Source organism: Nelusetta ayraudi, unplaced genomic scaffold (genome assembly GCF_046127955.1).
Source record: "Nelusetta ayraudi isolate G7.1 ecotype Tasmania unplaced genomic scaffold, CSIRO-AGI_Nayr_v1 ptg000006l, whole genome shotgun sequence".
Taxonomy (NCBI): domain Eukaryota; kingdom Metazoa; phylum Chordata; class Actinopteri; order Tetraodontiformes; family Monacanthidae; genus Nelusetta; species Nelusetta ayraudi.
Genome location: NW_027466056.1, coordinates 5,436,319 through 5,578,602, shown reverse-complemented (window position 1 = coordinate 5,578,602; position 142,284 = coordinate 5,436,319). Strand labels below are relative to the sequence as shown.

The 142,284-nt window shown below is 47.0% G+C and overlaps 5 protein-coding genes across 15 annotated transcripts in view; 3 read left to right on the top strand and 2 right to left on the bottom strand.

Moving 5' to 3' along the window:
- LOC142882445 (semaphorin-5B-like) overlaps window positions 1-15,296 on the top strand; it is a 21,588-nt gene extending 6,292 nt beyond the window's left edge. The window contains exons 8-22 of one of the 2 annotated variants that reach the window (XM_076017202.1): window positions 3,079-3,364; window positions 4,356-4,491; window positions 4,560-4,767; window positions 5,668-5,875; window positions 8,237-8,354; window positions 8,888-9,072; window positions 9,164-9,307; window positions 9,399-9,546; window positions 10,230-10,455; window positions 11,303-11,524; window positions 11,618-11,797; window positions 12,564-12,713; window positions 13,840-13,875; window positions 14,175-14,386; window positions 14,483-15,296. In XM_076017202.1, coding sequence (XP_075873317.1) covers window positions 3,079-3,364; window positions 4,356-4,491; window positions 4,560-4,767; window positions 5,668-5,875; window positions 8,237-8,354; window positions 8,888-9,072; window positions 9,164-9,307; window positions 9,399-9,546; window positions 10,230-10,455; window positions 11,303-11,524; window positions 11,618-11,797; window positions 12,564-12,713; window positions 13,840-13,875; window positions 14,175-14,386; window positions 14,483-14,647 — 2,624 coding nt within the window. In that variant the 3' untranslated portion in view covers window positions 14,648-15,296. Of the gene's footprint in view, window positions 1-3,078; window positions 3,365-4,355; window positions 4,492-4,559; window positions 4,768-5,667; window positions 5,876-8,236; window positions 8,355-8,887; window positions 9,073-9,163; window positions 9,308-9,398; window positions 9,550-10,229; window positions 10,456-11,302; window positions 11,525-11,617; window positions 11,798-12,563; window positions 12,714-13,839; window positions 13,876-14,174; window positions 14,387-14,482 lie in introns of both variants that reach the window. The other variant, XM_076017195.1, reaches the window with a different exon arrangement.
- A 3,069-nt stretch (window positions 15,297-18,365) lies between these two features.
- On the top strand, window positions 18,366-36,741 carry LOC142882419 (voltage-dependent L-type calcium channel subunit beta-4-like). Of its 5 annotated transcripts, none has more exons than XM_076017163.1 (14): window positions 18,366-18,605; window positions 20,119-20,202; window positions 26,887-27,057; window positions 27,514-27,636; window positions 28,338-28,465; window positions 29,926-30,002; window positions 30,591-30,610; window positions 31,239-31,319; window positions 31,416-31,474; window positions 31,752-31,861; window positions 31,941-32,092; window positions 34,079-34,174; window positions 35,502-35,687; window positions 35,782-36,741. In XM_076017163.1, the coding sequence occupies exons 1-14, from the start codon at window positions 18,543-18,545 to the stop codon at window positions 36,040-36,042; spliced, it is 1,611 nt and encodes a 536-aa protein (XP_075873278.1). In that variant the 5' UTR covers window positions 18,366-18,542; the 3' UTR covers window positions 36,043-36,741. The 5 variants fall into 5 exon arrangements, with proteins under 5 accessions (XP_075873278.1, XP_075873270.1, XP_075873287.1 ...); XM_076017155.1 differs by having other exon boundaries at window positions 18,372-18,605; window positions 35,779-36,741; XM_076017172.1 differs by lacking the exon at window positions 29,926-30,002 and having other exon boundaries at window positions 18,374-18,605; window positions 30,592-30,610; window positions 35,779-36,741.
- A 5,871-nt stretch (window positions 36,742-42,612) lies between these two features.
- tubgcp3 (tubulin gamma complex component 3) lies at window positions 42,613-58,519 on the bottom strand. The gene is made up of 23 exons (XM_076017145.1): window positions 58,323-58,519; window positions 56,983-57,090; window positions 56,248-56,315; window positions 56,080-56,157; window positions 54,115-54,323; window positions 53,004-53,176; window positions 52,324-52,436; window positions 51,035-51,160; window positions 50,886-50,954; window positions 50,192-50,324; window positions 49,938-50,104; window positions 49,320-49,430; window positions 49,071-49,179; window positions 47,015-47,204; window positions 46,780-46,915; window positions 46,214-46,282; window positions 45,991-46,126; window positions 45,658-45,746; window positions 45,198-45,329; window positions 44,184-44,324; window positions 43,982-44,098; window positions 43,570-43,664; window positions 42,613-42,814 (listed from the first exon to the last, which is right to left on the bottom strand). Exons 1-23 carry the CDS (start codon window positions 58,396-58,398, stop codon window positions 42,748-42,750), a joined length of 2,712 nt encoding a protein of 903 aa, XP_075873260.1. The 5' UTR covers window positions 58,399-58,519; the 3' UTR covers window positions 42,613-42,747.
- Window positions 58,520-59,811: 1,292 nt separating this feature from the next.
- atp11a (ATPase phospholipid transporting 11A) lies at window positions 59,812-104,833 on the top strand. 6 transcript variants are annotated; one of them, XM_076017106.1, is made up of 31 exons: window positions 59,813-60,232; window positions 70,332-70,451; window positions 70,641-70,730; window positions 71,164-71,244; window positions 71,335-71,442; window positions 72,048-72,176; window positions 72,283-72,386; window positions 72,466-72,513; window positions 72,588-72,652; window positions 72,821-72,902; window positions 73,373-73,523; window positions 73,601-73,798; window positions 73,877-73,990; window positions 74,139-74,198; window positions 74,317-74,483; window positions 74,654-74,725; window positions 74,818-74,891; window positions 74,993-75,096; window positions 75,578-75,759; window positions 75,850-76,101; window positions 76,186-76,363; window positions 76,467-76,569; window positions 76,651-76,796; window positions 76,881-76,940; window positions 77,044-77,171; window positions 77,985-78,120; window positions 79,294-79,359; window positions 79,445-79,548; window positions 79,638-79,803; window positions 80,748-80,842; window positions 81,968-82,104. In XM_076017106.1, the coding sequence occupies exons 1-30, from the start codon at window positions 60,188-60,190 to the stop codon at window positions 80,823-80,825; spliced, it is 3,411 nt and encodes a 1,136-aa protein (XP_075873221.1). In that variant the 5' UTR covers window positions 59,813-60,187; the 3' UTR covers window positions 80,826-80,842; window positions 81,968-82,104. The 6 variants fall into 6 exon arrangements, 5 of the variants coding, with proteins under 5 accessions (XP_075873238.1, XP_075873221.1, XP_075873212.1 ...); XM_076017097.1 differs by lacking the exon at window positions 80,748-80,842 and adding an exon at window positions 81,028-81,135 and having other exon boundaries at window positions 81,968-82,102; XM_076017116.1 differs by lacking the exon at window positions 81,968-82,104 and adding an exon at window positions 81,028-81,119.
- LOC142882399 (transcription factor Sox-1a-like) lies at window positions 102,225-104,816 on the bottom strand. Its single transcript, XM_076017135.1, has one exon. It carries the CDS (start codon window positions 104,287-104,289, stop codon window positions 103,117-103,119), a length of 1,173 nt encoding a protein of 390 aa, XP_075873250.1. The 5' UTR covers window positions 104,290-104,816; the 3' UTR covers window positions 102,225-103,116.
- Window positions 104,834-142,284: the final 37,451 nt, after the last annotated feature.

The window sequence follows — 142,284 nt, the reverse complement described above, 5'->3', positions numbered from 1 at the left end:
TGTCGATTAAACGTAATGCATTACAGATATGTATCTTCATTCTCCTCTTATTACCTTAAATGCAGTTTTTTTTACTCTTTCCTCTGATGTTCATCAGTACCCAACTAGAAGAAGAAATGATGTCAGTCTCCCACACTGTCAAATGCCAATTGCCAAAATTGCATTATCTTCAAAGACACTACTTTGCCTTTGTCACTAAAATCTGATTGAACTTGAAAAGTTAAATTTGAACTCTTTGCAAGTTCAAGTTCCAAATGATTTATTATCTTTATTGCTGCTGCTTTTCTCTTGTATTTATCCACAGTATCCACACCAAAATTATTATTACTGTTTATTATTGTTCATTCTATATTTCCCCTAAAGTTTGATTCACCATGAATATTTAATTTTTAGATGGGAGCGGACTCTGTATAAGATAAGATAAGAGAAGATAAGATAAGATAAACCTTTATTCGTCCCACGACGGGGAAATTTAGGTGTTACAACAGCCAGAAGATAGGGCAAACAAGAATAAAGTGAACAGAGCGTATAAAAATAACTGAATAACCTAAAATAGTGCAAAACAGTATAAAGTAAAAAAGTAAATAAACAAGAGCCTGTACAGAGAAAAACAGTGAAAAATATGCGCAGCTGAGTAATTATTGCACGTTATAAATAGATGGAGGGTTATTGCATTTAGTCCGGTTTGGGGAGGTTATTGGTGTTGATTATAGAGTCTGACCACTGCCGGAAGAAAGGACCTGCGGTATCTCTCCGTGAGGCACCGCGGGTGAAGAAGTCTGTCACTGAACGAGCTTTCCAGTGTTGTTAGGGTCCCCTGCAGGGGGTGGGACGTGTTGTCCATCAGAGAAGATAGTTTAGCTATCATCCTCCTGTCAGCCACCACCTCCACAGGGTCCAGCGGGCAGCCCAGGACAGAGCTGGCCTTCTTCACCAGCTTGTTCAGTCTCTTCCTGTCAGCAGCAGAGATGCTGCTTCCCCAGCAGACTACTCCAAAGAAGATGGCTGATGCCACCACAGAGTCAAAGAAGGACTTAAGAAGAGCCCCCTCCACTCCAAAAGACCTGAGTCTCCTGAGCAGAAAGAGTCTGCTTTGTCCCTTCTTGTAGAGTGCAGTAGAGTTGAGTGACCAGTCCAGTTTATTGTTCAAGTGGATACCCAGGTACTTGTAAGATTCCACAATCTCAATGTCCACTCCCTGGATGTTTACCGGTGTGGGGGGGGGGAGCTTGCGTCTTTTGAAATCCACCACCAGCTCCTTGGTCTTTCCTGCGTTGAGCTGGAGGTGGTTTCTCTGGCACCAGACTGCAAAATCCTGGGTCAGTTCTCTGTACTCCGTGTCGTCCCCATGGGTGATGAGGCCAACAATGGCAGAGTCGTCAGAGAACTTTTGCAGATGGCACTTCGCTGAGTTGTGGGTGAAGTCTGCAGTGTAGAGAGTGAACAGGAACGGGGCCAGAACCGTACCCTGAGGGACCCCCGTGCTGCAGATGATAGTGTCCGACTGACACCTCTGAGCCCTCACGTACTGCGGACGATCAGTGAGATAGTCCAGGATCCAGGCCGTGAGGAGGTCGTCCACTCCAGAGTGCTCCAACTTGCCCCTCAGAAGCAGCGGCTGGATGGTGTTGAAGGCGCTGGAGAAATCAAAGAACATGATCCTCACAGTAGCCCCAGCCGTGTCCAGGTGAGAGAGGGCTCTCTGAAGGAGGTAGATGACAGCGTCATCCACCCCGATGCCAGGTTGGTAGGCGAACTGCAGTGGATCCATCGATGGTCTTACCAGGGGTCTCAAATGACCAAGAACCAGCCTCTCCAGGGTCTTCATCAGCTGCGATGTCAGCGCCACCGGCCTATAGCTGTTGAAGTCCTTTGGGTGAGGGGTCTTTGGCACTGGTACCAAGCAGGATGTCTTCCACAGCTCTGGTACCTTCCCCAGTCTCAGGCTCAAGTTGAAGATGTGTCCCACTATCCCGCACAGTTCCTCTGCACAGGATTTGAGGAGCCTTGAGCTTATGCCATCTGGACCTGCAGCCTTCCTTGCCTTGCACCTTCTCAGCTGTGTCCTCACCTGGCTAGTTGAGAGGAACAGGGGAGCACAGGGGGTCTGGATGCAGAGTGTTGTTGAACAGGGGTCAGTTGAGGTGGGGGGAGGGCCAGTCACAGTTACAGTAGGTAGTGGGGGTTGCAGCAGTGGTAACTGGACAGGGGGTGGGGTGGGTGACTGGTCAAATCTGTTAAAGAAAGTGTTCAGGTCGTTCACCCACTTTAGATCCCCCTCAGACTGGGTGGCAGGTTCCTTGTAACCAGTGATGGATTTCAGGCCCTTCCAGACTCCGCAGACGTTGTTCTGCTGCAGCTGTTCCTCCATCTTCATCTTGTATCTGTTTTTGCCCTCCCTGATCTTCCTCCTCAGCTCCCTCTGCACAGTCTTTAGCTCCTCTTTGTTGCCCGACAAAAAGGCCCTCTTCTTCTCCTTAAGCAGAGCCTTTATGTCGGGTGTAATCCAGGGTTTGTTGTTTGGGAAACACCGTACAGTCTTGGTGTGTACGATGTTATCCACACAGAAGTTAATATAGTCCGTAATGCAGTCAGTGAGGCTGTCAATGTCCTCCCCATGAGAGTCACTGAGTTCTTCCCACACCGTTGTGTCGAAACAGTCTTTCAGAGCCTCCACAGACTCCTCAGACCATCTCTTAACAGTGCGTGTGACCACTGGCTGTCTGCGGACAAGAGGTTTGTACACAGGCAGGAGACGTACCAGGTTGTGGTCAGATCTTCCCAGGGGGGGGAGAGGTGATGAGCTGTATGCCCCCTTGGTGTTAGCATACAGTAAATCCAGTGTTTTATTGTCCCTGGTGCAGCATGTGACATACTGGGTAAATGTGGGCAGAGTGGAGGACAGAGAGACATGGTTAAAGTCCCCAGAGATGAGAAGAAGGGCATCAGGGTGCTGCAAGCCCTTTGGACTTCCCTTCCCTCCCAGCACTGTATTTTACATTACAATTTTATTTATTTCATTGATTTCTTCTTCATCTTCTTCCTCTTCTGCTTCTTCTTCCTGATCTCCTCCTGCAGAGCCCCACTTCGTCTCCGTCTACGAGATCGGCCGCTTCGCCTACTTCTTCCTGCGCGAGGCTGCGGTGGAGAACGACTGCGGCAAGGTGATCTTCTCACGGGTGGCGCGCGTCTGCAAGAACGACATGGGCGGCCGCTTCCTGCTGGAGGACACCTGGACCACGTTCATGAAGGCGCGGCTCAACTGCTCGCGCGCCGGCGAGATCCCCTTCCACTACGACGAGCTGCAGAGCACCTTCTACGTGGCAGAGCAGGAGCTGCTCTACGGGATCTTCACCACCAACGTGTGAGAGACGTTTCTCCAGGGGGGGTTAGAGTTTCGATTTTGGCTCCGCTGGTTAGCGTTAGTAGTTACTGGTTAGTGGCGTAATCTCTCCGGGTCGGAGGGTGGAGAGACCGTGCCTCAGGTGGAGGAGTTCTATCGGGGTCTTGTTCACGAGTGAGGGAAAGATGGAGTGCGAGATCGACAGGCGGATCGGTGCGGTGTCTGCAGTGATGTGGTCGCTGTACCGGTCTGTTGTGGTGAAGAAGGACCTAAGCCAAAAGGCGAAGCTCTTGATTTACCGGTCGATCTATGTTCCTACCCTCACCTATGGTCATGAGCTTTGGATAATGACCGAAAGAACAAGATCACGGATACAAGTGGCAGAAATGAGTTTCCTCCGCAGGGTGGCTTGGGGGGTCCCGTAGAGACAGGGTGAGGAGCTGGGTCACCCTTAGGGACAGGGTGAGGAGCTGGATCACCCTTAGGGACAGGGTGAGGAGCTGGGTCACCCTTAGGGACAGGGTGAGGAGCTGGATCACCCTTAGGGACAGGGTGAGGAGCTGGATCACCCTTAGGGACAGGGTGAGGAGCTGGATCACCCTTAGGGACAGGGTGAGGAGCTCAGTTACCAGGGAGGAGCTTGGAGTAGAGCCGCTTCCTTCTCATCGAAAGGAGCCAGTTGAGGTGGCTTGGGCATCTGTTTGGGATGCCTCCTGGACGCCTCCCTGGAGAGGTGTTCCGGGCATGTCCCACTGGGAGGAGACCTCGAGGAAGACCCAGGACACGCTGGAGGGACTACGTCTCTCGGCTGGCCTGGGAACGCCTTGGGGTCCCGCCGGATGAACTGGAGGAGGTGACTGAGCCCAGGGAAGTCTGAGCGTCTCTGCTGAGACTGTTGCCCCCGCGTCCCGACTCTGAATAAAGTGGCATAAAATGGATGGATGGATGGATGGATGGATGGTTAGTGTTACCCTTGCATTGTGATGCCTGACTTATGATGTCACGTTTTCAGAAACAGCATCTCTGCCTCGGCCGTCTGCGCCTTCAACCTGAGCGCCATCACCCAGGCCTTCAACGGGCCCTTCCACTACCAGGAGAACCCGCGCAGCGCCTGGCTCTCCTCCCCGAACCCCCTGCCCAACTTCCAGGTGACTTGCAACGCCATCCATCCAAGGTTCCCATGCCGTCGCTCACCGCTAACCCTGCTTCTCTGCAGTGCGGCACGCTAGACGAGGGCGGCCCTGGAGGGAACCTGACCGAGCGCAGCCTCCAGGACGCCCAGCGCTTCTTCCTTATGAGCGACGTGGTCCAGCCGGTCACCGTCAACCCGTTGCTTGCCCAGGATAACCTGCGCTTCTCCCGCATGGTGGTGGACGTCGTGCAGGGCCGCGGTGCCCGCTACCACGTCATGTACATCGCCACTGGTGAGACACTCATAGTTGCAGCTATGGAGCTTCCTCCCACTTGGTTTGTAGTAAAATGAAAAGGGTCACCTTCGAAGAGACCCTGACACATTTTTAGCTCCGATCCAATGGAATGTTGAAAAATCAATCATCTTTTGTCGAGTAAATTTTTTGTTGTTGTTGTTCGCATTGGTTTTAAAACATCTGGTCTCAAGAAAAAAGCATGGTTCTGGAAACGGTATCGAAATTGGCAAAGTGTCAAAAGGATTTGGAATGGTACCAGCCCCCAGTGGGTTGGAGTAAAATTTAAAGATTTGACCTTTCGCTGACCCTGTCTAGCTCTCACACAGGGCTCTGAAGGCACATTGTATTATATCTGCTAAATATCACTCATATACTTAAAAAAAAGAGCCTGAGAGCCCTTTTAGCCTGAACTATGGAGCTTCCTCCCCCCCAAACGTCGTCAAATTTTTGAAGCTTGACCTTTTGCTGACCCCGTCAAGCTCTCACACAGTGCTCTGAACGGAACTTGTATCGTACCTGCTAATTACCAGCTGTATTTAAAAAAAAGAAAGAAAAAAAGATCTATTTTACCTTTTTACCCAGAACTACGGAGATTCCTCTGCCTGAAGCGTCGTCAGATTTTTGAAGCTTGACCTCTCGCTGACCCTGTCGAGCCCTCACACTCTCACACAGCGCTCTGAGGGGAAATTGCATTGCATCTGCTAAATATCAGTTGTGTGTTTTGAAAAAAAGGAAATGAGCTATTTTACTTTTTTAAGCAGAAGTACAGAGTTTCCGACCATTTGAGTGTGGTCAAATTTTTCAAATTTGACCTTGAAAGCGCTTACAGAGTCTTTTACAGAAAGCTTCTAAATATCAGACGTGTATTGAAAAAAGGGTGTATTTGACCTTTTTCAGAGTATGGCACCATCCTTAAAGCTCTCTCTACCACCGACAAGAGCCTGCAGGGCTGCTACCTGGAGGAGATCCGGATCCTCCCCGAGGGCCGGATCGGTCCGGTCCGGAGCCTGAAGATCCTCGGCAGAGACCGCTCTCTGTTCGTAGGCCTTGACGACCGCCTGGTGAAGCTCCCGCTGCAGCGCTGCTCCAGCTACCCGACTGAACGGTGAGACTCATGAAGAGCCTCCTCTGTCAGGACGGGACAATGAGAGGCGCTGTTACAGACATTTATAGGCCTCACACACACACACACACACACACACACACACACACACACACACACACACACACACGGCAGAAATTTCTGATATTCCAGACACTGAGGAGGTTATTTTTTGCCCAACATCTGCGTCGTTTCCAAAGTTGCAGCCAGATTGTGAGCGCAAAATAGATGCATTATATCCCAATGCAATCAAGCAGCTGCAACTCAGATTGTCATGCAGAATTTTGAAATGGCATTATGAGGTTAAAAACACAAATGCAGCTGTAGCACCGGTGTCACACCACTAACTGCGCCACTGGACCAATTCTAGGTTCTAAGGAGTGGAGAGCAATAATTAAAGCACAGAGACCGTAACTTTGAGTGCAAAAGGCTGGCATGTTACTGAACACAATGTAACATGAAAAATACAGTACAAACAAACCCCAAAAATACCCTGCAGGTTTCAGTAGGTAAGTGCAACAAAAGAAAAAAAAAATCACCCTTTCTTTCCCTCTTTTAGTTCAACTAAGGTATTTAGGTAAAGCTATTTTAAGGTAAGTTTAATTAGTTATTTAGTTTCCTAGGTTTGACCTATTTTAGAATTCCTATTTTAATCTCTGAGTTAACTCTTTTTTTTTTTTAACTCAGAGATTAGGCAAAAGAAAACCTTTAATTCAAAGTTCAGTGGACCACACATTCAAAATCACATTCAAGAGATGAACAAAACAATCAAAAGTCTGATACTTTAAATCAACTCAAGTAGTTCAAGTCCAGTCAACTTCAGTGAACTTCAATCAGTTATAATTGAAGTTAAAAAATAATATCTTTTTTCAATTCAGTAGAAGAAGGAAAACAAAAATTCAGTTTGATTCGAAATTTTTCTTTCACTCCCACCACTCTGGCAACGAGTTACCGGACTTCCTCACTGCTCTGATGGAGAAGAGAGAAGGTGAAATCCAAATCCTGGGTGTGGCTCGCCATCTTGTTTCAGTCCATACTGCAGCACACTGCAGTCAGTCCTTACTCCGTCCGAATCCTCGAATCCAAGCATAAAAACCTGACCCGCATAGCCGGTCATACACAAAATAAATACATTTAAATCTCCGGATTACACAAACAAAACGGTTCAGTGTCTCTCTTCTCTATTTCACAGTTGTAGCATTACTGCTACAGAGTTTTTTTCCCTAATGGCGGCGGAGCGATTCCTTTTAACTCGCCGCTCTGTCTCCGGCAAAAAACTACTCAACACAGCTCACATTTATACAGCACGCATACAGTCTTACAACCTTCACAATCATAATAAACCCAAAACATTAACTGGTGACAGTTTGTGACAGAGCATTGCTCTGTAAACGGCTTCTGACGAAACGTTTCTCTGGACGCAGCCAAACTTTAGCATTAGCTGTCCGCCATTAAAAAAAACATAAACAGAACGACACGGTAAAACACAATAAAACATAGCATAAAACTCACCAAAACCGATGTGGCTCATTCCCTACACAGTCCCCGTCAGTTCGCCACCCAGGAAGGTTGTGTTTTATGAACTCCAAATCTACTTTCCGACTCGTCACTAATGTTTTACCGCTCGTACCGCTCGTTCTCCTCTCTGCTGTCTCCCTCGGTCTGTGTCGCTGTCGCTGCAACGTCACACAGGTGCGTTTGAGGTCGCTTGCCCTTAAAGGAGCAGTGACAGAATTCCCTGTACATCTTTTTAATCTTTTACATTAAATCATTGTTTTAAATACATTTTTAATTAACCCATGAATGAATTAACATTAAATGGAACTTTTTTTTTCCTTTTAATTCTATTTTTTCAATTTTTGTAGATTATTTATTCCTATTTATATCACATATATCACATTTTTAACATGGGTTACACAGCAGCCAGACGAGGCACGAACACGATTAATCTTTGGCTGGCATACAAAAAAAACAACTTTCCTGCCGGTCCGGGGTTTGTTTTTTTTTGTTTAACCGCGGCCGCTACTGGTTGAGTACACAGACCTGCCAGGGCAAACTGGAAAATACTTAAAAAGATTTATGAAGGCGGCGCCGTCGAGGGGGAAAAAATGAAAGGCTTCACGGGTTTGAGTTGCCAAGTCCAAATGGCCCATAATAAGCGCTGACAAAGACGATTACGTTAAGAGCTCTTTGTTCTCCCGGTGGCTCGTTTGAGGCATTTTCACGAGTTTATCAAAAGCCAGAAGAAAATGCTGTGAATGGGGAAAGCGAAAAAAAAAAAAAAAAACGCTGCCTGGCCTCCTGCCAGCGCCGTTTGCAATCCCCGCCGCTGACCAAACTGTTTGTTTTTCTCCCCCCCGCCAGCCGCTGCCTGAACGCCCGGGACCCGTACTGCGGCTGGGACCACAAGCAGAGCCTGTGCACCACTCTGGAGGGGAGCTCGGGCCTGAACCAGTGGAGCCAGAACATCACCGAGTGCCCGGTAGGACACGTACACACACACACCGATTGACTTCGATACATTTTTGGCCCTGATCCAAAGAAAGAAATCCAAATTCCAACATCCAAGGAAGCCATTTTAGCGTCATAGTGTGTTTTCAACATCTAAAGTCGCGAGTGATTGGCTTTCACATTATAGAGGCGTGTAATAAAGACACTCGCAAACCTTTGTCTACATCAGAGTGAAATTTAGCATCATGCTAATGATTCTGAAGGGGCTCCACCTCATTAAGGTGGATTAAAATAAACAGGAACTGGAATGCAACAGGTTGGATTTGGAGCAAATCCTGATTTGAATCACTGGTCAAATGGAGAGTAAAGTTTTTGTTGTCGTTGTTCACATTGGTTTTGAAACAGCTGGTATCGAAAAAAGTTTGCCTGTGGAAACCGTCTCAAAATTGCCAACGTATCAAAAGGATTTGGAATGGCACCCAGCCACACACACGCACATGCACACCACAGAAGAACTTTCCGACTCTGACTCGGGCATTAACTTCTTTGTCCACCGCACCGCAGGTGAGGAACCTGACGCAGGATGGCGGCTTTGGCCAGTGGGCGCCGTGGCAGAGCTGCAACCAGGACGACGGTGACGGCTCCGTCAGCCGGTGCAGCTGCCGCTCACGCTGGTGCGACGGCCCGCCCGCTCAGTGCGGCGGCCGGGAGTGCGAGGGGCCCACCGTCCAGGTGGCCAACTGCTCCAGGTGCGGCCGGGAGTCGACTCTGAAGTTGTTTCGAACACGAAATACCATGAAAATGCAGTCACGTTATTCCCCCCCCAAACTTTGCCCCCAGGAACGGCGGCTGGACCCCCTGGTCCTCCTGGAGCCCGTGCAGCAGCAGCTGCGGAATCGGCTTCGAGGTGCGGCAGCGCTCGTGCAACAACCCGGCGCCGCGCCACGGCGGCCGGGTCTGCGTGGGCCAGAGTCGCGAGGAGAGGTGAGGCTCGGTCTCTTTAGCATCGCTGTCACACGGCACTGCAAGCCAAGAGGTGCAGCACCTCAGCGGGTGTGTTTCTTTCGTCTCACAGGCTGTGCAACGAGAAGAAGCCCTGCCCGCTGCCCGTGCTGTGGACGGCGTGGGGACCGTGGGCACAGTGTAGCGCCGAGTGCGGCGGCGGCGTCCACTCGAGAACCAGGAGCTGTCAGAACGGGAGCAGCTGCCCCGGATGCTCCTTGGTAGTGCGTTTGTACATGTAGGAAAATAAAGACAAAAAAACCCGCTGCTTTTAAACAGGGTTCCCTCTCATTTTCGCTGACAAAATTTCTAAATTTATCCATGACTTTGCTGCAACCTAGACTACCGTTCAGAAGTTTAGGGTCACTGACTCATTTCTGTATTGAACTCCATCATAACCAACTTGGTACCAAGTATCGACTGGAATGCTCTAAGAACATTACCAGTGCACCAAAATCAGCCAGGATGTGCTGAACACATATGGGTTGGTTTTGACTGTTGTTGCCTTGAATGTCTAATTAAATGTGTTTTTAGAAAATGAAAATGCAGTGTGCAATATGCAGCCATCATCTATAAAAAAAATAAAAAAAAACATTTCTAAAATAAAGCTTTGTATTATAATCACAGTTAGATGTGTGTGCTAAATCATATAAGAGTGAACAAAGCATCATGGTTTATATTTTGGTATGGTTTGGAATTCTCTTAATCGCTTTCAATTTGACATTGGAAATGGTTTTCATTAAACACCAGAATGTTCCCAGACTTGTTTAGTACATCTTCACTGATTTTCATGCACCCGGAATGACTGCAGAGCATTCAGGTTTATTATTTGGCTGTAATAGAGTTCAACGCAGTCGTATGCAGGACAAATACTGCTTTGAAACAATGAAACTCTGTTTCGCAGGAGTATAAGGCGTGCAACTTGGAGGCGTGCCCCGAGGTGCGCCGCAACACCCCCTGGACGCCATGGATGCCCTTCAACGTGAGCCGGGACGGCTCCCGGCAGGAGCAGAGGTTCAGATACACCTGCCGGGCGTTGCTGCCCGACCCCCAGCAGCTCCAGGTGGGCAAGAAGAAGGCGGAGACGCGCTTCTGCCCAGCCGACGGCTCGGGAGCCTGCCAGACCGACTGTGAGTGATGGCTAAGCCCTGTTTTTTGGGGGGTTTTTAAGTTACCACTTTACACGAAATTAACTTTTATATTTCGGGTAATCGGACCGAGCTAGAGGCTGCTGCTTGATGAAAACAGATACAGGTTCAATATGCAAATGATGGAAAAAAACACAATATCGTCCTCATAACACACACAGATGATAATCTTGAATTCATTTGAAGGTAAATTGTGTAATATTTGGATATTTTTAAGAACAAACAGCGACATCAAGTCGTAGATTGAAGCGCTCTTTCACTTTCGGGACCCCCTACCTTCCCTCTCCCGGGCTTGCCAGTGAACTACAGTGGCCTTCGAGCACAAACTTGGATACCTTGATCACCTTCTTCTTCGTTAGTTTATTTGAGGACATTAGCGCTCACCCTCAATACGAAACAGGCTGTCAGGCGGGCTGGATTGTCCATCATATTCTTATATACAGTACATATAAGAACCATTCTAAGTGTTGGAAAACCAAATTACTATTATTGCGCTGTGAGTATACATTTTTAGTTATGAATTTATGGGCTGAATTTTAAGCTTTTACCAATATAAAAATCATAGATTAAGCCACATTTTACAGAATGGACGTTCAGGAACAGAAGCAAGAAGCTTTTCATTATACAGTCGTGTAAAGGTTGATATTGCGCAGGAGTATCAGAGTCACAAGTCACACGTGCATGTTATTAGGATATAATTGGATTTATTTCCATCAGGCAGCTTTAACGAGCAGCAGAAAAACAGATCAATAAGACCCAATGAAAGACTCGCACAGGAAGTTGGAACAGTACATTCAATTACTGCATTGCGATGTTGTGCTCCTGGCAGCTCTGGTGGGAGACCTGGTGAAGACCAGCGAGCGGACCCTCTCTCAGCCCCAAGGCGTCCGCTGGGGATCGTGGGAAACGTGGTCTGCCTGCTCCCAGCGGTGCTCACGAGGCTTTCGCACTCGCAAGCGCGGCTGCCTGGGTGCCGAGGGCCGCACCAACCCCAACTCCTGCGTGGGCTCGCCAGTGGAGTACCAGGACTGCAACGTGGAACCTTGCCCGGGTATGCACTATTGAGACAGTTGGGTTCCTTCCTCTTCTCAGTTCCTGGAGCTCGTATATAAGGGTTCTGCTTTGCTCTGTTTACCTTGCAAAGTGAGCGGTGCCTGGTCCTGCTGGTCGCCCTGGTCCCAGTGCTCGTCCAGCTGCGGCGGCGGACACTACCAGCGTACACGAACCTGCGGCAACCCAGCGCCGGCCCACGGGGGGGATATCTGCATCGGCTTGCACACCGAGGAGGCACTCTGCAACATCCACACCTGCGAGGGCGTCGGAGGTATCAGGAGGGCGTTTGAATTTTTATTTATTTATTTATTTATTTATTTTTTATCGCTTTGCAGCAGAAGTTTTGTCATAACCGTCCGTACAACCCGCCGCTTATTTGCTCTAACACAGATGGGAAATCTCCGCCACACAGGGGATGTTGAATCAATATTGGCCTTGGATTGCGCACTGAAAAGCGGAAAAAAAACAACAAGAGAGAGCGGAAAACGGATGAAGCAAAGTTCCTGCGCATCGATGGAAACGTTGCAGACTCGATTTGTCTGCCCTCGTTAGCTTTCTGCTGGGTTCATTTACACTTGGGTCCTGCAAACAAAGCAATCCCATTAGGTGCGGGGTGTGAGGGGGATGCGGGGAGGGAGGGGAGGGTGGGCCGCTGACTGATGGTCGACGTTCGCCAAAACACTCGTAAATATGCAAACTTGGTGACCCTCCGCCTCTCCACCGGCCTGCTCGATTTGAATGCACAGTGCCGGCTGGGACGCATTCAGGAGCGACTTCCTGCTTCCTTTTTAGGGCTCGAGTAAAGGGACAATAAATAGGCCGTAAAACAGAGTCGACCAGGTTGCTAGGTTTCCATCGGCCTTGCGTATTTAATTTTAAATTATCGTAACTGCTCCACAGGTTTTTATCCTTTCTTCCCGCTCGTTAGCATGTTGTCCCATCTGTTGTCGCAGCTTCCGAGAGACCCCGGCTTGAAATCATCCTCGAAGTGTGTCTCTCTGTGGTCAGGATGTGTTTGTGTGTGCATTTTTCACTAGGCTGGGGCGCCTGGGCCGATTGGGGCGACTGCGACGACGAGGGCCTGCAGCACCGCAGTCGCCACTGCGGCGAAGACCAGGAGGCCGAGGCCAGCCTCTGCCAGGGCAACGTCACTCAGTCCAGGACCTGCCGACCTCACGAGGTGCCCGGTGAGCAGATCGGGGATAGCAGCCGCTTGAAATACCAAGGAGATGCTGGAGAAAATGTGTCCTTTTTTTGTCGTTTAATCATTTACAGCCTCTCTTTTTCCATGGCGGAACAATTAACAAAAAGTGTTCAGTAGGTTGTAGCTAAGAAAAACGCTGCTCAGGTACACAGGATGGACAAATATTTGACAGGGACGAAAAGAAGAATTCAGGAGTCCGGCGGTGTTCTGTTCGCGAGTAGCTGTGGAACGATGGTGTCGTTCACGCCAGACTTGAAGCGGGGTGCACCTCCGCGGCCGGCTCGCGCCACGCAGGAATCGTTTCGGCGTCTGCTCTATTTTCTTTCTAATGCTTTCTAATTTTCTTTCAAACACCTTTGCATCAGTACGTGATCTACGCCGTGAGTGGCGCCATATTATGACTTAGCGCACGCAACGCTCAACGTCATCCCGTGTGGCAGGTAGAAAATGTGATGTTGTCGCATGACTGACACTCCTCCAAGGTGGGGCGTGAAAGAGAAAGTTTGAGAACCACTGCCCAAGTCTATGGGGTCAAAAGTCAAGTTTGTCCTAGAGACATGGGACCACTTGCAGGTTCATTGGGATCCCTCAAGACACAGCCACGTCAAATTTGGGGCTTCTAGCCCATGAGGAACCCCGAAACCCTAACCCTAATTCCAGCAGTAACCCTAACCCTAACCCTAATTCCGGCCTTATCACTATCCCGAATGCCATGCAAGTCTATGGGGTCAATCAAAAGTCCTAGAGATATGGAACCACTTGCAGGTTCATTGGGATCCCTCAAGACACAGCCACGTCAAATTTGGGGGGAGGGGGGGGCGTGACTGAGAAAGTTTGAGAACCACTGGATTAGACTGACTTTATTCATTAATTTAAAACATTTTTGTAATTTTATACAGATATAATTTAACCTGAACAATCTTGAAATACACTATACATTCTAAGAATAAATCAAAACTAATTTGTCTACACTATAAAAAACTAAAAATGAAGTATGTGTATAAAAATATGTATTGCACTCCAAAAAAAATACTTGCACCTATGATTAAAAACTTTTTAATCGCAGTATTACCTTAATGGGCTAAAGCCTCTTGTCTGTCGTTTTCCAGTTATTTTACCCGGACAAGAGGATCAAACCTGCGGATGTGAGTGACATTCTATTATTCCACTATTGACAGAGTTCCTTTTTTTAATCATATATTTTAGTATATTTTTGATTATTTGAGAGACTTTAAAAGTTGGTTCAACCCCTTCGAATATCTTGACTCTCAGCTCTTTAATAGAAAACAGTTTTTTTCTTGCTTTTTTCTAGAGTATTTTTATTTTTTGGTATATTTTTACTTCTTTTTTTTTAGTATTTTAAAAGTTGGTTTGCCCCTCTAAACATCATGGCTCTCAGTTCTATAATGGAACGCTGTTCCTGTCCCCCCTGTCCGTCCTCCAGCGTTCACCTTGTTCCAGCTGGTCTCCGTGGGCCTGGCCGCCTTCCTGGCGGCCGGCCTGCTGTCTGCGCTGGCCTTCTCCTACTGCCACCACCTGAGCCGGCCGTCGGCTGAGTCGGCCGTCATCCACCCCAGCGCGCCCAACCACCTGGCCTACAACAAGCGCGGCAATGCGCCTGCGAAGAATGAGAAGTACATCCCCATGGAGTTCAAGGTGGGCCGCTACCTTGTCTTGTCTTGGTGAGTGTCTTCGTGCGAGAGCCAAACTGCTTATTTTCTTTTCCTGTGTATCCCTACGCCACCGCCGCAGACGCTGAACAAGAACAACCTCCACCACGTCAACGAGGAGACGTGCAACCACTTCCCGCCGCCGCTGGCCACCACCAACATGTTTGCCACCACCTACTACCCGCCGGGCCTCGGCAAGTACGACTTCCACCCGGACTCCCCCTGCAGGTCCTACCTGCACAGCTGAGAAGTAGGGAAGGCTGGGGGCGGGGCCAAACCCCAAGTGTCTCCACTCACTTTCTTCAAGCTCAATCCGGGACGGGTGGAGAGCAGAAAACTCGAGGCTCTCAAAGTTTAAAATAAATCATTACATTTCCTGCATTGAGCCCAAGTTTACTTTTTACACGTGAGAACTCCATTCCGAGGTTGCGACAAGGCAACCGAAGACATCCGAGACGTTGAGTGAACATTTCAACGCGAAGGATTCGCTGCCTGTCACCTACGACAGAGGTTTGCGTTGACTCTACGCTCTGCTCTTGAACATTTTGCAGCAGACTCAGAGTCTGCCATTTGTTGTTTGGCCTTCCCAAAACAACAATAACAAAACTCGTTTACCACAAGTACGAAAAAAAAAGGGAAATTGGCCGTCTCGCTCCAGTGTGGATCGACCTTCTTCTTACCGCAGCGACCTTGAGGTTGATGGATGTTGATGGGATTCCGGCGGACAGACGGGAGTTGTTCCGGAAGTCTTTCCCAGCAGGGGGCTTGAAGGACTCTCTCGAAACCCCCAAGACAGAGACCATACAGTAAATGGAGTGCATGTAGAATATGATAAATATAAAAGGATTTATGGCTTTGATTTTTCAATATTATGAGTGCAATGGAAAAAAAAAACACTGAAGAGGGCATCCGTGGTTAACATGCCTCACTATGAAATGTATAAAAAAAAAATGAAAACAAAGTTCTGTATGTATGTTTACATTTGACAGCACAACAGAATATAAACTACATTTCCAGGACGATTCTGCAACAATAGCACTGTTTTTTTTTTCTCTCCTTCTGTGTGAATTCAGGTCTTTCCCACAGATAACAACTGCCTCTGCTGGTATATATATGTGTTGCTTTGGTGCTCGTGATGTTGAACTTGGGGCTCAGACATGAATATACCATATGCATGTTTCTTCAGACACAGCCACATATTGTTTTCTGTTGGTGTTGGTCGAGGGTTTTGAAAAAAAAGAAGAAAAAGAAAAAATGCGAGTGTGTAAATGGTCCTGACAGCCGCTTTTTATTGTCTTACTCGTTGAGGCTAAACCCAGCCAACGTGGCCGTCAGTGTGCCGTCACAGTCGCTCGGCCAATTTGTTTTGCTCCCCAAAAGACACTCAGACGACTGAAACTTGACTTGACACTGCCTTTTGGACACTGTGAACTTTTGCTACTTTCTATTTTTGTATAATATACACTGTTGAATAAATCTCTTTTGTCGCCTACCCTTTTTTCCCCTCCTTCATGTGTTTAAAGGGGGGTCTTCCTTTGTGGAATTTGCAAGCATCAGATATCCTGATTCTTTGGAGGGTTTTCATCTTCACGACAAAGTTGCAGTGAAACTTCACTCTTCCATCTTCCCCTCACGGGTTGAATTATTAATGCATTTTGAGAGAACACATGTAGGGCGGACCGCCGATTTGTCCCGCGTAGCGTGCCAATGAGTTCTCTATTTTTGATCTCAGGTGAAGGGGAACGTTTGCCAATGAATAATAGACGCAACTTTGTAGAGGGAGGAGCGAGTGCAAGAGGTCAGGAGGTCATCGACGTAGAGCAGGCAGTAAGACCAAAGAAACAACAAAAAAGGCTGATCAATTTCCATGTTTTATACCGAAAACTACACAATAAACGTTCGATCAAGTTCAAGAACCTTGAGCAACTGCATCCAGGTCTGTCCCTGCGCTTTGTTGCTAATTCCTCTCCAGTCTTTTACGGCCAGCGTGATTAACCCAAGCACAAGATGAAAGTGTTCCTGGAAATCCTGCTCTAGCACATGGGCCTTAATCCTGTTTGTGTTGCCCATTGTCATCCCGGCTGGCAAGCTGGCTGTCAAGTCTGCTTACCCCTCCGTGAAAAGCCACACTCCTCCGCTACAAGGTACACAGCACTTGCGTAAAAAACAACAACAACACACACACACACACTGGAGCTCGGCGAGTGGCTCTTTTTGTGAAAGGCCACATTGTTCACAGTTCGGTGAGCGTCGGCGCTCTGCTGTTTGACAGCTTAATCTGATAGTGGAACCAGTGGGTCAACAGAGCAGGCCGCCACTCTGCCCTGTGTTTTTTTATTCATGTCAGTGTCTTTTTTTAAACCCATCCTTCAATATAGAAACTGGAGCAAAAGTACTAAAAGCTCTTAAAAATTAGCCACACATAGATTACCTTTTCAATGCCGCACTGTAATCGCACATCTGCATGTATTTGAAGTTAGCTGTTTTTGTTATTTTATCTGAGGAATTATTTCCAACATAACAGTGTTTTGGCTTCATTATTCTATTTACAAAGTCTCTTTTGCTTCTTGTAAACCACTTCTGCTCAGCCCTTGTTCTCAATTGTGATGGAACAAGATAAACTGGATGTGCCACGTTAACAACAGTACAAAGTAATGGCCGAGTGAATATCTGCAAAAAGACCCCGCTTGCAGTCTGAAATTTAAAATATATAGGAACAACTTTGTCCCCCACTTTCAACTCGGATAATCCACCACATCACACTCCTTGGAACATTTGCCAGATCAAAGTGTTTCTGAACACGTGGGAGACTTAGAAGCCGGTGAGACAAAGTGAGTTAATGGGTGATATCAAAGTGGTGTCTGTCACTTCTGGAACGCCAGGGGTCACATGCTTCTGCTTGGGTGTGAAACGGACCGGGTCGCTCTTGTGGTCTGGCCGCCGACATTGCAGATCCCCATAAGTGGGACAAGACTACTTCCGAAGCGGCAACTGGATATTTTGGGAGGTCCATATAGACTCTGCGTCTGCCAGGTGAATGCAGGGGTGCTTGAAGGAAAAGCTCGGCCGTGGACCACTCAGCCGCTCACATGTCTAAATATTGAAGATTGGAGCACTCTGGGGTTATTTTTGTTCGCATGAAGGGCCAGAAGAGAAGCATTTTTCTTTTTTTATATTGAGGCCTTGCAGTCGTGTCTATTAAGTTGGCCAGTGTTTGAAGTGGCTTTTAGTATAGCATTTGTAGAACAACATGAAAAGCTGCAGCGGGCAATTTGTGGCAGACTATCAGACGGCCTCAGAGAAATCTAGTCAGTACTTTGAAAAAAACTTTCATTTTTTTTGCGACATTTCAACACAATTACAGTTTGACCTTATTTCAATGTTTTTTTTTAGTATTCAAACAGCTCACAATCGCACAGGCACAGTGTAGCACAAAACGGCTGTCTTTTTTAAAATCAAAAAAAGAGAAACATCTGTTTATTTTAGATAAATCTTCAGTGTTAGCATACATGTTTAAAAAACGCGTGGACTTGCTAAATTTTAAGAGCGTCATAGAATATACTGTATATATATATATATTTTTTTTTTTAATAAATATCAAATTATTGCAGCAAGACGTAAAACAAATAATCGTCTGTATAATAAAAAAGAAACGCGCTGAACCGGGTTTTTGTTTTCTATGTAACACTGTCCTCTGCTGGTGTAAAGTGAGGACTACACGCAATGCAGGCGAAACCTGCCGCAGATGCTGAAATTCGTAGTTTTTTTTTTTTTTTTTTTTTTTTTAGGTCATTGTGATTTCGTTATCTTGTTTGGTGCATTGGACAAATTTATGAGAGTATCAGACTGAGCAACATTTCACTCTTTCCCGTGCAACTTTTTTTTTAGTGTTTGACTCCTAATGAGGCAGTGAGGTGAGCCACCGCCCGTCAGTCAAAGCGACGTTTCCGTCACGCCCCCAGGCGGCGGCGCTGCGCGCGGCGAGCGAGCACTTGTGGTGCGGCTGTCTCGCGCGGCGCACGCACTCGGAAGCTGCAACCGCCGAGCGCGCGTGAAAGCTGGAGCACGCCGCCCGCAACCCGCCTCCCCTGCGCTGGGCTGGACCGGAGCAGCCCGCCCTCTGGACCGATGTGCTGGCCGAAATGTCCCGACACATCTACATCCGGAACAAGATCGGCGAGGGCATCCAGGCGCCCATCTTCCAGGTGCGTTCATAGGGCTCGTTTTTTGTTTTTTTGTTTTTTTGTTTTTTTTTAGGGCGTATGCAGTAAGGTTGACCATAAATGCTGATTTAAAAAAAAAAAGAAAAGAAAAGAAAAGAAAAGAAAGCGCTTAAATTTACAGACTTTGGTGACTTGTACAGGTCAAATTGGGCTTATAGCAAAGGCTTTTATCAATAAACATTTAATTGCTTATCAGGAAAACTTAATGAAAAAGATTTCTTAACTAAATGGAATTTATTGTCTTCATTTAACATATACAATTGTTGGTATTTTTCTTTGATCACAGACAAAATATTTTTTAGATGTTGCTTTCGTATCTTGACATGTTTTGACGTTAACTTCCGTTTTCCGTCTTCGGGAGTTCATGTAAAAACATTTGTGGGTACGACAACAACATCTAAAAATATGCATCTGTGATCAAAGACAAATACCGACAATCATATAAAATCGTCTCTTGTGTTAATTTCTAATAAAAATAGCTCCTAACTAGTTTATATGTGATGGAGACAGACAATGTTTTCTTTGCATTGTTTCATTGACGAGGTCACTGCTTAATTGTGTTATGGTTTACAGCTTGCTGTCGCTGACAACTCGAAACTTTATACTTAGATCAGCAATTAATAGTGCATTTTGTACCGGTTTGCGCCCGTTACGCGCTTCTTATGGATTGAACTGAATGAGTTTCTTTCTTCATGTATGTTTCTTTTCATCGCATGACAAATTGACCGGAAAACAAAGACTTTAGAGAATGCCGTAGGAAATATCAAATTATCACTCAAAAGTGTATCGAATGACCTAATGTGGCACGGTTGACTCAAACTACAAAAAAATAATAAATCACAGTTATTTTAAAAACTCAAAGTGCCATTTCAGTGACGCAACAATGAGGTAAAAGCGCATCCAAATTTTTAGGATAAAGAGAGAGCAGATGCACAGACGCTACTCCGGGTTAATTGATCATCGGAGGCTGCAGGTTATAAATAGCCGGATATTCATAGATCGGGCTCCTTCAAATCTTTTCTTGGCTGGTGGCCGTCGGCTCTGACTGAGAGGCAGAGAGCGATGGTGACCCACATTAACAGCCTTGTTTTTTTCTCTCTCTCTTTTATCAAATTCAGATAAGTAGGCTCCGACTTTTTAATGGCTAACCTTGCCGGTTAGCTCTGGAGACTTGACCAGAAAATGGGGCGAATCAGAGGAAGATAATTAATTGGACTCCCCTGAGATAAACTTCGGAGGTATATTTGGAAGAGGATGGGGGGAAAAAGGGAAATTGTGGCAGGGAGAGTTGGGGTGGCGGGGGGTAGTGATGCAGAAGTTATTTCTCACAACTTGAGGGATGCTGATTGATTGGTCCATCAACAGAAAGGCAGCGATTCCAACTTTGTCAACTTTGTCCCCTTGGCTGGAACCTTTTCAGAAGGACGACGTGGGAAAACATCCTCGGCTTGCTGCAGATGTTCTGGTGTTTCCACTGTACATTTCCCTTTTTCAGGTGAATCGAGGAACCTATTCCAGGAGGAGTCGACTCAAGAGGTCTGATGGCAGCACCACGTCCACCAGTTTCATCCTCAGACAGGTAGGACATCAGCAGACGTGGTAACATTTTCCTATTCCACACGTACACACAACCACACTCCACCAGTGGTGCAGTCTAGATAATTCTAGTGGATATACTCTGATTGACACATCTGTACACCGCTGCTTCAAAACAACGCAAAACAAGGGCCACCATCGTGCTCAGTAATGCATGAAGTATTCAGCAACTACATATCAGCGAGATCATGAAAGACTGATGATGTCATTGTCTAAATGCAAACGTATTGTAAGCCACACAAAATATATAACAGTCATTTACAGATGGACTTTAATTAACTGACGAACAGCAGTCAGTCACAAGAAGTAATTCGGGACCTTTTCTAGCGGTTATACGGTGTATACCGTGGCGTATACACCACGTACACCACCTCTGCGCCCCACATCCTCTACACCTATTCAGCCACATCTCTTGGCTTGAGCGGAATGGCTGGTGTGTTACGCCCGTTTGCTGCCGGCAGAGGGCAGCAATGAGCTGCCAAGCAGGAGTGCGCAGCTCCTGTACATCTGCAAAGACAATAGTTTCCCTGAATGCTCCTGAGCAACACTACGGCCTTGACATGGAATATTGGTTTAGATCTTGTCCTTGCATTAAGATAACACATTAGTCACTCCATCATAACATAGGCCACCAATGAATTCTGCACTCGCATGGGACTCTTTACCCACCAACACTCTTAAGCGATGCACAATCAAATGCAATCTAAACAGGGGTTTTAGTGCGTTTAAGAGAGGGGAAAAACACTATTCTCACAGAAATTTAGATTTTATTATTACCTATGGTTCAGTGCAAAGTAGCAAACCTTGCAAAGCTATTTGTTATCATCTCACAGTGAATCCCAGATGATGAATGAATCAAATGAATGGCTTTATTTTGGTTACAACAAAGCAGAAATAAAAAGGAAAGGTTTAACATAAAATATATGTAACCAAAAAAGGAGTAGGCTGAAGCCCAAGGCTTATTTCTGCCTATCCTGCACCATCCATAAGTTTAAATGATCACGGATAACCCAGAACATTTCCAATAAGGAAAAAAATGAATTGCACTGACATTCAACTTTTTTAAATTCTCATTTACTTTCAGTTTGCCATATAGTATTTCATTATGTTTGTCAGGCCAGGACTTGAGGCAGGACTCAGACGAAGAGGTTTAACAGAAAAGTACATTTATTTCACAAGCAATTTGTCCTCAGATCAGAGAGATCAAATAAACAGGCTATAAGAATACTACTCTCACTGAGCTGGCAACAAAATCAAAATCACTCGCATGGAGGAAAAAGGACTGACTAACTAACAAAAGTATACTCTAATAACAAATCTAGGTTTTAACAAAAAAAATCACTCACAAGGAGGAAAATGAAAAAACTAGTAAACAAAATCCTATTCTAATAACAAAACTTAGCATTAACAGAAAATCACTCGACCTCGAGGACCAACCATCTTACTGTGGACTCTTAAGACTGTGCCGAGGTTCGTGGCTAGACATGACGGGCGAAGACACTCTGGCACAAGACAGGGGGAACGCAGACTATTTGAACACACAAGGTAACAAGGCACAGCTGGAAACAATGGGTAATTGGTGAATTGGTGGTAAATGATACTGTTTGAGTCCATATTGAGACCATTTCAAAATTTCACTCCCAACACAGACACACATCTGTATTTCACATTCGTTCTTGTTGTACTTGTTGAAAACACAAGCAATCCCCTTAAATTACATTTACCTTCCCTCAACTTAAACATTTGTTGAATAACTGCAGGGATGCTCTTGTTGACTGTATGGGACATATTTTCAAGTGTTCTTAAATGGACAATGTCATGGAATCTCAAAAGAGATGACTGAATAAAAAGACAAGTAGTTGGTTCACGATAACCAACTTCATTTATAATCCTGATTGCTCTTTTTTTGGAGTTAGTTTTATAGGTGTTTGCTCAAATATCTACGTAGTAGGTCATAGAGGGCATCAGAAGGGGAAAATGCAGTACATGTAGGCAGTTTTTTTTTTTTTTTTTTTTTATCAAGTATGTGCTTTGTTTTATGTAAAATCAAAATAGATTTGGATAATGTCTTTCTAACATGCTAGATATGTGGCTTCTAACACAGCTTGTCATCTATAATAACAACCAAAAACCTAGTTTAATAAATTCTTTCTATTTAAACCTTATTGAGAGTATGTTTTATGTGAAAATCATTTATTTTGACCCCAAACAGCATGAATTTGATTTTGTTTTCATTTAACAATAGTTTGTTAAACGCAAACCATTTATTTAACTTGGCCAGTTCTATTTCTACTGTTGCTAACAACTCTTTTAAATTCCCACCAGAACACAATAATTGTATATGTGCCATCAGCAAACATGACACATTTCAAACTATCAGTTACTGAACAAACATAATTTAAATAAAGAATAAATAATTTGGGTCCCAAGACTGAGCCTTGAGGAACTCCACTGATGACTCTTTTCAAGTGTGATTCAGTTTCATTGATTTTCACATATTGATATCTATCACTTAAATAACTTTTTAACCAAGATAATGCTACACCTCTTATTCCATATTGTTCACATTTCTGTAGAAGCATTACGTGGTCAATGGTATCAAAAGCTTTACGCAAATCAATGAATATGCCTACTGTATATCACTTATTATCTAAGTTAGTTGCAACATTTTCTACTAATCCCATGAGCGCTAACAATGTTTAACGATCATTCCTAAATCCATACTGATGGTCACTTGGTAAACCATGTTTATCAACAAAAACATGAAGTCTCTTTGCAAACTATTTTTTAAGAATCTTAGAAAACTGAGGTAGTAAAGAAATTGGTCTGTAATTTGATGGTGATAAGATTTTCTTATCGCCGCTTTTATGAATTGGAATTACTTTTGCGATTTTCATTTTTTTCTGGAAACCTGTTTGGAATGATTTATTATAGATACAGGTTAATGGCTTAAGGACAGAGTCAATCGTTTGTTTTATAAGTGACATATACAAATCATTACACTCAGTAATCCCTACATCAACAATCATGATCCGAGGAATTCACAGGAAATGACAAATGCTGCTTGACTTTTTTGTGGGAGTATCTGCACCTCATTTATCTCATCCAATAATAAACAATTCAGCATCATTTAAGTGACAGAACCGACGTCGGATTCGTTCGATTAAACAAAACAACCCTGTCTAGATAGACCTGCTCCATGTTTTTTGTTGCCCACTTCCTGTCGGAGAACCGTGGAGCGCGGCGAGAACGAGCGGCGAGCGGGTGATGCCGCTCCTCCCTCCTCCCCTCTGCTCCCCTCCCCCGCACTGTGGGGGTGAAAAGGGATGGGAGGGGGAGAGAAAAAAGAAAAAAAAATCGAGGAGCGCTCTCATCCAGAGCTGCTAGCCAGCCAATCAGCTCCTTGCACATTGGCTGTGTCATCAGGCTGGGATATTGAGGAAGGATCTTCTGCTGCTGCTGCTGCTGCTGCTGCTGCCTCTTTGTACGTGCGAGCGGCGCTGCCTGCTGACATGAAATGCCGCGATCGGGCTGCCTCCTGGGGGAACCTCTCCACCCTCTCCACCCTATGATGTGAGCCGGCCCCCCATCACCACCCGACCCCCCAGTCTTCCGCCGCCGCCGCCCCCAATCCCCGCTGCCGCCGCTGAGAAGGTTGCCGCGGGATCAGGGAGACGCCGCATCCGTCCGTCCAGGGCCCGCGGAGGAAGAGAAATCTGGGCGCGATCGTGCGACCATCGGAGAGAGAGAGAGAGAGAGAGAGAGAGAGAGAGAGAGAGAGAGAGAGAGAGAGAGAGAGAGAGAGAATTCCAGAGGAGAGATTCTTTTTTTCTTTTTTTTGTCCTTCCCTCCTCTCTGTCGGGAAGAGCGTGGGGGGATCGGCATCGTCCTCCGTCCCTCCTCTCTCTCCATCCATCCTTTTCTTTTTCTCCTCCTCATCTCTCTCACGGTGGTGGTGCCCCCTCCCTCCACCACCACCAGCATCATTTTCTCCCCTCCGTTTTTTTTTTGTTTTTTTAAAATATCTCCCCCTCCTCCTCGTACTTCTCCTCCTCCTCCTCCTCCTCCTCGTCCTCCTCCTTATTCTTCTAGAGGCGCTCGTTGGAATATCGGACCTCCATGTATGACAATTTGTACCTGCATGGATTCGAAGACTCGGAGGCGGTGAGTGTCTCGGACGCGATCGCGTGGTTTATTGGGGGGTGAGTGCACGCACACGCACGCACAGCAGAGGCCTGCTGCTTATGTGTTAGCCAACAGTACAGTTTCGCGCGATGGTGTCCTGCGCGCGGCTGGATGGGAGGGTGGGCGGGGGGGGATTGTTGGGCGTGCGCGCGTGCGTGTCTGTGTGTGAGAGTGAATTGCGAGGGAGGGGTGGGGTGGAGTGGAGAGGGGGGTGCACGCCAGGGCAGATGGCTGCGTGACATTCACACACACATACACACACACGGGTCTATATTTGCCTCGTCTGCGCAACGTGCTTAAAGCTGCGAAAACGGGCGCGCGCGCGCGCGCGCGCACACACACACACACACACACACATGCACTTGCGCACGCAAGTCGTGATTGAAACAGGGGATGGGAGGTGTGATGGGGTGGGTGGGGGAGGGGCATGTTGCCCCCCACCCCTCTCCCCCCACCCCTGTGAGTCACGTTTGTCACCCGAGAGAAAGAAACGAAACAGGGCAGAAAGCGTTTCGCTCTTTTAACTCGGCGGATTCCTGGGCGCCGGGATGAGTCACACGCACGCAGAGAGAAGGAGAATCCCGTCGGATGTACGGCGACGGCTGCGGATGCGTCGAACTGCCTCCAGATTGAGGCGGAGGGGAGGGAGGGCGGAGGAAAATGCGCTCAAACTTGCCAAGGAGCTGAGCCTCCCCTCCACTACAACTCCCAGCATGCCCTCTCGTGAGCCCGCTTCAACGCGGTCAGCCGGCGATGTGTCACCGGCTTAGATAACTTCCTCCACCGCCCAACACCCCATCCGTGACATCGCGATGACATCACGGCCCCCGTCGTGACGACGGAAGGATCCGTTTCGTCCGCCGTCACGACCAGCTCGGAGTTCACGAGCACTTTCCAGCCTAGCCCCTCCCCCGCCCCCCCTCTCCCCTCCCACTGCTGCTTTGTGATTGGGTGACTGGCGGGCGGAAAAAAAAAAAAAAAAAGTCACAAAACAAACCCTAAAAAAAGTGCTTCGCTTGTGCTGAGCGGCAGGATTGATGGAAGCTAATGGCCTCGCCTAATTGAATCGTCATTACTAGGCTGAGCTGTTTGGATTAACACAACGCAAGCAAGCAAGCAGAGAAGGAAGGAAACGTTTGGGCCAATCGCAGCTTATCTGGCAAATTGTTGAAATGATTAGCTTGGAGCTTAAAAAAAAGAAAAGAAAAAAGACGATGTTACTTCGCATTGCAAGTCTGGTGAAATCTGATGACGCTGCACTGAGGACGTCATCAGATCAATCTTAACAGCTGTTGGTGTGAATGTTCTCTTGAAATCCACATAAACAAAGCGGACAAAATAAATGAACGTATGAACGCTATCAACTCTGCACGGTCCTACCCGCAGGCCCGGCGGCGAGATTTTAACCCTCACCAAGCTCATTTGATTGGTCGCTGCAAAGTCTCTCACTTCTATCGCGAAGGCGCGGCCTTTGGTGGCTGAATGATAATCATACTGATTATACGCGCTATAGGCGCTATAGGCAACAGTTTACTTGAAACAATACGTAGCGTCTGTGGATAAGATAAAGCACAGCTCAAGACACATTTCGTCACTCTTGTTTCTAAATTTCGTTGCTGTTATTCACGTCCGCACTTGTTTCGTTCTTATAGCGAAGTTTAAAAAGTTTTTGTTGTTTGATGTTTTTAATTTCCATCTCTGCTTTGTAAATCATTTGCACTTTTTCCTGGCCGCTTGCAGTGTTGACAACTTGGCATGATGACAAAGTTGGCAACCCCCCCCCCCAAGTTTGTTAATTGCTTGTGTCAGCAAGTGTTAATCATCGTTCTAAATGACGTACCTTAAATGACCACTAGGCCAATCATTTCCTTCAGTGACCAATGGTGGTGCATCTAGCGCAATGGATGGGAAATCAGCAAGATTAACCCCAAAGTAGAAAAGAGACGTTGGGACCAATCAAAAGAGTTTGGGGGTGTGGTTATCCCTATTTCCTCCAAGGAAAATAAATATCGCAGGCCTGGCGCCCTCGTGTGGCTCTTGCAAGCGTTACACATTATCTGACCCGCTATCGGAAGTCACAGCGGTCACAATGAGGATATTTTTTTTTTTAGTTTTACGAAGATTCCGAGGCATCTGTCATCCCAGCAACGGAACAGCTGACAGCGTGGAAATGCTAATTCCATTTCGTCCGAGATGTTTCGCGGCTGTCTGCTCCCGTATTTATTTTTAATTTTTATTTTTTTTAGGATATTATTCACAACACCTGCTCTGCATTTAGAGTGTGACACTCAGCACGCGGAATAGAGCTACCCCCACATTATATAACTCATCTTCCCAATCGGATCGTTTGAACTGAAAATTGCAAAGCAACTGAAAATTCAAAAAGCAAAGAAATTCATTGAAAATTGCTTTCAAATTTCAAACACTTGAGTTCCGATTAGTTTCAAATGTTGAATTACTTTAAATTGCTCCTTTCTGACAGGGCTCAGCTGACTCATACACTAGCCGACCATCAGACTCAGATGTCTCTCTGGAGGAGGAGCGCGAGTTGCAGGCTCAGGTCCAGAGCCAGAGCCCCAGCCAGAGCCAGGGACCGGGACAGAGCCGCCAGGAGAGGGAGCAGCAGGCCACCATCCAGCTGGAGAGAGCCAAGGTGGCCAGACGGACACGCACAATCAGGGGTGTCAAACTCAAATACACAGTGGGGCCAAAATTTAAAACTTGGACAAAGTCGCGGGCCAACAGTGATATTTCGTTTGATGAAATTTCAACAGTAACCTTTTTCCAAGGGCTAATAATACATTGAAAAAAATAAAATAACAACAAACCCATTAAAAGTAATAACAATATCTTTCAATAAACGTCCTGTCCTGATTGACACGCCAGAATACTTGCAAAGCATTCTGGGATTTGCTGTGTTAGCGGTACATGTGCTGTGTAATAGTGGCGGGCCAGCTGCTCTAGTAGTGATTTAATGACACCACGGGCCAAATTGAGCTTGACACCTATGTGTTAAATCGTTTTTGTGCGTGTGTGTGTGTGTGTGTGTTTTTTTTTTAAACATTCTAAGCACTGAGCTTCTTTCACCAATACCACCCCCCCCCTGCAGACTAAACCCGTGGCATTTGCCGTGAGGACCAATGTCAGCTACTGCGGCGCCCTGGATGAGGACGTCCCCGTCCCGGCCACGGCCATCTCCTTCGACGCCAAGGACTTCCTCCACATAAAAGAGGTGACGTCAGAAAACCTGTGTTTGATGTGAAATGTAATCACGGGGGCGGGGGGCATCAGATTAATCCAGACATGGGCAAACCATAGCCCCAGGGGCCAGATGCAGCCCGTTAAGCTTTTTAATCCAGCCTGCCGAATTTGAAGAAATTGTATTAATAGTCAGTAAGTAATAAAAAAAGCGTAATTTCATCCATTTTTTTTGTGTTCTAAGAATCATTTCAATAAAGAGCTAAACACTGTGGGGCTTCAAAGACATTGATTTTGTTTTAAGGCTTTTTGACATTAAAGCACACATTTTCTACACATCCCATGATATATTTTTTCATCCTATGAGGTGGGTCACCAATACACTACATCCATCTGCTCCTGCTCAGACCCCCTCTGTCAAATCTTAGAACCAGTCGTGGCCGCACCAGTGGCAGAACCTGGTTTAATCTGTCCTCTCTAAACATGCTAAAACTCTGAAGGACAGAAGCAAACTGATTGTAAACCGATCAGGATGATGCTGTTTTGTGAGTCACGACTTAATCCAGAAGACAATCTTCCTCCTGCCCCTATAGCCCCCCCCCCCCCTCCCCGCCCCCCCGACTCCATAGAGCTGTGAGATTGCGTTTTTCTCTCCAGGATCTGTAGACAGACCCCCCCGTGACGAAAGAAATGCTTTTCCCCCCTCTTTTTTTGTGTGCGTATGTCGCCCCGCAGAAGTTCAACAATGACTGGTGGATCGGCCGCCTGGTGAAGGAGGGCTGCGAGATTGGCTTCATCCCCAGCCCTCTGAAGCTCGAGAACATCCGGCTCCAGCAGGAGCAAAAGAGAGGACGAGTCCAAGGGTGAGTCGATCGGAAAATCACAAAACGCGTCTTCAGAATGTACCTACAATGTAGAAAGAAGTAAAGATAAATAAAAACCATTGCATGAGAAGGTTTGTCCAAACTTCTGACTGGTAGTGTATATAGATTAATGCTATTATGTTTTTCTTCTAACATTTGCTCAAAAACTAATGGTGAGCTTATTCGAAAAAAAAATTGAATGCATTGAGAAAATAGACACAATTAAACTTTAAAGAAAAAAAAATGATTCCGGCCAAATGGAAACAATGAAAAAAGCAATTTGAGGAGAAACAATCATCCTAAAAAGTGAAAAGTTTGACTCTTTCTCGCACGTTTCCATGCAACATGGACACTGTGGAGGCCGTGCACTCTCATATTTGATGCAAAGTTCTCTTGTGACTCACACACACACACACACACAGACTGTTTACCTCCCCTCCCCCGAACAGTTTCCGTAGCCGTGATAATTAGCGGACCTGTCGACCTCCACGTCTCCTCACACGTCTGCGTGTGATGCGTCTTGAAGGCTGCGTCGGCCACAGTTTGAGCTGCAGTTCACGCGCACTTCATGCCACCGAGTTTAATCCTAATCCCGGCCGACTGGAGCGCCCCGTCGCTTCGCTCGCTGGAACGAGGAGACGAGGAGAGAGAGACATTTGAGCCTCGTTAACCGAGGGTGGGAGGTGGAGGGGTGGGGAGTTTAAGGGTGGGGGGTGGAAGGGTGGTGGGTGGGGCTCTGGGAAACCCTCCTCTGCTCATGGCTCGTTTTTCGTTCCTTTGATTTTTCGTCCTTTGTGTTTTGTCCGTCCAGAAGAACAGAACGTTGGATTTGATCAATCAATTAGCCAATCAGGCCTCACTTCTTTTTTGTAAATCTTAGCAGTTCTAACTGTGCGCGCAATATCTTCCCCGTCGTGAGTGTCCGACCCGAAACGTTTTAGCTGCGTTTCCATTCCAGTGTTTCGCAAAATAAATATTTCTAATAGATATTTCTCTAAAATTTCGACAAAGTACAATTGCGATTTCTTCACACTTTTGCGATATACCTCAATATGAATACGTCTGGAAAAAGCACCTCATGAGAGCATCAAAGCCATCTTGCGATTTTTGAGATGTTTTTCCAAGTTTATTTGTTTCCATTACCATTTTTTTATTGCGATATTTAGGTTTTACGCAATTCTAGGGGTAATAGAAACGCAGCTAATGTCTGGGGGTCCAATCAGCTGCTTCCTTCTCTTGGTGATTCACGCAGGAAGCAAAAGAACTGCAAGAACTGTATTCTGTCATCACTCCTCCCTCAGGTTCTCCCCCCGGCCGTGGTTGATAAGTTGTTCACCCCTCTGGAAGTGAAACTTGTGCCCGTCTTTCTTTTTCTTCCCCCCCCCCCCCCCCCCCCCTCCCTTGCCACATTAATGCAAAGGTGTTTTTTGTCTCTCTTTATCCCCTCTTGTCTCTTCCAGTAAGTCTGGAGGGAACTCCTCTTCCAGTGTAGAGGATGAGGTGTCTGCCTCAATCCGCCCCCTCATATCCTCAGCAGGTGAGAGCACCCGGACTGGGGAGTGGGGGGGAGCTGGAGCCAGGGGGGGTCTCTGCTAGCCGCTGGCTAGAAAGCCGAGCGCGTCGACCCCGACGAGGCGACGCAGAGCAATTTGAGACTGTCCAGCCTTCCCATGTCTCTGCGTAGAGCTTTAAGTTCACTGCCTAGAGCTGTTGGTACCGTTTTCCCATGATCCTCCTCTTCCTCCAGTTGAGGACTGCAGGCACTCTGAGACTGGGGGCTTACCACAGTGTGCACCCCACCGACAAGGCTATGAACGAGCCCCCTCCCCCCCGCAGACACTGAACTGCACTCATGAGACTTTGTGAATATGACTTTAGGACCATAGAGAACATGTGATAAGTTCATGGTTTCAGTTCTCCTTGATAGGTTTCATTTTTGGCTAAGACTTCTGATGGAAGAGACTTTTCTAACATGTGCCGCATGTTATTATTATTATTATTATAATTATTATAATTTTTCAACATTTATTTTCTCTTTAAATATTAAATGTTTCTCTTTGACCTGCGACGGCTACTGACGACTCTGTCACTGTCTTCTCTCCCCCCTCCCTCCCTTCCCCTGCAGGAAAGCAGAAACAGAAAGTGGTAAGTTGGTGACGGTAAAAAAAAAAGAAAAAAACATAAAAGTAAAAGCACTCATTCTCGCTCATGCACCAAACCCGTGTCGCGACGGCAGCCGCTGGGCTTTTGACAGGAACCTACGAGCTCATATCACATCAGCACATCACGCTGTCATGCCAAAGTGCCACCTAGTGGGAGGATGCCGTATCCGCACCAATGGCGATATATATATATACATATATACATGTGTTGAACCTCCAACGTGTGTGCGGCCGCTACTCCTGACTGTGATGTGATGCTGTACGAAACGGCTGGCGCCGTTGTACAACATCAACCCCCTCGCCCCCCCCCCCGAAAAACCATCATTGTCCATCCACCCATGCAGCGAGCGGGGGGAAGATCGGGGGGAACTCTCAATGCCGAGCGGCGGCCCCCATCAGTGTCGACGGTGTCTTTGTGGGGTTAGCTCAGCTTAACAACGCGCCATCTTTGTTCCATTGCCGTCATTTGCTGCTCGATGATGTCGATGTTGGCGATAAGACACGCAAAAAAAACAAACTCATTGAATGCAATGTCGGGGGAGGTCGGCCGACTTGGGCGGAGCGTCGGTGCCCGGCAGACGCTGGTCTGACAGATGGCTTGTCGTTGACAGACGGAGCACGTGCCCCCATACGACGTGGTTCCCTCCATGAGGCCAGTGGTGTTGGTGGGCCCCTCGCTCAAAGGCTACGAGGTGAGCAAGAGCAGCAAGACAGAACCGCCGAGCTGGCATGGCGTAAGAACGTACGGCATCGTGTGACAAAGCCAAAATGCCGTGTTTTTTTTGCAGGTGACGGACATGATGCAGAAAGCCCTGTTTGACTTCCTCAAGCACAGGTTTGATGGCAGGTGAGACCCGGGGATTATTCCTGCAGGCCGTCAGTCAAACTTGCATCAGTAACGTGCAGTGGGGATCAGTTCATTTCATGCAATACTGTGGAACGTGAAACTCTGTGTCGCACTTGTCTTTTGACTGGTAGTCTATCTATCTATCTATCTATCTATCTATCTATCTATCTATCTATCTATCTATCTATCGTGAGTCGTCAGAGCTCCAAGTTGGTCGCATGAGGCTTTGTGTGGACTGGCCATGACAATTGCACGCTTTTATGTTGAAATGCGGCAGGATATCGATCACTCGGGTCACGGCGGACATATCGCTGGCCAAGAGGTCCGTCCTCAACAACCCCAGCAAGAGGGCCATCATAGAGCGGTCCAACACGCGCTCCAGTCTAGGTATTCTACCGCCGTGTCGCACACTTGCATTTTGTCTTTTGTGGGAATGCATTTGATATTTTGTGTCTGCCGCCATCAGCTGAGGTGCAAAGTGAGATCGAGCGGATCTTCGAGCTGGCCCGTTCGCTGCAGCTGGTGGTGCTGGATGCCGACACCATCAACCACCCGGCGCAGCTCCTCAAGACCTCCCTGGCCCCCATCATAGTGCACGTCAAAGTGTCCTCCCCCAAGGTAGCGAGCGTGCAGTGCCACATAACCTTTTCCCCTGTTCCCTGCTAGAATTCCCACTATTCATGAGAAAGAAAGTTGAAGTTGTTTGATATAATCTTCGCAGCTGCTACTCTGCAAGTTAACCTCACTCACTTCTGGGCTGAGGCAGACTAACTAAAAGGCCGGAACACCTAGACATGTTGAAGGTAACCGGCTCCACATGAGGTTCACGTCTGAACGCCTGAACTAGTGTGATCTTCTTCACTTGCGTTGCCTGGTCGGAGATGAAAGCCAATTCACTCCAAGAAGAGGTCTCGCCAGGGCGCTGGCCTCTCACACTGTCACAATTAGTGTGGCCAACTTTCATTCAGGAAAATAAAGGACTCCTCCCACAGTGCTTGGGGCCATGACCATCACAGGCCAGTGGCTCGCCAGTAGTGATAAATCATAACTTAAAATAGGGTTTCAAAAAAGTGCTTGGTTGCTTTGTGTTTAAATTGGATTTAAATCTTTTAATTAAACATATTTTTACACAACAATCAATAAAGTGCAGGATGGATGGCTTTTACAAAGGAATTAAACACTCCTGATTCATAGCCTACTCGACACAAGCAACGCAGCCAGTACGCAGTTGTTGTGAATGGGTTGTGCAACGGGCTGCAACTACGTAGATTACGGTTTTGAACGCAAAGTCTACAACTTGGAAATACGGGACAAACCCAGTCCCGTATCGACAGATACAAGGAGATTAGCAAATGTTAGCTTCACCTATTAGCTTTAGCCAACGCCAGTGTGAACACCTCAGCAAAGTAAATGCAATTTAGCTAATTGGTGTGACTGCAACGTTTTCGCCGACATATTGTTATCAAGTCAAACACAATACTATATATACAATAGCTGCGCCACTATATCATTTTTATTTTATTTGTTTATTCATTTTAACAGATTCGACGTAAAGCTGTGCGACCTACAGTTGGTAGACTTTCCAACCGTCCCTCAAAATACAGAATTGTCTTGTATTTGACAATAAAATTGTGCGTGTTGTTTTAAATACGGGACGGTGTTTGTCCCGTATTTCTGAGTTGTCTTGAACGTAAATCAAACTCTTTAAGCCTGTCCAACAGGATGTCATGATCCACAGTAGCAAACGCGACGTACTGGCTGCCTAGCTTGCGTAGAGTTGGCTATGAATCAGGATCGCTCGTTCTCTTCAGCTTTATTAATTTATTTCCTTTTGTAAAAGCCATCCATCCTGCACTTTATTGATTGTTGTGTAAAAATATGTTCAATTAAAAGATTTCAATCCAATTTAAACGTTCAGCTTATTTCTAATGTTTATTGGTAACAAAGCAGTTCAAACTATGTGAACCATATACTTTTCTGAAACCCTATTCTAAGTTATGGTTTACCACTACTGGCGAGCCACTGGCCTGTGATGGTCACGGCCCCGAGCACTGCGGGAGGCCTCCTTTATTCTCCTGAATGGAAGTTGGCAACACTAACCGTTGGCGTAGCCTCACGTCCTGGCACAACTGTCGTCACAGTCCTGTTATAGGTGCCAGCTGACAAATATGAACCCATGTTACATAAACAAACTTGAATATGACTTATTATGACCATGAAAGTGGTATATAAAAACAAAAAACAAAAAAAACAAGAAACAAACCTACCCCTGTGACACTAGCATGAGCACCGTTTGCCGTGAGGTGAGAGTCAAAAGGCACCGGCACCGTGCCTCTGCACCACAGCGCCACCGCATGGACGAGTCGGTCTGCTGCACTTCACTCTCAAGACGCTAGTGGTGATGGCACACTTGCAATCAAGGAATGGACCTCATTATTCAGATATTTCACTGGCATTGACTTCAGCAGTCAAACAGTCAGCATTCACCAGTAATGCATCAGTGTGTCAGTCGATAGTGTGGGCAACTCAAAGCGTTTCTCACGCAATTAACGTTTGGATAATGAAACTTCCTGTTGCTGCTTCTTTGCTCTCGTGTCCGACCAGGTTCTGCAGAGGTTGGTCAAGTCCAGGGGGAAGTCGCAAAGCAAACACCTGAACGTTCAGCTCGTGGCTGCGGACAAACTGGCTCAGTGTCCTCCTGTAAGTAGCCACCACCTGGTCGCCTGCTCACACACTCTCACATGTCGAGCTGACAAACACATAACTGATTGATGGGGTCACGATACATGTGAATTCAAGCCTTGAGCTCCCAGGATGTTTTGAAGTTCACTCAATGGTCCACCTCAAGGCTTTTTTCTTAGTTTACTCTCATGCACATTGTCACTGTGTAGATCCTGAATCTATTTTTCTTTTTATGCAGCCATTTTGCAGAAAAGCAAGGACAAACAGAATGAAAAACAGTTTTTACGTCAGAGCCATAATTGCACTAAACAGTCAATAAACCAGACACACACAAGGGGCATGGACTGTGCACTACAGGGGAACAGTGCAAAATGTGATGAATGTGGTATCTGTGTTGTGTGGCATGTGTCTTTAACAGGGCTGACAGCCGATTAATTTTTTTAATCGCAATTAATCGCATAGTGTACTGAGTTAACTCGTGATTAATCGCAAATTAATCGCAAATTTTTTACCCTGCTCTATATGTAACTTTACAAGATATTTACTGTGTTTCTTATACTCTAGGAAAAATTGGAGAGGAAAATAATAATTCCTTTGTTGAAATATTCTATTTTTATTTTGATTGGAACATATATTTACACTTCTACTCTCCAGGTACTCTCCAGATACTCTCCAAAAAACCAAACCCCTCAAACCTTGAGGTATTCTCAAGCCATGATCGCATTTGTCAATTGCGGTATTTTAATTTTTAAATATTTTGAAAATTAACCCGATTCTCTAGCGTTTCTTTGAGTGACCTCCCGTCCAACTTGGACGCGGATTGCCCGCGGATCACCCGCGGCTTGCCCGCGGCTCGCGCACAAAATAGACCAGACGCCGAAATGGTCGCTGCACGGCGCGAGCCGGCGGCGGAGGTGTGCGCCGCTTGGAGTTTGGTGTTAACGACACCATTGGTTAACAAGGGCGCCGTGAAGGCTATTCGTGGCGCTTCCGTGGCCGTTGTGAACCCGGCCTGAACAGGAGGGCTGCGTCTCGCGCGCGATCTTCGCGGCTCTTACGCCTCCGGTGTGGACCAGGCGTTAAAATTAAATGAGTGCCGTTAAAAGGAGTTTGAGTTAAACACGTTAACTTCGACAGGCCTAGTCTTTCATTTTATAGTTTTTTATTAGGTTCCTGTTTTTTATTGCTTTTTAATTAATACGGATGCAACGAAGGAAGACACTTTTAAATTTTGTTGTACTCCTGTACAATGACAATAAAGAAATCTCTTCTATTCTATTTGACATTCTGGTGAAGTACTATTTTAACGCAATCACTGAACTGACCATATGCTGCTGCTGTACAGGAAATGTTTGACATCATTCTGGACGAGAACCAGCTGGAGGACGCATGCGAACACCTCGCCGAGTACCTGGAGGCGTACTGGAAGGCCACCCACACCTCCATGGCCACGCCCCTCAACCCCTTGCTGGGACGCAACCTGGGCCCCACCAACCTCACACCCTACCCCGCCACCATCTCCGGGCTGCAGGTAGGCGTCCAGCGCCAGTCCCCGGCCTGAGACACACGTAGACGCGACGCTGACCAATGAATCCCGTCTGTTTTCGCTTCCCGTGATCCAGCAGAGCCAAAGAATGCGACAGAGCAACCACACGGGCGACCACTCCACCCCCAACGAGCGGCGCAACCTGATGACGTCCGACGAGAACTACCACAACGAGCGGGCGCACAAGGGACGCAACCGCATGTCCTCGGGCTCACAGCACAGCCGGGAGCAGCAGGACCCCTACCAGGACTACCAGGACCCTTATCAGGATGCGTACAAGCCACATCGCAACCGGAGTTCTCCGGGCAGCTACAGCCACGACTCCCGGCACCGACTTTGAGCCCAGCCAACCACCCAGCAACACTAAATCTACGCTGCAAAAGAGCCAAGAAGGTCCCAAATTGTACCTTTTTTCTTAAGTTTAGGTTGGCTTTGATTTCTTTCTGACCTGGCAAAAAAAAAAAAAAAGAAAAAAATTGCGTTCAGGTGTTCAAACAAGCTGCCAGGGCCACTCCGCCAGTCATTAAGCTAAGTCGTCTCCAGGTCTGGGAAAGCCAACTAGCTTCAACTAACACTTACAAATATGAATTCCGTCCATTTCAGTTTTTGCAGAACTTTTTGGGGTCCCTGCACCAAACCAATGCGCTCTGCAGACTCGTGCTTGTCGGCCGCGTCGGCCGAGTCACTTCGGTTTTTGGGGTGTTAAGGACATTGTGGACTGTAGACGCCCGGACGGCGGGCCATGTGTAAATCCTCTCATCATTTAGCTTCTTGCATGCTGATAGAAGATCAACCTCCGCAGCCACTTCGCTCATATTTTGCGGCGTCAGCCAACGACGAGGTGTAGATAAGGGAGTCCCATTTTTGTTTTTATTGTTTTTTTAAATATCAACTTGTTCCCATCCGCGTCGGTCAGCGGCAGAGGGGGTGGCAGGAAGTGCAAAGTGACATGTGGCTGTGAGTTTTTACAAACTGGTGCTTCCCATTTTCCCATAAGCAATTTTTTTTTGGTTCACTGACCGAAAAAACAAAACAAAAACACATTTCTTTTGAGCAGGGCCAGCTTTTCTGTAGCATAGCTTTTGGGGAGTTTATTTGAAAACAGAGAAAGGGGAAGATTCTGTAAAGGTAATGGGATCAAATCTCAGAGGAGGCGGAGCTAGCGGCTTGCACTTAGTTATTGAAGGCAATAGTTTGCTAGTTAAGTCTGAAAAATGTATATTTCCGAATATGAAGTTAAATGTTACTTTGTTTTTGTTTTTTTTCAACCATTCCATAACGGATTGGGTGGACCTAAACAATAATGATATATTAATAGATTTTATTCATAATGCACTTTTCATTAAGAGGAATGTCAGAGTGCCAGCAGAGTTTAAAGAAAAATGGCAGAAAGCAGTTATTAGGGGGCTACACAATGTTAACAGTCTCGGCTCTCTGCTGCTCTACATATTTATTTATTTATTTGTTCATTCATTCATTTATTTATTTTGTTTGTACAGTGTTGATGCAAAGGCACAGATGAATTGATTTGGATTGGTTCGGATTGGTCACGGCGGAATGGGTTGCATCGTGTTCACTCTCTGTGTAGCTGGCATGTTGTCCCGACTGCAGAGCATGTTCCCTCCGAGTAAAAGAAACACAAAAAAAGAAACAAAAAAAAAGAGAAAAGAACCCCTGCTGTAATTTGAGTCCACGTTTGTTGAAATACGGAGGAAGGAGACGAAAAAAAAAAAAAAAAGGGTGAAAAGAGGGAGAGAAAAAAAAACAAAACAGGCCAACTAACAGGTCGGATATTTCTTTTGGATCTTTGGAAGGACGGCAAAGTCGATCTGCTCCCGACGCTTCCGTTCACTTCCCAGCATGGCGCTTCGTCAGGTAACGACCGCCGTGCTCAGTGCTCGTCACGTCTTTAAAGGCTCCTCCTGAATGTGCCAATAAGACAGGAAGTTCTTAGAACAAAAGCTCGGTGTGCGAAGAGGGAGAATTTTAACAGTATTAGCAGTAAAGGCCATCATGAATGCAAAGAATGAAACAGCAATTTCCCATCTTCTGTTACACAACAATTGTTTTTTTCTGTTTTTTGTTTTTAACCAGATTGTCATGGTTTAGTGGGGGTCGGCGAGGGGATTCAAACTACGTATTATTTTCTGTCACAGTTTCACTCAAATGCAACGACCCCTCCAACCCCCTTCAAAAAAGAAAATGCAGATAGGGAGGGGCTGAGCAATAAACCAAATAACAAGAGCAAACAAAAGAGCAAGTTTGACTAATATTGACTGATTAAATCTTCAACATGTTCTACAGGTTCACAGGTTTGATTGGATTGATGTTTGCAACCGGTTATTTATTGATATATTGTTGTTGCTTTAACACTATTGTGTGTACTGCATAGTTTTTGGCGACACCCGCTGGTGCACAGCATCACCGCGGGCGTGCGCATACGTTACTAACAGGTGCTAACAACGACAATCTGCCACGCTGACGAGTCTGACTGTCGCGTGGCAGCGACGAGCGGTTTGATTGGGCGGATGCTCACTTTTTTTTTTTTTTTTGAAGTAGCAAAACTTTGGTCAAAATTGGGTCTAAATGAAGGAAGAGCATCTAAGTGTACAGATTCAAGGCGTTGTTTGTGAATACCTGACCCCTGCTGACCCCAGCAGGGGTCAGCAGAAGTACTGCATGGAGCTTTAAAGGTAGCGCAGCAATGCGGGACGTGCATCTGGAAAGATCCATGAAATCTCAATCCCAACGGATGGCATCACTTCTTTCCTGTGCAGGAGACGCTGGACTGCCCCCCACAGCCTGACACCGTTTCCAGGAAATGACGTCCTACTTTTTTTCTTTTTTTTTTTTTTTTCTTAAAATCCAACCCCATTTAGAAACATGGATGTGAAAAATGAGCAAACGTCCGACTTCTGAGGACATTTGGACCACTTTTATTGCATGCCGGGTAGCTTTGTATTGATGTTTTGGGTTATTTTTGTTTGTTTCGTTTTGTTTTGTTTGTGTGTAAGTTTTGAAAACGTCTGAACAGCACAATGGGACCAGGTGTGAGAGCAGCGCCAACCGCGTTCCCCTCCCCGCATCAGCCCCATCAGTTGCACACCGCTTGTTATCGGACTACAATATCGAGGCGCGGCTTTTACGTCGTTTCCTGTCTCATTCTGCCCCATTGGTTTGTTTGAACGGGGGAGTCATCGTCCATCGGAAATCAAGCCAACCAATGTTGAGCCGGGGCCGTTTGAGACAATCAGTAGGGATTCCCGGAGCAAGCGTCCTTGCCATACCTTCCACCCCCAGGAAACCAGGACCCTCTCCGCTTTTGGGAATGAATGATAGAATTCAACCACTCGCAGATAATAAACCCGGAGATTTCACTTTTGTGGGTCATACCTCCGTCTTTGATGGCATTCGGTTAGGAGCTGTTTCTGTTGCAAGGTGGCCTCAAAATCTTAAACAATTACGCAATTGGGGGGGGGGGTGTTGTTAGGGTTAAAGGTCAGGTTTTAGTGTGGGGGGTTGTTTGTAGGAGGGGTATTTTAAGAAGCATAAAGAGTGAGTAAGGAAAAAAGGTGGCTTGCCCTCTCCGGGTCGGTAGAGAGACCCTGCCTCAGGTTGAGGAGTTCAAATATCTTGGGGTCTTGTTCACGAGTGAGGGAAAAATGGAGCGCGAGAGTGACAGGCGGATCGGTGCGGCGTCTTCAGTGATGCCGTTGGTGTACCGATCTGTCGTGGGGAAGAAGAAGCTAAGCTGAGAGGCAAAGCTCTCGATTTACCGGTCGATCTACGTTCCCACCCTCACCTATGGTCATGAACTTTGTGTAATGACCGAAAGAACGAGATCGCGGCCGAAATGAGTTTCCTCCGTAGGGTGGCTTGGGGGTCCTGTAGAGACAGGGTGAGGAGCTAGGTCACCCTTAGGGACAGGGTGAGGAGCTCGGCCACCCGGGAGGAGCTTGGAGTAGAGCCGCTGCTCCTCCACATCAAGAGGGGCCAGTTGAGGTGGCTCGGGCATCTGTTTGGGATGCCTCCTGGACGCCTCCTTGGAGAGGTGTTCCGGGCATGTCCCACCGGGAGGAGACCCCGGGGAAGACCCAGGACACGCTGGAAGGACTACGTCTCTCCGCTGGCCTGGGAACACCTTGGGGTCCCCTGGTGACTGGGGCCATGTAGTCTGGACATCTCTTCTGAGACTGTTGACCCCGGATAATGCGGCAGAAGAAGAAGAAGAGAAAGAGTGGTTATATATTCCGGTAGAAAAGTAATAAGACTATTTGCTGGTGATTTTTTTTTTTTTTTTGGGGGGGGGGGCGGGGGGGAAACAAACAGATGTACATAACGTTTTCGGAGAGATTTGCTTTACACACCTCCTGCTGAGACAAGATGAAAAACAGGTCCAGAATACAAAGAATCTGTCACGTGCAATACAAAAACGGCATGCTGTTGAAAATGAGGAACTTCATGTTACTGTACTATGCAACCGCAAACTGTGTGCATCATCGTTTCATGCTGTGGCTTCCCCCCAGACTAATTTTTCCAGCAGCTTCATCAGGACTTTAGAAGGAATTGGTTTTTTTTTTTTTTTAATTCATTTAATTTTTTTTTGTGTTGGACCCTTTTCCTTTGTGTGTGTGTGGAAGAAGAAGAACCTAAGCGGTCGTCGCGGTATTGCATGCATTATGAAACATTCAAATTTGTAAAAAGGAATTTAAGGAACATAAAAAAATAAAAATAAAACACGGCGCTGGAAATGACTGTGTGACTAGCAAAGCTACAAGTGGTTTCAAACATTTCTTCTTTTTTTTCAAAATAAAAGAGTCTTGTAAAGTTGTCTGCCGTTTTTATTTGTTATGAAGAGGAAAAACCCTGCGGCTCACTTTGTGTTATATTTAACCCTCAAAAGGGCGGTGTCGATCCGGTCACATTTGCACCGTTGAGCAGAAAAATAACTCATAAAAGTGTTATGAGAAACTTTAATTTATTTGCTACTGTCCAAAGGGAAAATAATGGGGTTCAGCTGTAGGCTTCTGCAAAACGGTGCACTTCTCGATTTAAACGGCAGTCGGCAACATTGTCTTTGATTTACCTCAAATGCCGTTTGACTTCACGCTCAAAGGCATATTGGTGTCAACTTCCTGTGCCACACTTTTAGTTACTAATAAGAAATGCATATAAAATGGTGTGTGGATGTGGACGGGCTGAGGGGGTGGGAGGTGGCGTGCGCTTTTAACAGGGAGGAAAGTTTAAAAAAGGAAAAAGAAAAGAAAAGAAAAAAGCGCTGCGAGCACTCCCTCTGGTGGCTCAGGTGTGGAACTGTTCGCATCCAACAGAAACGAATAGAGGCGCTGTCAGAGTTGCACCACGGGAAATGTAGGATCCCAGCGGCTGTTGGAACTTGAGCTGCCAGACAGAGCTCTGCTAGACTGAGTCATACAAGTAGCTCAGACAGCTACAATTTTTTTGAAATGTATTTTTTCAGTTGCCTTGAGAATTATGGATTCAAGCCATATGATGGCTGATGGGGCCCGGCCCTCCACAAGTATATTAAACTTATAATAAAACAGAGAGCAATATATACATTGCAATAACATATCTATGTAATACAGACGATTATTGTAAGTCAAGCACACAGACACAAATTGGTAAACTAAAAAAAAAAAACATTTATTACAGAAAAAGCTGGATGTTTTTTTCTTCCTCGAATCTTGACAGACCTGCTACACCCTCTAGGGGACAGTCAAGACAGTGCAGCAGGGCTTGGTGTCGGTTACAATATGGCGATAGTTTTTGCTCTCTCTCTTTCGAACAGCAATTGAATGTATACAGGTGAAAAATAAAGTTAACAATGTCAGGCCCGACGCACACAATAGTCAGTAACCAGTAGCCAGATCTCATTTGTTTATTAACCATAAAACAACTTATTTTATGGTTATTAAAACAATAACAATTTAACTTAAATTTATGCCGCTCCTATGTTGATATGACGACATTACTGGGAGGATAATTGAGACAGCAAGTCGAATGAGGGAGTCGCAAAAACGGCACTTTCAGTTCACTCTACGCATCTGAATAGACTTATTTCTGAAAAATAAACTGCCCCAGCACCGTCCCGTTGACATTCACACTCCCCACACCCACAAAAAAGAAACATCTGAGTTTTTTTCCTTTTTCAATTGTTGCAATTTTTTACTAAACGACAACGTGAGGTCCATGTGGTTGTGAAAGATGATTGCTTCTTTTCCGTCGTCGCCTGAAGTAACTTCAATGTCCCACAAAAATTTACCAAAAAAAGTTCATGAATGGGGGGGAGGCGTCGGAGGATGTTTCCTTTTACGCCAAATAAACGACTGAAAAAACTACGCCGCTGATTGAAATGGTCGGGCGTCACCACTAGAGGCCTCACCGCTGTAAACCTAATGGACTCCTTTCAGAATCTTAAAATCTTTTTTTTTTTTATTCCAAAACAGCAAATATACATTGGGAAACGATTGAAAAAAACACAGACCTGAATCGGCGGAACTCGGGTGACAGAATGGAAAACGCCGCCGACGTGTCGGAGGACGCGCCTGTACATACACACATGTGTGCACTATTTTTCCTTTCTTTTCTTTTTTTGCATAAACCCTTATGTACAACGTCTGGGCCGTGAGTAAGGCGTGCCACGTGAGGTAGCCTCGATCTGATTTGGAGTGGAGCGCGAGCCTGTGTGTGTTTGTTTTCCTTTTTTTTCCCTTGAAGTTCGTCCCCACACGTTTCTCCCAAAGGTCACGTTGCGAAGCTCCGAGGGCGTCTCGCTGAAACAAAACTTCAGTTTCGTTCCTGCGCGAGCGAGCGAGCTTCGCCGGAGTCGTCCCCTTGCGATGTTGTTGCCCTCCTCTGCCACCGGGGGGCGGAGGGGGCAGTGCCGAGGCGGGACGCCGGTCGACGTTGAAGCAGGAGCGTAGAGCGAGTCTCCGCGATGTCTCGGCCGTCGTAGCCGGTGCGCTCCGGAACGTTTTGGCGGGGGATTCCGAGGGAGTTGTCGCGGGTCGCCGCCGCGCGGGGGTCAGATGTTGGACGGTCTCCGTCCGCGGGTGGCGCCGAGCGAGGCCCTCAGCTTGGGCTCCCTTGCTCTGGAGGCCCAGAAGACCAAAGGTTTGGGTGTAATTATAGAGGAAAAACTCCCACGTGTAAATCTTGTGTGAAATATGGTAAAACTCAGGTGTGCAAGAATGTTTTTGTTATGGACGAAGTCAAATGTGCACTTGCGAATTTTGTATCGTTCGCTCGCTTTGCCTTATTTGATTAAGTGTGTTGAAGTTTGGGTAAAATAAGCAGCGCGACTCATTTTTTTTTTTTACCAAGTCAGGATTAGTTAAACTTCATGATACAGTTGAGTTACAGACTTCATCAGTTGTGTTTAAGGCAAAAAGCAGAACATTGCTTGTACATTGGTTCTTGTTCAGAGAATAAGGACCACAGAGGGAAATGTGATTTTAAACATCCACATGCAAGCAACAACTGTGTTTCATTATGTAAAGATGGTACTAATATGTATCTGTTTAAGAAAATGTATAAAGACAAAATAATAAGACAATGTCAAGTGGAAAGGGAGGATATTGAGATGTGTTGCTTGTTCATTTATTTGACTTTTTGTTTTGGTTGTGGATGACGAGTTGTTGTCTATGCTTTGTTATACAAAGAAAAAAAACGATATTGTATTCTTCACGAGTGACTGTTGAGTGTCTCTGACGGACAAACCATCACTTGTGATTGGATGTGAATCATTGTTTCCAGGATATGGAATGAAATGAAATGCTTGCGACGCAGTGAGTCTTTAAGACGGCGCGAGACGATGTGAGATGGAGAGAAAAAAGGCAAACCGCACCTGTAGTGCTCGTTGAAGTCCAGCCTGAAGCTGAGGAAGCGCAGGCTCTCGTCCGAGCTGTTGATCAGCAGCACCAGGAAGTGCTGGACGATGCTCTGTGGGCAGAGGAAGGCGGTGAGAACGGTGGTTGTACGCCACTGGAAAAGCTTCCAAATTACCGTACAACCACTAAAAAATGCGCAAAAGTACGCATCGGTGTGTTTTTTTTTTTTTTTTTTTTTTTTGACACAACGATCGCATTCCCACTTGAAAATGTGATGAAAAGGATGTTTTACATTCTGAGCTGTTTGACAGTCAGCCATTGCTTTTGGTGCCGCTGCCGAGAATGTGTTTCCATATCAATTTCTTCAGGATATGAGAGTAGACCCACTCCAATAAACTGGACTACAGGCCTGGAGTGGAGCCCGGCTACCTGGTAGAGGTGCGTGAGGACCCGCAGCTGGGAGCGCATCTTGGGCACCGTCTCCTGGAACTCCTGGATCCTCCTGCTCTCCTCCGCCTCCTGCTGGGCCGTCACCCCCCACTCGCCCTGGACGGACACATAGGGTGTTGAGCTTTCGCTGTAGAGTTTTCGCTCCGCCCCCTCCCAGCCCCGCCCACCGCCGCCGCCCTACCTCCTCCTCCCTCTTCTGCTTCCTCTCCTCGAACTGCAGGCGGAGGGAGAGCTCCTCCAGGGCCGAGCGGTACAGCGAGTCCTGGGCGCTCTGGAACTCGATGATCTGGTCGAAGATGGCCCTCAGCTGGTTCAACAGCGACTGAGGCGCCACAGGGAAGAAGACACCCGTCACGGCTGGAATCTGACGCGACGCTCAAAAACAGAAGCGCTGTGTCGCAATAATATTTAACTCGAGCTGAGACGCTGAGCGCGGTTTCGTGTGTTCGTCAAACACACATTGAAGTCATAATAACGTCCTTCGATGAATGTCCTGTCCTGGCCAAAATACCAGCAGAGCATTCTGGGATTTGTAGTATTACCAGTACAGGTGCTGTATGATGGCAGCGGGCCAGCAGCTCTAGTAGTGATTTTGTATTGGCCTCGCAGGCCAGGTTTGACACCTATAGTTTAAAACGTTCGAAAAGAACTGATGTAATGTTGAATCTCCTCCGCAATAGCGCCACCTGCTGCTTCACTGCTTGCCTCCAGTGAGGCAGCATTTATCAGCAGCATTTAGCTGTTCCGCTGCAAACAACTGGAACAAACTACCAGCAGAGCAGAAATCAGCAATAACTGTGAGGATTTTTACATGCGTTGGTTGGATTGGTTCTTTTGCTTGTTTGTTTGTTTTTTATACAAATCAATATTTCATGTGGCAGACTAATGTCCTGTGCTCTCTCTTAGTCTTTTTCTATATACTATTTACTCTTTTCATTTCTGTCTTTTAAAATTTTGGACTTTATTTTGATTTTTAAAAACTGTATTTCTTTGCATCTCTAACTTTTATTGAGAAATGTTTGTTTGGTGTAAAGCACATTGAGTTTCCTGTGGTATGAAAAGCACTGGAGAAACAAAGCTGCCTTGCCATCCAGTTGCACATCACAGCAAACACAAACTGTATATGCATTTGCTCCGATTCCCATTTCGATCTTAAGGGTCCACTGTGTGTGTGTGTGCGATGTGTGTGTGTTACCCTGCTGTTGTTGTCCAGCAGACATCGGGAGATGATGGTGTCGAGGAAGACCTCGTGGGCGGCTATGATGTGATCCAGGTCTTGAGCCCGCTGCACTTTGTTCCAAAGCTCGTCCCAGGAACATTCCAGCACCTTGACAAAAGAAATCAATCAATGACTAAACCCATAAAAATGGATGATTTAGTGACGTTGACCTTTGAAAAAAACCCCTCTGGTTTTAGACGGTGGCGCCTCGCTGAACACAATCAATACGTTATGATTCCATTTCTTATGATTATTTCATCAGACCACTCTGATAGGCGGAGATGTTCGTATTGACTGACCCCATTAGTCTGCCTTTTAGATTGTTTTCACTTTTTTTATTTTAGCCTTGCACCTCATCAGAGTTCAAAGCGGACAGTCGCGTCCGGCTGTAATTACGGCCCCCCCACCCACTTCTGCTCGCGCGAACGACCCTGACCTCGAAGGTGATGTAATACTGCATCTGGTGGATGAAGTGGACCATCTCGGACGCCAGGATGTGGCACTGGTGCAGCACGCCGGACAGCTCTGGCGGGGCAACCGAGCGAGAAGAGAACAGTGAGTGCAGGGGGAGAAGGTGAAACGTTAAGGTCAAAGCATCAGACTCACTGGTGGAGAAATTACCAGCACTACATGTTCAGAATAATTATGAAACTGAGTCACACACACACACACACACACACACACACACACACACACACACACACACAGCTACAACAGGGAAAAAAAAAAAAAAAAAACAATTCATGAAACTATGGCGTCGTTAAAACACCTGGCATGGTTTTGAGCAGCTTGGCGTTGCACATCTGTCCCTTCCAGATGTCGGTCAGCGTGTACTCCATCCTCTTGGCCCTCCACAGGAAGTTGAACACCCGCAGGTAGTGGCTCATGCATTCCCTGGTGAACAACTGAAACGTGCGCATGTCCTGCGTTAGCAAAAAAAAAGACAGAAAATTGTGTGCGTGTGGGTGTGGGTGTGGGTGTGGGTGTGTTACCGTGGCGATGGGTCCGTCCACGTGGTAGTCCAGGCTGAAGACGTCCCAGCCCGTGTCACCGGGGGACACCTGGAGCAGACACAGCAGAGGTTAATAAGAAAAATGTTGTTTGAAAAAAAAAAACAAAAAAAACATGCTGAAACACATGCATTGCGTAAAATACATGTTAAATGGGAAAGATTTGTACTATACTTTGCAGAAGAAGAAGGAAAAAAGAGGACGCAATGAAATAGGATAATCAAATTCCTACTTCAGCTGTGTGAGTCAAACTGACTCTTTTAGCTCTTTTCTTCATAACTCAGTGCGGACTCTTTTAGTTTTTTTTCCTTTCTATTCATTAACACTGTACACTTCACACACCATCAGGCTCACATTGTTATTCTTTTACTGATTGAACGGCTGTCTTTTTATGGTTCTGCATCTGTCTTTTCATGGTGTACGTACTGTGTGTACTGTGAGCTATGGGATACATAGAATTTCCCCAAGGGGATGAATAAAGTATCAATCAATCAATCAATCAATCAATCACTCAAAGGACAAAAATATCTTGCAATCTCATCAGCTACCTCAAGGAGGCGCACGTCCAGCCTCTTGAGAATCTCGGCGTTGTCGAACTGGGCGTTGGTGGCGCGCACGGCCGTCTCCAGGATACCGGTGAGGTTGTGCTGGTACAGCGTGGTGGCGGGTCGCACCAGCTCGGGCCTGCGGAGAGAGGAACACACAAAGCGTCAGCCCGAAAAGGAGTCGATGGGAAGAACGTTGGGGGCGGAGGAACGGAGGGAGGGAGGCGGCGCTGCTGACTTGAGCAGGTCCATGAGGTGGCGGATGAAGTCGCCCTGGCCCAGCAGCAGGTAGCGCCTCATGGCCTGCAGGTGCTCCAGCAGCAGGTAGTTGCGGTTGAGGACGTCCAGCAGGTACTTGCTGGTGTCGAAGTAGGCCACGTCGATCTTCTCCTGGAACGCCCCCTCCAGGTCAGACAGCAGCTCTGCAGCTGGGAGGAGGAGAGAGTCGCGGGCATCAAACAGTCAGAGGGCCGCGTACCATTCAACATCTTTTGGGATTTCATGATTGATTTTGGTACCTTACTGATACTCAGTAACTCTTCCCCTCTGTGTGACAGACCGATAAAACCTTGCTACCCTCGCCTCTGCACTATCCACTGCCATTTGCACATCTTGCTCTAGTTTGTTCTGTGTAGATTCACTTGACTTTTTCTTGTAATTACCGTGTAGTTTATTTTTGTATTGTTTTTACATTTTATTCATCAGCACCTTTCTCAACACTCTAGGACACAAATGCAGTAAAACAACATATAAAAGCTACACACAGTAAAATAATACGTAACAAATAATTAAATAAAAATAATCAATTAACTAATTAATGACAGCATAGTATTTGGATAAAGTAACTCTATCTATCTATCTATCTATCTATCTATCTATCTATCTATCAGGGCTGGGACGATATGCTTTTCTTACGATTCAATTCTTCTACGATTTTTTTTGGATGCCGATTCGATTTAAATTGCGATTCTATGATATTGCAGATTTCCTCAATTTTTAGTCTGCTCTTAACACCAGTGAAACAGTTGAATGATTGTGATTATGAACGGAATGTTCGCGAAGCAGAGGTGAATAAAAACATTTCGTCCTCTGCTGGAGAAAAGTGGTAACTTTTTCCAACCCGGCTCAACAGACTAAAATGAAGCATTTGAATTTGAACAAAAAAAAAAAGATTTTTGAACCAAAAAAGTTACAAATCGTAAAATTGCGATACTTAATGTGAATCAATTTTTTCTCCCACCCCTACTATCTATCTATCTATCCATCCATCTATCATCTATCCATCCATCCATCTATCTATCATCTATCTATCCATCTATCCATCCAAGTATGATACTGTACTGTTTTTTGGATACCAGATATTTTAAAACCAATTTCAACAGCGAGAAAAACGCATTGCCATTAAAGCAATTTGGCCTGGTGAATAATATTTCACAAGATCGGAGCATTTCAGTCGGCACTATTACATCGCAGTGAAATCCCTGCGTAACATTTGTTGACTATACTATATATATCACTTATCAATCATCCGTTATGCATATTGTCCAGTCTGAAGCTCATCCCACATCGTCTCTTGCTCTTGCCACCCAGCTGCGTCGCATCGTGTCGTATCATTGGCCTGCGCAGGTGACCAGGCGGGGAAGTGGGCGTCGACATCCAGCGGCCGCCCGGCAGACGCAATCAATAGGGACCGAGAACAGCCGCAGTCCGAACGTGGTGGTGTGGGGGCGGAGCCAGCGGGCCGGCGAGCGGTAAGAGGCATCGACCGCTGGGCCGCGTCGGGACGCCACGTCGATACACTTTTCTGACGTCCGGTAAAGTCGCCCAATAAGTCGCGTAGATCAGAGCGGGCGTGGGAAAACTACGGCCCGGGGACCATATGAGGCCCGTTAAGCATTTTAATCCGGGCTGCCTGAACTTGACGAAATGATATTAATAGTCGGTAAGAAAATATAAAATATCTGCATTTCATCTATTTTTCCAGTCATTTCAAGAAAGAGCTGAAACCCATGGGGCTTCAAAGACACTGATTTTGCTTTGTTGATTTTCAATTGACATTAAAGCACGTTTTCTACATCCCTTCCTCCTATTAGGTAGGTCACCAAAACCCTCCATCCATCCATCCATCTGCTGCTGCTGCTCCGTCTCCCCCTCAGTCCCATTTTACAACCCACTGTGTCCCCACAAAGGTGGGTCAAAGAGTTTACCCACCAGCTGGATTAGAGGCAGCCTTCCTTCGAACCCCTGAAAATACATGCCAATGAAAAACAACAAACAAACAAAACAACATTTACCATCTTTGGGGGTGTCTGCAGAGTTGGACACGGGTGTGATTCTTCCCGGCGGCGTCCTGTCGTGGCAGACTTGGTGCAGGAAGTTGATGGATTTGCCGATCAAGAGAACCTGCGAACAAGGAGGGTGTAACGCAAGCAGCAGGAGCCTGGGAGCAGCAGCTGGTTGTGATTGATGTACGTGTGTGTGTGTGTGTGTGTGTGTGTGTGTGTGTGTGTGTGTGTGTGTGTGTGTGTGTGTGTGTGGTGCACCTTGCGGGCCTGGTCCATGGTGAAGAACGAGGGGATCATGGACTTCCTGAGGGAGTACTTGTCGTGCCAGAGACGATCCGTCTTCACGTTGGGGTCAGACGCCACGAAGAACTGCACGCACACAGACAGGCGCGCGCACACACACACACACACACACACACACACACACACACACACACAAATTGAATTTACCTCCGACAGTGTCAGTGCAAACAAGCGAGCGGGCAGTCTCCGGGAAGTCGTGACTCAACGAAAACCACTGCAGCGGCCGTTTCTCGTCACGCTGACTCAGACGGCGGGTGTGCTCAAGGGGGCGCTAAACACACTCCCCTTCCCCTGACCCCCCCCCACTCCCACCCCTCTTCGTAATGGGCTTCCTGATGGCTCCTTTGCCGCACGTCAATACGTTATTTATTCCTCCAGCCGTCTGAGCTTTTAGCTGAAGTGAGAGACTCAGCCGTAGGGACCCTGCCAACGGAGCTCCAAGCCTCCAACCCAGCGCTTCTCAAGCGATGGGTCGCGGTCCAAAGGGGGGGTCGCGGAGCTGTTTAGACTGGGTCGCGGCTCTGTGGGAAGTTTTTTTCTCTCTCTCTCTCTCTCACACGACCCCCTGCGTACCTCGTGGTAGGTGTCCTCCAGCTCGCCGTCGTAGATCCAGCGGTACAGGAAGTTGAGGATGGGGTGCGACACCAGGCTGAGGATGTGCTGCACCAGCGCCCTCATCTGGGGGTCACCCGTCTTGCCGTAGGAGTGGACGGCCGAGGCCAGCTCGCCCCCTTTGCGGCCTGCGGTGGGGCAAATGGAGGAGCGTCGGCCGGCGTTTCACCGGAAGTTTCCAGCGAGAGAAAACTAAGAAAAGGAAAAGCACCCACCCTGGCAGAAGTCGACGAGGGCGGCCAGCGTCTTCAGCCGCACCTTGGGGTCGTACATCCAGACCAGGAGCCTCCGCAGGGTCAGGCTGTTCTCGGTGCAAGTGGGCGCGCCCTGCTCGTCCTCCACCTGCAGCTGCAGCGCGACAGGAAGTGGCTTCAGTGGAGTCCAACGTCACACAAAATTATTCCTGGTTTTGTCTTGTCTTGTTTTTGTTCTTCTGTCTTTGTCTATTTTATTTTGTTTAGTCTGATGATGGTCTGTTTCTTGGCTGTTAAGATCATAAAATGTTTAGAATAAAAAGAAAAAGATAAATAAATACAACTTGCAATGACATTTTCCCACCAGAGAGGGCACCAATTCCAATTTAGGAAAAAAAATAAAAAATACTGTCAACTAGCGAAGCATCGATATCACTTTTTTACATAACAAGTAGACGACGAATACCCGCATTTCAATACTCACCGATACCGAGTACTTAATAAGGTCATTACACAACATATAATTACTTTGATTTTTTCTTCCACTGTTGTTCTGTTATATGAAAAACATTCAGCATGTTTTTCTAGAACATAGGGCAACTGTCACAAGTTTCACTGTAGCACAAATACATATCGTGGCATCGGCACGTATTTTACGAGTACGACTAGAGTACTAAAAGCCATTTTTTCCCGGACTCATTCCTTCCTGTCCTACCTGCGAGTGGAGGACCGACAGCAGCCTGTAGTACTCCTTCAGCTCCTGGTAGAGGGCAGCACAGAAGCTCTGCAGGGAGGAGAGGAGTGTTTAGCAGGGGGGGAGTGAGGGAGAGCGGGCGGGCGGGAGGGCCAGTAAGAAGGGCGCACCTGTCCGACCAATCCGAAGGCCCGGTCCAGACTCCGGGCGTCGGTGTACTTGCGCACTTTGTTGTGGAGCCAACCGAGCTCAGCCAGGCGGCTGCTGGTGTCTCTGAGCGACTTGCTCAGCACCACCTGTCGAGAGGCGAGGCGGTGCCACACACACACACACACACACACACCATCTTATATTTGTTTGTTGCATCTGTAGCTGAGTTTCCATGACAGTTTTTTGCAAAATAAAAGTGATATTTCTAAAATTTCAACAAAGTACAATTGCGATTTGCAGGTGTTTCCATCGAATGGTGTGAAGCTCGTAAGCCGTGATTTTGATTAATTAATTTGTAACAATAATTGCCTAAGACATAAAGGTAACTGCAGGTGAAATCTGGAGGCAATCAATCAGACTAAACTACATACTGGAGGTGGTGCTAGCCGGCTAGGCTAATTCTGTTCACGGAGTCACAGCATTGTTGGAGACGCGAAGGTTACAACAACAAGCAAATTCTGCCAGTTCATCAAGGGGCTGCGGTCAAACTTCATGACTTTTCCAACAACTTTCAATACTTTTTACAAAATTCCACAACTTCTCCAAACCTGGAAAAATGCTATTGTGCAAATTCCACACCTTTTCCATTGTTTTCCACAACTGTGGGGGTACCCCCCCCAAAAAAACGCACATCACGCTCTGCGAAAAGAAAAGTCCCAGCGGCTGCAGATTGACCACAGGTCTAAGTTTAGAGGCGCTGAGAGGCCGAGGGAGCGGCTGCGCTCCTGGAGGGTTGCCTATCAATAACACCCGAGAGAGGGGGTGGAGGAGTGGAAGGAGGTGGAGGAGGAGGAGGAAGAGGAGGTGGGGCTTGGAGGGGTCGATGTGGCTCGGAGCCCGAGAGCTTTGCATCGATCTGTTGAATCCCCCTCATGAAGTCCGATCAACAGCGGCCGTCTCCATATCGAGTCGTCTGCCGTGTACGTTTTTTTTCCCTGTCTGTTACGTCGCCGTGCCCTGACAGACGCCGTGGCGAGACGAGCCTTCGAGAGGCGCACTTGAGTTTGATGATAAAACGGCCCGTGAGCTTTCCCTACACAGAGATTAATTTGGCTTTTGCTTTATAATGTAGTAAACGTACAAACAACTTTGAAAGCTTTCTGCATATCTATTAACAGTGTTCAATTATGGAACAATCCAAGTGGAGGAGGAAAAAATTACTTCTGTACATTGTCTTTCTATATTATTTGATCTTAGGGAATTGTTCAATAGCAGTTAGGAAGCCTCGTCAAATTTGCAGTTCCGGTACCTTGGCGTCTATTTTGTAGCAGTTGTCCTGGCTGCTCATTTTGACGAACTTGCCGTCGATGCCCTGGAAGACGTAGAGGATATCTCGCACCAGCGCCGCCTCGCTAACCTCTCCTGCAGGAGGGAGGAGGAGGAGGACAGTGAACGCAACGTCCACAGGTTCACAGGCCACGGAGAGACTCGTAGCAAAAACACAACAGGTACATGTAAGATCATCTGACCACCTCGTCTTATTGTCTTACTCGGCCTGTGGGATTTTCTTTCATTCATTCATTTTCCGTACCCTCTTCTTCCTGAGCTCAGGGTCACGGGGGTCTGCTGGAGCCTATCCCAGCTGTCTTAGGGCGAAGGCAGGGTGACACCCTGGACAAGTCGCCAGTTCATCGCAGGGCCACATAGAGACAAACAACCATTCACACTCACATGCACACCTACGGACAATTTAGAATGTTCAATTGACCTCACATGCATGTTTTTGGAGAGTGGGAGGAAGCCGGAGAACCCGGAGAGAACATGCAAACTCCACACAGAAAGGTCCCAGGCCCAGAATCGAACCCACGACCTTCTTGCTGTGAGGTGGCAGCGCTAACCACTGCGCCTGTGGGATTTTACTTTATTCATTTCATGCTGTCCTATGTGTGTATTTTTATGAATGGCAAAACCTGGATCTGGATCTTTCACCTTCTCTGTGCGGATGGACAGCCTTGGCCGCGGGCACCAGGGGTCCGAGGGGGGGCCGGGTGGCGGGCACGGCCAAGGCCGACGAGGACGGGGAACTGTTGGTGGGGAGGCTCCAGGCCAGCCGGGCACCCAGAGGCTGAGCGCTGGCCGCGGCTGCAGACTGGGGAGGTTGGCTGCAGGAGTTTCACACAACCACAAAAATCAAAATGCGTGCAAATCATTTTATCACGACCAACATTTTTCAGTTCCATTAGTAAGAATCTCTTCAGTCAGTGGTCTACGCCATATCGCCACAAGAAAAGGTCCCGAATTACTGTAAAACCACTAAAAAAAAATGCGCAAAGATTCTTATCAGTATGTTGTTGTTTTTTTTGACACAATGTTCACGTTCCCGTTTAAAAATGTGATTGAAAGGATGTTTTTATGTTATGATCTCTTTGAGAGTGAGCCATTGCTCTAGTGCCGCTTTAGAGAATTTATTTGTGTTTGAACCACTTCCGCTGACGTGTAAATGTGAAAAGTGTTTCCATGACACTTTTGGGATATACTGAAAAACCACCTCATGAGAGCCTCAAAACCTTTCGGCCATACTTGGGAGGTTTCTCAAAGTTCAGGTGTTTCCATGACCAGTTCTTTATTGCCATATTTAGGTTATTTTTCTAACTACTCTGTTATCAAAGAAACACGGATTACATTAAGTAACCCAACGTTTTGTGCAATTCTAGTGGTAATGAAACCACAGTCACTGCTTTCCGTTATAATCACTGAAAAGTGCCCGCGGTCGCCCGAGCTTTGAGGGAATATTTTGGTTTTCCTTGAATTCCAGCTACTTTGTGTAAAGTGCTCGACCAAAACTGACAAACAAAAAAAGAAAAATTGATAATCACGTCTTTGCCTTCTGACTGACAAGGTGAGTCCAGACAGCTCTTCGGTCATTTGAACTTCTTCTGCATTTTTAATGACGCTAAATGGAAGCAGAGGCCTCCTGTTTTTTTTTTTCCTTTTATTGGAGGATGAAACAGTCGGGGTGCCATCTCAGGATTTAACCGGCGTAGCAGAGCTGCGCTGACATATCGGTTTTCAAGCGCTTTTTTCTGAATGCCCTGCTCACCCGGCAAGGAGCGACTGCGGCGTGGGCGTGGGCCCGTTGAGCGAGTACACGCCCAGGCTGGAGATGCCGCTGGTGCCCAGGCTGGCCGACAGCCCGGCGCCCCTCTCGCCGTAGCCCAGCGCCAGGCTCTGCGGGCGGGTGCAGTAGAAGGGGGTGGAGTGGGCGTCCCTGGGGAGCGCCTGGGTGAAGAGGGCGCTGTAGTTCCCCACCTGGCCACAGAGAAAAAAACTGAAATTAAAAATTGACGATACCATACCACTTTATTTATACAGCACATCTAAAAGACAACAGAGTTGAACCAAAGTGCTGCACAGGTCACAACAAACAACAAACAAATAACATAAAAACATACATGGTGTCACATGAGAAAAGAAAGAGCAGTCACTCATGCTGTGTTTGGATAAAAGTGTCTTCAGGCGTGATTTTAACACCTGCAGAGTTGGGCCTTGCCTAACATGCAGAGGCAGCTTGATCCACAGCTCTGGGGCTGTTACTGTGAAAGCCCGCTCACCCCTGAGCTTCATCCTGGACTTACGAACAGCCAGGAGAAGGTGATCAGAGGACCTTAAAAGTGACCTTAAAGGAACAATTTTTTTTTTCATTGCATGTCGTTCCGTCCGTCCAGCTCTCTCTTTAAGCTTTTTCTTCGGCCACAGAGAACAGAAACGTCTGTAGTTCTTCGTACGCGGGGCATTTAAAAAACGGTGGTTTTGGTCTTTCGTGAAAGCACGTTGCTACGTCACCCTTATGGTCTCAGCTCTGCTCGCTTGGAACCCCAACGAGGCAGGTACCAAAACCGTAACCCCTGAGACCGTGCTGGGCCTCGTGGAAATACCTGATTATCGACCCGCTCCGTACCGAGATGTTGCCGAGCGAGCCTCAGGAAAAATGCCTATCGGGTCCCAGCAGGTCGGAGAGGTAGCTGGGTGCCAGGCCGATTAGGCACTTAAAAGCATACAATAAGATTTTAAAATCAATCCTAAAACTGTACAGGTGGCCAGTGCAGGGGTGATGTGCTCACGCTTCCGTGTACCGGTTAGCAGACAAGCAGCAGCGTTCTGGACTAACTGGAAGCGAAAGATGGAGGCCTGACTAACGCAGACATCCACGGTGTTACAATCAAGACAGGAGGTCACGAAAGCACGCAGAACAGCTTCAAAAACAGAACGAAAACAAAACTGGAAAAAGCTCTCCGTGACAATTTTGGGATCAAATGCGGTGGCGCGGCTGCAACCCAGCCGGCTCGCCAGTGTGCAAACGTCATTACGGCACTTCCGAAACGGCTCCAATTTTGCGTGTGTCAGGTTATTCCTTCACGTTCAGCTGCATTTCTGCTGGACGCTCTCCGTGCCTGCACTTTGCACCCTAATGCACTGCAAACATCAAATATGCAGCATGCAAGCTAATTTTCAGTCTTTTCAGGTGCACACACACACACACACACACACACACACACACACACACACACACACACACACACACACACACACACACACACATATAGACACACACATTAAAACACTCCCACTCTTTTTTTTTTGTGTGTGTGTGTATTTATCTTATTCTTTTTCTTCATGAGTTAATCTGTTTAATATTTGAATGAGCTCATTATTGAATAATTAACTATGAAAATTAATATCTGTTTTGTATCCTCTCTTGCCCCTCACTTCCACCCCCATTTCTATCCTCTTTCTCACTCCCGACTCCTCCCTCTGTCCGGTCATGGCCAGAATATCACTAATACATAATACAAAATAAAATAAAACCACTCAACAGGAAGTTCTTGAACCAAACCTGTGTTAGTCACACTCTCGGGTCACGAGCTCTACCTTTGAGAATAAATCTGTCAGCCATCATCAAGATATTCAGACACATTTGTGCTTGTCGTTAGGGCCAGACAGGACAAGGAGGGAAAAAATAAAATAAAAATAAATAAATAATAATAATTTGCAGGCTGTTTCTCACCCTGCTGGACGGTTTGCGAGGGTCCTCGGCGAGACTCAGCAGCAGGTAGAGCACGGACCAGCGGTGCTTCAGGACACTCTGTGGGACCAGGAAAGGCAGAAAAAAAACATGTGACGGCCGCTGGGCAACGGGACCAGCATCTTCTCCACGTGACGCGAACACACCAACCTGCGTCTGCAGCTTCCTGTGCAGCTCCGAGAACAGAGCAGCGTCCGCCTCCCTCCTCTGCTTGAGCACTGCAACGGCAGCAGGAACAAATTTCAAAAGAACAGCAAACCTCCGAGGGGCCTTTCTGACTCATTTCGTGCGGGTGGGAAAACCCAGACCCCCCTCGGGATTTGTTGACACCGAGTCGCTTGACAAAAAGGGAAAGCCAGCCGTCTAAGGGGTTTATAAACGGCAGGAGGACAGGGATGAAGTGAAACGAGGACACGGCAGAGCAGACGACAGACAGACAGAATACAGCCGGCTCTGTTTTGCGGCGCACAGAGGGCGCTCACAATAGAAATAAAGGATGCCTTTACAAGGGAGTCCTTCAGAAATCGGATCTCTTTCAAGCGGGGAGCTGCAGGAATCCCCCGTCGCCTTTTAGAGAAGAGATGAAAAGGTCTACGTGCAAGGCCAAATCTCAAAAGAAAATAAACCATTTCCAAATGGAAACTCACTTCCCAACATTAATGTGTCGGAACGTGAGGCTTTAAAGTGAGGTTTTGCAACTCAAACACTCAATCCAAGTGCTTTAAGTTTGCGGGGAACTGAATATAAAGATCTGAATCAACAATAACAACAATCGATGGACGATTCCAGCTGACGCATGAATGCTTTACAGCAGCAAGAAAAGGCGGTAAGTCACTTTGCTCAGTAAACGCTGCGCTACTTTGTCTTTACTTCAACGACACTCACATTCCTTCTTGATCTTCTCCGACACCAGGAACTCATCGCGCTCAATGGTGGGGGCGTAGTTGCTGCCGATAACCCGCACTGCGTACTGGAACTGGTGGGCAACTTCAACTGGGAGAGACAGGGAGGAAGAAAAATAATAACGCAACAGAAAAACAGGGAGGCGTTTTTAAACCTCATCAGCTTCCTGTGAAAAGCAAAGACGCGTTGTCACTGAGCTAGGAGACGAAACTAGGTGTCAACGGTCTTTGTGACATCACAAAGGGACCACGGAGCGTTCAAGCACAGGCTCTCAGAAAGGTAGAGCGTGCAACATCAAATAAAGGATTGGTGTTTCTGATTTCACTGACAGGTTGGAGCAGAAGACGTTGGTGATGCAAATTTTGTACATAACAATATAAAAATAAAGATAATGATTCAAGCTTTTACTTTGAAAGGGTCTGTAAATCACATTTTCGTGCTGCTAGCACTTGACTGTGGCACACCTGTTCTGACACCCACGCCATAAATGATGAAAACAAATGACTTACTTATTAATGAATTAACTATTAAACTAACTATATATTAATTAATTAACTAATTTATGACTTATGATGTTGATTAATGTTTTTAAGCTACTCAGACATGCTAACTAGTTTTGATAAAAACCCTGGAATTGGCCCCTGGGCCGCCGCCATATGATCAGCAAATGAGGTCGTGAGTGATTTTATATGTCCAAAAAGAAACACTAACCATCTATCAAATGTTATACGCCACAACTGACGCTATCCGGCCTCAGCGGTGTGTGTTAGCTGGGGATGTGCAGCAGCTGGCCGGGCCCAGTGGATGACGCCTAGCCCCGCTACGTGCCGATGCACCATTGACAGTGATGCCAAAACCGAGCAGATACTAATAATAACAACGAGCCGAGCAAAAGTACCATTCACAATATGGACACTGAGTTCGTACAGTACCACAGTAGCTATTGAAGAAACGTCTGTGCCACTTGAAGTCACATTGATGGTTTATTTTTTAAGAGAACGTCACTGTTTTCTGTCAGCATACGTCACGGAAACTAGCGGGTATTCCACCCGGCATCACGAATTTAATGAAAAATTTACGAAAAACCGCAGAGCCTGCGACCGAGGAACTTAAGCCGAATTGCACCTCGGGGGATTTCAGTTGTAACCGTGATTAATGTACATGTATAGAACGCACACATTTGTTACAGCGAAGAGTGACAACAAATTGAGGCATTTTTGAACGCTCTGACGTTCGCCGACGTTGAGCTGCTTGAACGGAGCGAAGCGCGCATCCCGTGCTATATAGCCCGCAGCGTGCTAGCGGTTGCCCGGCGCGGCTACCTTCGCTTTTCCCCGTGATCCTGCAGCAGAGGCTTTGGAGAAGCACGTTGGGGGACTTCTGGTCCAGGGTCGCCATCACGTCGCTGGTTACTGCCCGGACTGCCCAAAGACAGAATTAAACGCACCGTTTTCACGGCAACGAACCACAGACTCCCGATACCAACAGCGCCATTTTGACAAGCTGGTCAAGTCGGCGAGAAGAAGGAAGAGCTGCTGTCGAGATCCTTTCAGAGTAAACGTAGATCTGTCAACGCTTGACGAATCCAACGTTATGCTCATTAAAAGCAGGTTAATATCTATTGGAATCCATTTTAAAGCTGTGATTAATACATTTGAAGATCTAAAATGCATATTAAGATCGAGAGCGTGAATATTTCTATTGAAAAAATGTAAAGACTGTCTAAAATAGTATTTTCATACCTGCGTTACTTCACCCAACCCCATCGCGGCGAACGCGTTTATTTTGAAGGTCAAAACCGAACATGCCTCCACATATTGTAAAATTTTGACTCTGGCATTTCGACGGAACCCGCCGAAAAGCGTCTCCAGGAAACGGGGCACGGACAAATGAATAAAAACATTTCCCCCCGGAAACATTGCAGTGCATGTGGTAGTTCTGACCCTCCTCCCCCTCCTACAGCCTCGACCCAGGACCCCAAATAAAATTCTTTACGACATAGAATTATACATATATATCTTCAATTTTAACGAAATAATTCAGACTTCTTAAACTGTTAGAATATGCTTGTAAATGTGTCAATACTGTTAGAGGAAAATTGGGTTTTAGCTCAAATTATTCAGCACCACGGGGATGGACAGCAGTCTCCCACTCTTTTTTTCAGCACGTGCGCGCGCGAACACACACACACACACACACACACACACACACACACACAGGTTTAATTTTAGTTTAAACAACCGTGATGGTCGGCTCATTAGCCTCAAATCCGTACAATTGTACCCAATACAACCAGTTTTTCATTTTATTATTTCACATTATTACATTATTGTAGCAGTACTGCCAGTACTCCTACTACTGCTACTGCTACTAGTACAACTTTTAGTAGTAGTGGTAGCAGCAGCAGCAGCAGTAGCATTGGTGGTGGTGGTGAAAGTAACACGTAAGCAGCGTGTAAGAGTGCAATTGTTACATAATAATGTCACAGCAAAATATCAATATCCCAATTGACACTCGAGCGCGCATGCGCACACCTGCAGCCGGGGAGCGTGGTGGCGGTGTAGTGTGTATGTGTATGTGTGTGTGTGTGTGTGTGTGTGTGGGTGGGTGGGTGGAGGGGGTGGGGGGGGGGAGAGGGGGGCAACACCTGAACCCTCGTGACGTAGCCGAGACAAAAGCTCCTTTCTACCGGCGGGAGACAAGAAGATTATGAGTGGGCGGGGCGGCTGGGAAGGAGGCGGGGGCGCACTTTTAACGCCGGCCAGGAGGAGCAGCAGCAGCAGCAGCAGGAGGAAGAGGAGGAGGAGGAGCCGGGTGCGCTTGTCAGTGCCTGTGGTGGCGTCCCGGTTCCAAGTCTCTCTCTCTCTCTCTCTCTCTCTCTCTCTCTCTCTCTCTCTCTCTCTCTCTCTCTCACACACACACACACACACACACATACGGTCTCGCAGACCAGCCACTCCTTCCTCCCCGCTCCTCAGCTCAGACACCTTTTCGGGGCGGGAGGTGCGGAGAAGAAAGAGCCGGAGCGAGAGTCATGGACGGAGGGGGAAAGAGTCAGACAAGTTAGCGCTGACAGGCGAGCCAGCAGGTCGGTGAGGAAGACGGAGGAAGAGGAGGAGAAAGAGGAGGAGGAGGAGAGGAGCAAAGGCAGGAGAAGGAGAAGAGGCGCACGGGGAAGAGGAGCAGGATGGGGATGGATTTCAGCACTCTCCGAAAAGTCATCACCAGATATGTAAGTTTTGCTCCGCAACTTGCGCGTGCACTCGTCCCCCCTACACCCCGCAGCCTGCTGTCACCGGCGGTTTCACGTTTGGGCCGAGGCGGTCACTCACCCGGATTAAGTTTCACTCGCGGAAGGAGGGGAGGAGAATTATTGGAAAACTGATAGTATATTTCCCGACTGGAGTCAGGAAAAACAAAAACACTTTATAGATCACAATGGTGATTTGAAACTCATCAGCTGGAGGCAACAGCAAGTAAATGCCAACTGCTTCTTCCTCTTCTTTTTTTTCATTAAAAAAAAAAAAGGGAATTACATATAATTGTCATGCAGAAGGAAAATGAAACCACCACGCTGATTTGCAAGACCTTTATCAGAAGATGTTTCTTCTCTTTTGCGACGGTCCAAACCGCCGTTTGTAAGCAGCAGCGCCGTCCCGACCTGTTGTGGGCGAGCGACATTCACATCGGGTCATGACAGAACTTGTCGTTTGAGTTTGCAGCGCGTTTCGACGTCTGAAAGGCTGAAAAGTCACTGGAGTCTCGCGCGGAAATGTGCACTAATACCTGGTGGGGGAGGCTGCGATTCTGCAAGTTCTGACATGACAGCGCATGAAATGCCTTAAAGTGTGTGTGTGTGTGTGTGTGTGTGTGTGTGTGTGTGTGTGTGTTTTGACTCCCTTTACCCCCCCCCCCCCTCACCCCCAGCACTACCCAGACCTCAACTGCAATGGCCACGCACATGAATTATGTAATCCAGTTGCACACTGGTGAAATCAATGGGTGGCGAACAGTGCAGTGCAGTGCAGTGCTGTGGGCTTGGCTCAGTAATCCCACCGTGGAGAGGGTTCATGCCCCGACTTGGTGCTGGTCAGCTAAGGCTTTAAGACTGAGACTCCACTCCCTCCACCCACCACCGGCCATAATATGATAAAACCCCCGTGTGTTGGAGGGGCGGCCGGAACGTGCAGAGACGAGCCCTTGCAGACCAGCGAGCGCTGATGAGCTCTGCTGCTGTAATTGATTGGGATAACTGCTGTAGATGGATGGGCCTGGATTGATTTTAGTCCAGCTGTAAAACAAAACAAAACAAAACACAACAAGGATGAGGCCCGGGATTAGGCGCTGCCTCTTTAGTGCACCCGTCGGGAACATGACACCTGCTTGTTGCACATCTGTAGGTGTAAAAGACACATTTGTGGTCCCAGAGAAAAATTGCCAGAACGTAAACGCTAAAAGGTTATTTATATATGTATGATCCAGAAATTTTAAACAGACAAAGAAAAGTGCCCTGATTTTTAATCTGGTAGGGGGCTTAAATAAAAAATGTCTGGATGTCTGGAAGTGCTCATATTGGGTTGACAAAGCTAATGGTTGTGTGTTCTTAAGGACTAGCTTTCATCAAAAATTAAATCTACCTGTAAAGATTAAAGAAAGATTAATTGATAATTTGTGTTTATGAGCAAGAAATGACCCCTCTTTCTGTAAATATGAATATATATACATATATACATATATATATATATATATATATATATATATATATATATATATATATATATATATATATATATATATATATATATGTATACATATATATATATGTACACACACATATATATTATCTGGCCTCTTTTCGATTCTTTGGTTGTCGAAATGAAAAGTTGACTTTCCTGCGCCAACCCGTTGAGCTGCGACACTTCCTCTGAAGTTTTTTTGGGGCAGATGCCTCGTTATTGCGCCTGCCTGCTGATGAAACGGCAGCCGAGCGGCAAGCGGAGACACTGCTGCTGTTGGAGGTGCTATGACCTACTTCCTCTTTTTAACGTGGAAAGAGGAACTATACACAAACACACACACACACACTCAGGTTAATTTAAAAACCGAGTGCAGCACTGGTTTCCCCCTTGTCTGTAGATAAGTACCTCCTGCTGGTCCAAGTGTTTTTTTCTAGATTCGTGAGAGTGACAAACAGAATAAACAGATTGGGTATTTGCAGAGTCAAGAGGAAAACGGCAGGTGCAAACAGGAAACGGAGGAAAAACAACCATCCTATCGTTATTAATAGTTAATGCAAGCCGTACTAGTGTCTTCTGTCTGAAGAAGTGATTGATGTTTCCTGTCCGCGAACAAGATGAGTAAGAATACTGGCGGTCACTGCGTGACCTCACCAGTTCCAGTTGTAATTTGTGACTAAAAGTAAACAACAGATATCCTGTGTGTGTGTGTGACTTGCTTGGTAGCCCGTGTCTGAAGGTGTGTGTGCGTGTGTGTGTGCGTGTGTGTGTGTGTGTTTGTGTGAGTGAGTGAGTAGAAGCAGCCCCGGCAACATTCCTCAGCTGCTGACTAATCTGGATTGCGGGGCAGGAAGTACCTCCCCTCTGCCTCGGACCGGCTTCCTGCCTGTGGATTAAAGGGTTACTGGTGTTCACGATACCAGTGTCCGTCTAATCCAGTTTGCAGCTATGCCTCCCAGATCCCTGCTTACGCCCAACCCTCCCCCCACCCTCCCCCCTCCACACACACACGCACACCTGTTGTGTTTTTCCTTTTCCCTGAGAGTCGCCGCTTCCGCGCATTGTGTCACTCCACCGCGAGACATGACGATTGCGTCGGAGTTGTCGGGTGACGCAGCGTGTGCCGGCAGATCGCATGAACCCCTTGGCTCGCTCCGCCGGTCAATAATTCATAAGCGGAGCGGGCGACGGCGAGGACAGGCGCACTCCTTGCATTGTCTCTAATGGAGTCTTTTAAAGCCAGAGACGGCGCGAGTGCTTTCCGTACATTCCACCCATCTCCATGCTCAAGTCATCAATTATTCAGCCGTCGTCATTGCCGTGCAGTTGGCTCATTATCGCTGGCCGCCCACCTAGAAGCAACCCTCGGCCGTCTCATCAGGTGGGGATTAAATCAAATTAAATAGTGTGCGTCACCGTCTCGGTTTTGAGGAGCGTCTTGTCTTTCAGGATCATCTTACAGCTGGTTTCTGAGGTCCTCAGATTGCAGTGTCGTTGTGACACGGGGCTCGAGGTTGGCTCAGGACACCGCGCAAGTTGCCGTTTTCTGTTGAAAGATGGCCACGCCTCTTAATAAGCTGCACATGCATTGGCCCCAAACAGCGACGGGCTTCTTTCTCAGCCTCCTGCTAATCATTTAACTCCCGCTCGCCCAATGCCAGGGCCATAATCAATCCGTGCAGCAGCGCAGCGCGCCGGGCTTAACCTCTTTACCTGGAGGATTTACGGCAGGCTCTCGCGAAGTCGACCGGCCGTCGCTTCACTTTTCAACCAGCAGCAGCAACAACACTGGCTTTTTGCTAAGGCTATGACCTAATGCTGAGGCTAATGATCTGCCGAAGCAAGGAAACGCTTGTGTTTGTCGCGCTGCTCTTTTAAAGATTGTGTCCGAAGGTTTTTATTCTTAGGGTTGGGTCCAACTATCCGCAGAAAAAAAGAGGACAGTAGCTCTCACGCTGCAGCCTGATGACATTGCAAAAACATCAAATTGTATGACTGTGTCCATGATTCTTTGTGGCCACCTTAAATGATGAAGAACTAAACGCTAAACGCCAGCTCGTAGCTGGCTGGTTGAGTGCCAAGGTCAGTTGGCTTCGGCCGACCCAACAACTGGATTACGATTACCGTCTCTGATTGTCTTTGGAGGGATGCAAAGCTCGCAGAGATGTGGAATAAACAACTGAGCAAGTCCATTTGCCGACATTCTCATACGTCAGAATACGTTGCTGCAGTGGTGCTGGTGTAAATACGCCAGCGCACAGAGCAGAAATGCTAACTAGGAAACTGAGGAAGAGGCCAGTTGCCGAGGCGATGACGTAGCACTTAGCACTGCGTTCCTAACGTTCGCCCGTCGTTCGCTAAGCGCCCGCTCTTTCTATGTCTGACAAAGACAAACCCTCTCCTGCAGAGATACGAAGGTACAGATTGTGGCGGCGACAGAGACCCGAGGCAGCGATATGAGCTATCAGGGTCAGGTGGTCGAGCCGAGATTGGATTGAGACCGTTATCTCGTTATCCAGACGTACCTGACTCTCGCCATCCTTCTGAAGTTTACCCTCACGCCCCCCACAACACCCCGGGCCTGTACCTACTTCGCCGGGTTTGTACCAGTGTCACGGCGCAGCGGTACCATTAATGGCGTATAATAAGCCCACTGAGCAGGGAGACAGATGATGGATGGCATAGGGTTAATGGTGCATAGAGGCCACAGTCTCGCGGAAAGAGAGCCATCCAGACGGAGAGCGATGTTGTTTGAACCCGGGTCATCGTAATAATGTCGCCCGGGATGCCAGGGAAAGTGCTGAGGGTGGAATTCTTTAATTTTTTTTTGGTGCAAAGTGCGCTCTCTAATGTTCTTCCTGTCTGAGGGAATGATAGCTGGGCGGAAGAAAAGTGTACCTTGAGTGTACCTACCCGTCTCCCCTTCCAGGGGTGGGGTATATTGCAGACGTCTAACTAAGTAACTATTCCTTTCCTGTCCCCTTATTTCCTCGCCGAGCAGGACGTTCCAGACTAATTCACTACTCACTAATTTTGCTGCGCAGGAAGTGAGGTGGGGCTCAGCTCCATCTGCGAAAATTGATCGCCTCGTGTCCCCCGTGACGTCTGTTTCATGAACTCTTGTCCATACCGGTGGAAGGTGTTTGAAGGAGGGCCGTTGCCCTCCCGTAAATACGTAAAAAAACAAAAGCCGAAAGTGGTGCACAATATTATCTTAAATACATACCTCTAGGCTTTGTTGGTGTGCTTGAGTTTGTTCAAACTCAACAGTGTTTGTGCTTTCGTCCCATCCCCCCTCCGAGCGGTTGTGACATTCACCTGAAGCTTCACCTCCTGAAGAAATTAAATGAGCATTTGAGTTTGAGTTCTCGTGAAACGGGGCTAGTTCACTGTCAAAGACCATTTACCAGCTGTGTCCTCCTGGTCTCTCTTCTTCAGTTTTGCTGAGGATACAAAGCATCACTAACCTTTGCTGCTGAAATGGCTTGAGATACTTCCTGCCGCGTTTGACACTCCGCTTCAACTCACCAAAGTACAGAAAGAGATTTCTGTCCCACTGCCAAATCTAACTGATCTCTGGGAAACATCGTCAGTGCACTCGTTTGACCCTCCTCAACCAGGCCAGCGTTTATATCATTTGGAGGGCAAGTTAACTCTCAAAAAGTTACTTTGTTGTAAAACCTGTATGTTATAACTGTCATTGCTAAGTCCAGTGATCTTCAGGTGTGTGTTTCCAGGTGTTGTTATAAAAAGGTTATGGCCAGTCCTACTTTCCTCCTGCAACTGTTAAGAGTGAAACTATTCTCTGCGAGTGTTGAGCAGGAAGACTTTGATGGTGTTATAACCTGAAACATAATGCTTGATTGCCTCTACCAGAGTGCTCCTTGACTGGAATAACCAGAATAACTAACCCACGGTTTGGAAAGAAATTCCTTGTGACCAAATCAAAAACTTGACTTGGACTTGACGATGGAAAGATTCCTTTTTCAGTTTGTTTTCCACTTGGTTTTTGCTTCCTGCAGCTGTGTCCGAGTCATTCTGCCTGCTCAAGCTCAAGGTCATCGGTTTAGCCGACCCCAACAGTCTGGTGGATAAGAGCAAGAAGAAATGCCGCGTTGAAAAACCCAGCATGTGATCACCAGAAATGTAGATTTCTGTCCGACAGTAGTTCCATTCCTTCCAAATTCCCTGACACAGATTTCACAGAAGCTATTCCCACCACACGCCCAGGTCAGGTGACTGGTCCCATGAGGGCCGCATGATGGCATCAGGCTCCCCTCATTCCTCAGATTTTTCCGGCATGTGATTTCTTTCTTCTTCTTCTTCTTTTTTTTTTTTTTTTAGATTCCTCTGCTTAGATATGACACTGATCTTATGGCAAAGCAATTCCAGGGATTTGCGGTGGGAGAAGAGTAGCGTCTCTGCTACAACCTTGCATGAAAAGGAAAAGAAAGTAGAACAATCCATTGTTGATTCACACAGTTGTTTGACCTGGAAGCGCAGCAGGGTTGGAGCACATGTGAAAACAGGAAGTAGAAAAATGAAACACAAAATCTGATTAAAAATTATACATATGTATATGTATATATATATGTGTGTATATAAAATTGCAGTTTGCTATGATTTCAGATAAAGTATGTTGAACTGTCTTTGCAAAGAATTCCTCCAGTCCAAAGGGACAAAAAAAAATCACTTTACATGGAGCTCTTGCTTCCTGCCACCTAGTGCTCTGTCATAATTGCCGAAATCCTCAAACAACTCCAAACATTGCAACGTGTCAAAGTGAATTTCACCAGAACTGACGCAACAATGGGCAGCGGGAATTAATTCTGAACGCTGCCCCGCTGTCCTGTCAGTTGATCCTCATGTGATCCATTTCCTGACGCCTGGGCCGGCGAGGCAGGGGTGGGGGTAGGGGGACTCACCGGTCAGCCCAGCTTGGAGAAAACAGAGGGAGGAAAGTGAGGAAGTGGGAGGCCGAGGCAGGTCAGTTTACAGGGACTGCTGTGACCGAAGCCCAGGGAGCAGCATGGCTGGGTTGTCCGCCTGCTGAGGAAAGAATGAAGAGCAAATTCAGGACGAGCTGGTGAAATATTCCACTGTCTGAAATCTTTTTGGCTAAAAGGTTTATTTATTTAAATCCTTACCTCCTTGGTTTTTAATCCTACTGCAGTTATTTTTTGTGACAGTGAAATCATGATGTTTAGTGACGTCCCTTTTTTGTTTTAGTCCACAAAAATTTGTCGTTGTATGGTGCGTCTATTCACACAGCCTTAGTTTTGGTGCAGACATCACATACAGCCGCCGGTACATCGCTAATTTATGACCTAAATAAATAGAAAGTAAGATTCCATCCCATCCCATGACGTCAGCCACTTACCACCACCTTGTGCGCGTCAGACAACCCAAACAGTGTAATGATCAACCATTACTGCGGCCGGTTCCCCGCAGGAACCAACATTAGGGGAAAGGCAAAAAGTGCTCCCATTATCGAGATTGGGAAGGATGAAAAGTTAGGAAATAAACCCATCAAGGAGGAGGCGGGCAAAAAAAAATGGCTAGATCACAGCTATTAAAAGCCTTTTCGGGGCTTTTCTTGCGGGCCGCTGGGAAAACGGGGCTACTTTACGGGAGAGAAAACACACAGGAACCACGTCAATGGCCGGGAAAAACGTAACGTCTGAGGACAAAATCCCACAGGTTGAGCCCAGTAATGCAAATGCATTCCAGCGTTCTACCCTAAGTGCTCTGAAGGGCGATGGCAAACATCAATATGCGGCGTTCGGCAGGTTCTAACTGCGGAAGGTTAGGCCCGCTCTGGGAATAGCAGTGCTGCTCACCGTTCGATGCTGTAACTTAGAGAGGCACCATCAAAGATTCACCCCGTCCATTCGGCCTGACAGAAGATAGATTTTCCCCTCAAATCCTTTGGATTTGCTTTTTGTGCATCCATCTGGGAAAGAGCCCAGAGAAAACACTGAGTTGGCGGCGCCCTGTTTGGCTGGTGACCTGATGACAGATGTGAAGCACAGCTGGTATATAATCTGTGTCTGGGCTTGTGTGTGTGTGTGTGTGTGTGTGTGTGTGTGTGTGTGTGTGAGAGGGTTTATACAAGCACACACTCGCATCAAGATAAGAGCATTTATCATGTGTGCCATCATATCCTAAAATAATGTGATTTGCAATATCTGCAAAGATCGGCGCTTCTTCTGGTTTCAAGTCAGCAGTCCCAGGAGGGCAATGCTTTTGCGAAAACAAACAAACAAAAAACACAGAGTGGGGATTTCCCCGTTATCCCCCGTCGGGCAACATAAGGTGCCCGGCCCAGATCGGAGCCGGCAGGTCGCTCCGTGGCCGAGGCCCGTTCCCGGTTCTGCCCGGCTGCCTCGGCGCAAGATAAGGCGCTTTTGGGATTGATGAGCAGCTGAACAACAGTGGAGCCTCAGAAAGAGCTGCGGAGAGACAATGGTTATTTATGACGCATGGCTCTGTTTGTGTGTGTGTGTGTGTGTGTGTGTGTGCGTGTGTGTGTGTGCGAGTGAGCGATTACTCTGTTGTAAATGTTATCTCGGCCTGCCAGGAATTACAAGGCGGCCTCTGCAGAGAGTGGATATGCTCTGATTTCTAGTTTTTTTTTTAAACTGGATCCTGAGTCTGTCACATGGAACCCGAATCATATGTATAAAAATAGGTATGTTAACTATTTCACAGTTCTTGGAACCACGGAGCATTTCTTAAACAATTTGGAACAATTTCAGTTCTTGAATTTCAGTTGTTTCGCCACCCAAAATGTTCTGTGATGGCAGCTACTGTATGTTGCTGTTGTTCTCATTTGTTTTGTTGTGCATCGCAGTGCGCCTTGTTCCGCATGTTCTTCTGTGTCAGAAAAGATCCACTATGGGAACGACTGAACTCACTCAGGCTCTTGAACGCTCACCCACACCTGAAACACTCCCGTCGTTCTTCGTCCTGTCTCTGGTGGTCTGCTGCGTGGGGTGGAGATGTGTGTGTGTGTGTGTGTGTGTGCGTGTGTGCCACTTGTTTCAGGAAGCATCCGCCGTCTGTGTTGAGTGGGTGGGTCCTGCTTCTTCCTGTTTACAATATGGTCCTGTTCCCCTCACCCCCACCAACCACAGTGAGACCTTCAGTGTGTGCCGCCGTCCTGCTGTTGCATTCAGGTCCTCTGGTAAAAAGGAAAAAGAAAAACAAGGCCTTAGATATTTGTCATGGTAATAACTGAAATGATGAATCCAGCGCCATTAAAAAAAATATTTTCCTTTGGCTACTAATTGAGGGTTAGAAGTGGGTGAAAAACAAAAAAACAAACATCCAGCAGGCCAACCCTGCTCTCTGGGGCTGTTTACTGGAAAACGCCACTAAAACTAGGGGGGGCGGCACCGTCTTCCAGTGAATGGTGACCAAGGGACTCTGCATGGTGGCAACGGGACAAACCATTAAAAGCCTCTCATGTGAGATCAATGGCAAATGCACTGGGAACCTTTTGCGTAATGTGCCCTCGGCTCCAGCTAATAGCACGGCTGCAGCGGTGCGGCTCATATCAGTTCTCCAAGCGTGTGTATTTTTTTCCTGGTTGTTGTTGTTGTTGTTGTTCTTGCTTATTCAATTGAAGGTGCAAGTTGAGGAGGAACAAGGATGCGATGCAGCTGGCGAATAACTCGCTTTCACTTCTAAAAACAAACTCACACCTGCGCCTCATCTCTCTTGCAGTCCTGCATGCGTGTGTGTGTGGTAGGAAAGTGAACTGGCTAGGCCCAGGAGGCAGACGGATCCATCCCTCAGCCGACCACACTTCTTTCCCTCTCCCACTATAAATACCCTCCCCCGAATCGAACCGCGTCCTGTAATGCGAAACGCTTGCTGAAAGTGATTATCGGGGTCCAGAATAGCGGCGATGGGCTCCGGTTACACCTGAGAGGCTGAAAGGCCGGGCCACCTTTTTACATTTTATAGGCCTTGCTTTTATTCATTTATTTATTTATTTATTTTCTCATGACCAAGATGATGTGTTTATTCGATTAGACGCTGCCACACACAGGCTTTTTCTGTAAAAAGCCTTGAAACAGAGATGATGGGATGAGACCCGATCAACGACGGAGGGGGAAGATTGCCGGCTTAGAGGCCGTCCAAGTTTGTGGTAGCGGGAGAGTGGGGACGGTGCTTGAGCTCTGCGATGTGGCGGCAAAAAGTCAGAGTCACTTTGAAAATTCAGGAGACAACGTTGGGCACAGCTTCCGGAAAAAAGTGATGTCTAGAGAGCAAAAGAGAGCCTTCAAAGTGCATCAGCCATCCGCGTGCACGTGGCCGCGCGTGTGTTGCAAGTACTCTGCATTCCAGCCCTCGTCACATGCAGGTCTCCGTATCTGTGGTAACAAAAGCTCTCATTCATTGAGGAGGAAAATGAGTCTTGCTTAAACGGCTGGGAACTTGCTGCGCGTGTGCAAGTCGGCTCGATATTATTTGTGTGTTCATGATGGCAAGGAGAAGTTTCCCTTTGTGATCCACGAGTTATAATAATACAAAAAGAACCCCAAAGATGAAAAAAATAATGTTGCACCTTCTGTCTCCCGCGTGCAGTGCGTCGGTGAGGAGAATTGGGTGGACAGCAGGACCATCTACATTGGACACAAGGAACCACCAGGAACCGAGGCCTTCATACAGCAACGCTTCCCCGACAACAGGATCACGTCTTCCAAGGTCAGACAGAGAGAGAGAGAGAGAAAAAACAACAACAACATATCACTCCCACACACAAGGTCCAGGGTCGGCACAGCTTCTTTCGTGATAGTGGAACACAAAACACTTTGAGCTCCATAACTTGTGTTTGAAAACAGTCCATTTGAAAATGGTCCAGTCTGAACCGCTTTGTTTCGTGTCTTCTTCCAGTACACGTTTTGGAACTTCGTCCCCAAGAACATGTTTGAGCAGTTCAGGCGAGTCGCCAACTTCTACTTCCTCATCATATTTCTGGTTCAGGTGAGAAAGTCTCGTCTTCGTCCTGCTCAAAAAAAAACAAAAAACAGAAATGGAGGTTGTTACGCAGTGTTACAAATTTTTACTCCCCGTTACACAGCATTACACAGCATTGCACAGCAATACACAGTGTTACACAGTGCTGCAAAGTGTTACTCCATGTTACACAGCGGTACACAGTGTTACACAGTGTTGCAAAGTGTTACTCCGTATTACACAGCATTACACAGTGGTACACAGTGTTACACAGTGTTACACAGCGTTGCAAATTGTTACTCTGTGTTACACAGCAGTACACAGTGTTACACGGTGTTACACTGTGTTACAAAGCATCAGAAAGTGTTACACAGTGTTGCAAAGTGTTACGCCGTGTTACACAGTGTTAAGCACAGTTGACCCAAATCCATCTGCATCGTTTTTTTCCCGCCCACCTCAGCTGATCATCGACACCCCCACCAGTCCCATCACCAGCGGGCTGCCGCTCTTCTTCGTCATCACCGTCACCGCCATCAAACAGGTGACGTGGCTCTCCGCCACTTCCCCGTCTGCCAGCTCCCTGACTGCAACCTCATGGTGTCCCTCTTTTCTCTCCCTCTCTGTGCGTCAGGGCTATGAGGACTGGCTGAGACACAAGGCAGACAACTCGGTCAACCTGTGCCCGGTGCACGTGATGCAGCACGGCAAGGTGGTCCGACAGCAGAGCCGCAAGATCAGGGTGCGTCCCGGTGCCTTTTGTTCTGTCGGCTCGGAGGATTTTCCCGCGGCTAAGCCGCTCGTGTGGCGTGCGTGTGCGTGCGCCTGTGTATGTGTGCATGTGGGCTATAATCTTTTCAGTTGTGAGGATTACAAGCCTGCAGAAATTTAACAGTTAGAGGCAAAGAAGAGGGTAAAAAATCAGTCTAAAATGCTAAAAACAAACATGCAACAACACTGTGTGATTTTCTGAATGTGTGTGTGTTTGTGTGTGTTGTGTCAGGGCTCACATCTGAGTTGTAGCTGATCCTCTGTGGTATTGAATGTTATGTAACGGGGGCCAGATACAGAGGATCAGTTGCAGGATGGAGCATCCTTGGAGGTGCTTGTTTCCTGTCGGCTCGAGCTCGGCTGCCAGAGCGGCGGGTTAGCTCGTTAGCAATGCTAATGCTGTTTTTCTAATGCAGTTTGGCCTAACAGGATAAGCAGCACGGCACGCCTGATAACGCTGAATCAGCTAATTTATCCATAAGGCTCGTCAAGGTCCCACAAGGGATCTTAATGTGAAGGGAGTCACATAAAAAACAAAAATTCTACTTCCTGTCTCTGTGGGTTTTATTTCTTCAGGTCGGCGACGTGGTGTTGGTGAAGGAGGACGAGACGTTCCCCTGCGACCTCATCCTCCTGTCCTCGTCTCGAGAGGACGGGACCTGCTTCGTGACTACGGCCAGTCTGGATGGCGAGAGCAGCCACAAGGTTCCCACTGTGGTTCTTACTTCTTAACCACATGTTTTAAGTTCCAAGTTTCCCGTTTTTCCCAACTGCAAAAACCCCCTTTGAGTGTTTTGTCCCGTTGCCCCAGACGTACTACGCGGTCCAGGACACCAAAGCATACCGCACGGAGACGGAGGTTGAGTCCATCCACGCCACCATTGAGTGCGAACAACCACAGCCGGACCTGTACAAGTCAGTGCAGCTCTCACCAACCGAACACTCACTTCACAAACAATTATCTCACCACTCTGTTACCTCTGCCCTGTGCAAGGTTTGTTGGCCGGATCAACATCTACACGGACAGCGAGTCGGTTGCCAGGTAAAAACCAGACCCTTCAAACGTGTATCATATAGAGAACATATTGAGAAATTAAATTCATTTTGGGTTTTCAGGCCTCTAGGGTCGGAGAATGTGCTTCTGCGAGGAGCGACCCTCAAGAACACGGAACACGTCTATGGTAACGTCAACAGTTAACATCGGTTTTGACCGATATCAGTTGATACCAACATGGGTATTGCCAGTAATCGGCCGATATCAGATGATACTGATGGGTATCGTCGCAAATCAGTAAATTATGGTGTTACAACATCACTTGAGTTCACAAGTTTCTTATCTTTTTAAACAGCGGTGGCAATCTACACCGGCATGGAAACCAAGATGGCACTGAACTACCAGTCCAAGTCCCAGAAGCGGTCCGCCGTGGAGAAGTAAGCTTGGCCCAGCGTGCGCTCTCCTCAATTAACACCTTCTCAGATATCCGTTTATCTCCTCCTCCCACTCCTCTTCCACCGCCACCACCCTTCTCGTGCATCTCCGCATCCGGCACTTCCCTCCTCCTCCGCAGAGTCAGAGTCAGCTTGTCGTTCGCTGGATTAGCGTCCCTCCATCTGGCGCTGACATGTGCCTTTTTACCCAGATGGCCCGTAGTCGCAGGGCCTGGCTGCAGGACGGCGGATTAAAATTCATACTTTGGTGACTTTGTGACTGACGGCGGTGGAATTTGCTTCACTTTCGCCCAAATAAGCCAGAAAGCAAAGGGATTCGACAGCGCTTCCCTGTTTTGTGTGTCCTTGATCTTCTTTTATCTGCTCTTGCGTACTGACTTTTGAAAATATAAAGATAAATGTTTGAAAGCGCCCAAGGAATGGAACTAGTATTTTCATCTGCATCCCCTTAGGTCCATGAACGCCTACCTGGTGGTCTACCTCTGCATCCTCATTGGCAAGGCCATCATCTGCACCATGCTAAAATACATCTGGCAGGCCGACCCCAACCAAGACGAGCCGTGGTACAACCAGCGGACGGAGACGGAGCGGCAAAGACACATTGTGAGTCAGGGAATTCTTCTGTCTAGCTGTCGGACGAGGGAACGCTCCGGTATCTCAACGCACCTTCTGCTCCTAAGGTGATCCGGGCCTTCACGGACTTCCTGGCCTTCATGGTTCTCTTCAACTACATCATCCCCGTCTCCATGTACGTCACGGTGGAGATGCAGAAGTTCCTGGGCTCCTACTTCATCATGTGGGACGACGAGATGATGGACGAGGAGCTGGGTGAGCGGGCCGTGGTCAACACGTCAGACCTGAACGAGGAGCTGGGCCAGGTGAGCGGGGATTGCGGAGGGCAAGGAAGAAAGCGGAGGATGGAATGAGTAGCTCAGGAGGGTCGTTCTTCCCGGCAGGTGGAGTACGTGTTCACGGACAAGACGGGAACCCTGACGGAGAACAACATGGAGTTCATCGAGTGCTGCGTGGACGGACACGTCTACGTGGCTGACGCCATCTGCAACGGCCAGGTAAAAAAAAATGCGCTCTGTCCCATCAAAATAAGACGCTTTCTTTTCAGCTGCACTTCACCCTCCAGGCCAAATTTCAACATCAAACCCCAGGTGCAACACTTGGGACCTTATTTTTTTTAATGCACTTCCTTTGTATTTCATCCAGGTGATGCCAGGTTCCTCCGGCATGGACATGATCGACACGTCCCCTGGTCCCAAAGCCAGGGTGAGCATGCTTTTATTTTGTAGGGCTTGCCACGTTTTCTCTTGGTGAAGGATTTTTGAATTTTTTTTTGGTTGGAACGTCATTTTGCGCTGTCCCCTCTCTGTCCCCTTCCCCGCAGGAGCACGAGGAGCTGTTCTTCCGCGCCCTGTGCCTGTGCCACACGGTGCAGGTGAAGGAGGAGGAGACAGTGGATGGCATCAAGCACGGCATCCACCAGGGCAAGTCCACCTCCTTCTACATCTCCTCGTCGCCAGACGAGGTGGCGCTGGTGGAGGGCATGAAGAGGTGCAGGACACACACACACACACACACACACACACTGCACACTGCAAACAGGGTTGAATGCTAAAAGCGAACAAAATTCTAATACTACTAATACCGTCACTTTGGCGCCCTGACAGCTCAACTCAACCAGGGTTGTTTTGGTTTCTTTTGTTGTTTTTTTAATGGTGCAGGCTGGGCTTCACCTACTTGAGACTCAAGGACAGTCACATGGAAATCCTGAACAGGGTGGACGAGATCGAAAGGTGACAGACAATTACTATCTGCTTCAGAGCAACCTGATTTGTTTTGCACCTGTGTGTGTTGACGAGCTCACTCCTGCCCTCCTCGGCCGCAGATTCGAGCTGCTGGAGGTGCTGACGTTCGACTCGGTCCGCCGAAGGATGAGTGTGATTGTCCGCTCCGGCACTGGTATTGTGAACCTCTGCCCGTTAAAGTTTGCATGTTTTGTGTGTTTGTCTATCGCACACTCTCAATGCATCTCCTGTCCTTGTGTGCGTTTTCGCGAGCAGGCGAGCTCTACCTCTTCTGCAAGGGCGCCGACTCCTCCATATTTCCGCGGGTCATATCCGGCAAGGTGGACCAGGTCAGAGCGCGTGTTGAGCACAACGCAGTGGTGAGTGACCAATGATACACACACCTCAACACACACAACACAAATACATCTCACCCAAACTATTACAGCTGGTGAGAGTGTGGAAGCCAGTGGACTCGGTTTCTATGGCAACCAGGAAGTCAATCAGTGGAGCTTGGCCCACTTCTGTGTGTTCCTGCACTGGCTCCGCTGTGGCTTCCAAAAAAAGAAGACATTTTCTCATCAGCTGATTGGCAGGTTTTAAGAATTTATTTACCTCGGAAGGAAGACAGACTCTAGATCAGGAAGAAGGAATACGTTTTCTGAGACGTTCCTCTGGGGAAAATGGGAAATAATGGAGGTGGGATGTCACGGGCTGCGCAAGATCGAGGTTTCTAGTTCAGCTCCCCGCCGCCAAAATTAAAGCTACAGTATAATCCAGGTCAGCACGGCAGTTATGCAGATCTGCCATTTCTTCCTCATTCCTTCCTCATTTCTTCTTCTTCACTCTGTCCCCTGGCAGGAGGGCCTGCGGACGCTGTGCGTGGCCTACCGGCCGCTCAGCCCTCCACAGTACCAGGAGGTGTGCAACCTGCTGAACGAAGCCAAGCTGGCGCTGCAGGACCGAGACAAGCGGCTGGCCGAGGCCTACGACCTCATCGAGAAGGACCTCATACTGCTGGGAGCCACGGCGGTGGAGGACAGGTGGAGGAAAAGAAACAGATTCAAAACCACCCTTAAGTCATACCTGAATTTTCTAAAGCTACTTCCGCTTTGCCCCTCCACTCCCTGCAGGCTCCAGGAGAAGGCGGCCGACACCATCGAGTCCCTCCACAAGGCCGGCATGAAGGTGTGGGTGCTGACGGGTGACAAGATGGAGACGGCGGCGGCTACCTGCTACGCCAGCAAGCTCTTCCACCGCAACACGCAGATCTTGGAGCTGACCACCAAGCGCACGGAGGAGCAGAGCCTCCACGACGTGCTGTTCGACCTGAGCAGGACCGTGCTGAGGCAGCACGGCGGCATGACCAGGGACACCTTCTCCAGGTATGTGCTTGGGTCTGTATTCTTCTTGACGTGGCTTCCGGCAGACAGGTGGAATTGACTGCTTTTCTTTTTTGGGGAAACCAGCCTATCGGGCGACTGCACCGACTATGGCCTGATCATCGACGGGGCCACCCTCTCTGCAGTGATGAGGCCGGCGCAGGAGGACTCCAACTCGGGGAACTACAAAGAAATCTTCCTTGAGATCTGCCGCAACTGCAGCGCCGTGCTCTGCTGCCGGATGGCGCCGCTCCAGAAAGCACAGGTGAAAAACTCCCACCTCCTTAGACCAGTGTCAGATTTCATAGACCAGTGTCGGATTTCAGGTCGTCGTTGAACATTCTGCCAATGTCTGTGCCATTTACCAGATCGTGAAGCTGATCAAAGCCTCCAAGGAGCACCCGATCACCTTGGCCGTTGGGGACGGTGCTAACGACGTTAGCATGATCCTGGAGGCGCACGTCGGCATCGGTTAGCCGCCTCGCATCCTTGTCGGAAACCTTTTTGCTCGTCCCATCCCGGGACTAAAGAAGTCCGGTTGTGCCCCTCTAGGTATCATGGGTAAGGAGGGCCGCCAGGCTGTGAGGAACAGCGACTACGCCATCCCCAAGTTCAAGCACCTCAAGAAGATGCTGCTCGTCCATGGACACTATTACTACATACGCATCTCCGAGCTCGTCCAGTACTTCTTCTACAAGGTGGAGCCTCCTTTCAGTGGCGATGGAAGCGGTGCCAACAAAGGCAGCACTGACCCGTACCCCTCTTCTCTCCCCCTCCCGCAGAATGTCTGTTTCATGTTCCCACAGTTCCTGTACCAGTTCTTCTGCGGTTTCTCGCAGCAGGTATGTTGGGCTGGAGCGCAGTACAATGCAACAACAGACATAGTGAATACAATTCGGGGCAAAACGGGCCTGACAATGCTGATGATGTCCTTCTCTCCCTCAGCCGCTATACGACACCGCCTACCTGACGCTGTACAACATCAGCTTCACCTCACTGCCCATCCTGCTCTACAGCCTCATAGAGCAACACATCAACATGGACATCCTGAAGAAGGACCCGTCCCTCTACAGGTTCGTCACAGATATAAAATGATTGAAAGCGTGAGGAACAAAAGAGAGGCCGAATGTTCCTGACCAATACTGCCAGTTTTGCTCGGCGTGAGGGTCACCGTTAGCTGTGTCTCACAGCTCTGCGGCGAGCTACAGATGCTAAGTTGTTTCATTTAAGACTTGCCAAAGCCAGGCAAAGGTGAAGGGGCGACATTTGAAAACATAAAAAATGTTTCAGTGGCATGTTTGTTTGGTATTAAAACAACATACGTTTTTGGACAAAGGTGCCGCTGCAGGTTCACGCCACTATTGTTAGCGGTAGCAAAGCTCACAGTCACTTCCTGTTAATCTTCTTTATCATCTTCTGGTTGACGACAGATTGACTGTAAATATTTTCAGCAGGTGCATGGCAAGAAGAACAAGTGAGATTTTAATCATTGGAGTATTTTAAACAGATTGCTTAGCGATAAGTCACCATGCAAGGTTACCCGCTGATTGTCTGCAACAAAGCAATAGCAGTGGTGCGGTAAGTAAGTTCCAGTCGTAGTGAAGTGCCACTTTAAACATTTCTCCGTCGATTCTACACCGAGCAAGTTCATTCCACAGCCACGTGAAGGTCACGCGCACCGTCGCCTTCAACTCCTTGACCAATGCGGCAAATTTGGACACTGTGGCTAAATCAAATCAGAGTATCCCGTTGCAGAGGCTTCTGGTTCAGGGTCCTCCAGAAATGGCCCTTATACTAATGCGGCGCCATCGATCAGGCCGGCGAAACGCCCGAATCACCTTCTACGACTTGCTTGCATGTGACGCCGCATTTTTTGCATTCCTCAGAGACATCGCGAAGAACTCGCTGCTGCGGTGGCCCATCTTCATCTACTGGACCATCCTGGGCGTCTACGACGCTGTCGTGATGTTTTTCGGCGCCTACTTCCTGTTTGACAACACCTCCTTCACCAGCAACGGACAGGTACTGAAGACTTCTGAAGAACAGCAACTCATAATGTGTAGCACTTCCAACAACAGTTTTTCTCCCAGAATCCTCTTTGATCTCTGTTACAAGGGCTTCTTTCCTGAATTTCTTTTTTGAAGTATTTCTTTGACCGCTGTTGGTTTCTTTTTTTGATTCTCTTCTTGTTTGCCTCCTTCTTTTTCTTCTCCCACTTTTTTTAACATTTGTATTGCATTTTTTTCTACTTCTTCTTCTTTGTGCGTCTCCTTCTTCCTCCCAGCTCATGACAACCAACACGCAGATGGTAAGCCTGCCACCCCCCCCGTCTCCCGTCAGACATCCCAGCGCCGAACCGCCATGTGAACCTGTTCACCTCATGATCCCGTTCACCCCGTTAGCGCTTGCTGCAGTAGACGTGCCCAATGTGGCCTAACGTTCCGCTAGAACCACGCTAACCCCTCACTCCACGTGCATTGTGTGCGTGTGTGTGTGTGTGTGTGTGTTTGCGATACGAGTGTTGTGTTACCGTTGTAGGTACGAGCAGGAGATGATAGACAAATATTATTGTGTTTGTGTTTGTGTGACATTCGAGACGCTCGGCCTTTCAGCTAATCCGATTCTCCCCTCAGTTTTTAACGGAGGCCCGAGTGTCTCGGAGCTGAAAGTTTGCGGTCGCTCTCGGATCAATGGACAGGATTGTTTCTCCAAGGAACTCCTGAGTGCTCCGGCCGAGTCGGATTTGATTCAGTTTTTGCAGAGGTTTTTGCATCCAGTAACAGGAGCTCCTCGACATGTTGACAGAAAGGTTGGCGATGAGCGTTGGAGCAAATTGGATCAGATTTGTTTCAGAATCGACTTTGCACAAACTCTCAGTCCTCAAAGAAGTTTCTAAAGCTTGGTATTAATACCGGAATTAAGACAAAATACATATTTTTCCCACTTCTTCAAGTGAGAAAAAATAAAATCATCCCCAAGTCCAGCCTGCACGTCTCATTCCCACATCCACCTGCTCACCTCCATGTCAGTGATGCTTTCCCAGCATCTCCAGCGCCATCTGATGGATCAACCGATCCCCTTGTGAAACAGGTTCATCTCCACAAAGAGCGAGCGGCCTGACTGCATCCACCTGCGACACTTACATTCATAAAGTTCCATCTCCCATATTGTATTTTTCCCCCCCGTGTTCTGCAGATGTTTGGAAACTGGACATTTGGGACGCTGGTCTTCACTGTGCTGGTCTTTACTGTAACGTTCAAGGTATCAACACACACACACACACACCTCAGAGGTTTGACAAGTGGACGTCCTCCAGCCTCAAGCCTTTACCTCTCCTCTCCAACAGCTGGCGCTAGACACCCACTACTGGACCTGGATCAACCACTTTGTCATCTGGGGCTCGCTCATCTTCTTTGTGGTCTTCTCGCTGCTGTGGGGTGGAATCATCTGGTAAAAGCTTGTCAGGTTCTTTCTGAGAAAAATGAAAAACAAAAAGGATGACGTGAAAAAGGTTGTAACAGACTCTCCTCTGCCACCAGGCCCTTCCTCAACTACCAGCGCATGTACTACGTCTTCATGCAGATGCTGTCCAGCGGCCCGGCGTGGCTCAGCATCGTCCTCCTCATCGCGGCCAGCCTGCTGCCGGACGTGGTGAAGAAGGTCCTGTGTAGGGCGCTGTGGCCCACAACTACCGAGCGCATACAGGTGGGAGAGCAGGAAATGTTGTAATAGAATCAAACAACTGTAAAGGTTTAATTTTTAGCTGGGGAAAAGGCGGTGAACTACGCTGAATATCAATCTTGTTGCGTCTAAATTTGTGTACCATCATTTGCTGATCACGATTGAAAGTAGTTGAGTTTCAGAACCACATTTAAATTCATAGACATTGTCAAAGATTCTGTGACCTTCTCTCTACATATACAAAAAATATTATTTCTGCAGGCAATATATAGGATAGCGCAAACGCAGGTGTTTGTTTTTGCTGCAGCCAAATCATCATGATTGCGATGAACAACTTAACAACAACTTAACATCAACTTAACATCTTAAAGCAATGAACGTCACATCTGGAGTTTTTCATGACTAACGGTGCAAACACACCAAAGCAGTCAAATCAGGGTCAAATCAGGAAGTGTTCTTGAAGACATGCTCATAAGTGTCTTGACTTGTGTCATGGGATTAACGTCCACTGCGGGTCAGCAGATGTACGCCGGCTTCGGTTACCTCCCCGCTCGGCTGAACGTGAGTCCCTGAGACCTTGTGTGTGTGTGTGTGTGTGTGTGTGTGTGTGTGTGTGTGTGTGCAGTGCTCCTTTCTCCACAGAATAAATAATGCTTTTGATTGTTGTTCAAACTCAAAAAATGGAACTTAATAACAAAGAAGATGTTTTCTTTTCCTAAACATGCAGATGCAGCTCCCGCAGGTGCTTTAGTCCAGTATTGCGTATTAACTGAGTCCTTTTGTTGACTTGCAGTGACTTCTGACTTCACTCTAACTGATAATCAGCTTCCTGAGACCTTCGGTTCTCCTCTGTAGGCAGTATCGAGGCCTCCATCACGCCTTAACTCTCTCTACCCTCCCCCACCGTGACCTCCTTCTCCTTCTCCTCCTCCTTCTCCTCCTCCTCCTCCTCCCTCTGCTCCCCTCAGACCAAGCATCGGTGCCTCCCCTCCGAGCCCACCACCATCTTTATGCTGTCTCAGACCTCCAGCAGAATGAGTTTCTAACCCCGGATCTCCTGGAGGTGATCCTCTACCTTCCCCCAAACCGCCTCCTCCACTTCCATCCCTTCCTTTCATCCTTTCACTTCCTGCATGTAGTTGCTTGTTCGAGTCGCATGTTCGAGGTTGATTCTTTTTTGCGTTTACGTGTGATAGGCCGATAATAATTTGCATTTTTGTGTGTGCGTGTGTGTGTGTGTGTCCACAGCGTGTGAGGGACGCTAGACGTTTTGAAAGAGTCATAGTCTACCGCAGTGCCGTGTCTTTGCTAGACGGAATGGCTGTGACAGAAGCCTAAACTGGGCACTGCAGCACGGTAAAACAAACCCTACTGTGTGTGCGTGTGTGCGTGAGTGTTTGAGCGTGTGTTTGCCGGACCGGTGTCGTGGCGGTGACAGGCCTGCAGACTTTGGGGGACTACTTTGCCGTGGTGTGAGGTTTTCAGGGCCTGACTAACACGTGGGCTGCGTACGTGTGTATACGCGTGTGCGTGCATCTGACGGTGAAGTCGATGTCGAACCTTAAAAAAAATATATATATATATATTTTATATTATATATATATATCCAAAGCGCTTCTTTCCTTTTTTTGGGGTGTGAGAGGGGGTTGGTGATTGTTTCCTGCGGAGCTTTGTCGCCCTCTAGTGACAGAATTCCTGCATCGCCGCAGAGCGAGAGGACCTGGTTCAAAAGAGGGGACTGAACGCTGCATGTTGTTCATCAGCCATTTTCATCTGCATGGTGTCATTGTTTCCGGTGTTTGTTTTTTAAAGTTTATTTATTTTTTAAATCTGTTTTTTCTGTTTTTTGCTTTGTTTTTGTCTAAAAATAGGCTGGTTGGAAACATCGTCACACCCGGATAATTCATCTATAAGTAATGTAATAAAATATAAAAGCACTGGCGTGACAGAAACCTTCTGTTTTGTCATCCAGTTCGTTGACCTCAATTGATTTGACTGATATCAGCCAATACCAATACCAATGCCGATACATCAGTGTGTCCTATCCAGTCTAATCAGACTCACAAAGTCGTCCAACTTCATCCGTCCCAATTAAATGGTCCAGACCCGGGATGATAATGTTTCCTCCACGTCCTCGCACCTCCAGGGGGGCCGATACAATTTTCTTAATCCTCTTCTCACCCCGCAGAACGCCGACAAACTCTACAAGGGCCAGCTGTCCGAGTTCACCCCCCTGGCGTCTCTGCACGCCCCGCCCAAGGCCGGTGGCCAGCGGCGAGGCTCCGCCCACCACCACCAACACCACCAACACCACCATCACAGAAGTGGCCCGCACCAACACAGGTCTGAACCGTTCACCAAGAAAACCATGTTCACGCGCTGGCAGCGAGCGCCGGACTACTGCACCTTCACGCCGCTGCTCCGATTCGTCGACGGCTCCGGCCTCTCGGCGCAGGGACACGCCCACAATGGGGCGGGGCCGGAGACATCCGTCTGACCTCACAATTGGACCGACATCCAGACTTTGACGGTTGAGCTGAGCTGAGGTGCGGGCGGAAGGCGCAAAGCATCATGGGAAGTGGCGGGATGGACGGGAGCCCCGCCCACTCCACTCCTGCTGCTATGCTATAAAGTGGCTCAGTTCCTGGGAATCCGTTTGCGCTCCTCGACTTTGGAGAGGTTTCCTTCAGCTCAATCAACTTTTATTTGTGCAGCGCTAAATCACAACCCAAGGTGTCTCAAAGCGCTTCGCACAGTTAGGGAAAAACCAACTGGGCCCCCAGAGCGAGCATGGTGCGACAGTGGCCAGGAAAAACTGCCCTGTGGGAAGAAACCTCCAGCAGATCCAGACTCTAGAGGGCGCTCATCTGCTTATGACCAATTGGGATGAAAAGGAAATACAAAAAACCTAGACAACATTCCTTGGCGGTCAGCCGATGTGATTCCGCTGCTTTTAACTCTTGACGATGATGATGACTTTGACCTCTCTGCCCCTTTGACCTCCCGACCCCTTGTTGCCGCCACCCCCCCTCACGCTCTCTCTGTCTCTGTCCGTCTGCCTCTTTTCAGGTGCAACTGCTGTTGCCTGAGCGCTCACGCGTTTTCTCGAAACGCCCCCTCGGACGCCATGTCCCGCTGCGCCGTAAGAAAGTAGAGCAGCTGAACGTGTTGGTTTTGTTCGCGGCCCCAAGCTCGGCCTCCTCGTTCCTCGTTAACCACCTGGCCATCTTAAAGGAACGGAGGAACCGGCTTGGGCCTGCGGGAGCCGTAGCTAGTGTGTGTTTGTGATGATAGCTAGCCATCACGGTAGCTCTTGTGGTCGTTTTTCTCTTTAAAAGCACTTTAGACCTTTGATTAGCGGTAGAATCTGTACCCAGAAGTGCTAAAGTGCTGCCCTGGCTGTTGCTTAATGCCTTAACGTTACTTGGAAGCGCTGGAAAAAAAAAAACGCATTACCACACATTTACCAAAGAGTGTGAAAGACTTGAAGTATTTGCTTAGATGTGCTACACTGTAAACGACTCAGTCCACGATGCCTTAAATAAAGGCAGGTGTCAGCAGTCAGCAATAATAATAATAATAATAATAATAATAACAATAATATTGATAATAATAATTTATCTAAATAATAATAGAACAGGGGCTCGGGTGCTAATTTGTTCATAATAAAAAAAAAGACAAAACAAATTATCCTAAAAGAGATTTTTCGTTTTTTGAACGCATGCTGGCACGTTGCAAAAGCCAATATAGCCTCACCAGTTGCCGGCCGCCCGCCACACTGGACTTGGCGACAGGGAGCCTCGCTGGTTGATGTTCTGTGTCATGTGACCAAGCATCAGTCTGAACTGTCGCACCTTTTGCCTTTTCTTCCTCTGCTTGCTGACAAAGTGACGCTGACGTGGAAGCTTGTCTACCTCTGTGAGAGCCATCTTCATCATCGTCATCGACGTCACCATCCATCCATCCATCCATCCCTCCATCCATCTATCCATCATCCCATCTGGTTAGAAGAGATATATAGTGCCGGTGAACCAAAGCCTCTCTGCTGCTAGACGTAGAGCCAGCTGCTTGACATTAGGTGCCTTGTGCGAGCTAGTTGTAGCGCCGTCCGTGTCTCTCCGCTGTCGAAATGATCGCATTCTGGACACGGATGTGTGGAAAACAGAGGTGAATGTATTGCAACAAAAAGAGACCCAAAAGGTCAAAGATTGTATTGTCTGATATTCGGAACGAATGACACTGGAACTCGAACAAGTGATTTACTTCTTGCACCGGAAACAATAATTTAATGTTTTGTTTTGTTTTTGAATTGCGTTAATAATGATTGAAATGTTTTGTACAAGTCCAGAATGTCTCTGTGATGTTTGTTTTTACAAAGAATTTTTATACAATGTGTCACTTGAAACATTTCTCTTCCACATCACTTCGGAAACACCCAAAGAGCTGGAAGAAACTCAAGCTGTTACAGACCAATGTCTTTTTGCAAATGTTTTCAGTTTTTGGTTCCTTCATTTCGCTGCTTCTCCTCCTGGTTTGGTCTAACCCTAACCCTCCTGTTTTTCCCTGCTTTAATTTGTATGTTCAAATGACAACCGCATGATACACAGGAGAAGCTATGCAGGGTTTGAGGAAAGTTTGAACGACAGGAAATCGGAATCTTGTCTCGACTCCTCGAACGTCAACCAAGCTGAGAGCCTTTGGCCACCAACGTTTCTCTTTTCACAGTGTGCAAATGTCTAGCGTTCATGTCTCAGTACCTACAGTATCTACCCATCGCCGTGCACTGATGCAGTATAAACATATATATATACATATATATATATATATATATACATATACATATATGTATATATATATATACATATACATATATGTATATATATATATACATATACATATATGTATATATATATATACATATACATATATGTATATATATATATATATATATATATATATATATATATATATATATATATATATATATATTTATTTATTTATGTATATGATATAAATACAACTGTAGTTATGTTTATTGATGTACAGTTTTGGGGGTCTTTTATATACAGTTTTTAAACAGAGTCATATCAAGGTTTGGATTATGATTTGGGGCGGGGGGATTTTTGTGTAGGGATCAAACTGCTGTACATGTGCTTGGGAATAAACGCCAGAAAATTAAAACATCTTGAAAATAATGTGTCGGGAGGTACATTGTGTGTACCATGTCAGCGGTTTGTTTCCATTCCTGTAATTCAAGTGTCGGCCACAAGAGTGCAGCAGAGATCACGATGGGTTTTCGCCACTTCGATTCTTTTTTTTTTTTGTTGGATGAATCCAGAGCCTCGAGAATGTGAGGTTATCTTAATCTCATAAAACGCAAACGGAAGTTTGTTGTATATGCAGGTTTTCATTGCTACTAATCATATGTCAAACCTCTAGCTTCCCTTATCTGGCAGTTTTTTTGCTTTAGAGGTTCTTGTGGCTTCAGGGTTGGAGTGTGCACCATGTGAGGATGTCGAGCGAGATTTGGACGACCCCTCCCCTACCTCCACACGCGCGCATCCTGTATTTTTATTTTAAATTTTTTTGATCAATTGGATTCTTTTCACCCTTTTCACTTCTCATCTGCGTTGATCGGCGCCCCCTCTCCTCCACAGCTGGCACAGACTCCCAGACCTTCAAGTGAATCTGACAAGGATGCAAGGGGGGTAAAAAAAAAAAAATCTAGGCCAAGACCGTCAGAGGGGATATCTGTGGAGAGAAGATGTAATTTTCCTTAAAAACAAAAAAAAACCCATTTGATATCTAAATAGCAACGGTTCGCTGGATGGTTTTTAAATGGAGAGAATGAATCACAGATTTTAACTAGTCTGCTCAGACTATATATTTCTGGTGTACAACTCCACAGCCTCCCTTCATGGAGGCAGGTGCTGAAAAGCGGCCAAGAACGGTGAAAATCTTTATCGCAAACGTTGAGCAGGCAGGGGGAGAAACGTCTGGGACTAAAGAAAGGAGCAGATATCGCTTGCTTTTTTTGTTGTTGTTTTTGTTTAGGAGTTTTCTGTCTGGCGCCACGATGATTCAGCAGTAATCCTGTTAGCTTCGCGCACACATGAATCCATGTTGTCGGGTGAGGCGAGGGTTAAGAGCCAGGTAAGTTATTCTCAGGTCGACAGAAGGCCGATGCAGTTGGAGCCGAGAAGGAAGCACTTTGGACACAGAAGAAACCCCGGGTTCCAAATTGATTTTTCAGACATGTTTTTTTTTTAGCTGTCTTTTTCTAGCCCGTTGGCAGGCTGATACCTTTAGCTTAAACAAAAACAACTGCTTTGAACATTTGGAACTTGTGCCTTTTCAAATAAATCTTGTACCCACCAACTGGATGAACAGCATGGCGGGTGGTACTGTGTCTCTCCCAAGGTTCCTCATGTTTTGGTGGAGGGTTTTGGGAAACACTCCTTTGTCTTTTAAACCAGAGCCTTCCTTAATTTTAGTCTTGAAGTCCTTACGTTTGCTTCTTCTCTCCAAGATGGAAGGAGCACACAAGTTGAAAGTCGTTCCACAGGGCTCAGCACTCGGCCCGGTCCCTGGCATACCAGCGTAATGTTTTCTAGGTGTATTTGCTCTTGTTTCTTCCTGCCTCTTTGCTTTACTGCAACTATTAGCCACTTTTTTTTTAAGTTAAAGTGCCAAAGGCAAAGCCATATGTGGTGCCCTTGGAAAACATTTGTACGTGGAAAACAGCGTTCTGGTATAAGCAAAGGTGCTCCACAGGATTCAACTCTTGGTCCATTCCCATCATCCTCAGGGAGCCCAAGAAGGCCCAAGAAACCACCGAGCTAAAAGGATTGTCTGCGATGTCTGTTGTCTTTGGCAGTTGAGGCCTTGATCGTCATCATGGTAGGTCTGGTGTGATGAATTAAGATGTAAAACATACCTCACTGGAGACAAAGTATTTATGCTTTGTCCCTCCTTTTAGGCAAATAACTGCGGGAAATCTCAGGATTTTTTATGTTGATAAATAATGATTTAAGTTAAGTCTTTTATAGTTGTTAGACCCCCTGGTAATTCCAAACAATCAGCTCTCAGCTAACCTACTCTTACCTGGAGCTGGTGTGTATGTGTGTAAGTCTGACACTCAAACTAGCCTTAAATCATTAGTGTCACACACACGCGTGCGCACACACACCCACTCACAACGTCTGGCTGTTGTCAGCGTGTCTCTATTCACGGCGTTAAATGCCAGGGGGCGACGGAGGCATCCACACGTGAAATCTACGAATTAGCTGTGAAATTGCAGCTATTTGCCACCAATTGTTTATGACTCGCTACACAATGTGGTGTGTGGGTGTGTGTGTGTGTGTGTGTGTATGTGTGTTTGTGCGAGTGTGTTAGAGGGTATTTTAAGGCCTATCAATTGCCCCTCCAAAAGTGCCTTCACTATCGGTGAGATTTTTTTTTATGATTAATCATGATTAAACAGCAGTGTGCGGCACAAATGTAATTTTTTTCCCTTTGGGCCGAGAGGATTTCAAAATGTTTCTTTTTTTCATATCCTTCCATTACAAGGTCTCCTAACGGGGGAAATTGTGCAGAAACCTTTGCCCGACGGGCGCTCCCTGTCTCGTCGCATCTTTGTCACGCTCATCAATGCGTTGGATGCACAATGGGATCGGCCCCAAAGCAGCAGCATTCCGAGCGGCTCTCCAGTTCAGGCTGGTGCTGATGGGGATCGTATAGGTGTCACTAACGGCACGCTAGCAAGCACACACTTTCCTTCAAGGCCACAGCAGAATCATTTTCAGCGCCTTATTGTTGCGCTGCCTCACACTCTGAGGGGGACGTTGGGAAAGTGCAATTAATATATGAACTACAAATACGCATTTTTGAAAACGTACTTCTGGAGAAAAACTGATGGTGATATGAGTGAATTAAAGATGGAAATGATGTCAACAGACATGGCAGGGCAAGAAAATGTATTTTTAAATGAGTTTTCAAAATTCCTCAAAATTTGAGGTCATTTAAATTTAAAGAAGGTGTTTGAAGGACGGTTCGAAATTCAAACAACCATCCACACTCTTGCCCACAATGTTGTGAAAGTGGCGAGTGATTGATTTGATTTGATATGTGAAAAAAATCTGTTGAGTACGTTGGCGCAGCAAATCAGTACTCAGCGCCTTTCACCTGCACGCTGATCAACACCTCCTCGACCCCGCAAACATCGCAAGGTCACTTCCTGTCACTTCTCTGCGTCACAACCAGCCGCCACATCTTCCTTCACGCTCTGCGACGGGCCAAATCCCGTTAGCGTGTTTGTGGCCTGCGGCCCGGCGCTGTGACGTCTCGCATCTGTGAAAAACTCATCCGCTGGCGGCGGGCTATGGCGGCCTACTCCTCCACATCCTCCTCCTCCTCCTCTTCCTCGACCCGCCTCCGCCTCTGACTCACCACTTCTGCCGGCATGCCGCATGATATAACGCGTGCGCTTAATCATGTCGTCTAATTAAACTAAAAACTCGAAGTGACGCAACGTGTCGCACGAAAAATGCAACATCGGGGACAAACTTCGAAACCCATAACCAAGACCACACAGCAGGAGGGGGAGGTGGCTTATTAGTGAGAGTGGCTTATTCCCCTTGGATGTATTTCCCAAACTCCCAAGTAGGCCGAACTTCTATAGCACCACCTGGGTACTACTAGTACTGGGTACGCCTGTTTGTTTCTGTGTGCCTTTTTTTCCTGCTGCGTTTTCATGCCCCCCCCCCCCACACACACACACACCCCTCAAAAAGCCGGCTCAACCTCTCTCTCTTCCCTCCACCACATGCGTCCACCAATCAGAATGATTGATTTTATGGCCGTCTTATCGAGGGGAGCAGCCACTGTCTGTAAATGTTGCCTGTCTTCTGTGAGTGCCATCTATTAGCGTGTGTGTGTGTGCGCGTGTGTGCCATCAAACGCGCACAAACACACAAATCGAGCTTGAAGCATTTCAAAGTCACAGTGAAAGAGTCGAGGTTTGGTCCCAACAGTCAAGACTTTGGAATTTTATATTACAAGTATTATTAGTCTGCAGGCTGATCAATATCAATATCCCTGATCAGGGCGAAGTGAGACATCGGGCATTGAGACGTCGACGATGGACTGCTCCCAATGTTTCAGCGTATCTCGTCTTTCTTTTTTGCAAGACAAGTACCAACAGCTCCAAACCTCTGCGTCCCACATGTTTACCGATCCCAGCTGCCTCGCCGTCGCATCGATCGACCCAAGTGTATCAGCTCTGCCGCTATCTCCACCTTTTGGTTTCTGCCAGCGCTCTCCTGTCTCCGACCTTGGTCGCCTCCGAGAGTTGCTTGTCTCGAGGCGGAAGGCTGCAGACAATGAGGCAGTGCCGTCGGCCCGGCTCTCTCTCTCTCTCTCTCTCCCAGAGGCGCTGGAGTTTTCAAGGATTTTGCGGATGAGTGCGGCAGCGACGGCTGCGACAAAGTCTGAGCTGAAACTTGGGGCATCACCGCGTTCCACTTTTCTTCAAGCGAACCCCCCACGGGGTTGCAAAGACTTCGTAGCTTAGCTAAACTTCTTCAGAATTTCCTTGCCCCTAGGTCGCGTGGGACTAGAACACACAAGGAGGAAGTTTCCTCGGAGTGCAAGTCGGACAAGTTTCAGCACCGCCGACTCGCAATCCAGCCATTCAGTCACTTTGCGTGCACAAACTACCTTAGAGCTCAGAGTTCCCGGGTCTCAATGAACTGGTTGCAGTGGTACCACAGCGACCAACAGCACAGCAGGAGAGGTCATACTGGGAGCTATGCCCATAAATTGATCCGTCTTCCTGTCCCCACACGGGTTCGACCTCCTGAACGTACTTGCGTGGCGGCAGTTGGACTTACAGGTCAAAGGGCACCTGCCCACCTGTTTGCCAAAACCTGAAGTCGCACCGTTAGCAGAGCATCTGCCCAGGTTCTCACCTGTCGGACCCTTCCAGCGCTCTCCGCCTCCGTCGTTCAAGAGCCAATTACGGGTAAACCAATCCTGACAGGCCGGCGGAGGCGGGGATCGAGTTCTGTCTCTTGGGGATCTCTGTGCGCGCACGTGTGTGTGTGTGTGTGTGTGATCAAGCGGCGACGCGGCTAAGCTCCGACTTCAAGCAGCTCAGGTGGACTGGAAGTGGATAAAAGTGTGGGAACAGGGAGGATACACCCCGATCCTTTGACTGCCCGTGCCACAAGGCCAGAGTCAAAGTCAACAAAAAAAGGAAAACCAAACATATTAAGGTAATGAAAAAAAAAAGCCTCCACTTGACATCTTTTGACTGAAAAGCTGTGAAAGCAGCTGGTTTCCTGCGATGATTGAAAGGTTGACTAACTTTCACGCTAACACAATATTACGATGCGTCGCTGCGCAAGGCACACCACCAAGGACGTGCCAGGGCACCCACTCCTTTGTGACCAAATAACTAATAAATAAATAAAAAAACTTCTTCAAGTGCGAAACTCGCAGCTCAGTGCGACTGGCCAGACACGGCAGTTTATTCAAAACGTTTTTATAGGAATAAGAGGGAGCACGATTCAAAGCTTAGTTAACAGAGTTTTCATACAGAATCTGCAAAAGTCAAACGCACTCTCTTTACTCTATTCTTGCGTGTGTAATTTTTTGACCTTCTCTTTCAACAGGTTCCGCCACACTCAGTCTCTATTGTATCCTAGCTGCAGGGCAAAGAACTGGGTGCCTCATCTTCTTATTGTCTTGGTAGGAAGTTTTTTTCAAAAAAGAAAGAAAGAAAGAGAAAAAAACGTTTCTTTGATATTTGGGGCTGTAGGCTAGCAGCAGCCCAATAGAAGGTGCAGGTTTGGTTTGGAAGCCCTGTCGTTTCCCGAATGGCTCCTTGAAAAAGTTGCAGAAAGGTGGCCTGTTACCGTAAGCGGTGCAGTTTCTCTTTACTCTAAAGGCTTTTTTGCTTTCTTTCATCGGGCCACTCTTTCCCCCTCTTGCCCCATCTCTCTCTCTCCCTCTCTCGTCCTCCTTCAGTGACAGAAAACAGGCCCCCTGCTGTGCGTCTCCCATTACAGCCGCCATCCTGATTCCCTCCATTTTTCTCTGCATCCTTTTTTGTTCCCTCTTCTTTTTCTTCTTCTTCTTCTTCTCCTCCCGCTCACAGCCATGCAGCCGCTCAGCCCTGAAAGCTAAAGGGCCTCTCCAGACAGCGGCTTGAAGAGATGGTCGAGCGACAATCACTTGCGCGGAGTGGACGGGATGAGTTGGGGCCGAGGTCGACCACGACAATGGCCTTAGATGATGATGATGATGATGATGAGGGTGGTGGTGGCGGCCTTCAGGAAGGAAATGGGCCATTTCATGCTGGTGTTTACCTTGGAAAATGGGCCAGTTCCATGATGTCGGAAGGATGATGATGTGCACTTTACTTTCAGTTGGTTGGGTGAATATACAGGAAAAAATGCATCCCGTTATGTGTATCAATAAGCTGTATTGGTATCAGTATCTGTGTCGCAATCGGTATCAGTATCGTGATACTATATTGTGATATAAAAATTGCGATACTCATGCCAATGGATGAATCTCCCTGAATTGAATCCGTACGCTCAGACTTCCAGTTGCACTTCTTTTTGATTTTGATTTGGGTTTGCCAGCCCCTCCCGGCTGTTGAGTTCCGATTAGGAGGCTCCCACTTTTACCACCAAATAAAATCAACACTTGGCCGGGACCAGCTCCTCATTTCATGACAGACCACATTCCTGATGATACCTGAACCACTTTCCTGCTCGCCTTGCACAACCTCATCAAACTCGGCGATGCTTTATGAACCTCCCCAAATCAAAGTGCGCACACTGCCGCTTGTACTGGCGCCGAAAAACTGACTCCTGGCAAAAGGGGAAAGTGCTTCCTGCTTCCTGAGATAGCCTGGCCTGGTCTCAGGTCTTCAGTGGCATTGCACACCCATCCGAACAAGAGCCGGAAGAAAACATTTGGAAGCGGTAGACCGATTGACGGACCAGTGAAGTGGTTCCTCCACAATGAAACCTGCTGAAAGGAGCTTTAAAGACTGAGGAATCAAATCTCTGGAAATTGGTGAATGCCTTGTGAGGTTGGGAAATCTTGTTGGGCATCTGGTAGCACTAGGTGGAACTTTGGATCACACTTTCTGGTGACTGAAATCAATACCAAAGCACCACTTTGCCTCCATTTCTCAGTTTCCAGTCACACTTCCTGTTATGTTTTTATCCCCATAAACCTGTTTTTCTGCATGCAGGTGTGCAGAAAGAAGAAGCCCTGATCTCAAATCGTTGAAGACTCTCCTCATCTTTCAGCTCCGTGCCGACGGAAGGGCCAAGCCAGACGGGTCTTGTGCGGAGTTGGAGAGTTCCAGCAGCGATTTGGGCCAGCATGACGACCTCTGTAATGTGTCCCTACGGAGAAGGGGAGCGAGGGATGGTGGGGGGAGGGAAGGAGGGAGGGAGTTTGGCGAGGGAGGAAAGTGAAGTAGGGGAGGGAGGGAGGGAGGAAGCTCTTTCCTCACGCGACCTCCAGGGGTCCTATTGTGGGCTGCCCTGCGGGGGCTTTTAGTCCTCGGTTGCAGCTCATCGGCCGTCCGACCAAGTGGCCGCCTGGTGGATGTGGGGAGCGATTGATGCAGTAAAGTGCCTTGGCAGAGGAAGGCTTTTTTTTATTTTTTTGGAGGTAGGGAGGGAGGGAGGGAGGGAGAGAGAGAGGGAGAGCTTTGTGTTCTCCCAGAGGTCAGTCGATCAACCCCTTTCCTCGCGCCTTTTTTCTCTTTCCTTTTCACTGCCTTCATAACTCGCCCCGTCAGGCCCATTGATCTATTTTTCAGACCACTCGCTGCTGCGTGTTTATTCCCGTTCGATATGGGCTCTTTTTAATATCACCTGCCAGTTGGGCCTCTCATTAGGAAAATACAACTGGACTCCTTTTATATCACAACCAAAAAAAAAAAAAAAAGTGACCGGACTGTGAGGAGTTTTTTTTCTGTTTTTTTCTTTCTTTTTTTTTTCAATCTCATGTCCAAAACAAAAGATAAAGAGGGCAGATTTACAATCTGAGATAATGAGAATTTTGAGGCTGAAGTTGAGCAAAGCAATTCATAACTAATGACTGTGTACACAGGGGAGCTGTGCTTACGTGCATGTAATGTACATTATTGTTTGTTTGTGTGTGTGTGTGTGTGCGTGTCAGAGTGCACGCCTGATTAGATGATTATTTCTCGACAAGATAAGTGGCTGAAACGGAGACCCTGTGGACTCTTGTTCAGGTAATGCGCACACACAAGCACAAGCACAAGCACACACACACACACACACACACACACCAGATTGCATTACCTGCCTCTTTTCATTGAGACATAATGAGATCACGGAAACCCAAAACGGATGGATGATGGAAGGAAGACAAAAAGGGAAGATGAAGCAGAACGTTTTTAAACGATGTTGGCAAAAACTAAATAAGTACATGAAGAACATTTTTATCTCGAACTGTTAAGCCAAACCAGAATTTTGGTACATTTAAAAGACACATTTTTCAGATTGATTTGGGAGTGTTTAGCGCTGCGCTATTAACATCGCCTCAAAATACAGCGCAGAGAGTGTGAGGGGCTGGTGAACAGGCATAAGAGAAAGAGACGGAGACGAACGGAGGGGGAAATCTGGCTGCCCGTCGGCTCCCTTTGTCAATTTGTAGTGCGGTGGAGGCACAGCAGGTGGCTCGGGTTGCGGCAGTGAGCCAGGTAACAGTAGCTCTAACATGGCACGCCCACGCAACAGGTATAAGCATTACGCCTGTAGCGTCAACTTTCTTGTTTAGACGGCTCGCACAAGTGAAATAAGCGACGGAACGGTGTGGCCGACGACTTCTCACTCACGTTTTCAACCTTTGACCCCCGACACTTAGCACTGGCCTCCCAGTCCAGGTGTCGGATGTCTTACGCTCGTTGAGACCGAGTGGCCGGATGGTGTGGTTTCAAGATAGTCGCAGCTTCCGCATCTCGCTAGATGGGTAGTTCAGCGTCGTCAGCATAGAGTGGAAGATCCCGTTGCTGTGCAATCATCTGAAAGACAAATTAAAAAATGTATTCTTAGTCTCCTGTTGACGTTTAGGAGGAAAACAAGTAAATCTAAAGGTTATTTGGATATTGTGGACATCCTAGAAAAAATGATTGCAAGTAGGGGCACACCTTCATTCCACGGCGTAGAACTTCTACCATTTTAAAAGGCTGATATGCTCAGCGAGTTTCTAATGAGTTTAGAACCCAGCTCCAGCCAACAGGGCCAACACACCCGGGACTGTCCTAAAACCGCCAGACTGCCGAAATCCAGCGGAAGGTGGCTTCCTGGACGTTTCCATCTGCTGCCTCCACGCTTCAATTAGGTGGCTTATTCTCGTTGCATTGCCCTCGGTTAACCGGCTGACGCAACAGTCGGCAAGCTCACTCCTCCTCATCCCGCTCGCTCGTCCCACTCGTCCTTCAGCACGCCTCCAGCCGCCACCTTCTTGATCTTTTCCCCACATCCTCCACTGTGTCACGGCCGCATTTGGCACCCCCCTCTTCCTTTAAATGCTTTAATAATCCCATTTTTCCGCTGGATGATCACGCAGTCACGTCCGTCGTGAAATGAAAGGCTCTAATTTTTGCACAAACTTTTAAAAAGCAACGGGAAAATGTCAGTTGACCAGAAGATGGCAGTGTAGGTAGGCTAGGGACGTTAAGGTGAACATGAAGACTTTAGTTGGCGATTCCTTGAGAAAAAGTTATCACTAAAAATTAGGCAGTTAAGTTCATTTTCTGATGATGACGAGAAGCAAAATGAACTAGCAATGGCTGCCAAGTGGCGGCCCCTGCTGGCTGGAGGATGTATTTCCACATGACAACACAATAACGAGTTAAAAAGTAAACAAGCCTTATTTCGTAACCTTTATTAGATTTTCTTCTCGTTCTCTCTCTCTGTCCCCTCTCTTTTTATTTTCCACACTTTCCCTCCCTTTCTTGTCATCCTTTCTTTAATGCTCCCTCGCCATCTCCCCCTTTTTTCAGCCCCCCCCCCACCTCACCCTCCGCCCCTCCACTGTTATGGAATGTGTGATGAGCCTCCAGCTAATCCCATCCCTAAAGCACCTTAGCAACGCTCGCTAAGGGAATTTGGAGGAAGCCTAAAAAAAAAACCCTCATCTCTCTCTCTCTCTCTCTCTCTCTCTCTCTCTCTCTCTCTCTCTCTGAAACACACATGCATGCACGCACAAACATATATAGACAGAGACGTGCGCACACAAAGCCCAGCAAACAGCCCCCTATTGGCAGGGAGTGGATACAGGGATGCACTAATACATCTTCAAATGTGCTTTTTAAAGCTTTTGCAAAAGGCTCTGTCGTCGGGCGATAACTCCCCACCGGTTAAAGGATGGATGCTCCCGTTGTGTTTCCAGCGCCGCTCCAGCCTCCTCCTCCTCCTCCTCCTCCTCCATCACTCCATCCTTCCTCCTCGCCAGCCGAGTTTGTCTACTTTAAAAAGAACAAGAGAAAGTTTGTGTTGAAACAAGGCATTGTGTCAAGTTTTTACCCCCCCCACCCGGAGGTTGTCTGACACCGTCGTTTGGTCGGTGGGTGCCAAGTTTCCCTCTCTTCTCAGTCTCTGGCCGTTTTCTCAGGGAAAGACAGTGGGAAAAGTGCTCCTTCGCTGTTCATCTGCGGAAGCTTTCCAAGTGCAGAAACTCAGTTTTAAGGTTTAAGGTTTGACAAAATATACATGTATATATACTTCATATATCTTTACAAAGTCATAACATCTTTCAACACAAAATGCAAAGTGTCTACAGCCTGTGGCAACACACATCACACGCTGACCAACCTGCGGTGAAAATGTCCTAAACACTGACACAACTCACTCGACTTCCTTCCTGAAATAGAAAAAGCAACAAGGACGACAACAACGAAACAAAACATAGAAATAGGTTAAAAAGTAAAAAAATAAATAAAAAAAATTAAAGACTGCAAATTCAAATTTGGTAATCACTGTAAACAGATTAAGCTACATAGGTGATAAGATTATAGTGTGTGTGTTTGTGTGTGCGTGCGCTCTTGCCTCTGTGTGTGTGTGTGCGTGCATGCACTCGTATTGCGAGGGTATAATAAGAATCTGTAAATACCCTCAGACTGAATCCCTCTCTGTGTTTAATCTGAGTCCACAACTAGTGGCTGCCAAGACAGACAGATCATCCTCCTGCACACACACGCACATACACACACACGGACGCACACGCACAGACGCACACACACTCACAATTATCAACATTCAAAAACGCAACATCCGCATGGAAGACAGGAACAGCGTGTATAGACGAGGCCATATATTCCAACAGATCATCCTGTCTCTCTCTCTCTCGCTCTTACACACACACACACACACACACACACACACACACACACACACACACACACACACACACACACACACTCGAAGGCCCCGTGCAAGTGGATCAGAAAAGGTGGGTGTGTGTAGGAATCTTCAGCCAGGCTATCGCTAACAAGCATGCCCCTCTCTCGCTCCTTTATACGGCAAATCCCTCCACTCCACGCCGGAGATTAGCATATTGTTGTACGCAAAGCACACACACACACACACACATACACACACACACACACACACACATACACACACAGGCCTTAATACTTAAAACCACAAGGCCCCGGCTGAGAAGCTGAAGGAAGTCTGATCACTGGAAGCGTTTTATTCAAGACGAGACGAGGAAAAAGAAATGAAGTGAAGAAGCCCCCGTTTGGGTCTGCGGGGGAAATGATTTGTGCTATGATTTGTGATTTGCGCTCGTCACGTGACATGTCTGGGACAGCCACTCAACTCGCAGCACTGTGAATATCAGGGCAGGAGCCTGGAGTCGTCGACAAGACGGGACGGATAACAGGCAAAAACAAAATTGAAAAGCCAACAGAATGATGCGTCAATGGTTTTACTGACAACTCAGATCTTCAGACTTTTCATTTTCAGACCTTTAAACTGTGGCAATTACCTGAGCTCTCAAACAAATAGAGAGTTGCACAGAATGACCAGGTGTTCCAGTATTGGGTCAGAAATCAAACGCCGCCGTTTACGATGGCTGGGACATGTGCTTCGAATGCCCCAGGATCGAATCCCAAAGGTTGCACTTAGATGGACCCCAGCAGGGAAAAGGAGTCAAGGTCGACCCAAAACCACCTGGCGGCGAAACGTGACAGCTGAGCTTAAGGAGATGAACCTTACATGGGGCGAGGCACAACATGTAGCACAAGACAGGTCTCGATGGAGGCAGATCGTCGAAGCCTTATGTCCCACTTGGGACGAAGAGGATTAAGTAAGTAAGTAATTACCTGAGCGCCGGTTGCTGTTGGAATGAGTTCAGTGAGTCAAATTCCCCCATTGTTTGCTCCGTCCTCTGTGTCCTTTTCAAAGCAGCCCTATATTTTTTGGGGTCAATTTGTTCATCCTGTTAAAACGGGAAGGAAAACTGGGACTTTTTAATAACTGTCACACTATGTTGGACCCAATTTTCTTTTCCGACAAAAAGTATTTGGCGACAAATGGAGAATGAAATTGCAAGATCAGACGGTAGTTAGTCCTGAGAGAAACCCATTACAAACAGCCAACACGTGCAGTGACAGTGGGAGTGCACAGGTGTGTGTGTGTGTGTGTGTGTGTGTGTGTGTGTGTGTGTGTGTGTACAGGATACACCCAGGCACAAAAGTCACAAACCTTCCGAACAGTCATACGTAAAGTTTTTAACAGCGAGACGGACAGCAAGGATCCGACGGAGGCCTCCCTGTTTTATTTCAGCACCTGGACAGCTCCTGGGAAGCTTTCAGATGGAAGTCGGGCTCACGCTTCCGCCCACATTTCAGTCGCCTACCGGGAAGGCCGGAATTTTAGCTTTTAGAAAACGTGAGGATTCCTCTAAGGCAGCCTGTTTACGTTCAATACTTTAACCCCCCAAGCCTCACCGTACGTTCTGCCTCGTTCTCGTTTGACCTCAAGATCCCGAGAACTTTCCGCTCAATGCTTTTCGTTTTCCATCAGCGACGGAAGAAGGATCACAAGGAGAGAAAAAGAAAAAAAACACCCAGTGGCTGAAACCTGCCATCTGCAGCAGGAGGGGTGAAAAAGACGGAAAAAAAGGACAGCGGCTAGCGAAACTCAAAGGGGGGGAAAATCTCAATTAAAACACGCAGCCGGCAGAGACAAAAGGAGTCTAATCTAAGGCGGGCGGCCTTGAAAGGGAGGCTCAAAGTGTCTCGGCGTGGCCGCTTCCCCTCCGCTGTATGTTGCAGCGGCTGCTGCGGCGGCTGCAGCGGCTCCCCAGAGCCTCTCCGAGCAGACGGCGTGTGATGATTGGGGGCCCCCGGGGGAGATCCAGGGGATGCTCCCTAATTGATTGTCATGAAAAGGGCCCTAATTGAATAGAGCAGCATGGTGGAGACGCACACACACACACACACACACACACACACACACACACACACACACGGTCGAGTCAGCCTGACTCCTGCTGACTCCTGAAGGTTTCCCCCTGTTTGTCCAGCCGGAAGGTGAAGCGAGTCGTTTCACAGTGAACCAAGTCACTTGGCGAACTGATTCACTGAACACTCTAAACGCTGCTTTTGCAGAGACTCTGTTTGACCTGTAGGGGCGTCAAACACAAATACAAAGTGGGGCTAAAATGTAAAACTTGTACAAAGTCGGGGGCCTACATTGATATTTATTGAAAAAATCTTCCTCCAGATAAAACAGTGAAGCTTCATACTATACAAAAATAACTTCATATTGCACACATGCAAAATCAAAAAAAAAAAAAAAAAAACATAAAAAATGTAAATCGAAATTGTATGTTTCTTTTTTATTTGCAGCCTTCTGATTGAAATTTTAACAGTAACCCTTGGTCACCAGGCAATGATAAATGTGAAAATAACATAACAATAAACCAATGAAGTCATAATAATCAATTCAATAAGCATCCTGTTCTGGCCAAATATAATGACACTGCGGTGTAATTAGTTTACTGTATGACCTATATGATGAATATCAAAGATAGTTTTTCTCTTTCAAGACACAGTTTCCCATAAACTTTGACCCCTTAATAGGACAAATTTGGGAAATGCAATTTCGAAAATAAAAATATATGAATTGATTTTGAAAAAATAGATACATTAGAAATATTTTCTAAAATCTCCATTAAGGTCCCTTCCAAATGCATTACTTCAGCTTTTGTCACACTCACTCAGCTTTTCTTTTCAAACTTGTCCCAGAGGAAGTTCTTACTTTTGCAGTGATATTATTGAGAGGGGGCGGGGCCAGTCACAGAGTGACTCAGCGGCATAGAGACCCCACCACCCACCCCACCCCACCGGTTGCTTAGCATGTGACACAGTAGAGCATACGTGTCAAACCTTGGCCTGCGAGGAAATATTAAATCACTACTTGAGCTGCTGGTCAAACTGTGGAAAAAAATTTCCCCTCGGGACAATAAAAATCTAAATGTTTCCTTGAGGCACTTTTTCTTGCTACTCCAAGGCATGGGCTTGGATGGTTGCATGTTCATTGAAGGATATTATGATGACCTTATTGGTTTACTATTGCTATTTTAATTTTGAATGTATCATCGGCCCATGGAAAAAGGTGACCGTTGAAATTTAAATCATACAATGTTTTTTTGAAGTTGAAATTTGATTTTGCATGTGTGCAATATGAAGTCATTTATTGAGTAATATTAAGCTTTGCTTTCACCCAAATTCAGTGTTGGAGCAAAATTTGTTTAGGGTCAATATGAAAAAGGTTCACTGTTCTATCTGGAGGAAGATTTTCTTTTCAATAAATATAAACATTGCGACTTTGTCCAAGTTTTGACATTTTGGCCCCACTGTGTGTTTGAGTTTGACGCCCCTGCAGTGGAGAGAGAGACCATGAGGTTGGAGGGAGAGAGAGAGAGAGAGAGAGAGAGAGAGAGTGTTGAGGGGAGGGATGGAGGGAGGGCGCATTCGGATTAAGAGGCTGAAAAATGGTTAAAACGTGTCAACGTGTAATTGCACGATAAGGCCCCCCCTCATCCCTCCTTCCCCACACCCTGCCCCCTCCAGCCCCCCCTCGCCAGGAATCCGTTGGCCCCGTCCGCCTCTCTTCTATGGGCGCCCCGGCTAATCTCCCCGCCACACATTCCGTCCTGTGCAATCGGTGCACCCCTCCCCCCCCCACCCCACCCCAACACACACACACACACACACACACACACAGACACACACACACAATCCCTTCCCCTCGCCACCCCCCCACCCTCCCGGTAATCTCCTCCGTGACAGAAACATTGGAGGTGAGGGCAGTGTGTGTGTGCGTGTTTGTGTGTGTGTGTGCATGTAAGTGTGATAAAGTGAGGGCGTTTAGCACGCAAGGTGACCACGGCAAAATATCCAAAATAACACACACACACACACGCACACACGCACACAGAGCAACCACCAGGGGGCCTTGCTGAAGGGGTTGCTGAAAGGATGCTGATGTCATCATCACTGGGTCAAACCTGGACCTTCAATGTAAATATCATTTTTTTGTGCAAACTTTCTTCTAAAACATACTTACGCTGTCATCCTCCAACTGAAGACAATATTGTATCACATATAAAACTACCCCTACTGCTGCTCTTTTAGCTACCCTTTTAATACACTTCTTCTCTGCTTCATTTCTGACCATTTTCCTCTTTAACTCACGGCATCTGTGCATGCTTTTGTAGGCCATATCTGGACTTGCAATGTCCATCAAATGAACGTCTAAGTAGGTTAAATGAGGCTTGGAAAGACTGGACCAACGTGAGCCATTTAGTTGGATGATAATGTGAATAAAAAACATTTTGTTTTCTCAAAAGCGCTCCTAGTGGCTCCAGAACGTCTTTGTTATTTTGAGTTTGACCCTGTTTTGTATGGTACTGAGGTGCTTCTTCCTTTTTCACGAACTTTGCAGCAACAACCAGTGGAACTTTGTTGAAACATCCACCAGGCATGGACAAACTGCAGCCAATTAAGCTTTTTAATCTGGCCTCACCAAACATGAAGAAATAATAGTAATGGTCAGTCAGTCATGAAATAGCGGCATTTTATCCATTTTTTTTCAGTGTTTTCAGAGCCATTTCAATAAAGAGCTGAACACCGTGGGGCTTCAAAGACACTGATTTTGTTGTAACTTTGCTTTTTGCTTTGATTCATTTTCAGTTGACATTAAAGCTACATGATGTGTTTTTTTTTCTCACATCCCTCACATATATATATATATATATATATGTGTGTGTGTGTGTGTGTATATTAACCATTTTGGCTCCAACAGTTCAAAAGTTTGCCCTCCCCTGAGCTGGATGGATGGATTCATCATCATCATCATCATCTGCTTCCTGTTTGTGGGATTCGGCCTTGAGGAAACCGGGGAAGTCGTTTCCCCCTCCCCCATTAATCCCCCATTCTCTTTTAACACAAGAATCCGACCTCCTTCTCCTCCTCCCATTCATCCCTCCTGCCTGCAGCCACCTCTGACACTCAGCCGTCAAAACGCAAAGGCGGAGTCACTTAGCGGCTCGCCCACACTCAGGGATGCGGCGTACGTCTGCGTGTGTGTGTGTGTGTGTGTGTGTGTGTGTGTGTGTGTGTGTGTGTGTGTGTGTGTGCGGGCGCACGCGCGCGCGCGAAGGCCCGTGAATGGACAACTAAGTAGGTCCGACTGCTGATACAAGACTCTTCTGGGGATTTTTTTTACCCCCAAGTCACCGTAAAGATCTGCATGATGTGGCTTTGTGTAGCCCACACACACACACACACACACACAGGAAATTTAATAGCGGAAAACTGAAAAGCAGCAACAATGCCATGAAATAAAAATCTGCATTGGGGCAGATTTAGAGGAATTTTATGGATAAAAACAGTCAGCGATTGTAATGCAATTATAATAAATGAAAATACATGTTCTATTGTTGTTGGTGTTGTTGTTGTTGTTGCTAAAGAAGTGCAGCCTTTGTAAATTTCGCATTTTTTCCTGCTTCTAATTATTTTCAGTTTGGCATCAAATCTAACAATGAATAAAATTCTCATTACAAAAAAATGGTAGACAAATAAATATCTAAAAAAAACAAGATTTTTAGAAAGCGATACAAATTTCATCACTAAATATATACACAATGAATAATGAAAAGAAAATCCAGATTAAAAAACTTATTATGACCATTGTTGTGAAACTGTTGTAGTCAGAGCTAATTAATTATATATATATTTTTTAATGAAATGGTACCGATATTTTGAATTACTCCTTGTCAATTATATATTGGAAACATTTTGTTTTTGCAACGTTTTAAAATAAATCTGGTAAACGTAAAAAAAAAAAAAAAAAAAAAGCACAGCAAATATCTCTTGTTGATATTTTTTTAATGAATAACCCACGAACAAACTGATAACTTTCTCCAAAATAGAAGAACATTTTATGTAATGTCTTTTCAATTATCATTAATTGTTATTATTTTTCATTTCATCGTTATTATACTGTCTTTAAACCGAACGTGAAGCTGAGCGACCCGTTAAATTATATACAATTGCATAAAAAGCTTTTTTCCCCCCAATAGGCCTATTTAATCACAATGTACAACTGTACAACATCAAAAAACAAAAGTCAACTTACAGCGACAGACTCACACGTGTACAAGCAATATTTTCTCTTACTTAAATAAAAACCAAAAATCAGCTTCATTTGCAGCCTGTAGAATTTTCTTCTTCTTTTTAATTATAGCACATCTCCAAAAAAAAAAGAAAAAGAAAAAAGAAGTCTCTTTAAAAAAGTTGAAACCAAAACGCTCCCATGGAAGAAAAAAACAACAAATCAAGGAGACTTTTGGGAAGCTTTAATACAAAAACTCGCGCTTTTTAATTCCACCAAAAAAGAAAAATCATAAAGAGGAGGAGGGGGGGGGGGGGGGGAGGAGGAGGGAAACACAAAAATGAACATTTGGGCTGTGCCAGGCTTCTGCGGATTGAAATGAATCGTGCGGAAACTTGGAGACCCCTGCCCCCCCTGCGCAAAATAGAAAAACACTTTTTTCATTTCCACTTCGTCATGACAGAAAAACAAAATCATATTTAAAAACAAAAATGTCAAAAGAAGGGAATCATGAAAATGATTGCATTTTTATGGCTCTACCCCCCGGAGCGGTTATTGTATACACCTCCCCTCAGGAGCACGCGCGCGCCCGCATCGCAAAAGTTGGGGGGGGACTATATTTGGTGGTGCATGCGCACGGTGCGTGTGTTCAGATGTGAGTCAGAGGCACCGTCCCGTTCACCGGGGTGGATGCACCACCACCAGCACCGCCGCCGCTGCCGGTGGTGCCCTGGTAGTGCTGCGCGTGGAGCACATGCAGTCTGCTGTGCACGCCCGCGTCCCCCGCAGAGTCCCCTGCATTGCCCGCACCGGGCAGATACATGCTGATCATGTCCCGCAAGTCGCCCGCAGGGCACGACGCGGGTGGAGGGGCTCGCGCGGCGGACATGGGCGGGCTGATGCTCGGCTCGGACTTAACCAACGAGCCCAGCGCGCCCCCGATGATGGGGCCCGACACGGGCGACACGCCGGCGCTCTGATGCTGCTGCTGCGGCTGCTGCTGGTGGTGCGGGTGGGGGTGCGGGTGCGGGTGGGTGTATCCGGTGAGGCCGCCGTATCCGGGCGGCGACGCGCTCATGTAGCCCTGCGAGTTCGAGATGGGGCTGTACGATAAGGCACTCATGTCGTACCTGTGCACCGGCTGCGGGTTGTGCGGGTGGTGGTGGTGGTGGTGATGCGGGTGGTGCGGGTGGTGGTGGGTGGCCGGGTGCTGCGTGTACGCCAGCTGCGCCTCCTGCATCATGGCGTGCGCGGCGGCGGCCGCAGCGGCCACCTGGCCCGAGTACGGGCCGTTGGCCCAGCCGTTGACGTGCGCCGCGTAGCCCGCGCCCGAGGAGCCTCCGCCCGCGGCAGCGACCCCTGCTCCGCCCAACCCCACGGGGCTGTCAAGCCGCGGCCCGCCGCCCATCGGAAGTCCGCCGGGCGAGCCCAGGAGCCCGCCGGCCAGCGAGTACTTGTCCTTCTTGAGCAGCGTCTTGGTCTTCCGCCGCGGGCGGTACTTGTAGTCCGGGTGCTCCTTCATGTGCATCGCCCGCAGCCGCTTGGCCTCGTCGATGAACGGCCTCTTCTCCGCCTCGGTCATCACCTTCCACTCGGCGCCCAGCCGCTTGCTGATCTCCGAGTTGTGCATCTTGGGGTTCTCCTGGGCCATCTTCCTGCGCTGGCCCCGGGACCACACCATGAAGGCGTTCATGGGTCTCTTGATCCGGTCCTGGGGGACTTTGCCTCCACCGGCTCCTCCTCCGAGCGGCCCCGGGTTGGAGGGGTTGGTTTGGGGCGCCACGGGCGAGTGCAAGTCCGTCTCCATCATGATGCTGTACATTCACCCGCTCTTTTTTGGGGAGGGTATAGATTAAGTCAAAACACGCGGACGCATCAGCGCGCGAGGAGGAGGAGGAGAGCCGCGCGCGGTGAAGGGATGCTGCACCTGCTCCTGCTGCTGCTGCTGGAAAAAAAAAAAAATCCACCCTCGGAGGCGCGGAAAAGGGAAATGAAAAAGGTAAAAAAAAAAAAATAATAATAAAAAAAAAAACTTGTCAGCCGTCGAAACTTTTCCCTCCGTGCAGGTCGCGTTGTTTCCTCTCCGTCATCCGCAAACAACGCCAGAAGGAAAAGGAAGAAGAAGAAGAGGAGGAGAAAGATAGGATCAGAATGGCAGAGGAGAAGAAAAAGAAGGAGAAAGAGGACGAGGAGAAGGAAAAGAAGGAGGAGGAGAAGAAGAAGAAGGAGAAGAAGAAGAAGAGGAGCGGCTCGCCGGAGCGCTACTTTTTTGCTTTTGGAGGTGCACTGGGAAAAGTTACCGGAGCGTGCCGGCGGCCCGTCAGCAGCTAAATGAGCGACAGGCGGCCAATGGAGAGGCTCGAGCGGGGATGTGATTTGCATGAGGGGGAGCGCGAGACTCTGATGACGTCGGAGCGCGAGGGCTGAAAATGACTCCCGTCGACGCGCGCGCGTGTGTGTGCGAGAGCGAGTGAGTGCGGGCGTGCAATGTGTGTGCTGCCCATTTCATTCGTATAACAACAACAACAATAATAATAATAACAATAATAATGAGAAACCTAAATATTTAATTAGCATTTTTTTCTGTCAAATTATCATGTATCATGTTATGTTTAGTTTAGATCGCATTTGTTTAAAAAATGAAAAACGAAACAAACAGTAGAAATTCCTGTCTACTGGAAATAAATTGATTTTATGGACATTGAAATTGATGGATAGAAAAAAGCAGCGACGTTGCAAGCCAGCGATTTTAACAGAGCAACAGGTTGGCTTTGTCATGGCTATTCACAGCTAGCACGATTAGCTGGGGTCACTAATATATGTATATATATTTTTTTATTATTTTTTTTGGCGGGAACTCACTTTTTTTTTTTTTTCAAACATGAAGAAAGATTACCCAGAGTGCACTTGTGTCGCCCTCCAAGAGGTTTGACACTTGATCAAAACAACAACACTAATAATAATAATATTAACCACAAATAATGGCATTAATCAAGATTAAAGCTGTAATGAAATTAGAGCTTTTAATGATTAATTCAAGATTAAATTATAATCATGCAAACAAATACACTCCCAACCCTCCCTCCCTCCACCCCTCTTTCTTTTTCTTTTTTTCGGGTCAAAATAAGGCTTTTTCAGCAGCGTCCTATTCAGAGCCACAGGTGCCGACGGGCCCTCGTGTGTGTTGTGGTGGTTGCTAGGAAACAGGTGACTGGCGCCCGCAGCAGCACGTGCCATTCAAAAAGCTCAGCCCCCCTTTTGTTTGGCTGCGCCCGAGAGCGCGTGGAGAGCGCCAGAGAAAAGAGAAGAGGGACCCGCGCCCGCCTCCCCCACACGAGCAGCACCACCGCCACTGCTGCCGGGATGAAAACCGCTTAATTAATACACGTATGTGTATATATGAATGTACATCCATCCATATATACATATACACATTCAAGTAGAGCATATGTATATACATATATATATATATATATATATATATATATATATATATATATATATATATATATATGTATATATATATATATATATATATATATATATATATGTATATATATAAATATATATGTATATATATATAAATAAATATAAATATATAAATAAATATATATATATAAATAAATATATATATATATATATATATATATATATATATATATATATATATATATATATATACATATATATATATATATATATATATATATACATATATATATATATACACACACATATACATATATATATATATATATATACAGTTTAAATCAAGCACAACGTGAAGCAAAAAGTAAACATTCCGTCCCTACTTCCCTCCCTCCACCGAGCTCCGAGTAATGCAGACATCTGAAAAAAAAGGAGTCGGGTTTTCACCACCGGGCTAAGCGAGAGGGATCATTTCACTGTCTGTGCCCTATTTTCCCAATCAGGGTGGAGGAAAACATGGATGTGCTCCATCCAACGCTCGCCACTACAGCCTATTTCCGCTTCCTGTTACACGGAGGATCTTTTCGGGCCTGGTGTTGGTGTTGGTGTTGGTGTTGGTGGTGGGGGGCATTCCAAGTGGCATTTGTCAGGTGCTGGCCGCCTCTCAGCCAGTCTGTGAAGCACACTGGCAGCTTTTCAAACGGGCAAAAGTGGCACCGACGGTTCTGTTCTGGTTGTGCTCCGACAGCCTCCTGGTGTTTCGGCTTTTTCTGTTCTTTTTTTAAAGCTAAACAGCATCTTGCAAACGTGCAACAGACGTGATGGAGATGAAAGGAGGACGACATTTAAACCAATGATATCTGCGTTCGCGCTTTTATATTTTTCAATCTGGAAAACAAACGAGAGCTGATGGCAGATGAGGCTGATTTTTGTGAGGCCTGTTGTTTGGGGCCAGGTAATGAAAGAATGGAATGAAGCTGGAATGAAGCACTAATAAGAATATTTTTTTGTCATTTTAATTTTAGATAACATTATTCTTAATTCTCAAAGGAACAATTCATTTGTCATCAGGCCCAGACAAGCTGATTATTTTCAGACTCTCCAATTCTTGAATCTTTTTTCTCGGCCCAACAATGTTTAAATTGGAAAGAAATATTCAGGGAGAAATCACAAAAACTCAAGAAAATCCAAACATAGGATTGGAGCCTATGATAAGCCTTTTGATTCATTTGATTGGCAGGAGCCAACAGGCTGAACACGCCACGCAAGAAGCAATATTAGCGGTGCAGTGTGAAGCACCAACATCTGGCAGACGAGTGCAACCTCGGCGTGTTCAAAGAACCAGAGGCTGAGCTGACGGACGAGATGCATCAGACGTGTCCTTTTTATTGCAATTTAAAAACCACATCTTACAGTACAACGTACATACAGACTGAAGAAAAGAAAAGAAAGAAAATACAGACGGTATTAACGCCACAGGGTTTGTTTTTTCTTTGCACTTGCAGACGACACAACACCGCAGCCTGATATTCTGCTGGATGATGTTCAACATGAGGATATTGTGGATGATTTGCAACTAACAAAAACCACTATTATTATTATTATTATTATTATTATTATTATTATTATTATTATTATTATCACTATTATTACTATTATTATTATTATTACTATTATTATTATTATTGTTATCATCCAAGGATTTTTCTTCTGGACAGTTTTTCCCAAAAGAGGCCCAGAGACACAACGGTTCCGCACCTGCAACAAGAAAACGTCTGGTTAAAGAAGAAACTCACGACACAGTCAAAGATTCTCAAAAAAACAAAAAAAAACAAAAACAAAAAAAAAAACACTCTGGAGACTAAATAGAGGTGTAAAAAAGATTGTGAATGCATCACATCTGAGCTAATGAGTCTGGAACTAGAATTCCGATCGGCTGGGACGTAAAGATTTTATTGGGAAGAGATTTTATTGCTGCCTGAAATTTCTGAGCCAATGCACACAGACGTGTGCGCACACACACACACACACACACACACACACACGCACACACACACAGACGCAAACAAGCACGTCCAATAAAATCAAAGGCATTTCTCCTGTGCAGCAGCCGACCTGGTGGGTTTGTTTAAGGGCCTCTGTCACAGCAAGCTGTCAGCTCCGATGGAGCTCGGTGCCACTGACAGAGCACGGAACGCACACACACGCACACACGCACAAACACTACACATCCACGGCGGTGCTCATACGGCACTTTTTCCCATCACGGGGTAACCTGGCACGTCAGGTGGAACGTTTCACATTGGCCGTGGGCTTCATTTCACGAGCGCGCACGTATGCACCAGGTATTTTGGCACGACAAACTTTTCCGTCCCCTCGGCTTAACGCAGGAAAACCGTTCAAGGTGGATCCAAAAGATCACACAATCTCTGACTCAAGTCATAGATAAAAAAGAAAGGACGCTGCTCTTTATGTACTATTCATTTCCCGAATGTGATATTTTCTCCAGCGTTGCCCTATAGGTCATGAGAAAACGGCACACTTAAAGTTAAAGTCCCAGTGATTGGATGCAGAATTTGTCCTCCGCATTTGACCCATCATCCCTTGAGGGAGCGGTGGACAGCAGTGTTACTGTGCCCGGGAATCATTGGCTAATCTAACCCCCCAATTCCAACTTCGAATACTGAGTGCCAAGCAGGGAGGCAATGGTACCATTTAGACAGTCTTTGGTATGAACGGCCAGGGATCCAACCAACAACCTACCAGCCTCAGGGCGGACACTCTGCCACTAGACCGCTGAGCCCACTGTTTATTGTCTCCAGCTAATTCTGACGCCTTGGCCGACCTTCCAAAACTGTGATCGGGGAACCCTTTGCGACGTCACAAGGGTCAATGTTTCATATTGTTGTGGCCCGTTCAAGGCCCTTTCCATTTAAATAGATGCTGAACACATTTACAGAAATGGGCCAAAGAGGAAAAAAGACTAAAGACTAGTCAGGCTAAGGGACTTCAACCATTTTCTTTCTTTAATAACTGCCAGACTCACGCCACACTTCCATCCATTTGCCCTCAACCCTCCACACCAACCTACCCCCCTCTACCCGCACCCGCTTCCACCACCCCCGCCTCCCCCAAGTGTCAGAGTAAAGTGGTCGTGGTGTGCCGAGCGCCGGTTAAGCATTCGCACTCATCATTTAATCATCGCACCTCGTTTCCCGTGATTGACGCCTAATGAAGGCCGCCGTTTACCAGACGATCTCTAACAGGCCCTTGCTAATGGCTTCCCGCCTGCCACCAGACAGACTGACAGACAGACGGACGGATGGCGTGCGCTGCTGCCCGAGCGCGCAAGTCCGCACTGACGCGCCGCGAGCTTCAGGCAGCCCATTAACTCCGTCATGTCACTCACTTCGAAGTGGCGCGATCATGCGGAGCAGGGGGGTACACAAAAAAAGAGTAGCAAAAAATTAAGCACTTATGCGTCTTTTTTTTGGCATGTGAAAAAAATATATATACATACATGCATACATATATAAGGCACTTCGTCACTGAAAGACCAGAGTGGTGGCGTGAAACCACTGGGAGGTTCAAGCAGGTTCCATGTTTTTTTTACGACCAGGATCGAGCCACTGCTACTCAAAGCAGATCAGTTTGGAACTGCAGAAAGTGCTGTTGCGTATTTGTGATCTTTGGGAGTTGAGCGCTCCTAGGCCTTCAGATTCATCCCAATAGTGGGCCTGATATGAATCAGAACACACACACACACACACACACCAGCAGACACATCAAATTATAATTAGGGAGCGTGTAGAATCTGTCTCTGCCAGTATTGTCAAGCGCAGCCAACACTATCGCTGATTGCCTCCAAACAGAAAAGAAATATGATTTGATTACAGTCTATGTCGGACTTTCCTCCGTGTGTGTGTATAGAAAATAAAAATCTGTTTGCTTGAAAAGGTGGACGGGATGAAGGGCTGGTCAATTTAAATTTTCTTTTTAGGAGTATTGTTTTGATTTTGTGTGCGTGTGTTTTTTGTCTCATTTATTCCGGGGCTGAGGGAGACGTAGGGCACGGCGGAAGGCCCTTAATCTCTCATTATTGGTCCGATTCTCGAATGGACAGGAGGGTAAACATGTCGCCTTTGATATGCCGTGTAATGAGATTAGCGCCTCTGAAAGGGACGAGGGCAGCGGAGGAGCGACGGAGAAGACCGGGCCGAGCGGCATGGCGAGGGTGCGGGAGGGCGGGTGGCGGTGGGGGGCATGGCGGGGGGAGAGGATGGAAGAGCGGGAGGGGTGGGTGACCTTTGCGGAAGACGGCGGGAAGGAAGGAGCCCTGCCGGGACGAAGGGAGAGCAAAGAAAAGGAGGCGGAGGAGGAGGTGGGGATGAGGGAGGGTAGCGGGATGGAGTGACCCCGGCCAAAACAGATTAGCCGACCATGAAAAGGATTACCCGCTATGATAGTCCCTCTGAGGGAGTAGAGGCAGTGCTGGCCAAACACACACACACACACACACATCCACACACAATGAACACATCAAAGTGATCAGCCATCGGTCCAACCTGTCTGCCTCAAAGCAAACACACTTTGTCAGGAAGGCCCAGAGCCCAACACAATGAAAACTGCAGGTAGTGTTCGAGAGGAGCGACCGTCAATCCTTCAAACGGGTTGGAAAATCTTGGTGATGAACCTTTCGGTCCCCGGCACCGTAATGCGTTGGACCCGTGTCCGGCTGGACATTTTACTGAGGCTGCACCTTTACCCATCGCCCCAAAGGCAACGCGCTCAGGCCGACCCCCCGACGGGCCACCGGGTTCACCGTTCAGCTTAATCAGCTGATCACAAAGCCAGCCCGGCGTCCGCTGATGGCTCAGCTCTTTCCTTTCTCTGCGTTTGTTTTTTGCAGATCTCAAACTGGGAGGTGGGGGGTGGGGTTGGGGGGTGACCTGTCTCTCATTTGGTTCGTCCCCTACACGTCCACTTCCTCTACGTGGCGACGCGTCCTTCTTTTTCACACTGTGTGTTTGGTAAAGTCTGTTTCCAGCCTTGCGTGATGGTTGACAGTATCCCGCTATCCCTTCTTGGCTTTTCAGAGGCAGGTCCATAGAAAGGTAAAAAAAAAAAAAGGCTCCTACAAATGTGAGTGTGAACCTACAAACCGCACATTACAAACCTTGAGGAAAGGAAAACAGCTGATGATCACCTGGTGCAGTTTCTCGTCTCATTTTGTCGTCAGTGTCAGCAGTCGGAAAGCTCTTATACCACTAAAAACCAAGTTCGCCCTCAAATTCTGAGAAGACTGACCAAATCCCATGAGACACCTTCCTTTAGTCACCAAAGGTAGGGGTTGAACACCTTCCAAGTCATTTAACAATAATGATAGCCAATTAGCAACATTAGCAAGTTAGCTAGCATCTGCAGATGTCTGGTAATTCTTTATTTTTTCCGTATGTGGGTTTATACCCACTGTACTACCACAACCCACCGGAAGGACAACAAAAACCTGACCCTTATCCCAATGTATTCCTTACCACCTCAACAGGAATTAATAAAAAACGCAGTGTTGGCATGATGCAGAAACAACAGTGTATTCGATGGTCGCAGAAGCGGTTGGTGACACGTCTCACACACACACCAAAGTCCAAATAGATTCAGAATAGATGGCGAACCCTTGCTGACATTTGCTTTCTTCCTGCTGAGGGAAAAGTTTTGATATGTGGACCACCCTCTGACTCAGAGGGGGGGGGGGGGGGGGGTCTTTCTTTCTTTTCTCTCCAGGACTCTCATCATAAATTAGGGGCTCTTTCTCGTTATTTTTTTTCTCTGCTGTTGGTCGAGGGCTCTCAGGAGAGAGAGAGCACTTCCTGGAGGGGACATTTAAGTGCAGGGTTTGGGGGTCTGTACCCCTCTCTCCCTCTCTGTCCCCAAAAGTAATGCCCAAAGTCTCTCACTCGTCGTGAATGGGGTCACTCACCAAGCCCGGACCTGCTGCTTTCAAAGACCCTTAAGAGCATCCCACCTCCACCTGGCCTTTCCTCGACTCCCAGCCCCCACCATTCTTCTGCTTCCGCTTCTGCTTCTTTATTGCAGACTCAGACCATCACCTCTCCTTCCTGCAGCGCTGATACATTCCCAAAGACTTTCAACAAAGACTTTTGATATTTAGAATGTAATTATGTAATTTAAGTAAACTTTAAATTGGACAAACAAATTGGCCACCAGTAAAAGGTTTGGCGGGAGGTCTAGCCACATTGGAAGCCAAAGTGGATGAGACCCAGCGGACATCATCATGATAATATTTGTTCCCAAATTTGTATGTCAAAACTATTTATTGTATCGTCATTCTAAAAAAAATTGGAACTGAGATTTCCGACTGCTGGACCATTGAGCAGTAAGACTGTTACAGATTGAAACTGAACTTTTGACAAAGGCTACAAGTTCAAGCTCTCATGTTGTCCATCCATCCATCCATCCATCCATCCGAAAGGTTTCAGTTGTCTGTGTGCATACATCCACCCACCATTCCTCCACCTGGAGTCCACTTCTGGAGTTACTTTCTGCTGATCTCTTGGTCTTATTAGAATACCGCTGAGAAATGTTTTCTCACCTGCCAACTGTTCGCAGTCACAAGGTACATTTTCTTTTCTCCTTTCTCGGTTCGATTGCTCTCTGCAGGAACGGACGTGCCCATCGACAGAACGGACCGAAGCCCTACCTTCCTGCCGACGAAGAGGCGTCCGTGCCCTTCTCACCCTCCACTTGGATTTAAAGAGGTCCCTCAAGACACCGCGGGGTTCCTCTCCTCAAAGGTCTCCCTCGGCAGCAATCCTTCCCATCCCCGGCGACGCTCCACCACTACCACCGCCGCCGGCAGCAGCGGCTCTCCACTCCCCTTTCCTAAACCCATGGGTTTTTATTTAATTTGGCCCTATAATAGACGTGAACGAACCCCGGGGTGTTTGGGCCAAGCCGGCAGAGAAAGGGACAGGGCAGGGAGGGGCCGGCTCAGCAATGTGCGGGGGTGAGAAAAAAAAAAGAGAGCGAAACAATTAGTGGCATTATTTTTGATCGGCTTAGCCTTTTTGAAAATTACTTCCAAAGTGTGATGGCCCATTGTGGGAACAGAATAACGCTGAACAATGCAGCAGGGGGTGAGTGTGTGTGTGTGTGTGTGTAGCAGTCTTATACATCCAGGCTGATGTTGAAGAGGGCTTTGGCCGGCATTGCCGAGCCCACATTGGATAACCCTGCAGCACGGCTGGCCGAGCCCGGGGCGGGGGGGTTGCCTCATAATGGGAGGCCTTCAGTCCCCATTGTGGCGTCTGTGTCAACAAAGAGGCTGCTGGGAGTTTAGCTGGCATGCGGGGCGAGGGGGGAGGGGGTGTTGCGGTGCCACCGCTTTGACGGACAAGAGCGCGATCCTCGTTCTCTCTGACAGTGGCCTACAACAAGCCGGACTGCAGCGGGCGGACGCACGTGTCGTTTGTTAAGTGGTTTCAGCTCAGTTGGGGATTAGGATCCTCTTTGGCTTCGCTCCAGTTGGGAGGCAAAACTGGAAGGTGGCTCTCTTGGACAGTGTCAAACGTGGCTATTGAGTGCAAATACCCAAAACTGGTCCGCAAACAAGGCACGTTAAGCGGCAAAATGGTGTCGCTGTTGTGGCAGAATTCGAAGAAATTGTATTGGAACCGTTCAAACAACTCTGCTCCAAACTTTGACGTACTTGTGGAAGAGTTTTCCACATCGTCACCGTTGATGACCGTCATGGGGTCTGAACCCCTGCAGGTCACATATTCAGAATGTTCCGAATTAATTAGGCAAAACTTCAGCACGAACAAATGGCGCATAAAGACTAAAACCACCTCAAACTTTCTTGCGAAATGGAAGGAGTCGCTGCCAATTCTTTCATGCACTCTCATGCACTGATGCGCTTTATGGAAATGCTCTAATATTCAGGACAAGGATCATTTGTTCATCCAACAGCTTCACCTGGTACATGGTGTGTTTACTCTAGATTCAATTCCTAGGGCACAACAGCCCACTAGTTCTATTATACTCATCTCCTGGCTGCCATGAGGCAACCCTGAGAAGGCAGGCCAAGCTGAGCAAATAGCTGCCGTGCAAACACCCACCCACATACACACACACACAAACACACGCGCACATGCATGTAGAGTGGGCGCATGCCCCGTATGCGGCACCTAAACAAACAGGCCACGTAATGTTGGCGGCACACGCTCATTAGCAGACGGCGGCAGACAAAGGGGCTGAAAGGGCCGCGCAAGCACGACGCGCTGAGCTACCCAGCAGCTTTATTTTGACCAAGACTGAACCTGAACCTGAAATCGCAGTTACACGCTTGCAATCACAAACGCACGCATCAAACTTCGTAGAGATGGTAGGGATGCGGGGTTGGAGGGGGGACTTTTTTTCCCTTTTTTTATGACTCAGAAAGCTGTGGGGTCGCAAAACGAGAGTTTGGCCGATGGCTCTGGATGCCGTTTGTTTACCACGCGCAGGGAGCCGTCAGCTTTTTTTTCTGCAGTTTTTTTTTTTTTTTTGCTCAGCGCCCCCCGTCCCTCTTCTCCCCCATTGTTGGGACGACATGGATGGAGCACGTGAGAAGAGCCGGCCGGCAGTCAGCATAGAAGAGAAACAACAAAGAGAGGGAAGAGCCTGGCACTGTTGCTTCGTGTGTGACGGGAAGGAAACAGGCAAACAAAAAAACATCATAAATCATCATAAATATCTGACCTCTAGACTCTAACTGTTATTTTCAATGTCACAATTAGAAGTGTCCGGATTACAGCATATACCGTAATTTCCGGACTATAAACCGCTACTTTTTTCCCATGCTTTGAACCCTACGGTTTATACGACGGTGCGGCTAATCTAGGGTTTTTTACAGCAAACGGCCACTAGGGGGAACCTTCTAAATTTATGGATTTTTGGGTGGGCTCGGGAAAGAGTGAAACAGGCAGTTCGCGCGAACAACGAAAGCAAAAGTGGAACCAAATACAGAACGAGAGCAACACAGTTTGCGCAAAGGAAGTTTTCATGCACAAACCCTCATTATGGAAAACAAACAAAGAATTGCATATGATGCAGCTTTTAAGTTAAAGGCAGTCGATCTGGCTAGATCGCTCGCGCTCTCGTCTGTATGTTCTCTTGTCTTTATGCGCTATGTCTTTGTGAGCTCCGGTGCGTCGCTGCTTCGAGTTCTGGTCCGACTCCTTACCAATTAACCGCGGTGACCAGCGGGACCCCGCAAACAGGATCTGCGGTGCGAGTCCAGAGTCTCAGGCTCGCAGCCGTCGAACCGATCCGCTCCGCGAACCCGTTTCCTGACGAAACACCTGCGGCTTATAGTCCAGTGCAGCTTCTATATGAACACATTTGTTTTTCCCCCTAAATTTAAAATAAGCTGGTGCGGCTTATATTCAGGTGCGCTTTATAGTCCGGAAATTACGGTATATATATATATTCATTCATTCATCTTCCATACCCGCTTGCTCCCGCACTCAGGGTCACAGGGGTATGCATATACAGTATATATATATATATATATATACATATGTATTTATATATTTTTTTATTTTTGCTAATAAATGTTGAAGCTAGCGTTCATTTTGCCTTAACGTGACCATTTTCTTCATTCCAGTCACTTCATTGTGTAACGTTTGTCCTTTACGCTGTTTTCTCTCCACCCTTCTTCTGCAATGTGTCGGCAGTAAGAAGGAGAGAAACCTTCATTATATTGTATGTACACTCTTCACCTGCACGCGTGCAGCACCCTCTGGGCTAATGACGGATCCACCCCCGGTCTGACCCGCTGACCCTCATCAGGGCCATAAAGAGGCAGATAGTGTCAGCGGGACAATAAGACGGAGATGTTGCCGAGCGTGACAAGATAAAAGCTGTGACACGGCAGTGGAGGTGGGGATTTGGTGGTGGTGGTGGGGGGGAGGGGGGTCAAAGGCGTGACAGGAGGACAACGGGAGCCGGGGCGAGGTGAAGGTGGAGGCCACCAAAGACTCGACAGGATTCCCCTCCCTTTGCCCAGACGGGGACGACCCTTTAATATTCACCTCTGTGAAAAAGCGACGGAGATTAGAGCGATGACAAGCTCTGGCGAGCCGCTAGCGCACCAGGCTCACAGGCTGAACACCAATGCCCAATTCATACTGGGCCTACGGTTCAGGGGAAGAGGCAAGGAAAAAAACTGCAGGTATTTTCCGTTAACTGAGAAGAGTCATTAGCGCCAATTTTTTTTTGTTATTATGGGGAACTATTGAGAAAAACTGACTCTTTCCTCCAGCTCTTTAACATGTCTTTTTGTGTTTACCTGCAAGCCAACTGACACACCAAATTTGAAAAATGATTACTACTTGGCTGGCTTGATCCACGTTATCTCGTTGAAACAAGCAGTTTCGGCCTTTGCTGGATTTTCTGTCGCAAGCCAAGCCAATTATCACAGTAACGTCTCTGCAGACCATTAGGTGAAGCTTCCCCGCTAGCTAGCCAGCACTAATAATGAGAAGCTGGTCAATCTCTATGGAGGGAATTGCTTTTTCTGGCCGAGTGAGAGAAAACCTTGTTTTGTCAGGCCTGTGCAGCTCAAACTCAAAGTTTTCTTCTGACAAAGGAAACTTGTTTATTGTTCAGAAGTAGACCACCAAAATTAGTTTGGCCATAATAGACCCCCTATGAAAAACAGAAGCAAATCACTGAGGAAATAATCAATCTGCTTGCGGCGTTTCTTTTTAATGTCGAAATCATCTGCCACTCTGAGGAGTAACAGCTTCCCTCAGTTCTGTGCTCGAAACGTCTTTACATTTTTTTTCTCTTCTACTTCTTCTTATTGTTTGAAACCCTTTTTCCACGCCAAGCAGAAGCACATAAAGCCGCCATTGTGACAGCAAGGTCGACTTTGGCTAAACGTTATAGATTTCCTCCTATGTGGAATCTGCGGCCCAAGTGTTTATCTCACTCGGAGGCCGTCGCGTAGCTCCACGCGCTGGACAACAGCCCCCGAAGGGGATTTTAAATAACATGAAGTGGAAAACTTCTGAGGAGAGATGCAAGGCAATTACTGACCCCGGGCATTGGCACGGCCTTTACATTGACACCTTTAATCCGAGGGGTTTCTACAGTTTGGAGGGTCCCTGGGCATGTTCACCACACACACACACACACCACACACACACACACACACACACTACATTGTGATGACACACATGAGTGTCCTGTGCATGGCTGTAAATTAAATATTGCAGGGGTTTTAACAAGGGCATTGTTACAGTGCCCCTATTCGCCCGCATTCGCCTGCTTATTTCCTCGAGAGCAACATGAGGGCCACCAACTTTCCATCAAACACATTATTACTGTGAAGAGAAAATCAAAAGGAGAGATTTTTTTTGAAGCTGGAAGTCAGACTTGCTGTAGATAAACTTGGCTGGATTCCTCACTCATGGATCATTTCTGAAAATCTAACAGACTTTCAGTCGTGTCAGTATTTCTTTTTTTTTTTTTTACCCATAAAAATTAAAACGTTTCTCCAACATTTCAGCCACCAGTCACTGTTTAAAGAGTGGGGATGAGCATTCTCGGCCTTTGGATATTTGCATAGAGTGCTTTTTGGCAAAACTACATTGGGCTTCATTAATTAATTAAAAAAAAAAAAAAGGAACTGAGAAAAATCTCCGGAATCTGCTGACAACTAGGACAGTCTGAGTTGAAGTGATGAAGTGGAATGGGACCCTCAAGTTTACAAGCAGTGTCAACTATTCCCAATAATGTTCCCAATAAGGTCCCACATTTTCCCATATTATCCCACAATGTCCAACACTTCTGGATCTGCACTGCGTTTCCATCTCACCAGCTGAGTAAGGAACGTCTTCAACAAACCCATCAACCTTGGTGGGAGCGGACATGTCACGGGAGCCCGACACATGGCACTGCTCTCAAACCTCCCATCTCTTCTATTGACGCGACCTCCATTCCCGACTCAAGCCTCTTAATTGCCGCCACCTTTTCTTTCCCCGCCCGCGAAAACAAAGGCGCTCCGTCTACCGCTGTGTGAGGGGCGGCGGTGCTCGCTCACAAAGGGCCTCATTCACCAAGCGCCCGATCTCCTCCGCCGTCTTGCTAGCCTCTCATCTCGCCCAAGGTCTTTGCGGAATAATGGCAAATAGCAAACACGCAGGCAGGCGGCTGCAAGGCCACTTGCCAAGGCCTCTCATTGTTAATTAGGACTTTGGCAATTACCGTATGAGTCTGTCAGACCGTCTCTGTCGGCGTGACCGCTGGCTTATTCTCACAAACATATAGAGGCGGGGGAAAAAAAAGTGAATGCGACGCGGTCATTTCCTCAAGCGACTGCCGCCAACAGCTCTCACAAAAGACCTGTTGAATTGAATTAGAAGTTAAAGGCAGCGAACCAAAGAGACGTCTCCAGCGAACCTTTCAATTGATCCACTAGTGGCTTCAAGTTTTTCAGGCGTACCGTGAAATCTTTCCAAACACAGTTGACTTGCGCTCCATCTCCACGAAAAAAAAAATCCTTCCAAATACCAAATAATTTCCAAAAACCAGCAGGTGTCTTTTGCGCAGCTACGCTAGCTTCCTGAAGGGGTCGAACAACATTATTGATTCGCCACTGAACCTTCAAGAACGACATGGTACCACCTGTCCAATGTGGAACCGGCCAATCAAATTTCATCATTGTCAATGGAGCCAGTTGTCAAGCAATGTTCTGCTTACAAATAAAAGAGTGAAATTCTGCTACGCTCGCTTTTGTGAAAGGGATTGGGTGAGAATGAGGGGCTCGTCGGTGAACAACATCATGATTCTGGATGTTCAATGTCGCCCCCGATCCTTCAAGAAGGACGCCCTTGAAAGTCCTCCAAGGACGTTGGGCAAGTTACAAGACCACCTGTCTAGTGTGGAACTGGCCAATCAGATTTCATTGCTGCCGACAGGGCCAGTTGTCAACAGTGCAACATTTGCTGTCTGCGTCGTTGCACACAAGCAAAAGAGTGAAATTGGATTAGGTGTACCGGAAGAAGCAGAAGCAGTCGGAGCGACACTGAAGTCCCACGTTTGCCGCAATTGGACAGCGAGTTTGCGTGAACCTGTAAGCTTCACAGGTATCAAACCCGACGAGGTGCAATCACCAAAACACGTCTTCCGCGAGCATAAAATGTTGGGATTCCTTTTGTGTTTTTCCCCCTTGACTGTCCAACACCAACAGAGAATACCACGAATTCCATCATGTGCACCACTTCTCCCCTGGCTAAGCCTCGCATTATGCACACTCTGCATGCCGTGGAAAAAACATGCTTGAGCCGGTCAGAGAAAAATGCAGATCTGAGCTGTGACATCGAGCAGCCGCAAAAGATATTTGAAAGAAGTGGAAAATCTTACTGATGGCAAAAGAAACCTTAAACGGGCTTCGAGTTGACCACCAACCACTAGATCCTGAGGGCTTCACATTCAACAACAACAAAGGCAACACAACATTCTTTGTTTGGGAATTAGAAAAAGAAAGTAGCTATTTCTTATTCCTAGATTCCCTGAAACAAGCTTAAAGTTCAATGATCCATTTGGATATTTACAGCCTTGAAGATGCGCTGACAAACAAATCAACAAAACAATAGTCAAATATAAACTGAGCACCTGCATACTGACTGCATACAAAAACACTATTGAGAGTTTCAAGAAGAAAAGAAAAAGCACGCTTTAGCCCTGTGTTTACGGCCATCTGCGGAAGAAAAATAGAAAGCTGAACTTCAGCCTCCAGTTACAATCCTTGCAAGGGGGGAGGGGGGTGGGGGTTGTGTCATTAACCTGGGAGGAGTCTGTGTCCTTTTGTGACATCACAAAGCGTCTTTTCCCCAGGAGAAAATAGTCCCTAGGTGAACTCTTGAAGCTGAGTGTAATTCGAAGGTGAAGAAGTGAGTGTTTCATGAGGTGCAGAAAGCAGAGGGAAAAAAAGGAAGGAAGCCCGCTGCCAGCGTGCTGCTCTCCCGAATCGCTCCGCTTTGTGCTGCTTTTATCCCGACAGCTTCGCCCCGGGGGGAAGAATCAGACACTCGCCCGCTCTCCTGACGACTACCCCGAAGAGCCGAGCGCGTGCTATTACAGGTATTACACCAAATTGCCTGCGGATAGGTGAAGGGGATTATCGCGCTTTTGGGTCAATACTTCCTCTGAGCTGTTTGGCGGCAGGAGCCCGGCGGCGATTAGGCCTTTGTCTGTCAATCCGACTTCAGAGGGGGGGGCGGTTATCACACACTCTGACATGCACGCACGCACACACACCCACCCACACACACCCCTTCAAGACAAGGAGATATGCCTAACCACTACTTTCTGTCAGCGCAACACTCACGCAGAAACGGCTGTGATTACGGCCCGTAGGTACATCAAGGGTGCCGTTCACTAAAAGAGGTTTTTGATTGAACGCACGCACGCACGCACACACACACACACACACACACACACACACACACACACACACACTGTCGGCTGGTAAGATGTGACAGGTGAGAAATGGAGAAGTCACCAGTACGTTGATACAAGTCAATGCGCTGGTTTTCCTTTCTTTTAATATATATATATGTATATATATATATATATATATACACACATATATATATATATATATACATACATATATATATATATATATACATACATATATATATATATATACATATATATATATATATATATATATATATATATATATACATATATATATATATATATATATATATATTTTTTTTTTCTTATACACGCAGTTTTTGCAGTTTTCACAACTGCCAAAAAAACCCTAAAGAATACAATTGACCTTTGGTGAGACAAAGTTAATTAATTCTTGTTTTTTGAATTTTTGTTTTAATTCTCGTTTTCACGTGTAGGGACTCATGGGCCGTTTGTTTGGAAGTTCGGTCCGACACTTTGCAGGGAATCTAATGTCCGCCTGCAAAGTTGATTTGCCGTTCAGGTTGAAATCAGGCATCTCTGGGTGGGTTTTGCATCTCCACCTCCGTCTCCTCCTCGTTGTTCCAAGCAAGACAGGGGAGAAAGAAAGCGAGTGCACCGCTCTTTTATTCTTCAGCATGTGTCCGCAGAATAAATTAAGTCCTACTGGGCGTGGTGGGTGGTGCGTGGGGTGGGGTTCACCTCGTTCAAAAGGGTATCTGTGATTCACCTGCCGTTGGGGGCCACGTTCCTTTTCTCTAGCGGGCACTCAGTCCCTCTGCTCCTCCACCTCTTCCTCCTTCTCCTACTCCTCTTCCTGCGCACCACTCACAGCGTGTTTAACTGGGCCGATTCGAAGTGCAATTCCCCTGAACGTTTAGTTTTTAGGTGTGATTCACCTGCTCCAACACTGACACTGATGTCCCTGTTTGCAGAAGTTCGAGGTTTAGTGTTTAAAATGTTGTAATTTGGTTTTCCTACCCTATACATATACCACACACACACACACACACACACACATACACAGTATATATATAAGTATATATTTATATAAGAATATACATATAGCAAGAGTCTTGCTTGCAGTCCGTTGCCATCCTCTGCCGCCATATTTTTAAGGAAGCCGGGTGTGGACAATTGAGGCTGCCTGAGATTGCATTTCCAACGTAGAAGGTGAACCAGGCACCCAGGCTTGTGTGCGCAGGCCAATGTAGTTCGCTGGAAAGCTCCGGAGAGGGAGGCCGAGCGCATGAGTGCCGCAATCTAAAATTTTGACCACTTGATAGCAGAATTTTACACACTGCACCTTTTAGCGGATTTGAACGTGCCATTGAAATATTAGCAGGGGCTATCAGCTTTTATGTGCCACCGCTAAAGCGATTAGAGCTGTTTAATTTAAAAAGAAAAAAAAAAAAATTCTTCTAATTGTTTTGGACCGTTCCCTTCTGAAGCAACTCTGAGTTGGCTGAGCGTTAATCCTGCTGATGTTTTCATGGGAAGGCTAACAGTGGGGGGGCTGCGGCCTGAGGATGGCGGGGTTTTTTGCCGCTCCACTTTATTGTGCGTTCATGAAAGAAGGAGGGAGAGAGAGAGAGAGAGAAAAACAACCTGAGCCTAATGGGATTTGGTGATAAGAAATGAGCGGCGCCGGGGTCCCTTCTCTTTTGTCTCTATCTGGGGAGTTCAATGGCACAGCCAATCATGGAGCACAGGGCCTTGGTTGCCCGAGAGACGGTTGGGAGAGAACACGGGCCAGCATGAGTGTCGCCGTGGTAAATGGGTGGGAGGGGGGGAAGGGGGGTGCGCGGCGCTCACCCAAGATGTGGCCCGTGTCGTGGACGCAAACTTTTATCAAATGCGGCGGTCTTTTTCTTCAGGTTGATCGGATTGAAGGGGTTCATGTCAGCGAATGGAGAGGAGGTGGGAAAAAGGCTTTGGGGCCAACAGTTGTGGAATCAGCTCAGTGTGCGGAACACACCCATATATGATCCTTCAGTGGGTGTGAGCTTTGGCAGCCTTGTGTAGCCGCAATGCTAATGGACAGTTGGTCGAACAGTCGGTCTGCGGGCATTGTCGCGTTTTTTATTGAAATTTTCACACAAGCATCAAAAAGAGCCATGTTTATTTTGAGCATGCGGGGGACTGCGCAGTCACATTGTGAATTACCTCGGTATTTTGACGCTTCCAGGCACATGTTTCTTTCAGCTCCGACCGACGATCCACCCCGGTCCCCCACCCCCAGGATGCAAGATATAAAAAAAGTAAAATTTCTATTTTCGGTTCCAGCCAGAGGATTGCACGACGCCGGTGGATTTCACCACTGCTGAAGGATTAGGCTCCGATTTCTGCGGCAGTTACAGCCTTGGGGGTGTGTGGAGGGGAACGTGGGGTAGGAGCTCGGAACGCCGAGGCCACAGAGCCGAGCTGAATCGCACAATGGTAACAATGGGGAAGGAGAGTGAGCGCTGAGATGGAAGGGTTGAGGGCGTGTGTGTGTGTGCATGTGTGCGTGTGTGTGTGTTGGGGGGCGGGGCGTGAGGGGTCGCTCCTTGGCTCAGTGTTCTCGGCTCCATGGCGGAGTGGAAAACAAGCAAATTACAGAGCGCCGCCGCGCAAGACAGTGGGCCTTGTCAATTCAACCTGCCAGCGGAGGATTTCCGAAATTACCAGCGGTGCACTGGGAGGGCCCGGCCTTTAGCTCCGCTGCCACTCTGGCAGAGAGTCGGGGGGACAGCGATCCCATCAATAGTGTTGCCAACTTTCATTCAGAAAAATAAAGGACGCTTCCCGCAGTGCTCGGGGCCATGACCATCACAGGCCAGTGGCTAGGCAGTTGTGTTAAATCATAACTCTCAGTTGTGTTTAAAAAAGTATGTGGTTTGAACTGCTTTGTTACCAATAGACATTAGAAATAAGTTGAATGTTTAAATTGCAATTGAAATTTTTTACATGAACATGCAGTATTTTTACACAACAGTTAATAAAGTGCAGGATGGATTGCTTTCACAAAGGAATAACTGTAAATGAATCAAGCTGAAAAGAACAAGTGACCCTGATTCATAGCCTACTCCACGCAAGCTATGCAGCCAGCTGTTGTGAATGGGCTGCACAATGGTATTGCCTGCAGCTACGTAGATTACGGTTTTGAACACAAACTCGGATGGATGGAAATAAACGTGAGTTTGCATCCAAAATAAATTTATGTTCAAGACAACTCAAACGGAACAAACCCCGTCCTGCATCGATTCAAAACGGGACGCACAATTTCATTGTCAAATATGGGACAATTCTATATTTTAAGGGACAGCTGGCAACTCTACCCGTCAACTGTCGTCCGCCGCGAACCAGAAAGAGGAAATGGTTCGTGACCATCTGCACCCCCAAAGCAACATTCCTTACTTCTCAACCAAATTGTCCCAAATACATTCCTCTGTCTTCCCAGTGCAACATATTTGTCAAAAAAATATAAGACACTGATAGGCTACTGATATTTTTCACGTTTTAGCTAGCGAGAAGCTAGCCGGCATCTCGACCTTCTCAAAGATCACGATCTCTGAACCAATCGTGTTCAGCTTTCGCGATCGCAGAAATAACCCCCCACCCCGTCTACCCACCACGCCACTGAGCGATGATTCTAATTTCCTGTGTCATTGTGATCCAGCCTGTTTCTTCAGCAGGCAATAAGTGAGGACGGCAGGACGGACAAAAGCTCAAATTTATGTCTCGGGGTAACTATGAAGAAAGAAAGAAGCAGAAGAAAAAGCCGAATATTATTAGTGTTGCAGCATGAAAGCTGAGCAAACACTGGTAATTTGTCATTGAAGGAAATGATCACGCACACATACACACACACACACACACACACGCATGCACGAGTACGCACACACACACGCACTCGTGCGCACACACACACGCACTCGTGCGCACACACACAAAAAACACGTCCGACCGTAATGACATTTAAATGGCTCATTTGAAGATAAAAGGCCCGCTGGCATCAAATGGATCCTTGTTACCATAATAGCAAACAACTAACAAGAAATGAAGCGGCTTTAAAAGCCATGCCTCATATTTGTCTCGGCGAGCACAATAAGAAAGCAAACAAATATCGACAACAAAACAGCGATCTAAACTGTCTTTTCATGCTAACGTAATTGTGATGGGGTTTGCCAATTTATGCCCCGAGCAGCGGTCGGAGGAAATTAGTGCGCGCTATTGGCTTGAGAATTCATGAAAAAAAAGACAAAAAAATACCAGGAGGTATTTATCAGGGAGAATTGTTGCAATATCATATAATGAAAACACTATTTAAAAAGAAGTTTCAAAAAGGGATGTTTAATTAAACGTAACAGGGCCTTTGTTCAAACGTTTCACTTTTACATCAAGAACGTAACAAAACTAGAAGATACTTTGTTTTCCACATTTATTGTTTAATCGTGTCCAACTTTTAGGGTAAAAAGTTGTGTTGATTTATGTTACGGACAGAAAATTTTGGGGGCCAAAGATTGTAAGGCGTTAAAAGAGGAATAAGAATAATTAGAGGGCTGCATGATTTCTAGGAAGTTTTTAGATAATACCTTTAAAGAAATATATATATTTTTTTCTCTTTTTTCATTTTTCTTTTTTGGACAAACTTTGTTACACCCCATAGTTCAAAGACAGCACCACCATCTCAAAGACCTTTTTTGCGAACGCTCTTGCTGTGTCTTAGTCAAGGATTAAAAGTCTGAGAGTTTTCACTCAACTTTTGTTGGAGAGTTCAGACCTTGGGAGTTGAGACTCGGCAGTCTGTGGGGGGTAAAATGAAATGAAAGTGGCACAGCAGTGTGCCAGCCTATTTAATTTGATTCAAAGGTTTGAATGTGCTAGAGGCGAGGGGGGGAAACGATATTACAATGTTAAAACCAATAAAGGGAATCAGGTTTGGTAAAGACAATTGGTGAAGACTGACATCAAAAAAGTTTCTATCTTTGTGATTGTTGGAACTTTTTAGCACACAGCCCCTATTCTAACTGCTGTAAGAGTACAAATACCATTTTGCTATGTTCACCATTTGACTTATTGAAGAAAGCTCATACAAAAATGCAGTTCATTAAACAAGTGCAGATAAAAAGTGTTTTGTACTAACTTTGTCACTTGACAATTGCCACCAAACAGCGACAGCTGCTGGGGAAGTGCAGGTAGCCGGGTTGTTTCGGAGTCTATGGCCACCATCAGTGTAACTGGAGCCTGTGACATTCTTGCTGGGAGGCAGCAGCAGGACATTTAACATATATTAAAATTCCTTGGGATTCCTTCCTTTGTCAATAATGTATGGACAATCATTCAAATGCGGGTGGAGGCGGAGCATCATTCCGGTTGACTCCACCAATGTGCGTGATGGCGTTAATGAAGGTCTACTCTCATTTTCTTCTTTTTCCTCACGTCCTTGTCCTTCCTGCTAGGTTCCAGTTCAAAGTGTCCCCCAGACCCACCCCCACAAACACACACACAGACATACCATTACGGAAGTATGGAGTAGATCAGAAAGTGGTGGCACAATTTAGGCAAGTTAGCAGACCAACCAAGCCATTTATGAAGGATCATTATGGCATGTGGTGTCCCACTACACTTGGGAATTCTGAGATGGAACTGATGGCTTGAATGCATTACCCAGTGTGTGTGTGTGTGTGTGTGTGTGTGTGTGTGTGTGTGTGTGTGTGTGTGTGTGTGTTGTCTGGGTGCAGAGAAGATCAAGGCAAGATCTCACAATAGGTCCTTTTTAAAAGCCCACCTCAGGATATATGATGCTATTATTTTTTTTTTCTTTCCGAGGACCAATTACACCACCGCTACCTACTACCTTAAGTGGCATTTCAGCCATTCAATTTTGCAACATTATGAAGATGGCTTCCTATATTACAGCGCGGGACCTTCTTTTAGATGTTTTGGCGGCACCGCTCCGTGAGGCCTCAAAGTGCTGCGGGCAATTTGACAAAATTATCAATCCTCATGCATTGGGCTGTTACCCCCACCTTTTCCACCGGAAACTATCTGAACACCAATTACCGGTGGCAAAGTAATGTTCACCTTTGAGAGGCGATACCTTGCTGAGGCTGCCAGTTCAGCGCTGACTGGGTACGTATTACCTGAACATGTTCTGTTTTCCACGTGATAATCTAGACATTAGCTCTAGTAGTCTTTACGGAAATGAAAAATTGTCACTTTTACTTGGTCAGAGCAGTAGGGCCAAAAGGCACATGTAAACTTTGTGCAAGTATCTCGCAACTCATTCTTGGAGGCCTCTGACATTTTTCGCTTTGTCTTGAGCATGGAGACTTCGCTGAAAACATCACCTTGGCTGAAAAAAAAAAATGCTTTCTCAAAAATTCTCAGACGACAAATATTCCTTAAGCCCTCGACAACGTAAAAATCGAGACAGAGTTGAGAAAAACACGTTCACATTCATTTTTACATTTGTCTTACCTTGAGAGGCAGACTGCATTATCCAACAACCAACGTGCACAAATCAAGCCTATAATCACTTTACAATTGCCAGACTGAGGTGAATGTCACCAAGTCAACCCATGAGCCCCAGATTGTCTTTAATTCTAGAAAAGCTCCACTTCCACTTTATGTCTCACTCTCTGATATCTTGTAAAAAATGACCAATAAAAACAGCTTCACGTAAAGCCAGCTCCCAATCTCATGGGTTTACTGGTAAAAGAAGCCATTGACGCATACACTAAGGCATTGGATGGATGTTTTCTCCGCGGGCCGACGACAGGTTCTCCATTGCACTTCAGGGGTTGTCAATCCTGCAATCAGCACAAAACTAAGACCAAAGAAGGAAAAATATAATGTGCTCTAAAACCATGATTCGCGTGGACCTACTTATGTAGGTCTATCCAACATGATGCAACACCGGCTTAACTAAAGGTCTGACAATAGAACTTAAAAATGCTTACTTGATGAGATTTCTGCCTTCACTACACCAATAGTTTTGTCGTCTTGTTGGGTTGGCTTTAGTATCTTTTCCAGGTGAGCACCTTTGTTGCGCACTTGAAGGCACCAGGAGCAGTGACGCCGTAGCCCGCTCGGGTTTACTCACACAAAAGTGTGACGATCACTCTCACAAATGCCTCCGCTGCACTTTCTGAACGACGGTGACGTGTTTGTGCTCTTGCGAGTGTATCACTGTCTGCTCCTGGTGTCAGATTTCCTAAAAGTGCGGCTCAGATGTTGAAAATGCCGCCGCTGTAATGACTTCTGTGAGGGTTTTCCTGCCTTGAATTGGTGGATTCACCACACACACGAACATGAGCACACGCACACACAGACACCGTGATCTCCCATGGAAGTGTTAATGGTACATTGTCAAGCCAAACAAAAGGCCTTATCTTCCTTTCCCCTTTCAGCCTGGGTGATTGGCTCTGAAAAAACGGGGAGAAAAGGCCACGTCCTCACACGTGGCACCAAAAATGTCAGCCACCTTCATATCTCTATACAAGAAGTGTGTGTGTATGTGTGTGTGTGTGTGCGCACGGAAGATCTACAACATTTATCTGCCTGACAAGGCTGCAGTAGACACGGACATTTTCTTGACACTGTGTCACTGTGATGACATATACAGACCTCCGTCTATATACAGCAGTAGTATTTAGATGCATTAGCGACAAGATAATAATAAAAAAATAGGTACAGTCCATGAGTCAGACGATGACATATTCAAGTTACGGGCAAACATTTCGGGTAAATGCTCAGTAAACTGTGAAAGGGAGTAAATATAAGTGATTCGCTATGTGTTAACAGTTTAAACTACGAAAACTTGGCTAGTCTATAACTTTTGGTCGTACCTGCAACTTTGTCCGGATGTAATGAAAGTCACAAGTCATGCAGGAGTAACGAAAGGAAGATGACTTGACCCAGAGGGAGCAAACACAGGGCAAATCACCCAGGGCCCAGGATAGGGCCTTGTGGGACAGAACCAGCATTCAACCCAAAACGGTCGCTGGAAGTTCTGAAATCATCATTGAGAAAAAATATCTTTTCTCCAACGTTCGGAGCAACCTGTTCCAAAGTTTGTCGATGTGCACGCACATTACCAGATTTGAGAAAGATTGAAGAGCTCCTAAATTAAGATCAACATTATGACATGATTCTCATGTTTAAAAGCCCACTGTTCGACCTCTTCCCCGTCGGCACCCTTCCCCTCGCGAGCTGTGCATCAGTAATTGAAGGATCATTTCAGCCACAGGCTACGGCTGAAGACACTAATCAAGACCTTGTTAAGGCTTGTTAAGGGACAATTGCACATAATTCCTCTAATCCACTGGATATTTAATTAATGAACCAGCAATTATAGCTCAACAACTGTACATCTGGCGCGTTCCAGCCAGACAGCCAATTTCAGATTGGCGCTGCTGTGCCATTAATTAGTATTTGAAGTAATTTTCAATTATAGATCTGCCTGAATGATGAATCCTGCTGAGTCTAAGGCCAGGAGGACAGATCAGCCTTGTTGCTCTGCACCAGCTAACTTTGGTGTGGCACACCACCTGCCTGCTGCAATCAAAGCCCAGAATTGTTGGAATTTTTAACCACATTTTGAGTAAGAAGAGTCTTCATTTTTTGACCACTCATTTACTCAAGTAAATGGCTTACCACTGTGCTAGCGCTTTGATCAAGCCAAATATATTTCAACACCCCAAGTATTTAGTTTAGTGGCAAGAAAGCACAATGCTAACACCTGAACATTTATAAATAAATATAAAAAGACAATACATCTATTCCCACTCATTGGCCACCACAGTAATGACAGCTACCCCACCGTTGTTATTATTTTGATAATACTTCAACTACTACTGTTATTATTATCAATAATAATAATAATAATAATAATAATAATAATAATAATAATAGAAAGGAAAATGTTGAAAATATACTATTAAGCTATCAATATTCATCAACGTCATAGGAAGTAATGAACAAAACAGAGAAATAAATCTGTATCTATTTCTACAGACTCAGTCCCAACATGTAATTGATTCGCTGTATTTTTTATTTTATTTTTTTTTACAGCTAAATTCAGATGTTTCTCTATTTAACACTCAGTCTGCTGGGAACAAGAGGGGAACCCAGACACCTGGGTCGGCAGCTGAAAGGACCGGCAGTAAACAATGACCGGAGGGCAGCGGGGAGCGAGGGGGGACAGCTGGGCGCAAACAAGGCCTTTGAATGTGTTACTAATGCAGCAGGTGGGAAATCCATTGTACTACATATGTATATACTGTTTTAAACGCCTCTTGTAGTATGTGAAGGAGAAAAGAAGGAACCGAATCCGTTTCTTGAAACTCTTCATCAGAGGCCCCCCTCTCTTCGGGGATCCTTCATCCGCATGCTGCCCCCCCTTGCCCACCCACTATTTTCTGGAGTGCTAATTAGCACCAGCTAAAAGCGTTCTTCAATTAGCCTTTAGCTCGTGGCCATCAGAGGGAAGAGAGTGTTGGAGTCCTGAAAAGTTGTTCCAGAAGTGGAAAAAAAACACAATTCCATTTTTTAAGTGATGAAGAAATTTCCACTTATTTCCAACAAGACAGTCGGCAACATTTATAGTTTCCTGTCTCAGTAGAGATGAAAAGTCTTAAAGAATAAGACTTGCTAGTCTGTGAAAAAGTCTTCAGATTTAGTCTGTCAGAGATGAGGGGGATGACATTTAGACTTGAGGAAATGGAATCCCATTAATCATTCTTTGAGAACTTCGAGAACTGCACGGGCTCCTTCTGGTGATGTGAATTGTTTGGAAGGTGGACGGCTGCCAGTGGCTTCTTGAGGGACGACAGGAAACTGACAAGTCCACCCAGTTCTTTGTTTGTCCACTTCCTGTCTTGGTTGTTATCAGACAAGACAAAATAGCTGCGTAAAGAATTTGCGGCAAACTTTTGAAACCTCAGGATCAGAAGGAATGTCAGATTGGAGTGGATCCAATAATGGCCTCTGGAATTCTACTGTGATCGTTATTGGGGGGATAAGCTGTTGATATCGACCAAAACTGAACAAAAAGTCAAACCTTTGATGTCCTTATTCCCACCGGTGTTTACCACCAAAACATTGCCGTGACAGACTTCTTGTCTTGCTGACATGGGAGACAGGCACATCTGTTTGCCAATCATTCAGCGTTGGGGTTGCCCAATGAACAAGAAAACAACTGCCCAGTTTTGTTTCGTTTTTAATTATTTAGGGTCACCAGGACTGTTTGGATGACAGTAAAAGCCGTCTGAAAGGCGGACACGTGCCGCCTCTTTGAGAGTCTTTTTAAATACTGTGACTTGTCATTGCTAATGTGCCAGTTGTTTGGTTTAGGAACCTTGAGCGAGGCTCGTTTCTATAGGCCTTTTGTGTTGGACACATTCCCCCCCGAGGGAGTGTTCGCACTGATGCGCTCAGTTAGGAGTTGACACATGCATGAATCAAACGCTTTTGTTTGATTGTGTCTGTGCTCAAAATCACTTGTATCAATCCCTGTCGTACACTCTTATTAGAAATTTCCCAAAGCTTCGTCTAATCTACCAGTGTTCTGTCATTAGCTTGACGCATGCTTGATGAGGAAATCTGCCAAATAAATAAACGTTTGGCGTGATGATTTCCAAAATTCATTCATTCAACAATCAACTATCAAATACTTTTTTCATCTCAATTTGGAATGACTCCTGATGAGGTAGAAATAATAATAATTTGTCTACATTCTTAAATTAAGCAATAATCACTAAGTTCCTCTGGATAATTCTATTATATTTGAAGTATATAAAAAAACGTGTGTGGTTGAAATTGACATCCCACTATGTGATTTTTTTTCCATCTACAAAAAATTGAGGTTTTGAGCTATCCAAAATAACAGGCTGGCTACCCGTAAGGTCCATAGGAGGGGCTAGTTCTCTTTGACAATAAGTTCTGTTCGAAGTCAGTATGTACGACAGCGCAGGTGCAAAACACCAAGGGCACGAAAAGAGAAAATTCACACCGGATCTCCCACAATGTAAATTTGTCACCGGGGCCTTGACGTCTCTCACACAACACTGTTGCATTCAAGGAAACTGAACAAAGACGAGCACTTGCACTGTCAGGCAGTGTTACAGTGTTACATTAAGTTTTGGCAAGTCCACGGTCTCAGTCACCTTGGGCCCGATGCAACTTTTAAAGGGCTGCTTCGTTACCCGAATGGTTTTGTTTCCCAAAAGAATTGGAAGGCCCCAAACTGCCGAGCAACAATTGTGAGGCACTGCATTACACTGCACACTGGCGTTTGGTATTATGGATCTGTATTCTTTCATAGTATGCACATACATAAACACGCTGGATTGTTGTCATCAGGAATGTGATTACGTGATAATTGCGAAACTGGGACTGTAATTTCGCAAGATTGTTCGGAAACCCTTCAGTCTGAACGACCAACCAGAGGTTAATCGGGATCCAGCCGCCAACAAGCTGGACTCGGACATCCACCAGCAGAATAACCAGCAGCTGTATTACAGGAAGAGAGTGACGGCGGGAAGCGCATCAGATGGGCGCGAGAGTCGCGCTCTGATCCGCCGAGCCGTCGTCTGTCTGTCAGCATGTTGCCGGCGGCTCCCCGTGGGCGGCCGTCTGTTTGAGGCTGTTTTAATTAATTTCCAATCAGAGCAAAGTAAATTCATTAAGCGCTCGCTCTGTTTGAAGATGACGCTTGCGCGCACTCGCTCACATCCTGGCAACCACGTGTGCATTAACATATGACTGCGACTTGCAATACTAATACTGTGTCATGTGTTGGTTCTCTTTTTGAGAGGCGATTCAGCAGGAGAAGGAAGACGAGATGCGTTTCCTCCTTTGAACGGGAAACCAAATAAAGTGTGCCAAATGAGGATGAAACTGGGGGTGGGGGGGTGGAAGAAATTTGACAGCTGAGCTTGTTTTGGGTCCAATGTCCAGAGGAAAAAGGGACATGGACCAGCCATGTGAAGCAATACATCGCCATTCTAATATGGTGTTTCCTTTAGTTCTCTGGCCTCTTTCTTATTCTTCTCTTCTCTTACAGGCTCATATTGACTGTTGTGCCAAAGCTGGTTGTGTAGGATTAGGCCAAATGCATCTAGTGTTCTTTGGGTAATTCGTGGAAAGGGGTAATTCGACTCTGATCCACATGACTGTCTGCGTTTTAAAAAGGTATTGGAAATGATCAAAGACGAACAGGTTGATCTTCTTAAAGTGCTGAATTGAAGGGAACCTCGGTTACTTGAAGACCCTTCGTCTTACAGGCGAAAGTTGTCAATTGTCAGACTATCTTTGGGTCGCCTTACAACACCACACTGACCTGACTGGCTGAGAGTCTACACACTCGTACAGATTGCAAGAAAAGTTCTCTGCAACACTGTCTTTTCCCTGATGTCTTCATTTTGAACCTGCCCATCTCCGTTAAAACAAGGTCGCACCAGGCAGAACAAACAAATCAATCCACTCGTGACACTTGGCGGCGCGTTTATTCAGCCAGCCGGCTGTCTGTCTGCTGGTGGAGGATGTTTTTCTTCTGAGGTTGTAGAAATGATTTTCTAATCGGGGGAGAAGGAAAGAGAAGGAAAAGACAGAGAGTGCAAGGAGGAGAGGAGCGGCTACGGAGTCTGAAAGGGAGACGAGGAGGAGGAAAGAGTCTTCTTAGAAGGCTAAAAGGATTAGTCCTCTCATCTCTCTGGATCACAATGTTTCCTCGGATATGTTTGATCAGCGGTTCTGCATGTGTGTGTGTGTGTGTGTGTGTCACTACAGGGGAGTGTGTGTGTGTGTGTGTGTGTGTGTGTGTGTGTGTGTGTGTGTGTGTGTGTGTGTACGAGATGTTTGCTGTGATATCGAGGCCGCCTCGTTCTGATCCCATTACACGGCAATAAACATCAGCTACCAACACGGGGATTACTGAGTGTTTGAGGAGATGTGTGCAGCCACTCGTGGTTCTTGGCCGGACCTTTTATCTGCTTATGACGGAGTGGGCATGCACGCACGTACACACACATACATACACACGAGAATATTTATACATAAGCATACCATGGTTTAAGGGGCATTATAGGGAATATATCCTCTACCATTCCACTAAAAAATAATTTGGGAACAGATTTGAGCTTTAAGTCAACGTCAACCCACCTCTCGAAGGTGCAAAAAGAAGGTAGCTCGGTCAGAACCAGCCTATGTATGTTTGAAAGGGCAGAGGTTCCACCCACAACAGAAGAAGAGGACATAGCCAAGCAAAGGACCAGGCAGGTGTGTTGAGTTGTTCAGGGAAAAAAATCTCAAAAAAGATTTTTAATCTATCGTTTCTAAAGGTTGTAAAACAACGTATTGTTGCTTTAATAACGTTAAATAATGACACAACCACAATACAAATATTTTCACACACAAGTATAAAAAGAAGATTAAATTGAAAAAGTTTTATTCAAGCATTTCAACAAAAAACACAATTGAATTTTTTTTCCCCATCGAAGTGGACGGACTGGATTGGCCGTTGAGCACATGGGGACAATGTGATTGGAGAACGTTTTGAATGTTGCGAAATGTCGAGTGCACCGTTGTCCGGGGATCGATTATGGTCCTTTTCTCGCTACCCAACGAAAAAAACAACCTCTTGTGACACTTCCCTCATCAAAAAACAAACAGTACAGAAAGCAGCAAGTCGCCACAGAGCGAAAGTCACATGTTAAAATAACAAGAGAGACACAGGAGGTGATATATGTATATATTTTAAAGCGATTTAAAGCTTTCGTTCTCCTCTCCCCTCTCCTCCATTTCTTTCTCTTTCACCAGCTTCCCCTCCGCTCCCCTCCCATTTCTTTCTTTACAGAAAATCTAAACGGCTGACATGCAAATGGGGCTTATTAAATCCTATTAGAACGTCTGTCACGAGCCAGCAAAGGAGGTGAGGGTGGGAGGCAGAGAGAGAGGTGGGGTGAGGGCAACTGGGGAGACATACTGCAGCTCGGAGAACAAAATAAACTGCAGATGCAGGAGGGTTTGGAGGGGAAGAAGTGGTGAAATGGATCAGTTTCGTCCCCCATGTGGACAAAAACGCTAATCTGAATCAAAAGAGTTTATTGATAGCTGCTATTATTGAGTTTTTTTATAGCTGCTCTTTGAATAAAGCAGCGCACTAAAGTGCACTTTCCAGGGCATGAATGGAAAAGGCTTCACGTTCAACATCTGTATCGCAGTTTTTGGTCTCGAGGGAAGAGTGTTCAAAAGATGTTTTTGTCCAACAAGGTCCACGGTCAAATCGCTCACACGCAGGAGGGAGGAGACGAAGCAAATAGTTTTTGGATGGAAGGTAATTAAACTTGTTTGTATCACAAACCCACACTGTGAACTCTCTTAAATGCAACCGGTACCTTAAGTAAAAATGGCTAATGCCTTCAAGTCAGAATATCCTTGAAGGTAATGACAAAATAACAAACAAAAAAAAATGTTGCGTCTAGTTTTGTGACATCATTAAAACCAGGGACAGTTTTGATTGAATTTGCATTTTTTTTGTGTGTGTATATCCGGCTTGGAAAGCTCTGAGATTTTAGCACAATAAAAAGAGCAGAATAGATGAACTGAGAGCGGCATGATGCTTTTTCCCCCGCTTCCTTGTTGCGAGGCAGCAAGATATGTATTTAACCATTTAAAGCTAATGACCCTTAATTTGTTGCGTTTTAAGGTAATTAACTGGGTTTGGACCTGTGACAGGTTAATGATGGAGGAGGAGGAGGAGGAGGAGGACGCTTCTGAAAGTTACAGAGAAATTGCAGCGCTGGTTATGATTGGCTGCCATTTTCATCCATGTGAAGGAGCTTCTCTCTCTCCCCACCTGCTGCTTATCGTCTTGCACGCCAACTAACTACTTGATGTAATCTGAATTTGTCCTGGCCGGCATATCACAGGGTATTACTTCACTCTGCCTTTTTTCTCTGCCTCTCATCCTTCGCTTCGCCTCCTCGCCGCTGCCGCCGCCTCGCTTTCTTTTTTTTTTCCCCTTTCATTGACAAGACAGAGAGGATGAGGGCCGTTTTTCTCCCGCCTGTCAATTATCCTCCCCCTCTTCCGTCCCCCACCCAGCTCGTCCGGCCGTCTTTTCGTCCGGCTTAATTGGCGTTGGGGAGACGCGCACGTTGTCCCAGCGGGCTTGGCCGGAACAATGGACGGAGCCGTATAGCTGACCGGCACACAGCTCTGCCCAAATTGAATTGGAAATCTTCCATCTTCTCTTTAGCATAACAAAAGGGGTTGCAGGGTTTTTAGACAAAGGGCCGCTTTTAATGGAGAAAATCAATCTCTGGGAGGAAGCGGCCGCATTGTCTCCCGTCAGCTGTACAGGTGTGTCTCACCCGCCGGGGGCCCTAATCGGAGGTGGCAGGGGAAAGATCTGGAAGCGGCGGTTCTAGTCACTGTGGGGGGCGGAGTGAGCACGGGGGGCGGGGGTTGCAAGGCGTGGTCGGGTCCCGGTGAAGGCGATGACGACGGGCGCCTGAAGGTACGCCCAAACCCTGGGGTCAAAAAGCCCAACATGACTGCCCTAAACAAAGCCAATCAAAGTGTGGAGGAAGAACGGTGCGTCATCGGTGAACCTGGCAATCCTCCAATATTCAAGAGAGCAACTTCCTGGTGAAGCTGCCTGCGGTCAAAGAGTCAGATTTCCCCGTTGATAAAACCATGGCTGCCTCGGAGTTATGCGAGCCTCCGTCTGGCTGCACTGATCAGCAAAGGCACAGCCAATAAGGAAAGAACATTTTGGAAACTTCAAATTTCCAAAGCTCATGTCAAAATGGGTGCACCTGGCAATAATTCCAGACAATGTTAAACACTTGACTCGGAAGACGTGGAGTACTTGGAAAAACTATCAGTCACTTGACTGCACTGTCAAACTGAAATCCCGGCCCCAGAAAGCAGCTCATGCATGGAGGACAGAAGACACAAGGACGCCCGGGTACGACGACTCTTTTGAAGGTGTCCTTGTGTGCGGAGGAAGTATCAAACCGCTCCAATGAGCTCAACAAAGGTGCAATCGGAAGAGCCAAAATGGAAAATGGGAAAACCAAAAAGGAAAAACCTTGCACTGGATATGAAGAAGAGGGTAGAATGGTACAAGCAGTGAGAATCGGTTGCAAAGACACAAAGACATTCTGGGATAGATGTCTTGGAAGTGGAGCGTTTTCTACTGTTTTCAATTGGCACTTTGCAAGTTTTACATGGGAATGTTAAAAAAAAAAAAATCTGCAACAAAAACCAAAAGCCTCGTTTCCCGACAGTTCCCAAAATGCACCTCACTCCTTTTTGCCTCCTGTGGTGGTTGGGCCCCATGACTGATTTGATCCCTCAGACATTTTATCAGAAAGACGACAACAACGCAATCTACAACAGCTGACTGTCTCCCACCCCGACCCCTTCCGCCGTCTGTTTCCTGCTTTCCGTCAGTGTCTCCACCTCCAGTCTGCTGCTGCCGTTAAGGAGTAGTGTCTCAGGCCTGGGCCCCTCGATAAGGTGAGTGTTTGTGTTTATCTGCGAGCACCCGGCCCCCGGCGCATTACCATGAGAATGGTTTAAGCCCTCTGCTAATCCGCCGTGTCTCCATTGTAATAAATGTCTTCATTCAGGCGCTGCTGCTGCTGCTGCTGCTGCTGCTGCTGCTGCTGCCGCATGGTGGCGGCGAGGAGCGGACAGGGATCGCGACACGCCGGAGAAAGGCGCCATCCAACGTGTCACCTTGCCGGTCTGAGGAACTTCTCCAATGGCTGTTGTGAAAATTGCGAATTCTCAATCTCAATCCGCGGCTGCGTCATCGAATCCAGCAGTCGGCAAACGAAAGCTGAAAGGATCCTTTGAATTTAGACTTTTTCTGCTCCGACTGCTGATGTCATTTGCCAACAACCCCCCAACCCCTCCACATGTATGTTATTAATTATAGTGCAAAACCAGCAGCACTTGGTGGGTGTGATCTACCCACCAAGTCTTGGATACTCCTACTTGAAGATGTGTATTTAAGTGGAGAGTTTCAGCAACCGGCCACTGGGGGAGGGGGATCATGCCATCTCCAAATTGCTGCTAACGAACTACATGGGCTGCATGGTCTGTCTGTATGGTATACGTCTACACAGTCTATCTATGTTTCTTCTAAGCGTAACACCCTGGAGTGCGTGTCAAATCGTCCAATAATCCCGCGTAATCCCAGACAAATGGGTAGTTAAATCCACTAATAATCCTAATGCACCTCACACTGCCTTTATCCATTATTCCCTCTGCTTGTTATTTATATTTCCTCAGTTTAGAATAAACCAAATGGAACAGGGGGACGTACTCATCCAATTCCAGCAACAACAAAAAAAATACAAAACTGGGAACTCACTTTCCACACAGAGGATGCGTCTCGGTTGGCAAAATAAAATAAGCCGGCGGTCACAGCCACACAGATCTCGCTGCTAAAACGATACAGGGGAAAGGGTCTTTTGGAAAAGGCACGTTTAGCCTTTCGCTCTGTCTTGTTTGAAGTAGATGAAGGGAGGGAAAAGGAACGGCGGAAGGAGAGATGGCTGAACCTCTTCAGCACCTTTTGATGCTTCCGTAGGGCGGCAGGAGATCAGAGGCGGCCCGAATGGGAGAGGAAGGGCGGCGATGCGGTGCAGGAAAGATGAAGTGGAGAGAGTGTAGGGACAGAGATCAATGTCGCTGGCAATGCCGTGTGTGTGTCTCAGTGGTGGTGGCAATTCCCATTTAGTTGCCAGATAACAAGAAACCTGTTGGACAAACTGTACGCACACACACACACACACACACACAGACACACACACACACACACACACACACACACAGACGTGCGCAGGTACACATTCTTGCAGGGTGATCTTTGTGAGTTTAGTGTCCATGCTTTCGTACTGCCTGACCCAAACCCTTAATCTGATTTTATTGTTGGGTTGAAATAAGGTCAAATCTGGAATTATATTGTTGAGTAGTACCCAATAGATCAGAGTGAGCATAAATCATGCAAAAAGAATAAAAAGAAAAAGCAGAAAAAAAACTTGTGACCCTACTTTAACCGTCTGCTAGGCTGCTGCCACCACAGGTAAAACAGTGGAATTTCATCGCCTCTACACTTAACTACTATAATGCTCACTTGCAAGTTCAGATACTTAAATCATGTTCAAGCCTAACAATGACTTCTTCCGATATGTACTGACGTGCATTATTTGTACTTGTACCATCAGTTTTGTATTTATTCTTCTTGTTCCTACAGTTGTTCTCTCCAACTTTGAGCTTTTCACTGTTATGAGTCATACGATGATGATGATGAATGCTCAGAAGAAGTTTCCACAGCTTTCCACAATTTCTTTGTACAGTCATTTACATATTTACATTAAGACACATGTATGCGCACACACACACACACACACACACACACACACACACACACACACACACACACACACTTGTGGCATACAGTGGGATGAAAGATGGATGGGCAAATACTTAGCGGTGACAGTGCAAACAATGCCCTGGTAACCAGATGGCTGGAATGACGCATGCCATGCAGAAAAACACACACACACTTGCGCATGCAAGCACGCATGCACGTACACACACACACAGCTGACAGCGTCGATCAAATCTCAATCGGGGCAAACTGCGCTGAGAAACCAAACGCGAGAACCCTCGGGCCATTCATCATCGTCCGTCCGCAGAACGTCCGTCATCACCTCCGTCTCCGCCAGCTGTTTAACACTCGTCCTCCCCGATTGTTTGCTGCCCATCTCCTCACTATTTGTGCCCCTCCCCGCCAAACCACCCACCCTCCACTTCTCAGAGTGTCAGCGAGCAAACTCAAACACCTCGGGTACGGAAGAGAGAAAACAAGACGTGAAAGAAAACGTGCCATCGTCGGATTAACGCCCTGAGGCTTCGCAAGGCCCCAGGAGGTCCTCAGCGAACCACCGTTGGGGTTAGCTGGGAGGATCCTGAGGTTTGAGGAACCAGCAGATAGCAAAGTAATTGACAAACCTGTGGACGAGGTGCTGGCAGTTTCAGCACCGCGGACAGCAACACCTCTGCAGACTTAAAGTGAAGCGCGGTTCCGACATGTAACCTGTGGGGGTCCGTGGGTTCCCCTAAGAGTCAAGGCATTTTGTCCTCATCGGCGGGACGGCCCATTATGCATAAGTAATGCATAATGGGATTATTACAAGTCATAAAATATTTATTTTTGACGGACTGAAAATGAATCCGTTTATATGGATATACTATTATACTCGTTCATAGAAAATCGGCTAAGCGATCTAATGTTGATACGCTAGGTAAATGCATATGCTACTTTACCTGCATGCGCCCTGAACAGACAATGGACAGAGAGAACAGAGATGGGAACGATTAGTTTTAGGACTATGGACACTATGGTTGGAAATGTGTTTTAAGTGTTCTTTTTCTAACTTCGTTCGGTGTTTCACTATGGGAATCGCTCTCGCGTGACCAGTTCTGGAAGCTCCAATGACACAACGTCTGTCCATGACAGACAGGTCGAACTGTACCTGGGGCCCGCCCCTACCCACTACCACAGTCGACCCACCCCTTTCCAAGCATTCTCGCTTTCTTCCCGTGTGAAGTGAACGGGAGCTCCCTCAGCGCGTCCAGGCTAACCACCAGGTGCTGCTAAACTGTTCGTAGACGTCCCATTAAGGATTGCGTCGCCGAACGCGGTTTCTGGTATCGGCTTGGATCCGCTGGGTTGGTGTCTTCAGGACATTTGTTGGCTTCGACGGGAGTAGTGTTCATGTAAAAACGTATTGCTCTCTGGCAGCACAATAGTTACGCGTTGCGCTGTTAGCAAGTCAAGTCGGCTAAGGCTAACGTGTCACGACGAGCCTCGTTCGGTTAGCATTAACTTGCTAGCTGAGCTCAGCGCGGTGTGTCCGCTAACGTGTTGCGACGAGTGCACACATCCGTTTCTCAGCGAATTTTTCGCCATTGTATGCCACAATGTCTTCAGCCCCCGCCAAAGGGCAGGAGACGAAGGCTGCGGGCTCTCTGTCCCGAGAATGCCCTGCGTCGTGCGGGTCGCAAATCTCGGGAAGAGATCCCCACCCCATGTGTATAGCTTGTATGGGCGTTAAGCACGCACAAGCGTCACTGGCGGATCCCCAATCTTGTCCCCATTGCACCACAATGCCAGAGAAGATTTTGGAGCTACTGCGGTAGCCAGTAGTCATGACCCATGTCTGCCTGCTGCCTCAACACAGTCTGCAACCACATCCCATCCCCCGCGAGCTACACGGAGCTGGGCGGACATGATGGAAGAGGAGTCCCCTGATATGCCTCTGCTCTTTGAGGATATCTTGGGGATGGAGCAGGACACAGAGGAGGCTGACGACGCCAATTCTGACCTGCTGGAGGTAAATGACTTGGACGATGTGGAGGATGACTCCACATTCCCTGTCCAACAATCAAGACCTCCTAGCGCTTCAGATGCAGTTCCCCCAATGGATAGTAACTTGTATGAAGTCTGCAAGAGAGCTGCATCCAAACTGGGCATCCAATGGCCTGCAGCCCTGGGGTTGGCCGGACCCCCAGGGGTGGAGCCGTCAGTGGCCTACCATCTTCACCCTAACCGCCGTTCTCTTTCAGCGTCCAGCAGCATTGCCTTACCAACGAAAGCGGAGCGCGTTACTGCCTCCACTTTCCAGAGGATGTATAGGTATGGAGCTCAGACAGTGTGTTCCCTGAACCAATGACCTTGCTGTCTGCCTACCAAGCTGAGATCCTGGAGGAGATGGGTCGCCAGCTGGACACCGGGTCGCCAAACCCTGCCCTTTGGGATGAGATCTGCGTGGTCAATGACCTCATCCTGCGTTCCTCCAGGGGTGTGGTGCAGGGTAGTGGACGCATCATGGGGCTTGCTGTGGCTGGTGAGAGAGTGCTATGGCTGAACCTCTCAGGGCTGAGTGACACACAGAAGGCGGAAGTCATGGATGCCGAATATGACCCCACCAAAGGTCTTTTTGGTCCAGCTCTCCAAAAGATGAGAGAGACCAGCGCACTCAAGAAACAGGAGGGTGAGGCCTTTGACCTTTGTCTCCCTAGGAAGCAAAACCCCCACGCCCCTCAGACTCAGAGGAGTGGTTTTGCAGCAGCTGCTGCGGAAGCACGCTGGAGGCCAGGGGGCTCTAAACCGCAGAGACAGACCAGCGGTCAGCAGGCTAATCAACAGCCCCGCTCGGACTCTGGCAAGCCATGGGGGAAGCATTCTTTTGCCGCTGTAGCGGGCAAGAAGAATCCAGAAGTTTGAGGGCTCATTCAACTCGGAGTATGGCCACTTCATGGGCTCTGTTCAGGGGAGTCTCAGTCCAGGATATTTGTGAGGCGGCAAGCTGGGCGTCGCCCCACACATTTGTTAGGTTCTACAGAATGGATGTTTCAGGTCCTTCTGTGGCACAGGCAGTGCTTGATACAGCAGTGCCAGAGGCGTAGACAGGAAAAGGAGGTTTACGTCCCTAATAAATAGCGCTTCGGGATGCTCATGCATTCCGGGAGTTGTCTATATCTCCCATAGTGAAACACCGAACGAAGTTAGAAAAAGAACGTTGGGTTACTTAATGTAATCCCTGGTTCTTTGATAACAGAGTGAGGTGTTTCACCAACATGTCCCTCCTTGCATGAACATGGTAAGAAAACTGTTGAGAATGCTTGGAAAGGGGTGGGTCGACTGTGGTAGTGGGTAGGGGCGGGCCCCAGGTACAGTTCGACCTGTCTGTCATGGACAGACGTTGTGTGATTGGAGCTTCCAGAACTGGTCACGCGAGAGCGATTCCCATAGTGAAACACATCACTCTGTTATCAAAGAACCAGGGATTACATTAAGTAACCCAACGTTTTATTATCTATC

Coding starts and splice junctions, on each gene's coding strand:
- LOC142882419 (XM_076017155.1), top strand. CDS start 18,543: ATGTCCCGACACATCTACATCCGGAACAAGATCGGCGAGGGCATCCAG. Junction 31,320..31,415: donor CCTCGCTCAAAGGCTACGAG/GTGAGCAAGAGC, acceptor TTTTTTTTGCAG/GTGACGGACATGATGCAGAA. Junction 31,862..31,940: donor CAACACGCGCTCCAGTCTAG/GTATTCTACCGC, acceptor TGCCGCCATCAG/CTGAGGTGCAAAGTGAGATC.
- tubgcp3 (XM_076017145.1), bottom strand. CDS start 58,398: ATGGCGACCCTGGACCAGAAGTCCCCCAACGTGCTTCTCCAAAGCCTC. Junction 51,161..52,323: donor GCTACAAAATAGACGCCAAG/GTACCGGAACTG, acceptor GCCTCTCGACAG/GTGGTGCTGAGCAAGTCGCT. Junction 44,325..45,197: donor TGCTGGACAACAACAGCAGG/GTAACACACACA, acceptor GTGGCGCCTCAG/TCGCTGTTGAACCAGCTGAG.
- atp11a (XM_076017090.1), top strand. CDS start 60,188: ATGGGGATGGATTTCAGCACTCTCCGAAAAGTCATCACCAGATAT. Junction 71,443..72,047: donor AGCAGAGCCGCAAGATCAGG/GTGCGTCCCGGT, acceptor TTATTTCTTCAG/GTCGGCGACGTGGTGTTGGT. Junction 79,549..79,637: donor CTGTGGGGTGGAATCATCTG/GTAAAAGCTTGT, acceptor CTCTGCCACCAG/GCCCTTCCTCAACTACCAGC.
- LOC142882399 (XM_076017135.1), bottom strand. CDS start 104,289: ATGTACAGCATCATGATGGAGACGGACTTGCACTCGCCCGTGGCGCCC.